The following is a 102,523-nucleotide window of genomic DNA, read 5'->3' as shown; positions in this document are numbered from 1 at the left end:
GGAGGCGGGCGAGATCCCGAAAACGTCGGGTCGAGCGAGATCCTAAAATTTCTATATTCCCAATAATTTTCGGAATTATTCCCGAACGTCTCTCGGCGTAACTGTTTGAGAATTGACGCGAACGAGGAACTCGGGGATCTCGCTCGCCTCCGCGATGGACTCGTCGACACACCGGGATAAAAACGTAGCGGTCCGAGTAATCCGTCCAAGTGTCTCGAGCGTTTCCGAGAGAGGCAGAACGAGCGTGCGCCGAGCGAGTGAGCGTTTTACGCTCGCGATCGCGCGGCGAGTTAATCCCGTGGAGAGTGCGAGGGCGAGATCCGTCCCCCTTTGATCTCGCACAAAAGCCGCCACACGGCATTGACCGTGGTTTATATACGCTCATGTATGGGCCACTGTCTTTGCTAGCTCGCTCATTCATTAAATTCGTTGTATAATTAGGCTCGGCAGAAAGGACGGCGCTGTCAACCAGCGGGATCCGTGCGCAGCCCTCCGACACTCGCCCTTGGATTTATGCTCCCAACGCGGTTCTTGTTGCGCTATTTCTCCGGTGTGCACCAACTTTCCTTCTCCTCCTCCTTCAACTTGCCTTCTTTCACCCGCGCGATGTCGTCGAACGAGCGAAATCGTGCACCGAGACTGTCGAAGCTAATTATAAAGCGGCCGGGAACGAGGATCCTACGCGTCACGGTCACTGGAGACACACGGTCCTTTGGTTTTCCGATTCCTTCACGCCCCCGACTTTGATAGCGCAATCTAATCGCGCTCGCTGTTTGCTAGGATCAAATATAATCGCTGCGAGGAGCCGCTCGCGACGAGGACTATCTCAATTAATAGATTCCCGGGGTTGGGGAGGATCCCACGCGATTGCTGGAACTCGCAGACTCTGCGAAATGCAATAGAATTGCAGGATCAAAATTGTCTGGATCGATTGCAAGGAACGGGAGCCGAATAAAAATGTTTTCCTCTTCTTAAAAATAGTCAACAGATTCCTCGGACTGAATGCTGCGTCTACGTAACAAGTAAAACGCCTTTTAAACGGGATGCTAGTTGTTAGAACAGCTAGAACATGTCGGACCGGTCAGAACTTAATTTAGAAGTCGTTGAACGTCGCAGGATCACGAGGCAAGGATGCGAGGAGCCGCTCTGGTTGAGGACTATCTCAATTAATAAATTCCCAGGGTGGGGGAGGATCCCACGCGATTGCTGGAACTCGCAGACTCTGCGAAATGCAATAGAATTGCAGGATAAAAATTGTCTGGATCGATTGCAAGGAACGGGAGCCGAATAAAAATGTTTTCCTCTTCTTAAAAATAGTCAACAGATTCCTCGGACTGAATGCTGCGTCTACGTAACAAGTAAAACGCCTTTTAAACGGGATGCTAGTTGTTAGAACAGCTAGAACATGTCGGACCGGTCAGAACTTAATTTAGAAGTCGTTGAACGTCGCAGTCGCCGGCGAGAACAGGAAGAACGAGTAGCAACGTCGCAGGATCACGAGGCAAGGATGCGCGAGGGAACGGTCGTCGTCCGAGTAGAAAAGGAAGAAGATCCTAGGTGACTCCCCACCCGGGACAGAGGTGGTCCACGGAACCGCCTCCGCGATCTGCCATCCAACGTTTCGAGCGTGTGCCAGACGTGTGCTCACCGTTTCTGCCGCTTTCGTGGACCAACCTGTGTGCTTGGTCCCCGAACGAACCTCCACAACGACACAACGGGATCCGCGTCCGTGTCTCTCTTCTCTAGTTAGTCAGTCAGTCAGTCAGCCATCGGAGTCTCCTTGATCCGCGCACGCCGCCGCGTCTTCTCTCCTCCGAACGGTGCCTCGGGGGATATCCTCTTTCTCTTTCTCTCGTCGAGCCTCGCATCGTAGATTTAATTGTTCGCCAGTCGTCGAATCGAAAGGTGCGCGCCAGTTACTCCGCCGTCATTCGGCAGCCGAGTTCTAAACGATCCGCCGAGTTACTACATCGAGATTCCACATCTCAAGCCTGGGACAGAAGATAGTCATCGATAGACATCGGATCTGAATAATAGATTTCCGTGTCCTTCGACAGTGTGCGAAATTCCAAGCGATCCAGCGAGTTGCTTCGTGGAGGTTTTCACGATCTATCTCGATCGGGGACTTTCAAACTTCCAAACGATCCAGTGAGTGACTCCGTTGAGATTCGAGGCGATTGCAAATCGGGATAGAAGCTAGTCATCGATAGGCGTGTCAGAGTCCTCGGATTCTCCTTCTGATTCCTCTCGTTGGCCTGCAAACGCATGGACTCCGCAGTCTTCAGAATCTACAGCTGAAAGGATCCACGGGGAGGGAAGTCTGATATTCCTTGGATCTTTCCAATGACATCTTTCCTATCGCCGTTTTGTCAACGCACGGAATCCTAGTCTTCAGGATCTACGGCTGAGATAAGAGGATTTGCGGTAGGAAGAGGATAGTGACGGAAGTCGATGCGACGCCGATATATCGGTTTCATTCCGAGACAGGACGAGGGTCGAGCCATCGATAAATTACGCGGCGAGATAACCCCCGGTACTAATTGTCGACCCCGTCCGTTCCGATACTTTACGATGCCCGGTTCAAGATCCACGTGAAGCAGAGTATCCGCGATAATAAGAACCCGGCCGATAAACTCGGACGCCGTTTCGCCGAAATTCGTGAGGATCGGGCCCCGGCTGTTTCGTTGCATCGTTTCGACGGATATCTCCGGGAGAGTTTGACAACGGGCGACTCGTTGTCCGCGTCGCGAATGCGGAGAACGATAGATAAGTGATTAACGAGAGAGGATTCGAAGAGATGGAGACGCACCACGATAACGTGTCGTCGTCGGCGACGGAGACCAAGGCAGGACCGTCGAGCGGAGAACCCTGCGGAAGCTCGTTGGACGACGTCGTTGGCAAGCTCCTGCAAGGTTTGCTATCAAACGATTCTTCAAGACCATTGTTTCGCTTCCTTCTTTTTTCTCGGATTGTATACTGCGAGGCTTTTCTACAATTTCATTGCGAAATTATCGCCACAGCTAGAGTTGCCAGAAATGTTTTATTCAAATATAGAAGAAGTAGTGAAAACTGCAATTATGTATATACGAGGTAGGCTCAAAATATAGGAGTTCAAGTAAAAGAGGTACACAGCACATTTAAAATTTTTTTACTCAAACAATGATTTCTGAAAATTCCTACAGGTACGTAAAGATCAAGTTCAAATATAGAAGACTCATATCAAATGTAGAAGATCTGGCAACCCTAGGTACAGCTCACAGGCGAGAAAGTATAATATTTTCGCGTGTTTTAACCCTTGCGCCAATAACCAAAATTTTTGTACAATATTCAGCGGTGTACTTTGCAATTATTTGTATACCTCAAATTACACTGTGATCATCCAAGAACAGAAATATCTACAATTTTGCTACTTGTTCACGAAAATGTTGAAATAATGGAAACCGGGCAAAGACTTTGAGGCCAAGTGACATACGTCAGGTTGCTTTAATTAAATCGCACTTGGATACGTAAAAACTATGCAGCATATCTTTGGGTATAAATTATTCAAAAAATGGCTAAAAATTAGAATAGATATACAGGGTGGTCCATTTATCTTGAGACGGTCAATTATTACGGAAACCAGCAGGAATATGAAAGAATGTTTTATAGAAAATATTCCTCATATGAAGGGGCATATTTAATGGCGCTATGCACATTTTTCCATAATGGCCCTTTAAGGATCAGATGAGAATATTTTTTATTTTATTATATTCTTAAAACATTTTTTTCCTGAACTTACCATTTTTAACGATACCATGATAAATGTTGCAAAGCTTGCATAATGGCATACAACATGTAATTGTGAATAGGCGTAATAAGGAGTACGTACTTTATCAGTTAATTTATTAATCGTAACAAAAAACACGGAAATTGTGAGCAATTAATGTAACAAATGTTCAAAATGATGTCCTTCCATATCAACACATTTTTCAATCCTTCTTTAAAAGGAGTCGTGCGGGCTCTTTCACATTCCTGCCGGTTTCCGTAATAATTGACCGTCTCAAGATAAATGGACCACCCTGTATATTCTTGTTATGTCCATGAATTAACGTGTAAAGCAGTCAGTTTCAGCGGTGCGTAAGTATCAAAGTCCGTAGGCAGGTTCTGAGAGGAATTCGCGGTACGTCGGGATATTTCAAGCTTATGGGGATCGATCGAGCGAAACGTGGATCGCGGTGCACGGCTCATGAGCATCGGGGGCCGTATTTTTCGGCTGTCGTGGTCTCGTTGGTCGCGGGGCTGCATGGCGGGTGTGTCTTCATCGGGTCGTTTAGAGGGAACACTTTAATTGGCGCTGAAAGCCGGCTTCGGTGGGCTGCGCGTTCTCAGATTTATCCTCGCGATACCGAGGGGCACGGATGGAAGGAAACGCGGCATAGAATGATGGAGGAGGACATCGCGGGGAAAGAGAGAAGACGCGGAGACCGCGGAAAGACGATTCCGAGGAAGATTCGAGTGAGCGGCAGGTGCTGCGAGCAGAGCGAGACCGCTGAACGTTTGCCACCGACGCTAATTATGCTAGTACGAATTTAAATCCGAGACATCGGCTCGGGAGGGCACCTAGCGAAACATGGTAGAAGGTGGAGCCAAGAGGGCAACGGGATCTGGGCGTTATTTAAGATGACGCGGACGAAGATACGATCCGAGATAGAGATCCACAGATCGCCGAGTATCACCGCTGTGTTTTCGTTCGCGAGGAATTCGCGCGGGGATCGTCGATCGATCGATAGGAAGATGGAGATAGGAGGCGATACAGATCGATGTGGGCACGTGGCGAAAGCCGCTGATCGACCGCGAAAGGTGTCGATGCGTTGAACGGGTGCCCCCTCGTTAACGAGACGGACGGGCCCGTGGCAACGGACGGTTTTGTAAAGGAGTTAATGTAGCAAGAGTCGACGACAGGTCGGCATTGACGAGCGGGATGCCGAGACACACCGGTTCATTCAACGGGCCACAACCCCTTATTGTGTGCCGCGGTCCCGATCTTCCCTGAGCGGCTGTTCACGCACGGGAAAAGTATCCAAGTCCACTCGATCCCATCTCGCTAGATTAATCAATTCGTCGTTAGCACGCGCCCGTCCATCGTTGGCTCAAATCGAGCGAATTCGCGGCCAATTTCCACCTCGGCTGCTCTCCGATGGACCACCGAAACAGCACCAGACTAATTTCGCTCGAATTAATACGTCACCGTCGTCTCTGATACGCATTTTACAAGACTGATGTTACTCGCGTGTTCTTAGAAGCATTCTTAAAAGGTTTGTGGACAGACTGGATGCTTGGAGGGCGAAGGATTGAAATCAGTCTCGCCGAGACAACCGAGAAGGGAGGAATCGACACCAGGTTTCGCAGGACGTTTTTGCGCGTTCCGTTTCGGGTTGTACCGCGAATCACGCCACGGTTCGGCTACTTTTCGCGCGAAACTTTTTCTATTCCCGTCGCTTTTTAGGGTGCGAGCCCTTCCGCGTTTCCACGGAAAATATTCTGGTCGGTTGTATCGGCGAGGACCTCCAGCGGACGTGAAACGAGCCGACAGAGGGACCGCGTCGTTGAACCGTGTCCCTGTGGTAATTAGCTACTACCGAAATCCACCGGGTCCTCGTTCGGAGTACGAGAGGAGCTCCTTGGTGACATTTCGACCCACGTGCACCCGGGTCCTTCCCTCTTTCTTAACGATCACCGATGCGACAATTGGAAGCAGAAGACCTACGCACACTTCGGTACGATCTACGGTCTCTTCCTCGATTTTTTGTACCGATCCTCGGAATAACCGACGACTTCACCGAGGGACGCACATAAAATAGATTTATATGCTGGATTCGTTTTAAGGAGCAGCAAGTTTATTACTCGGCGTCACCGCGAACTCGTTTCCCACGACGAAACACATCGTTTCTGGGCCAGTTTTTACTTCCAAGCACGCGAAATATTCGAGAGAACGAAGCTGCGAGGTGCGACTCCGAAAGCCCGTGCGATCGCTGATCGTTTCGAACAGTTTGTTCGAGAATATGCTTCTACTCTTCTGAATTGTGAAGTGTTATGTTCACCTCGTCGTTCAGTGGGCTGGATCGAGAAATTTAGTGACATTTTGTTATAACTAGATTGCGGATCTTTATGCAAAATAAAAAATGTTTGCATTGATTCCAGGACACAGGAGCAAAATAAAAAATATCTGCATTGATTCCAGGACACAGGAGCCAAATGAAAAATGTTTGCATTGATTCCAGGACACAGGAGCCAAATAAAAATTGTATTCTTCTTTTAAATATCCTATCAAACTGAAACTAATGCATTGATGCCCTTAAATATTTTTAACACGTCCACTGTTTTAAATTGTACATACTCATTTTTGTCATAAATGCATAAAATCCGCAGTCTAGTTATAACTCTTAAACCATAAGAGATATCGGGATGAAATTTCCACTAAGAAAATAATGAATGTAGAGGAAGGTCTAATGAAAATGATCTAATTTGTCCGAAGAGGTCCAATTAAGTCGATTAAAAGATATACCTTGCAAATGCTAGGAAAGTATATAGATTTTATTCATTTCATTAATTATTAATTTTTAATACATTGCGAGCAGACATCCTCAACTAACACCGTTAATTGTTACCCCAAAGAACTGTTTATCATTTACACAAATGAGGCAGAAGAAATATTAAATAGGGTAATCAGGACACCCCTCGATGAAAAGAAGCAATTTTTCGCAGGAAAACACTGCATCCCGAATGTCTATCTTTGTGAATTTAAATTAACTATAGTTTTTGTGGACAAACATTAATTTTTTCAGCTTCGACGTTGATGGAGATTTAGGAAGCAATACAAATTTATTAGAAATCGATATGAGAATGTCGACTTTTTCGTGAAATGTCACTAAATTTCTCGATCCTTCTCACTGTGCGTCGCTATCCTCGATTTGCTTATATTCGATTCGGGATCGAAGCTGCTCTTCGAACAGCGTCAGATCGATGAACGGAGACGAGACTTTCTCGAATAGAAAACTTTCGCGACCCGAATAATCTCTCTCGAAGCGGAGGTCTGTTTAGTGGGACGGAGAGGAAGTCGGCAATAATAATTAGTCTCTCGATGCTCGTCTAAGATCCGTCGATAAAGACCACCGTGCTCGAGGAACTCCGCTCGCGACTCGTAGATCGCGAAGAAGACGACAAAGAAGTTAGATAAACGCGTCCTGCTCGCGGCGTTATCCTTCTCAAACGGTCACCGAAGGATACAGGTGTCGTTTTATCTGCCATTCCTTTACAGTTCCGCGGGAAGATAAGTCGACCGACTTCCGGTAAACGTAGCCCAGGTTTCCGAGTTTCTTTTCGTACCCTAGTCAACGTGGAATCGATGCACGCAGCCTGGGATCAGGTTCTAAAACAATCTTCTTAACGATTTGTTTCACAGGCTACGACTGGACGTTGCTTCCGGTGACGTCTCGGGCAGGGGGTCGAAGGAGCGCTCACGTGAAGCGTCCCATGAACGCGTTTATGGTGTGGGCACAAGCAGCTAGACGCAGGCTGGCGGACCAGCACCCGCAATTGCACAACGCGGAGTTGTCGAAGAGCCTCGGCAAACTCTGGAGGTAGTGTTTTATCGTCATAGTTGATAGTACAGATTCGATTACGGATTACGGGAGTATTGACAACGTGTGGTCCGGCAGAATTCTAAGCGACGGGGAGAAGCAGCCGTTCGTGGAGGAGGCTGAGAGGCTGAGGAACGCGCACAAGAAACAGCACCCGCATTACAAGGTAATTATACGCGATTGTGCGTCTTTTAATTAATAAAAAAGAACTCCACTCCAATCATATCCTTCAACATGGACATTTGTCCGGGGCGCCATTTTGGCTGTGAGTATGAGAAAAATATTGATGTGTGAAAAGTTAAACATTCAACTTTTACTATTTTTTCAACAATTCCGATCAATTGCAATTTTTAAAAAAATTTCTTTTCACATCCTTTAGTAAACTAATTGCTCTAGCTTCCCAAAAAAGTTCAAATCGTGTAGTACAATATTAAAAAAGTTATCGTCTTCTTTAGAGCGATCTTAAACTTTTGTCCGCTACTGTATGTTTCTTTCTAAATATATGCTTTCATTAAAATTTAAATAGAATGATTTGATTTTTATTGGAAATAAAAAAGATATATATATATTCTCAAGGGTCTGCAATTTGTCTTTTTGTCCGGGGCGATGTAACCGCTAGAGCGGGCGGTGATAGGAGAAAAATTAAGATGATCGAAGAACAAAGATTTCTTTATTCTCAATATTAAACGTGTATCTGGTTTCCATCTGCGATGCAGAACATTTTTATTTTGAGATCAGCGTACTATTCGCGATATTCCGCTTGGTCTGCTTTGTAGTCAAGATTGTTGTTGACGATTGCAGTACCAGCCGCGTCGGAGGAAACCGAAGCCGGAGGAGCAGATGGGGATCGTGATGCACCATCGAGGTCCGTTGTCTTCTCCAGGCACTTCGATAGACTCCACCAGCTCGTCCGACTGCACGTATCCACGCCTGTACCCAGACACCGGCTTGAAGACGTACGACAGACCGACCTACCACGAGACCAAGGCCACTTACGACCTGTCCAGGTCATCCTGGCCCGGCGATCCGAATAAATACACCGTCGACCACGAGAGCAAACCGTACGAGCCGAACACGAAGTGCTACGAGGCAGTCAAGTACCACGAGGTGGCCACCGCGAAGTACCACGAGCCGGTGCCCAAGTACTCCGAGCTGCAGCCGAAACCCTACGATCTACCCAAGTACCCCGACACGCTCAAGTACCCCGCAGACGTCACTAACCCCAGCAAATCGTACGCGTGCGTGCACAGTCAGTATTACTCCGCTCCCGAGGGGTACGCGATGCACGAGGAAAACGACTACCAAACCCAGCCCGTCTCCAGCCACTCCTTTTACCCATACATCTCTGCGTCCATGACCCAGCCACCCTATTACATGGGCCCCCGGTAGATCCTCGAACATCCTCCGAGGTCACGGGTTTGTTGAAATAACGCGTATCCGATCGAAACGCGTGTCAGGCTCGTTTCTGGTGAGCTGTTACCAGTGGACTGCGGATTTGATGCGTTTCTGACAAAAATTAGTATACTTGGCTCCAAATATCGAAGGTACTTGTTCTGCGCATGTCGTTGTGTGTCAGCCTTGTTGTAAAGTTTTTTATTTACTTTACAATTTAAAACGTTTGTAGCTCATTGCAATGTTGACCGATTTCGATGAAATTTTCAGTATGCATATAAGTTACCGAAATCTATAAAACGCATTTTTTAAATTATCGTTACAGGCCCAGATAAAAAAGTTGACGAAACATCATTTTTTAAAATTTTGTATAATTCCTACCAATTGCAATCGTAATAAATTTTTGTTTCCTCATTCTCTAGCGAACTAGCCGGTCTAACATCTTAAAAAAATTCAAGTCCGTTGGACCAATTTCTAAAAAGTTATGCGATTTTTAAGGATGTCCACTTATTATTGCCGATGACTGTAGGTGTAATTTAACACTAAACCTGCCGACCGCTAAAAGCGAAATATTTTAGCTTACAAAAATCACAATGCTCCATTTATTCAGATTTTGTGCAATTTTTATTACAATGTGTGCTTGGATAAAGAATTCCCGTGCAAGCGATTTCATAATTTCAATGATTGTAAGACGAAAAATATATAACCGGTAATTTGACCGGTTGTGCTAGGTTTAGTGTTAAAATATATGTAACTCTAGTTTGTTGCAATTCAGGTAAGAAATATTTATTAGGCTTGAGAATTTCTTGCGGGAATGTAACGAAGGAAATCAGAAATTTATTTACAGATCTTTGTTATACAAACTTCGAAGGATCAACGAAAATTTCAGTAAAATTCTATCTCCTCTACAATAGAAGAACGCGCGTGGAAGTAACTTTCCTCGCATTAGTAGTCATAGAACGGAGTTACGAAAATAGGAATTTGCACACAACATGCTTTTATTTCTCCTTTCGGCACAAGATTTTTGGATTACTTCAGAAAACTGTATACAGTGCTAGGAATCAACGCAGCTAGAACAAAGTACTGCTCGCTTGAAGAGTAACCGCGTCGCTCGGAACGTTTTGTTTAAACAATAACCTGTTGAAGTACCAAGAATGTCGAGATGATCGAGGAAAAAGTGTGGGGTCTCGGATAGATTCGTTAGATCGCTTCATGTTTCTTTCTGTTCTTTGCTATTTATTATCTGACGTGACACTTTGCAAATAAATAAAGAAATAAATATTTAAATATACTCGCTTCATTCCATCTGACCACGAGGAATTTCTACACGGTGTATAGTACATTCTATCGCGCGCGCGTGCGTCGGTCATCTTCCTCCGAACTGTGCTCGTGATCGTTGAGTACGCGCCGCAGAAGAGGATAGAAAAGAAAAAAGGGAAAAATTCAACTAAAAAGAATTATGCGCAATCACGGAGCTAAATGATCGGACTTGACAGCGACGCGTCTACACGCAAACAAACGATTAATGATCTATATTGAGGCACGGGCAGAATTGGACGCGGGGCAATCGTATCTAAGGCGTGCAACATCGATCTAACGCAGAGGTCGGCCAAGAAGTATTCGTTTCGACCGATGTTCTCGTGACGGTCCTAGTTCTCGAGCCACCTCGGGCCTTCAGCCTTTCGTTCGCCATTTAGAATTTACCAAGCACGTCTAAACTACGCGAAAATGAAGTTAATTACTATTCTACAAATTTATCTTCAGAAATTATCATGCGACATAGTCGAAGAGGCTTACAACGGTTACCATTGACAAAAGAAAAAGCGCATTGACAATAGTTCCTCATCGGTAATGTGGAAAGCTATTTATACGGGCCTGAGGTGGCCCGAGAAAAAGGAAACGGACCTCTTCCTGCTTCCTGCCGACCTCTGATCTAACGGAAACGGACGAATTGTGCCGCGTCCCTGATTCTATCGATTAACAGTCACGGTTTATCACAACGGCAAGCTCCTTGATTTGATCCCTATTCGCGTGCATGGATGCTTTCGCGATCCAGATCATATCGGCCAGGACCTCGTCGCTCTTCTCATCCATGGCGATGTCCTGCGAGAGCTGCGGGTTGAATCTATAATACGGTACTCCGATCATGGAGCACCAGTTCCTGGCCCGATCGACGACCCTGCCGTCGCTGGCCGTAGCCTGGTCTACCAGCAGCTCGGCAAGAGTTGAGATTCCCATGGCGAATTTCGCCGTGCCCCATAGGGATTCCGGTCGAAAAACGTCGATTCCATGCAGCGGGCTAGTAGGGATTAGTCCTGTTCCAAGTGACACGACCAACGACAGAGGAATATCTTGCCGTCCCATCGCTCTCAGAGCAAGATTGTACTCGTTGATCTCGGTCATCGCGTCCAAGGTCGGATTATTCGCGATCAAACCACCGTCGAGGAATTTGCAGAACTCCCGGAAGTAAGATGGCGCGGCGCCGGTGGCTCTAGCCGCGTGCCATATCAGCTGCTCGTTCGGCGGCTTCGCCGTAATAGCCGTGGAACTTCCCTGAACGTTCAGAAGCGCGCTCGGCGAGTCGTAATTCCGGAACAGATGAAGTTCGACGGGTCTCTTCTCGGCTACAACTCCGGTGATCATCACTTTGGGACCTTTGATGTCTGCCATGACCGTATGCTCACCCAGACAATCTTTCAACACCTTCTCCAGGGCCTCGCTGTTGTAAGGCCGACTACCGACGAATGCTTCCTCCTTGATCCGGAAGTACAGAGCCTGACACTCGCGCAAGGACTTCCCGATAGCTAAGCCTAGAGCTAAAATACCACCCGTCGAGGTGCCAGCGAGCCAGTCGAAGCACTTCACGATGGGTTTCTGAAGGATCGACTCGATCTCCAGAAGGGCTTGAACGAGAATCAGTCCGCGGATTCCACCGCCGTCTAGGCAGAGCAATCGACCGCCTTCGATACGAGGGTTGTCCTTCGAGGACATCTTGTCCATACCGTTGATGTGCAGCATCTGATCCAGAACCGTTCTCGGGATCGCCGTGGGAGGCTGTGCCGGCGCCAGGCCGTTGAAGTTTTCGTTGTACTTGCAGCCCAGGCTGCAGTTGATCATTTCCGGCACGCAGCGCGCGGCTCCAACCGCGTCCAGGAGATACAGAATCCTCTGACCCTCGTTGCTCTCCACGTTGACACGGTGTCTCGGCGTTTCCGACTTCCAGTTTCTAGCGTTGATGTCCGCTCCAAACCCAATCAGCATCTGGACGATCGCCTGCGTGCCTTCGCAGACCGCAAGGTGCAACGGCGTGTTGCCATCCTTGTCGACGATGTTCACGGACGCCATGTGGCTCAGCAGAGCCACCACGCAGGACAGTCGTTTCCTCATCGCCATTATGTGCAGCGCGGTCCTACCGTCGAAATTCAGAGCGTCGATGTCGCAGTGCGTTTCGATCAGGGCGTTGATCACCTCTCTGCTTTGGGACCAGTGCAGCGGCGTACCACCGAACTTCATATCCTCGGCGTGGAGAACGTTAGGCTTGCTGTGCAGCAGGTCGCCCACGTATCCTGGACTGGAAGGTTGCCCGTCGGACGCCGGAATGTTCACGTCCGCGCCGATCAACAGCAAAGCTTTCACGCATTCCGGTTTGTTGTTCAAACAGGCGACGTGCATCGGCGTGTGACCGTTGCTGTTACGAGCGTTCAGGCTGGAAGGAAGATGTCCACCGAGGGCTAAAATTATTTCTTTGGTAGAGGTAGCTGCAAAGTGGTACACGGTATTGGCATTGTGGTCTAGGTGCTCTAAAGAACTCTTCGCTTCTATCAGCATCTGAACCGTACGCAGATTGTTCGTCTTCACTGCTACCTGCAACGGAGACTCTCCGGATTCTATGTCTCCGCTGTTTAATTCGCTGTTCACCACTGCATGAGAAAACGCGTTGTACAGAGCAAAGTGGGCTGCTAGATGCGCCAAGGTCCAGGTTGGGTGTTCTGACACTGTGTCGCATAGTTTTTGAATCTTGCTCACGGTGCATAGCTGAAGAGGAAACAGTAATAATTAGTGGTAAGTATTTTTATAGGAAAATCACTCTTGCGTAAGGAGTTAGTTACCTCTCTGCAAATCTGAGCTAGCACTGGAACCTTGTCTTTGTATATAATGAACTGCTGCTCTGCTTCTTCTCTGTTCTCCGACCGGTAAAGACTGAAAGGTTACATCGATTGGATGTAAAGCTATGCGCGCTTGTTGGGTAAATCAGGGAGTTCCAACTTGTAGCTTGCGATCACCTTTCCAGCCCTACAGCTGTACATAATGGTGGCAAGAGGATCGAGTAATGGTGCGAACCTTGCGCTTCTCGGAGAAGAACAAATTAGAACTCGCTGGGATAAATCAGGGAGCTCCAACTTGTATCCTGCAAGCTACACGCGACTCTTTCTCCGCTCATGTTCTTCCTCCACTCTTAGACTTCATCATTGCCATAGAACTTCGTCCCTGTTCCCTTGACACTGTGCGTCCACTAACTCTATGGCTAGACGTAATACCTTACAGATTTCGGAGGGGAACAAGTTGGAACTCCCTGAGATAAATGATGAGAGAATAGCGTAAATACCTGTACGCTTGGTGCAACGTTTCCGTGCAAGGTCTGTGAAGCACGATATCATATTTTTCATTTTTGCCTGACACACCGTAAAGCATGATGGCATCTTCACGACAGAGAATATGTCGATTGCTGTATTGTTCTGATTTGACTTCTTGGACTAGATTCGGCTGTACATCCGGATTCATAATGTTCCAGAACACATTGCTAGCGATGTTTCCTAGCCAAGCCATGGCTGCCGCTAGGTTTTAGGTTATCCGTTAAGCAACGACAGCAACGGATTTCGCTGGACTCTATCGTATCACTATCTTATGTAAAGCTTGATGAACCATTTCCCGGAAGAAGTTGCTCGGATGTGTTGTATTTGACGCGGAAAGTGGATTAAAAAGCGGGTTCGTTACAACAGCCTCGGATACAGGTCGACGAAGCAGTGTCACAGTCATAATAAACAAACACCCGAAGACAGCAGTGACAACGGACTTTTCGAGCGTTATGCGTCTTATTATAAGAACAATTAGTCGATGATCTCATGCTTGAGATCATCCATTCGGAGTGTGTTAATGATTACAGATGCAAGCAACAATTTTATATGTTCATAATGACCAATGACGTGCAAGTGATGCATGCGCAGATAATGTTTGCCGTTCTGGTCGTCAGAACGCATGAGAATTGCGGCAAGAATTAATTGTGCATTGACGCTTATTCATTTCGGAGGTGGCGCCATCCGTGGTAAAACGCTGAAACTGGTAGACAAATCATATTGGGGCGATAGTGCTGCCATGCGGGCGGCGGAATTGCGAACTAATTTTCCCTATCTTCCCCATGTGTAAGACAAGGACAGAAGAGGTCGCTCGTGCCACCTCCTTGTTTGCGACGCTTCGAATCTCCTGGTAAGATTCGAACTCCTGGTAAGTACTAGGCGCACATGCTAAGCAAGGAGGTATCCGAGTTCCCGACAAGGACAGACTTATATAAATGACGGAGAGCGAGAAGGACAGATATAGACTGCTCTCATTTCTCTATCAAATCAATCTATGATTAATTAATTACTCGTTTCACAGCAACAATTTATAAACTTTAGCTATTGGAGAATACGAGGTGGAACCTCCTGCTACTTTCCTATACAGTTTTTGATTAGATTTTGTTAGTTGTTAAATAGTTATTTACAATTTTCCGGACCTCTGCCCAGAAGTGGCTTGAAAATATTGACACCATCTTAATAATAAATTATTTTCTCACTCTCTAGACATAATTTGTGTAGATTTATGGTCGAAGAAGCTGGAATCGACCTCTAGCAACAATCCAGTAGCAATTTTGTATAGATCGGGCTCGTATGTAATTAGTTATTAACAATTTTTACAAAGGGTAATTGTTTCTTCTATGCCCGTAATGATATTTTATGGATAGGGGCCGTCAAAAGTTAGTTTAATTAGTTAATACTTTTATCTTGTTGCTACCTCTACTTTAATCATTGTAGTCAATGCTGTCGAGCATTGCAAGTAGTATGTATTAAGAATGAGAACAATTTTCACATTACATCGTATAAGGTATATTATTTATTATATCTTATTTACATTCAACATCGTCTTGACAACACCATAGGAAAAATGTTTTTAGACACATTCCAAAATTTGTCGACATTAACTCTCTTATTGCATCTGTTGCGCTTTGTCGCATTGTCTTTTTCATTTTATTTATTTTTTTTCGTTTTCGCACATACTTTTCTTACAATGAATCGAGGACACACGGTGGCGATTTCGCTGAACCAATCTGCTTGTGAAAACTCAGTTCGACGAGTATACATAAATTATGATGCGTGTACGTGTGATAGTTATGAATGCGAGCTATTTATAATATATACGGGACGGTACCTGTGTGCTTTGTCTTCTCGCGAATTTCTCGATATTATAACAGTTCTCGTTTACTTTTACATTTTTCACGTTTCTCTTTGTCGTGTTTTTTTTTCGTTACTATTTTTTTCGATAAAACTTCTTTCTCTCGTATGCTTTTTTTCGTTCGTTTTCGAAGCAGGTACATTGATAAAGTTCGCTGTAAAAAGACCGGTGTGGTTTGGCAATAGAAAAACGGAATACGAAAAGAAAAATATAATCGGAGGGAGAATGAAACACGAGACGCGCCACGTAGGTCGCTCGTCGAGAAGAAAAAGAAACAAATGAAAATCGCTTAACTAATCGATAAAGAACGTTTAGCTGCTCGGAGACTCGACGAATCGTATTTCTATGATGCCGTGTGTGTTAGCTGCTCATCGGTTTTCTTTTTCCAAGGTTTTCACGACTTTTTCTTTTCTGTTTTTTACAATCGGGACCGAGCTTCTCGAAAAAACCTCCGCGGTAAGGAAATAACTGCGTGTTCTCTCTCTCTCTCTCTCTCTCTCTCTCTCTCTCTCTTTACTTTCTTTTCTCTCGATTTCTCTTTCCTTCTCTTTCTTTCTTTCCTTCTCTCGTCCCCTTTCGCACGATTCTGGCAAAGGTAAATAGATAAACCTACGACAATTCGAACACGTTCGCTTTAATTTAGTCAGATCTCTAAAAAATAAATAAGGCTTTCTTTGCTTTTAATAAATAGTAGTACAGAAACAAGTGTTAACCGAGTAAAAAGGTATTAAGTAAAAACAAAAAAAGAGAGGGGTAAAGGGGGTGAGGCTGAGGGTGGTCGGCGTTGGTTTCTCAGGTTTCGTTTTGGGCAAAATAGCTGCCGATTGTTAGACACGAGAAATGCTGCAACTAACAGTAACGATAATAATGAAACAAAACAAACAAGAAAATAGTGGAGGTTGGTTAGACAAGCGAACCAATGGGACACAGAGGCAACGATGGCGGAGGGCCGACGTTGACAAGGAAGCAAACGCTGAGAAGCTCGTTCTCGCGCAACGACCGAGAAGAATTTTGATTTACGTTACTGGATACATCTCTATTTTTCTATCGCTCTTCCTTCTCGAAATCTCGCGGATCCCCGTCTCTGGGAAAATCAAAAGGGCTCTCCTCGCGTGTCTCGTCGTCGGACAGGGAGAAGGAGAGGGAGAGGAAGAGAGAAAGAGACAACGTAAATACACCGACACGAAGTACGATCAAAAGCTTTGAAAGTGTAGGGCGGCCGGCAGTAGAACAAGTGGAGGGACGAATAACAAGAAGAAGTAGTACGTAGTAGAAGAAGAAGAAGGAGATGATGTGGGAAATTAGAGTGGCGATTAGTATAGATAGGGACGGGAGAAGAAGAATGGCGGGGGTGGGTTTCTCGGCCCGTGTTCCTCGGGCCGATTCGAGACTCGAAAGACTTAAAAAGTGAAAAATCGAAAAGGTCTCTCACTAATAAGATATCCTTTACGCTCTAACTAATTATCATCTGCTCGTTTTCGTGCCTACGATCGTGTGTAATATCGATAGAGATCTATGAAATCTAAATATTAAATCCGCTGAAACTATCGACATTCTCAAAACTTCAGGTCGCACTCGCAGGTTTCGTCGCTAGACACAAATAGTTACAGCTTTGAAAGAGTTTCTTGAAAACCTTTTCCGTTGGTTTTTTTGGCGGGCGTTTGCTGGCGGCCGTTTTCCCCCCCGGCCGAGCAAAACGAAAGCTACACGCGCGCCTCCCCCTCTTTTTTTCTCTCGCTTTTATCGTTTTCGTTTGATTCGGCCGTCGACGGGTTCGCTTCGCTTTCGGACGCGGTTCTACTCGTTCGGGGGCTGGGAATATGTGCCATACACGTCGTAGCGTCGCGTATCGCGTTGCTCGCGGCATCCACCCTCTCTCGCACGCTGTACACCTCACCCTCTCGTGAACGTTTTTCCCACTTTTCATTTTAATACGAACATTTAGGAAGATAGCGCTATCGATAATTAATATCTTTCTGAAATTTGTTAACATTCTCTATATAAAAATCTGCATTTGCGTGTATTCGCTTATTGCTTCTTAAATCGTCGCCGTCTTTTCTCTTTCCTTTCTCTCTCTCTCTCTCGCTCTCTCGCTTTCGTTTACTGATCCGGCAGCTTCTCCGGGTTCCTCCTCGTTCCTCCTATTCAACACGGAGTGCCCGTGGTCGCCGCGTGGCCTTTGTCGCATCCGTTTTTTCCGCACGGCCGCGCGACCATCTCGAGCCTCCAGGACCGTTCATCGAATTATCCGAACGCGAACGGAACGACTTCGAGTACGAATCTTCTAATCGAGGGGCCTCGACGCCGATCGATCGATATTTAAATGGAACACCATAGTCTCGATTGATTTCCACTTTCGGTTTCCGTTTAGCCGTTTGCGCGCTTTGTAGGCCGAAAATGTCGGGTTCCATCTGGGGATCGATCGGAGTCTCGGAACCCCGCCAACTATATTTCTATATCGTAATTCGTTAAATTAAGAATAAAAATTGCCCGTGGCCCGGCGGACTCGCTCGGAAGGCTCTTCGATCGCTCTGCCGCTCGAGCTCCGGACGAAGCGTCGCTCGTCCTTCGACACGGGTGTCTCCGGAGGCCTAATTGGGACCAGGGAGCGCAGTCTTTAAAATCAGCGAACGCGGCTCCTCCAACGAGCCTACAGACCATCCGTCGCAGAGCCTCGAAACGATTCGTCGCCGCGATCGTCCGGAAGGAGATATCTATCAATCGCCGGAACAGATCTCGTCCCTCGGCTCCTCGTTGTCCGAGCATTCGATTCTCTCTTTCTCTCTCTCGCTGGCTTTTCTCCATACGCCTTGATATGTTCACGTTGCCGAGGAACGCGCTCGACGATTTTCCTACGCACATTTTTCTCCCCCTTCGATCCCGATAAAATCGCGCGTACACGCAAAAGACACTCTCACGAATTCGCTCTCTGTCTCTTTCCTCACCACGCGACTCGAGGCTTGATTCATTGGCACATGTGTTTCGTTTCTCTCGCTCACTCGTTCGCTCGCTCGCTCGCTCGCTCTCCTCGGGCAGGTACACGCGCGCGGCTCGCGTACAATAAACTTTTAACCACGGTAAAACGCAAAACGTATTAGGCTCTCTGTTTCTTATTCGTCGTTTTCGCGCACCGATTCGCCGCTGTATAAAGGATCAAAGATTCGTTGCACGGGACGCAAAACGCTGCGTTAGGCTCTCGGTCATGCTCTCCAATTCTCTGACTTATCTAAGGGGGGACCAGTTTCTCGCGAGCAAGCTGCGGCAAACTTCGAGGCTCTCGTTTAAACATCGATCTCTCTACTCGCTCTCTTCGTAAATTGTCGTATGAATAAATAGTACGATTCGCAGCGACGCGCAGTCGCCGACAATTGCAAAGCGTTCACCGTTCGTTATTTATTACCGAATAATCTCAAGAAGCTGCACATTCGTGGAAGCTGCGATAAACGAGCGAAACGTTTCGTGATGAGAGTATTTACTTTCCATTATGTTATCGTCGATGTTCATTGATTCGTAATCTTATCGGCGGTGTGTACAAAGAAATGAGACGACCTGCTTCACTATAAACACAATAAAGAAAGATAGCTTCTATCGCAGCTCCATCGTTAACCTAATATTAGCTCCGGTGAACAGATTGCGTTGTTTGACAAGCAAACTCTTTAAGAAAATTATACACAAATTAACGTTTCCACCCTTTCGCGGTTACCAGCGAGAAATAATCTCGTCCGTAGCAGCGAAGGGATTAATTAAAAACTAGAGCTCGAAATCGGAAGAGAATCCCACGGTCGCTCGAGGGATCGTCAATCAACTGTTCCCACTTGTTCCGCCAGTTTGCCGCAACGTTTCGCAGGATTTCGCGAATCGGAGATTGAAAGGGCGCGGCGCGTGGACAGAATATTAGGCCGTCGGTTCGCCGGATGGTCTGCGTTGGATTGTTGGATCGCCGATTCGTGGCTCGATCGCCGTCCGACGCGAGCGAGAACACCGCGTGGAACGTGGATCGGTTTGCGTATCACGGGATTGAGTAAAGAACATATAAAACAGAAAGGAAGTTCGTCCGCGAGAGCTAACGCTTCACGGACCGGACGTGAAATCTTTCCGCAAGCGTTCGAGAAATACAAGACTTCCCATGTGGATTTGTTTCGGCTGAGAATCGCCGGTCGGTGAAGCGTTAGCTCGCCGCGCTAGTCTCGGCTGCGTCGGTGCGTGAGCAAAGATTCAGTGCGTCGGCCTCGACGGTGAGCGGTCGGCAGTATTTCCTCGATCGATCTCGCGCGATCCTCTGGCTGTTTCCGGTCGCGTCGAGCGGAGTGTCGCGAGTGCGTGTAAACGGTATTTTTACGGCAGTGATTAGACGGCGGCAGTGATTAGACGGGCAGCGGTTCCGGTGTCCTGTCTCGCCGAGGAGGATTATTCGATCAGTTCTCCGGGACACCGTAGCTAGGAAGAGGAGGGAGAAAGTAGCCGCGGCCGACTCGGATTCGTTAGGCCGTCGCGCTCTGCGTACATACATATACATTATCTACGGATTGATCCCGTCACGGGGTAGCGTCGCGATTGCCGATCGAGATCGGCGGGGTTCAACGGGAGTCAGAGACGGTGATCTGCTGGCTCTCCGTTCGCTGACGAGTTCTTTTACGGGGGGAACTGACGGGACACACCGCGAACGGCGTGCCCTTTCATTTTTCTGTCTTTCTTTTTTCACGGGGCTCTATCTCTGACCGGCCGGTGGAATGTGTTCGTTCAAAGCAGGTTCCTCGCGGTACTCGCCGGCGCTGCTCTCCTCGAGAAACGCCTGTCGTCCTGACTAGGATGATGATGTCGCCGCACGGACCGTCGTCCCACGATGGAACCCCTCGAGGAGAGGCGATCGTCGACGACGCCCGGCTTCGTCGATCCTCGAGAACCGACGCGACGTTTGCGGGTCGTTTTGCGGATCGTTTTGCGAGGCAGCCACGCGGTTTACACGAGGAAACCTTGCGAGGTGGCGGACATCTGCGCCCGCAACGCGGTCACGCTGTTCATGATCTTCTTCTGGTGGCCCACCAACGTCACGCCCAACGCCGTCAGCTCTTGCACGGTGACGCGGGCAGCCGCCTCCAGCGTCGTCACGCCGGACCTCTCGAAACTGTCCGCGTACCGGGACATCTTGATCGAGGCCAGCCACTCGCTGACCGAGGTCAGCTGCGTCAAGTCCACCGCGTCCGGCGCCAGTGGATTGGTGCTCCTGTCGAGAATACAGCGTTAGATTTCTTCAACGGATTCGTCAGGGGGATTAGAGATTCTTCGGGGTGGGTGGTTGGAGGGCACTGTGGAGGGACGCTACGCGAATCAAAAAACCTGGAAACTCGTACCGGGGGTCTACAATCCGTTGGTCTGGGTTGCTAAGGACAGGTGGCGAAAGAACGCAGGCTATTACGTTCGTCGCTGATCTTACAAGATTATCGAAAGAGATGTAGGGTAACTCTGCACCAGTAAATGAACGCTTTTGTATATTTCAACAAATTTTAAGCCGCACGGCATACTAGCGATAATGGCTCTTGGGCCAATGGAATATATGACTCTTTTTCGTAGCTGTATTCCTATTGGTTTATATTGGTCAATTGACCATTAGTTTCTAAGATGGCCTATTTTCACCAAGTGCGTTGAGTGTGTGCAACACAGCTAAAACTAGTAAGGTATGTATACTATGATTAAAGTAATTTTGTTCATTCATTGGACCATCATTGTTCAATTACTAGAATGTAGCGTTCATTGACTGGTATTTTTTATATTTTTTATTTAACGTTTAATAAAGAAAAATAATGATAATTTCATTTTATTTGTGTTCATTTGTTTTTGACAAATGAAGTACAGGGAGCCATTTGGCATATATGAGATTCCTTTAATTCACATATTTTTTTAAAAAATAAAATATCTTCCTGAACAATTTCTTAAATGTTCATTCACTGGTGCAGTTACCCTAGAATCATTGAATTCTGTGCTTGGACAGTTCGCCTTCGTTCTTTCGCGCTTCATCACCCAAGTAAAGTAGACAAGTTGGTTCTTGGAGGACGTATCACCCGAACATTCTGTCCTGGATCGGTACCACCTGGATACCGAGATAGTATTACAGTATATATGTACAAAGGGCGCCCATTAGAACACACAACAGTGTCGATCGCTCTGCTCGCGGGAAGGCCGACGATCGTCTTAAGAAACATCGTGGATCGGCGACGCGTAGCCTCACCGCCAGCAGAAATCGAGTTCTGGATAAACTAGGTTACTGGTTAGGGGATCGAAGAAGCGTGAGTCGAGTTTCGAGAGTCTGCTACTGACTTCTAGAAGTTTTTACTCGGTACTGGTGTGTCGTTCACTCGATTGACTTTTACGGGTACACTGTATAAAATGGATCTCAAAAGGGAACAGACCGAACCTAGCCGCGACGATTCCGAGGAAATTTATGCGAGAGCGATGGGTCTTCTGAAAATATTCGACCCGTATCTTTCTTAGGATGCTCGTAGGACGGTCCTTGAAATTCGGGACGAAAAGCACATTTGCGCGAACGTCTCGAGAAATAAATAGCACAGAAGAGAAAACTATTATTGCGTGGCTTTAGGTCGCAAATCCAAGGGAGGAATTTCCAAAGAATTATCTACACGGAAGATACGTTTCAATTGCGACCCGAAACCTTTAAAAATAAATTCTCTTCTGCACCGTTCAGTTCCCGAGATACTCTAGAAAACGTACTCTTCGCCGTTCTCACCCTCTCGGTACGAATGACCGTTGATTGAAGCATATGGGCGCAACATTCTGCGACACAAATTTCATCGAAATCACGATTGCAGGGTGCGGCGTGTTCCCCAGTTTATCTAAGAGAGGGTTGGGGGTCGGGGTTCGGGGTTGCTCGTTAAAGTATCTTTATGTACACTTGGATATCGTGACTCGGCAAGTTTCCGCGACCGCGCCCGGGTCCTTGGTTCCGATCCCCGTTTCTGAACACTATGGAAAAGGTGGATGAACGTCGGCCGATCGGTGCCAAGAAGGCCGCGGGCTAGGTCGCGGAAGAAGCTCGAGCCCCAAACTCCGTGGATCGTTGCACACGGCGATGCTGCTGGCACACGAGAGATCGATGGTGATGAGAGTGTGAGACTCGCTGATGGCGGCAACGAGAGCACTAAAGAATGACGGTGTGTGATCACGTTTCACGGTTATACACAGAAAGTACTCGGATATAGTATATTACTTATTAGCTGGACGTACGATAGTAAACGTAGAGATACGTGATAATATGGATAATGGTGCGTACGAAGCAAGCAGTGCGATACGAACTAAGAGGGTACAAGCAGAGCAAATGCTGTCTACGTGGCAGCAATACTCGTGGGTGAATCCAACGCGGCACGGAGACCGACGAGCCAGTAGACGGGTGAACGATTTACAGAAGTCCACGATAGAGCGAAAAGGGCCGGCTTCGAGATCTTCAAACAATCGACTATATCAACAAAGATTGAATTTAGCGAAGAGTCGACAAAGATTTCGAACGGATTTTTCACTCTACCGTGTTGTATCACATTCGAGGCGGAGTTAGATTGGAACAACGTTAATTCCACCCATCCGAGCTAGAAGGAATGGCTGGTCGGTCCTCGTCACGCGCATCGTTGTTTACTTGTTTGGTCGACTGAAAGCTGTTCTTGATTTTTTACCTTTTCCTCAAATGCACGTTGGAGGATGTCGACGAGGCGGGTGGGGGTGGGGGTGGAGCACCCCTTTCCCTGATTCTGACAATTGTTAGCATTTGTTAGTGCGATGGAGGTCACACACTGAGGTGTGTGTGCTTGCGTGTGTTTCTGTGTTTGTGTCGTGTGTTACCGCGAGCGCGTCTCAGTGTATGAATTCCGTGTTTTCCGGGCAGTGTGTGTGTCTGCATGTGTGTGTGTAACGTGTCCTTTGGCTGGCGTTTCGCAGTTTTCCTTCCGCGAAGCTCCTATTCGTCGCGATTGTCCACGTGTATCATTATCTGAGGTAATTAGCGCGCGTCTAAAACGTCGATTCACGTCGATTCGATTCGATTCCCGCGACCGAACGCGCTTCTAAGCTGATTGTCCGTCTCTCGCTCTCGGTCGCTCTGTCTCCCGGGTTAATTATCCCTGTCTTTTTCCCTATTCGGTTCACCCGAATGTCGCCGGATCGATCGGAACAGAAAAATCGTCGGAGAACCGTCGCCTTCTCGAATGAGCGCCGCGCGAAACTAGGCAGCCTCTCTTCCTCTCTCTCTCTCTCTCTTTCCCCCCGTGCGAACCTCTTCGATCGATCATTTTTCCTGCAATGGTGTTGCGCAACGTATAATACACGTGTACCACTACTGTTTACGATCGACTTTCCGAAGTTCTCTTTTTCCTAAAAGGTAAGTGTACGCGACGCGCGCTTGCTAGCCGCGTCGCGCGATTGTGTATCATCGATTAGCTAGCTCGGCGTGGAAACACGGCCTGGGCTTGTCTCTCTGCGTTCAACGGCGTGTGTGTGTGTGTCTCTCTCCGGCGCGATTTTCACCGACGTTTCTTCCGCTTGGTTCAAGTAAAAAAATACTATTCTAATCTAGTCTCGAACGGTCGCTCGCACGATTAAATGCTAATAAGTCTTTGCAGTTTTGTTTGTTCGTTTGTTTTGTTTGCTTTATTCCTCTTTCTTTTTGCCGTAAAGTCGATGACGTCAATAAATACTATATATTTATATATATGTGTGTGTGTGTACATACATATAGCCTTTCTTCTCTCTGTTTTGTTCTTCATTTATATATATATATAGATTCATGTATTTACGTATACGCGTGCGAGATGTATACTTAGATTTATATATATATATATTACGTATATTATCAAGAATTAGAAAAACATCTGAAAGACTATGACTGCATTCTCGCGTACAACACGTTCCGCGGATAAAATCCTCTCTCTCTCTCTTTACTCGCTTCTAAAGCTCCGAGCTTACGTATCCTCTCTCCTCCGGCCACCTATATTGCTATTCGTTGGTTCGATTCGTCCTCTATAAATTCTCGTTAACGCTACGAAAAAACTGGAGGGTACATATACATATATACGCGTGATGTATTTATATATATACTCTCTTAAAATTTTCCATATAAATCCCTCTAACTAGAACCATAAATACTCTCTACACGACGTCCACACGTGCCAGCTAGAAACCGATCAAATCTACGTCCGAACATCGCGATAAAAAACACTTTGGCGAAGTTTCCGATTACGTCCGTGCTCAGAATTGGACGAAATTTTGGGAATGGCGTCTTTTCTGACTAAAATGATGATTGTCAGATGGATTTTTGGCGACAAAACATTTTTTACGATTTTAATGTCATTCCCTACCTTACCGACACTACTCTGTATTTTCTACCGCCACCCCCTACAACCTAATCCTAACTAATTCTGATCGCATAATCTTCCCATTGTAGATATTTAATTAATTGGTTGAACAATTGGAATTTTAAAAACATTTTATATTGATTTCCAGAATGTACATATTTAATATCTTTAATTAATTGCAAAAACGGATCATCACCAGGTTTGTTGACCTCTTAGCGCCATAAAAATTCACACGTGTGATCTATAATTGAATGCCACCTCTACTTAGACTATAGAGTGACATTAAGGATGTTCTCTGGAGGTATGTAAAAACGCAACAAGATTTTGGAAAATTTGACAAGATACAATTCTTAGTGGGTTCGATTCACTGTACTGTGCTTAAGAATTACAGCAACTTAAAAGTTTGTACATTTTAACACGTCTTCTTATGAAGAATTCATAAAATTCCACTTCAAACCCTATTTAAACCTTGAAACAACGCAACTAGAAACTCCAGTTTTTTTTATATATAGTAAAAATTATAAACTGTTACAAAACGTCAAATTTATCGTGTTGTCATCTCACTAGCATGGAAACGCGACAACAGTGTAGACAAAAGTGTACAAAAGTATGCAAAATATACTCGTGAATGGCTTTCATTGCCAATATATTGGTGGATTTCGAATTTTTTATACTTTTGTCTCCCATTGTACCTCCAGAACATCCTTAAAATAGTAAAAAAATTTTGTCGGTAAGGTAGGGACTGATATTGAAATAATAAAAATTTGCTTTTTGAGTCGCCAAAAATCCTTCTGATCATCATCTTTTTAGACAAAAACGAACCTATTTTCCCAAAATTTCATGCAACTCTGAGCGCGGACGTAAACGGAAACACAGCCAACACTTTTCGTCGCCGATCCGACGAGCGAATCTAATATTAGAATCGTGTAATCGTAATACATAGGCTCCGTGTCTCGTTCGCGGATCTAATTTAATTCGAATCGATCTATATAATATAACCGGTTGAAAAATCGAGAACAAACATTTTATTCGTCTACAGACGGCTAATCCGCTCTCTTTCTAACATCTCCTAAACGTTCTAAATACGTGAAAACGGAGTGATTCGAGCGCGTCCTAAACACTTTTATCCCTAATACGCGCGAAATCGCTAATAATCGCTCGCGAAAAAACGTTCTACGTGTTATTCCCGTGACTTCCCGGTGTTTGCCCGGAACGCTACCAGCTCGCGAACAATCCTTTCTCGTCGCGGCTCGTTCCGGGGATGGACGAAAGCCGCGCGACAGCGGTGAACAAAAAAAAACAGATTCGAACCTGTTGATCCAAACCCGGAGCGCGCGGAAAGAAGAAGAAGTTCGATCCCCCTCGGCTCGTGGGAAACTGACAGTTCCCTCAAGGTCCTCGTTACCGTGTTTTTTCTAGAAAAGAGAACGTCCCCGAGACTCTAGCCGGTCGAAAATCGTCGCGCGGCTTTGATCCTGGAATAAGATCTCGCGCGAGAGGAAAGTCGAGCGACGAAGACACTTTGTACTCCTGGTTGCTAGCTCAAGGGGCTCCTTCGGTTCTTTCCCAACCGAGTCGCGTTTTCACTTCGACGCTGCTACTTTTGCATTCGAGAACAGTCGGGACCGTTTCTCTCTTTTCCGAAGAGCTCCAAGACGGTCGATGCTCTTTGCCCGATCGCCGATAAAGCGATCAGAATATCGTTCTTCTTATCGCTTTCGTTTCGTCTGCGGTTATTCTTGATCCTCCTTGGATCTGTCCTCGTCATTTCTATCGCATACCTTTGTTTCTGAGTATTATAAGGAAGTGTGAGTCGTGTGTGAACAGCTACGCAAATGATCGTGTTTATAATAGCTACGTAAAATGGACGCGATGAAATCGAATCGAGCTGGATTCGAAATCTGCATCTGGTGCGTCAATGAAACTGGCAGTCTTCGTGGATGCAACGGTTTGTTAAATGAAATGTACAAAGTGTACAAAGTTGAAAAGAAGACGGCAGTCTTTAATCTCCGAACACACAGACCCGTCATTTTACGCGCCTGGTGTTAAACGACAGTGCTTGCAGGCTGATGACTAGACAGCGGATCTTTACGCAAGATAGAAATTGTATCGTATTCATTGCAACAAACAGTGAACGCATAAAATCCGCAGTCTACGGATAACCAAGCCCAGAGCAGGACCGCGAACCGATGGAAGCATAGAGACGAATTGGTAGTAGCAGCGTCGAGTTAGAGTATAATATTTGGCAAAACCGTTGTCGAGATTGAACACGACGAGTGTTAGAGGGCCGCTTGGTCGTTCGACTGTTCCAGACGCGGATGGTTGTGAGTAGACGGGCCTTGCCGGGCCTAACCGAAATGCGTGAACGGGACCCAATTAGGGTAGGTAAGCGGTGGCTGCTGTGGCAGTGCGTGTGTCGTTGCGTGTGTGTGATAGTGTAAGCTACGGCCGGCTCCTGGTGGCATTACTGGAACGGCAATCGTCGACTGGGCTTGATGGGCCTGATGGCCGACTACGTCTACGAACTGGCCGGTGGCCGCGGCTGGCATCACAGCGGCCGCTGCCGCGACCTGTGCGGCAGCCGCGTGGCTTGTGACATAGTATGGATTGTGTGCAGGTGGCCTCACGCTGTTGTTGTTGTAGTAGGTTGTTGTCGGAGAGTTGTAGATTGGTGGTAGATGGTAGTTGTCGCAGTTGCGTTCGGTTGCAGTTCGTAGTCGGGTACCAAAGACACCACAAAACCAAAACCACAAAGAATTAGCCCAGAAAAAAAGGGACGTCGTCGGTGGGAGAAACTGAAATATCGTTTTTTTTTGTTCTATCGGGAAGAAAGGGAGGAGGAGGAAGTGTCCGAGGAGAGAGGGAGAGAGAGAGAGAAAGAGAACAGAGGCTGTTGATTTCGATCAACTCGAAAGTCGAACGATTTCAGAGCAAAGAGCCGTGGAATCGATCTTGAAGAACCGGATGGAGAGAAGGAACGCGAGAACGTGGCCCGTTCCGTTCGACCGAAAACGCTTTCACTCGACGGTTCGGCGAAGAGACGGTCCACAGGGCTGCGTGTGAAATCCAACGATAATCGATTGGTCCCAAGCCGAAACGGTCCCGTTGCGAGATCGTTTTTCTCGGGGTTCGAGAGAAAATGTCCTGTCCCGCGTGTCTCTGGTTCTCTTTGTTTCGGTTCGAGTGGCCCCTCTTCGTCTCCCGCGGTCCTCTCAGCAACGGGAACCGAGATCAGGCAACCGGCGCGACACAGACGTCTCTCTCTCGTATTCCTTATTAACGATCGGTCGACGATAAAGCGGAGCAAGACGTCGCGTCCGACTCTCTCTCTTTCTCTCTCTCTCTCTCTCTCTCTGTCGAGTATCGTTTGATCTCGCCTTTGTTCGCTCTTTTTTTCGCGGTGGTTCCGCGGTGGAAATAAGTGGCGGTGCGGATGGGCCGAGTTCGGGGGGAGGGACCACCGAGGGATGGAGAAGGACGGGACGTGACGCGACGGAGGGCGTCGGAGGAGGGTAAAGGGGATCGAGGATTACAGAAACGATAAGCGCTAAAGCGATAAAAGCTCTCTGAAAGCCACCGCAGTGCGATGCGCACTTTTGTTTTCGTCGTTCTCTTGAAACGCGAACGGCAAAAATTATCCCGCGCGAGAATGATTCGCGCCAAAGACTTTCGTCCATAAATTAATTTTTCCTCCCAGCTAAAGTAGCACGGACAACAGCGACGGAATAGTTGCGGTTTTTAGTTTTTCGACACCAGCTGATCGTCGCGTTTACTCTTCTCGTTTTTTCCAGCACGCGCGCGCGCGTTCCGAAGAAAGTTATCAGGTTGTTGCATGTGAAATGTCCGATCTTGAACAGTGACGTTTAACAAGCACAGCTGTTTTCCGTTTGACACCCAGATGATCTACTCTTTTCTTTTCTTTTTTTCTTTCGTTCTCGTTCGTTTTTCTGTACGCGCGCGTTTCAAAGGAAGTTAGAGAAGCAGTTCCGGAAAAAGCGCAGAGTCGTGCGCGCACGCAAAAGCCACTTGTTGTCAGCGTCGCGGAACTTTCTCGCGGCCGAGCAGTATTTCCGCGATTCAACGTGATCGCGGGCGCGTCCGCCGTGAGAGAGATTCGCCGTGCTAAACGTGTGCTGCAAACAAGAATAATCCAACAGAAACGTGTTCCAGCTGCTCGGACACGCGGAAAAAGCGAATTCGTCCCCGGTATCGGATAGAATTTCGATGCGAAGAGAACGGGAAGCGAGGAAGCGGAGGCGCTTTGCCGAAAAATCAATTTTGACGACTTTTCGTGCTACGGGAAACCGTGCGAAAAAAACTGGAGAAAGAACTGAAGTCGAGAAAGAGCAAGCGGAAGATGAGAATTCACAAGAACGGAAAAAGAGATATATAAAAAAAAATACAAGTAGCGTTTAAACGAAGAAAACCAATATATCGGAAGTAACGAGTAAAACAGCTTGCTTACGTAAATGAACAAAAAAAAAAGAGAAAAAAAAATCGACATATGATCGTTGTGAGAAAGGTGCGAACGAACAGAATCACAGTCCAGTAGATTTCGATTCACAGATTATAATATGCCCGGGTTCCAGTAATGCCAATCAGGTCGAGGTGCGTTACACGACGCCTCGAGCGCGTCGCGTGCAGACGAAAAAATCTGTCTCTGTCGGTATATATAGGTTGGTCAGAGGCGCGCGCACACACACAGGTCTAAATTCATCAAATGAGACATTATATATCCTGGACGATTATTTCAACAGGCGTACATGTATACACGTCGCTTCGATGGCGTGACAATCCTATTATACGAATGAGCAACAACATATCGCAAAAGCCCAGATCTAAAAAGAAAAAAAAAACCAGCGTATACGTGGAGAGCGCAGAGCGGTGTTTCGCAAGTATTCAGCGTAGAGAAAAACGGAAAAAACCTTTGGCTGTCGAGAGAAATTAATTTATGGACACGAAGTGTGAATACGCGTGGCATGCGGCATGATATCGTGTTAAGAGAGAGATGATGGACGAACGATTCGATGGTTGGGGTATAGCAGTAGTGTACGTACAGGCGCGGGTGGCTCGCGTTCGAGGATGTACTCCGCCGATGTTCGAGCCGGCGATAATTTCGTTGCTCGCCCCGGTAGCGGAGGAGAGGAAAACGCGAGAGCAAAACAACTCGGAGATATCGATCCGCGTTGCTCGCGGCGCGGCCATCGAATCGTTCGCGCGATGAACAGGCAAAACGAACTTGTTGTTCACGGTCGCGTTAGTAGACGACGGAGAGTGGTCGCGCGACCTAGAAAAGCGAGAAACTTCGCGAGTTAGTACAAAATAAGATCGCAGAGAAGACAAACGACGACGACAACTCGCAGATCGTCAGCGGCGCGCGAGAAGAAGACTGGAGACTCGGTCGCGCGTGCTCGCGATTGTCAAACAGTTCGCCAACAGAGCGGCCCGAAAAGGACAGGAGAACGTTTACCTGTTCTGGGCGATTTTCCTGAGCGTCTCCGGGCTCCGGATTAGCTTGTCCAAGGTCTGGGTCAGGTTGGCGAAGGTCGGGCGATGGGTTCGTTCCTTCTGCCAGCAGTCGAGCATCAGCTGGTAGATCGCCTCCGGACAGTCCATCGGCGCTGGAAGCCTGTAGCCTTTCTCGATCGACTTGATCACGTCCTGATTCGACCAGTTCCAGTACGGCCTCTCCCCGTACGACATCACCTCCCAACACACGATGCCCATGCTCCACACGTCCGACGCGCTTGTGAACTTCCGGAACGCTATCGCCTCGGGAGCTGTCCATCGCACCGGAATCTTTCCACCCTTTTGCGGCAAACACACACACGAGCTTTCGTGATCATTCAATTTCACGGTGAGGTTCAAATACGAATTAGAGTTATCAAGGGGCAAAATGCCTTCGTTCCTCTCCGGGGGCCACCCGAGCCTAAGGGCGGCCCTGCACCCTCTAAAATGCTATGGACCACACTCTCTACACTGGACAGGCTCTGTATTCGCTAATAATCTAGTTCCGAGTTCTGAATTTCAATAAGGGTGACCATTAACAAACCTACAAATACTCTTTTCTCTTTGTCCAGCGTTTGCTACCGAAGATGCCATTCTCTAAGAGACAGAAGAGACTCCTCAAGAGAGTCGTACACGGATGTACAAGGACGTTTAGCTCACCCTGGTCGTGTAGGCTCCCTCCGTAGCGCTCTCGATCTCCCTGCTCAGTCCAAAGTCCGCGATCTTGCACACGAGTGCGGCGTTCACGAGGACGTTCCTCGCAGCGAGATCCCGATGCACGTAGTTCATCTCCGCGAGGTATTGCATGCCGCTGGCGATGCCGCGCAGCATGCCGACCAGCTGCAGCACCTGGAACTTGCCGTCGTTCGCACGCAGGAAGGTGTCCAAGCTGCCGTTCTCCATGAACTCGGTGATGATCATCACCGGGTTGCTCTTGGTCACGACACCTTGGAGGAATATCACGTTCGGATGCTCGAACTGGCCCATGATCGAGGCCTCGGTGAGGAAGTCGTTCCTAGCCTTGTCCGCGGAACCTGGCTTCAGGGTCTTGATGGCGACGTCGATCTCCGTTCGACCATCCGGCGGCAGTTTCAGCTTTCCTCGACACACGTCGCCGAATTCACCGCCACCTGTTATCGCACAGAACGGTAGCGCGCGGATCAGTGAGCGTGAATCGTGGGGAGGATGACGATTGGTTGTGGTGCTCGGTTAAATTTACATCAGTCCAGGAGCGAAGCTTTCTCTTTACATTTTGTATTCATTCTCTGTTCTTCCTCATCGAGGTAGCTTCGCCGAAGCCAGTCGGATCATCAGTTTTCTCCCGGTTTACTTTACACGACTCGTTTAAATTTAACCGAGCACTGCTGTAGAGGGTAGAAAGGACTCCAGTACCTATGATGGCTTCTATCGTGATGTATCCCGCGTCGATCTCGCGAGCGAACTCTCTGACAGCCTGGTTCGGGTCCTCGTAGGTGTGAGGATCGACGTAACTCCTCGCGCTCGCACCACCGGCGCCTCCAGCACCTGCGGCAGCGACCCCCACTGCAGGTGTGAACAGCGGCGTGGTCACTGCAACGTCACCAAAACAGAGTTCATTATATTAACACGAGGGCCGGTGTGTTAAATTTTGACGGAATCTCGGAGCGTTACAGGGCAACACTCGCTCCGTGCCTGACACAAAGAACCGTATCATCCCGTGAAAACACTCACACACCCTTCCTCTTAAAAAACAAAAACAATACAGTATCGTGAAAGAACAGAACGAGACTCGTTACGCTCCAGAATCAATGTGAATCAAACTGTTACAGATCAATCGCAATGTAAATGGTGCGAACACGCTGAGCAAGCAGCCTGTGATATTTTGTGCGGACACGTTGCTTGTTACGTCACGTGAAATCATGTGTTATCAGTAGACTGCGGATTTGACGCGTTTATAAGCACAATTTAAAGCAGTGGACATATTAAAAAGATTTGAAGACATCGGCGTATTGCTTTCAGCATAATCGGGTAATTAAAAGGAGAAAGATACTTTTATCTCACTCCAGTGTCTTGCGATCGATGCAAACGTTTTTTATTTTGCCTAAAGATCCGCAGACTAGTTATCACGTTGCAGACAGAGGAGATAATAATGCATTTGGAAATCTATTGGCTCGCGTCGCGTGAAAACAAGTCATTTCACGTGACGTTCTTAATGCGTAGAATGTCACGAGCTACTTCCTAGCGTATAAGCACCTCAAGAAAAGAGCGCAAGTCGGAGATGTATCCATCTAGAGCCGTCTAAGTCTCGTCGTTGACACGTAACTTCAGTTTTACTATGTAAACCGCGTCGACGGGCACCATCGATCGTGTTTCTCCGTCGCCGGAACGAACAAACGCAAACATAACAGAGAACGCAACAACGAAAAAAGTTCGACAACAGGGCCGAGTTACGTTCTATAGGCTGCTGCCGCTATATACGGTCGCAAAACAAACTGCGAAACAAGAAACTAAAAAAAAAAAAAAATTGGAAAAAAGAGGTCTCGCGCGCATAACCAATTCTCATGCCAGAGCAGAAATTCTCGCATGCCTAATACGCCAAACGATCTCAATCAACGATGCATCGGATTGAATGACGTTAGTCGCGGCGCACCGAGTGCAGAGGATGCTCCGGTTCGAATCGAATTACTCGGTCGGTCCGCCGTTAATTCACGTGTCCGCGGCATGGATCTGCGACCCAGCTGAACGCTCGCGTTACGCTCTCTCCGCGGGAGACCGATTAATTCGAGTTCCACCGGAACATCCAGCATTTCCCGCGTGTCAACGCTCGGAACGTTTCACGGAACGTCGATCGTCCGGTCCGAAAGATCGGTTTCCGGTTGGGAAAAAGAGTAGTGGAGAGAGGGCGGGAATACGAGATAGGGTGGAAATACGAAATACCAAGATTCTGTATACACGGTATCGATGAAAAGCGCGTGTTCTGTAGAAAATTCCTTAAATTTCGATTTTTCCACTTGTATCTGCTCCGAGAATTTCTGGATTAAGAAATAAAACGGGTATCTCATATTCCTACCCTCTCCTCTAGACGAGTGAGAGGAAGATAGAAAAATATAGAGAGAAAGAAGACACACGATGCAGAACGACGAACAGAGAACGAGAGAGAAGGAATCGAGCATGCTACCGTGCTTCTGTGTCGATTACGGTGTAACGTCTAGAGACGATCGTTTAGTTAAGAGAGAGAGAGAATAGAAAAGAGTGAGATGGCTTACAGAAAAGTGATAGAGACAGAGTGTATAAGCGGAGGACGTATTTTTGTCGGGCGACAAACTATAGTGTACGTGTGTCGCGGGTAAGAGTCTACGGTTCGCGGATTCCTCCGTCGGTTTCGTGTGTTTTAGCTGTGGGACTGAGAGTGTGAGGACTTACGCGAGGACTTGCTCTTGTTGTTGGTGTGGGTTGTCACAATCGGTGAACTGTCCATTTTGCAGTGCACTGTGAACAACACAACAACCAACACACTAATTGACAAAACAGCAAACAAAAAGAAGCGATGGATGTTTTTTTCTTTTTAATCGAGATTGATGATGTGATTCGAGAATGAGTCGCGAAGCTGAACAACACAGATGCAGAACGAACGCAAAGCGTGGAGACGAAACGGAAAAGATGTGCGCGATCGGTGTGAACGTAGCGAAACGCGAGCTAGTCTTCTCCGCGGCTCGATGGAACTGCCGGAGAGAATTCGATCTCGTTTGCTCGAAATGTTCGCGCACGCTTTTCCGTCCCCGTCTGCCGCGATGATCGTTCGCCGCGCGCGCTATACGCGTGTGTAGGATATGAAATAAAAAAAAACAACAGACAACAAAAGAACAAAGAACGATAGAACAACACACTTGAAGTGAAACGAGTGCAATGGCAAGTGACAACACGCTAAGAACAGTAGGCATGCAGAACGGTAAAGACACAGAGTATACGCGTCGCAACGTAGGCAAGCACGCGAAACGCGAGCACGCACGGCTCTCTCTCTCTCTCTCCCTCTCTCTCTCTCCCTCTCTTTCTCCTCTTTATCTCTCCCTCTAGCAGTCTCTGTCGCTATCTCTCCCACTCCTTCTCTTTCTCTCTGCTCGCCTGTGTGTTCCCGAGGCGGGGTTGCATTCTGCATTCGCGAGACCAAAGGAAAACGCGCATTCCGTTCGACGATGGACGGGGTACATAGAAGCGAGAGAGCAGGAAGCGAAAAAGAGTGCTGTGCGTGCCCGTGCTTTCAGAATCCGGAACGCGCGAGCTGACAAAGATGCATGTACAAAGGGGGTGCAAGAAGTAACTACGTAAAACCGAGTTCCTAGAAAATAAAAACTTGAGGTGTTGGAGAAGACTTACTGTAGGTCACAACTAGTCCTGTAGTAGCAGGCGATTGTGTACATTGTTTCATTGGGTTTTTTCATGGATTTGTTCATGGAGGCAGGTTCGATAGATTAGGGGAATCGCACATGAAAAGAAAGAATCGAAAGAATTCGGTTAGAATAATGACAGTACGGCCGCAGACCGGAATCGGTGGAGTGAATTTTCCTGACAATAAAAAGCACGTTTCTCATTGCTTTCTGCTTTTTTTTCAGTTTACTTTTTTACGTTTCTCGCGTAGAGATATAACCACGCGAGTGTTTCTGTGTGTCGTGTATATATATATTACTCGGTACTTCGACAACTTTCTTTTCGCATATTTCTTTTTTTCTTCTTCTTCGAACGAACAAAATAAGGCGAACCACATTTCAGCAATCTTTCTTTCATTTTTTTTTCCAAAGAGAGAAAATAATTCTCTAACTAGCAGTGGGTGTTCGGCGACAAGACATTTACCGGTTTACTGGGGTTACTGTATACACATGAGTCGGTGAGAGGGGTTTTGCGGGGGCGGGGGGCTAGGGTTCGATACTTGCTTGGGTCTAACGGGGTTCTGGTGGTTCCAACAATATTAGTCACAAGACACGAGGGCGCAGTGAAACAACTATGAAAGTGACAGGGGGGTAGTAGCGATAATAAATTTATGAAGGAAAAGAGAGTGTTTGTCCGGCCTGTTGGCGTCGGACGAACGTACCTTCGCCGTTCCTGTACTCCAGGGTGTCGCAGTCGCTCGGCTGTTTCTTGTTGCACTCGTCCGAGGCCCTGCTGCAGCGAAATCATTACATCGCATCAATTCTATCGAAACAAACCCGGTGGGACATACGAATTTTATACTCGCCGGTCGTACCTTCTCAGTATCAGAACTGTCATGATGATGATGATCACCAGCAGAACCACCACGGCTACGATCGCGCCCGCTATGATCCTCACCTGCATGTTGTCATCCTCTCCAACGTAATCTATAACAAGGAAACACACACACATTCGTGATTGATTCCTCTTGGACTCGCATTGGCGTATAAAAAACCGGGTAATAATTACCTAGGCCCATGGCATGCGGCGTTTTCTTGTACACCACAGGCGTGTACTCGCCCCATCCGCGGGTCGTTTTCGCTCGCACCTGGATCGCGTACTCCGTGGATGGTTTCAGGCCCTTGAACGTCGCGGACAGGTCCGATGTTTGGACGACGGTGGCGTTGGTAGCGTCGTCGTGGCGTGAATAGCACCTCACTGAACAAAAACGGACACGAATCAGTCAGACTACCAATCGGACTCGTTTAGCCTTCCGTCGGGCGTAATATCTGGACCGCCGAGTTCGGGCGCAATGTGCTTGACGCGCTCACATTCAAAAAACATGGTAAACACCTAATTAAGTTCATTTATACAACCGCTGTTAGGGAAATAGTGCACTTGGTGAGGTGTATACTTGTAGGGCCGCCCTTTTGGGCCCTCCCCAAGGGTGGGGGTGACTGTTTTCGAGGTACGCCCGACGGAAGGTTAACCCTCATCCGTCCATCGTTTTACAAACTGAATCTGTCACTCAGTGTCAAATTAACAGTGGTAAAAAGGTTCGCATTAAACAATTAAAACTCGCGAAGCTTCGGGTAAATTTACCGAGAAATAACAGAACGGTATAACTTATTTCGAGAAAACTGGGACGGACGAGTGTTAGCAAGGATCGATCGACGACAATCACCTTCGTATCGCTCGACCAGGTCGCTGTCCGCGCCTATCTCGGTGATGGGAGCGTCCCAGCTGATGCTCAGTTCGGAGCTCTTGACGCTGGTGATGCGGACGTTGCTCACCAAGCTGGGAACGCTAGCCTCGGTGGTCACGGTGATGTCCACGTACTCGGATTTACCGGCTAGCGCCGACACGCCGTTCTCGGCGAACACTTGGAACCGATATGTGGTCACCGCGTTCAGCCCCGTGATCGTGATCTTCGTGTCGTCGAAAACCTCCTGCTTAAGAGAGAAAAATCGTTCAATCGTCTAGCAGCGGTTCCCCAGAAATAAAACTATTTCTCGAAGGTGGTACAGTTTGCGGTCCTCGGTTCGAAACGTTAACTTACGGTGCTGGGAATGTACTTGACGCCCATGCTGCAGGCGTCGCAGACCACCCTGTAGGTGGTGTCGGTTCTGCCGCCCAGGACATGCGGCGCGTTCCAGGAGAGGATGACGGTGGATTGGTCGACGAAGTTCACCGTCAGGTTCTGCGGCGCGGAGGGTGGTTCTGTGAAGAAGATCGATTAGAATCGTTCAAGGACGAGGCGGTGGAGTTTCGAGGAAGATACTCACGCGTGCACGGCATGTTCTTGGGGTCCTTCTCCGCTCTGAAGTATCCGGCGTTGCACCGGCACTCGGTGAACCCGGAGTCGGAGGATTTGCTGTGCGCCGGGCATACCTCGCAGCTGTGGGATCCCGCCTCGAACTTGAATTTCCCGGCGGGACACTTGGTGCACTCCTGTTTCACGACGTCGGCGTGGTAGCCTGGCTTGCAGTGGCATCCTCCGCTGGGCAGGTACCATTTTCCATCGCCCTTGCACAGGAAGGTAGGCTGCTCGATCACCACAGCGTTGTCCACGCAGGTGCCGTTCGTCTGCTCGATCAGCGCGACCTCGCGACCAGTAGGCGTCGCTGGGAAACGCGCGAAGTTCACCGAGACCTCCGGGCAGCTGATATAGTAGACCTTGATCGCCAAGATCGAGATGCAAGCGCCCTGGTCCCGGAACGCGAAGTACACGCCCTTCTTCGTCACCGGGATCGACTTCACCTCCGTGTTGATCACCACCTCGGTGTTCGTGTTGAACCTGCCCTCGCCGGCGGCGATGCGTCCTGCGAACCGAACAGTCACAGCGTGTTGTCTTCTCGTCTTTCGCAGAGATTATCGTCGTCTTATTCTACTCGCGCGCGTCTTTTGTCGTACGTCGCGTCGCGTCGCGTCGTTCAGCACGGATTCAACGGAGGTTGTAAATCTCTGATACGAGTTAACGTCCGCGCGCGCTTCTTAACTACGGTTTACGGTGGACGGGTGATTAAAGCGCGAAGCTGCACCGTGGCAACTGGTATATAGCAGCCGAGTGTAACAACTTCAGCGTAGATTGTTTCCGAATGATGATATCGACGGGGTATAAATGAACTCGACAGTCGCGAATGGGCGAGTGATAGTCTACGTTAGTGCAGTTGCTGGATCCTGTTTACGGTGCCGTAGCTAGGGGTTTGAAGGAAGGGAGGACAACGATGGTGTCTTACCGATCAACTTGTAGCTCTCGGGCTCCCAGGGCGGCGGCTCTTTGGTGGCTGCGTCGAACTCGTAGTAGAGCAGGCTGAATGTTTCCTTGCAGCTGCGCGCGGTTCCGGGGAACAGCGAACAGTCACGGATCGTGAATTTGACTTCTACGTACATGCGGTTCGCCGGGCCCCTCTCGATGAACGGCGTCCACAGCCAATTGTTCACGCTGTTGTACGCCACGTCGCAGACAACGTAGCTCCGCCAATTGATGCCCTTCTCGAAGTTCGTGAACGACTCTTCCACCCACTGCAATCAAGCCGGAACACACGGGACGATCTTAATTTTGTACGATAGCCAGTCGTTAAATCGGGGCCACGGGCCCTCGAACCTACGCGCGAGCGCGCGCGCGCGCCTGCTTCTCTGACTCCGAATCAGTCGCGATAAGATAAACGGAGTTTAAATAACGCGGCCCGGGGGCCAAGGGCTCGTGCTCCGGTCGGGGGGGATCCCTTTTCCGCGACCCTAGAGCACCGACGTTCTCCGACGCTGTTTGCGTTCGGATTACGCGGGATTCCATCGCGTCAGCATCTACGAAATCAGCTTTTCTCGAACCCCTCGTGAGTCGCGAGTTTCCCTCCCACGTCTCAACCACCTTCTACGTTCTCCGAGTAGTTCTTCCGCTCCACGCTTCAAGGTCTTCCTATTGATTTCAGATACCCCCGACTTTCCTATCCGCCGATGATATTTACAGAAACAACGAAGACGGATTAAACCGTACCCGGATTTCGAACTTCCAAGGAACGACTGGTCGAAGAGTCGACCGGAGAGTGGACTCGGTAATTATTTACGAACCGGTACCCTCCATCCAATTCGATTGGCTAGATTAGCTGATGTTCTCGAAATTCTCGGATTGTTCAGAACGGTGACCTTGACAGGAAGCTTCAAGGTCATTGAGATTGATTGGGACTAGCTCTTCGTAAATAATTAGGCCTGATAGAGACAACGATTTTCGATCTCTATCGTGTCGATCGTTAGGGGGATCGTGAGCATGGAGGGACAGGGAGAGGGAGAGAGAGAAACGGGGGGACCGTGGTCCGTGTCCGATCCGAGGAACCACTTGTACGTCGACGTCGGACGCGGTATCCTCCCTCGGCAAATGACGAGGCGGTGAGGCCAGGTCGTCGACTTGCGACAAACAGACCGCAAGGAATTACCGGCGCGCGTTACCATTAGTTTTATTGCCCCCCTCGGCTCGAGCTCTGGCTCAGGCTCGAGCTCTCGGGCTCGGGCTCGTCCCGAGAGAGACCGCAAAAAGTTCCGACCGTGCAAGAAGGACCCGTCGTCGTCGTCTTCGTCGTCGTCGTCGTCGTCATCGTCGTCGTCGCCGAGGTCCTTGTGGGTCGTCGACAGCCTTCTCCCGCGGTCCTCGTCCTCTATTCTCTTTCTCTCTTTCGGGGCCTGCGTAGGTAAGAACGCGCAAAAACCGGGTAGATCGGAGAAGAGCAGGCTTCTTTGCCCAGAGGATTTTCTTGCGAACGTGTTTCCGGCAGGGAGGCCGCAATAAATTCAACCGTACGGTTACTCGGTAGCACAAAGAGATTATTACGGGAAGAGATGACGAGGCGACCGGGGGTAGAAAAACAACCAGCTTGTCTTGGTACGCGGAGAAAAAGCGAGAGGGAGAGAGAGAGAGAGGAGAGCAAGCTCGTCAACGCGGACTGAGAAAAATCGAGGCAAATAAAGAGGGACGTTAATTACCGTGGTTGGGCGCGAGTCGATCGCGATTATCAACGAATCGATGCAGACTTTAGGGGTCTCTCCGCCGCGCCGCGGAGACGGAAGGCGCGCGGTAATATTGCACCCCGTGCAGAGACTATTAGAGGAACGAAGAAAAGTCCTGGAGATGTTATTTCGACGCCTCTGCCGGAGCTTTATCGCCTGGGAAATTGCGTTAGGACGGTAAATTCCACCCCCGTCCATTTCTCTTTCCCTCGGTGTGTCTCCACAACTCCCTCTCGCTTTCTATCCACCTCTTTTCCTCTCTGTTTCTCTCTCTCTCTCTCTCTCTCTCCTTTTCTCCCTTTCCATCTCCTGTCGCCTCCTCGCCGCGCTTTTACGTCATTCTTTCACGAGAGCCTCCGGAGCTGCCGCGAAGCGAAAAAAGACAGAGTACGCGCGTCGTTAACGCCGCGGAATTTAATTGGATCCCGCCGAGACGTCCTCTTTTAACGTGCCGCGTCAATTTTTCGGCGAGCCGGATTTCCCAGCGGCGCGACCCTCCCGTGAAATTACTTATTAGTGGCGGAAAATAAAGAAAAAGAGGGTAGGAGACGGAAGGGAGAGACAGACGGATCCTGGAACACGGCCACCGGGAATCGATCCATGGGAGCAGCGGCGAGTTCGTTAGCGATGCTCCGCGGTATTCCTCGTAATTCCACTCGAAAGTGCGATTTCCTATACGCGATCTGCTACGCGTTCAGTAAGCCAAGATATTTCCACCTCAACCTTTTCATTCGATTAACACATCTTCCTAACGTCGCAAATGGTGGGAACCATGATTGCATACTTGCCCGAAGAAAATTAGACATAGAGTCGCCACTCGAATACCAATGGACTCAATTAATTATACACCTGTTGTTATATGAGCATCCAAATCAAATCACGCCGCACAGTAGGACAAACCGATGAATTCTGTGTCAAAATCAAAGAACTTTCGATAGAAATGAGATAGAGCGATGAAATTTTTTTAAGATTAAAGCTGATACTTTGCAGAATACGGGAAACATAGAGAGATTATGCTATGAACGTTTTTTAACCTTGAAGAAAATCGTTAAACTTGCACAATTTCAAGAAAATTGTGGTTTATCCAATATCGCGCGCGGAAAAAATGTTTTTTTCACATGCTATACATCATTTCCAGTTGATTTTTTCACGCTGATTTCAAATCTGGTCTCAAAATTTGTCTACGAAATCAGGATTTTGAAAAATCGATTAGAAAACTAATGTAATCATTTCTTTGGTGAAATGTGTGACTGTAATAATAATTTAAGGTAAGGTAAGTATTTCATCATTTTAACTTACTTCTCATTAACGAATTTTTTAACTACCGGTGATAAAAATATAAGGTATCAGCAGTAGTAAAAAGTTCGTTGATGAGAAGTAAGTTAAAATGGTGAAATGCTCACCTTACTTCCTAAAGTAACTGTAAATGAAAATATAATTAATGAAAAATAGATATCTAATTTAAATAACACTACAGTCACACATATAGCCTACAAGGAGTGCCAGCGACAATCGCAGCGGATACGTCAGGTGATCGTTCGTCAGGTAAAAAACAATTTCATCGCTCTATCTCATTCATTGATTTTGATGCGTGCGCCGTTCAGAAGTGTACAACTTTTTTGCGACAATATATGTACATCTCTTCGCGTTATATTAGCGGACACGTTAAGAGAAAGTTGTAAAGGTAAAGACTGTTATTGAGACGAGCCCAGCTCGCGAGCTCGTTAATTAAACTATTATCGGCGCACGCATACACGTCGCTCGTACGCATGCGATTTGCAACAGGAAGCCGCGTGTATAATAAATCCCGCCTCCTATAAAATCGTCGTCCATATTCTGACGCGTGTTTCTGTTTCTTTTGTAGCGCGGTCGGAAGCCGTATCGAACGGTCGAGTTTCTCTTGCTCTTTCCGTATCCGCTGGAGATTTGAAATGAAATTAATTACACCGGTTAACGTGTTTCGCGCCTCGGGTTCGTTAGCGTGCTGCATGCGAGATTAGCGGGAGAGAGAGAGAGCGCGGGCGGGCGCGCGAGGCAATTTCGCTTTTTATCGCGTGAAACAGCAAATTCGCCGGACTTCGGGGGCGCGATGTTTCCCAATTAGCCCGACGATCGATAGGATCGACGCGACCCGACGCTGGAATGGGACCGAACGGGTGAACGTGGCCTGATGAAACGCGAATCCGCGGCCGGGAAGCCCGCGAATCCATTAGCGGACCAGTCGATTCGAGGGATCGAGGAATTTCCCGCATTCGAAATCGGCCGAGAGATAATAGAACGCGCGGCGGCGGCTAACGTTGTGCCCGGGGAATGATCGCGATGGAAGTAAATCGAGAGGCAAAAGCGCGTCGCGAATTCGGCCGGAACACCCGGGGAAAAAATATTTCCGCTCGGCGTCGCGTTTAATTGCTTCGCGTGTAATGGCCGCGCGATATCCGCACCCCCTTGTCGTCCCCCACGCGAAACCAGCAACGGCAGAGCCAGACCCTCGACCCCCGTCGTCCTCGACAAAACTGCCGGGAAAAATATCGTTCTTCCGCGTCGATCGTCGATTATTAATTCGCTCGGAAATTATGTCGAGCACGAACGCGCTCGCCCCCTCTCTACGGTCTTCACGGGTTTTTTCAATCGGCTCGGCGAATTGACTCCTCGCCGACCGCCGACACGAGAATATATCCGCTCTGGAAAATCCGCGATCTCGCCGTCGTCGCAGCCGCGCGCGTTTCAACCTCGCGGCACCATTCCGCGAACAGAATATGCGAGGAAAAAATTTTTTAAAAAAAGGAGGAGAGAGAGACAGAGAGGTAGATCGGAAGAGAGAATGCCCGGAGGAACGTTGACCCGGACAAAAGAATCCTCGACGTATAGAAAAAGCAACGTTCCGCGCGGTTATCCGGCATCCGCCGATGCATTCCGCGGTTTTGTTCCCCGGGAAACGATGAAATTCAGTCCGCGGCAATAAAGTGTAACGCGTTACACGAACCAGGCATTAAGCTATCGATTTGTCGGGAACATGAGCATCCCCGCAGCCGCAGCCCCGCTAGACGAGTCACGCCGAGGCCCGGCGTGCGGATAGCCGTTTTCTGTTTCCTAGCGGATCAACTGCGCCAGTAAATAGATATGAACCGCCGCGTCGGGCCGGTTTCGAAATAAAGCCAATAAGCTTCGCGGCGGCGGCGGCGGCGGCTGTGAACGATCCATCCACTCCTCTCGCGAGTCGATGAACGAGGACGTCCGAAAGAAACACGCCAAGGAGCAGAACCTCTCGCGTCTCTCTCTCTCGCATCCTTCGGTTATGGCTGTACATACGACCCGCGATGATGCAACCGGAAAGCGATCTTGTTGCCGGAAAAATAAGTCGAAAGACCGGGATCTAAATTATACAGAGTTTCTTCCAAGTCTCTTTAGCATAAATATTATAAGAACTGTTAAGCAATGTTATATGATTCTATTAAAAGCAAGAGCAACGAAACCACGCCCATTCGGATAGACCACGCCCAGGATACAGGAAAGCAAAGGGAACAAAGTATTCATGAAGTTTCTTCCAAGTCTGTCTATGACATTTCCATCGTTTTGCTCTGAGGAGCACTGCTCTGGCTCCGTTGAAAGTAGGAGCGAAGACACCACGCCCACTCAGAGTAAGCCCCGCCTACTCTATAGAGAAAGAGCAAAGTAGATAGGCTTCTATCGCTGTTGCTGTCAAAGTGGCATGGTTTAGGGCCACCCCGTGGCTGTCGAGAGCCGGTTAGAGAACTCAGAAAGCAAAGAGCGCTGTAACTTGACTAAACTTTTCTCGGGGATTATTTTTTCACGGGGCCACCCAGTACAGTCTGGTAGAGGAAATGGTCTGTCTTTCTTCCTCGCTCCGTAGCGGTAATATTGCCACCATAATCGCAATTCCGATGGTGTAGCCTCGGTCTATGAGGGTGGAGGAGCGTTCGTGGGAAGACTTAGGGGGTTGCGCGGGGTAGACGAACTTTCAGTCTAGCGGAGGGTTCGCGGATCTTAATATATATTGAGCTCTCGTGCCCGACCACCCCTCGGCCTTGGGGTTAGCTGCAACTCAGGGGGATAGAGAGAAAGAGAGGAGGAAGAGGAGAGAGAGAGAGAGTGAGCCGCGTACACCACTACCTTGTTCCTGGAGGTACGCGCATCACGTTCCGCCGTCCGTTTCACGGCAGCCACCTCGGGCAACTAGCTCGCGAGGGTACGCGATTGGCGGAATCGCGAAAGTTAAATTAACTCCGGGGGGCAAGTTGCGCGACCGTGGCGAAGAGCAGAGGCTCCGGGAGAGGATTCGATCGAGCGGGGTTCGACTCGGCGAAATGCTTTTTTTGCGGCCACCTTTCCGAGACGCGCTACGGACCCCGAGAGAGAGAGAGAAAGAGAGAGAGAGCACAGCCACTTTGCAGTCGATATTACTCTACGGGCGCGATCATCGTTATACGGGGCCGCTCCGGTGTTTACCCGGGACGATCGTTGAATCGCGTAATTCAGCTTTTCTTATCTGCGCATCCGGTGCCCGTGACCCCGGCTCGCCTCATCGGAGGATCGTTAATCGGTAATCGTAACGAGCGATATTCCTTCCGAGCCACCGGGAGAACACGTTTCAACGAGCGCGACGTCTCACTCGACGATCGAGGGGAGAGAGAGCACCGCGTACTCCTCCTCGTATTCCACGAACACATCGACTTTGATCTTCTTCGTAATCTGCGAGTCGATATATATCTGCGCTCCAGACGTTATCCTCCGGTAGCTAACGGATCGGTACATTCGCTCTTTCCTGTCGGAGCACACGCCGTACAATTAAATCTAATTTTCAGAAATTGAGCGTCTACGGCCAAATGAGGAACGAAAGACTTCGCAACGGTTCGTAGACCGTTCGGACGCGACAGGGTCGATAAAGTTCCGTGAAGCAGCCGGTGTATCCGGCGGATTAACTCCGAAATATTAGATGGCGAAAGAAACAGTGAGGGACGGGACGATTCGTTTCGTTTGTAAAGGAAAGCCGTAGAGGTTCGTCCCGCGCGAACGAAGGCAGCAGGGAGAGCGAACCGAAGGGCAGGGAGAACAAGTGCACATATGTGTGTCCGCGCACGAGACCCGTCACCCTTCGGACAATATGAGGGTGGTTACGGAGGGCGCCGATCGCGCAAACTTGATGTAGCCGGTTTATTTGGCACCCCCGAGCCGATACAGCGACGCCCCCGATGGGGAGAAGTCTCTGGAAGTACCATTTAAGGAGCATTTCCACGGGTCTCGGGCGTTAACCGAGATTTTTCTTCTGAGCCGCCGTTACGGGAGGGGGAGAGAAACGCCGAATGGGAGGAAATGCCGTGGCGAAGGGAGAAGAAGAAAAAGCTCGCGCCAGATCGTCACAGAATTTATTTCGGGATTATTCGCCGAGGGAACGCGCCTCGCAGATAGGACAAATCGTTCTTCTTCCCCGGATCGAAGCGCCGCGAGAGAAGCAATTCCCGAACCAGTCAGATTTATGATCGGGAGATCGACTCCCGACGGCAGTCGTCTACCCGAAGATTCGATTACCTTCGATCCCCTCTGTATCGATACTGCGCGCTAAGAAAATTCACAGGTAATCGCTGCGCTAGTGGAAACCTATCGGATGCCTATTGTCACACAATTTCCGAACCTAATCGACCTATCCGACTCGATGTTATCGTGCAAGGGGTTAATATCCATCGTAATTTCCACGCATGACAGCTTAGTTATTTAGGGTTAATCTACCGTTCCCTGCCGTTCAATCGGCAATTTAATCATTCCCACTGATCAGTGCGTGTGATTCTCGTATTAAATGGTTCGTTGGAACGGCTTGTTTCAGGAGACAGCGCGCAGACTTGGCTTGGATCGTCTCCAGTCTGTGGGACGTCGGGCTCATCGATAGCCAGCCAGGCGTAACGAGCCTAAGCGTCGTAATATTTCGAGTTAGGTGGACGCGACGCGTCGACAGTGTCGCGTGTCTGAAGGGCTGAACGCGCCAATGACCGTCGCCCCTGACGAGACGGCACGTCACACGGCGTAACGAGGAGGGCTGCACCGGCGAGCCAGCCACGTGGGGCTGAAAACTCGACCATACCAGACCGTGGCCACTGTGTCTATCTTGCCTACGTTCCGACGAACCCTTAAGCTACGTCCAGACGTACGTCATACACTGAAAGACATAATAGACCGGCCTACAATCGCTAGAAATTATTGAACCGATTGTGCGAGCACCGAAACCATCAGATCCTACGGCAGCCACTGCTCTATGAAACTAAGAGAAAAAATGAATTCTGTACATATAAATCGCAGTGCAAGGGATAAAGTGGTGGTCGCAGTACACGTGACCAGCCTGGGAGCACCGTCTAGCCGCAACCGGAAGTCTGAAACGGTACCGGGGGTCTGCGCTCACGTGCTCACTGCTTGGAATCCTCGAATTCTTAGCTGGTCCGTGTCTCCGGGCTGACTCGGGCTTTCGCTGGCCCGTCGATTCTCGAAAACCCACGGACCCTGGTTCGGGAACGCAATTTACTCCGACGTCGGGAAACAGGGAGGCAAGACAGTCAGACAGACGGACAGACAGGTCGAGCCAATAAAACGAGGCGTTCGCGGCGCGAGCAAGAAGAAGAAGAGGAGCGCAGAGACTCGCGAAGAAGATCCAGCGGTGCAGGGAGTTGCGTTGAGTTCGGGAGTGTGAATGGAGTCTGGTCCAAAGATACACCGAGCGATATCCCGGTGCTATTTCGAGTCGGGCAGGCGAGTGTCGGCGCGTAAGGGGCGTAGCCGGGCAATGATCGTCGGGCAGACGGGCCGGCACGTCGGTTATGGGCTCCGCTCGTTGCAACGAGGAGAAACGATCGACTCTCGTGGGGTGGAATTGCGAGTCGCGAGGCCATCGTGGTGATCGTCCTGCATACTCGATGTAATTTTTCTCTTCCTGCTCGGTGCACCCTCGCCCGATGCCAATTGGGGGGTGCCCGGCCACCGGAACCGATCTTATGCTAATTCCAAAGGGAGAAAATCCTCTCTCTCTCTCCCTCTTCTACTCTTTGTTCGTTTATCCTTTTCACTCGTCTCTTTCGGACGCGTGGAAAACGCGGGCTTTATAAAATCGTCGGGAATTAGCCGGGCCAAGGGGGGTTGACTTTAATATCGAAGGACTTGCTCGGCCCGGGACCCTCCACGCACGCCCCTGGACCTGTCAGCTTGACGTATCGCAGTCGCAGGAATCCATTATATAGTCAATTACTCGTCGTGACAGGGAACGTGCTCGCGGACGAGGCATCTGACGGCCTCCGATGCACTCGCTCGCGGTGTGCATCGATATCCGGCCAGCGAACCTCGCGTTCTGTGAAATTTCGAGAACGAACTTAGACTCCGTTCACTTTTTGCTGTCTTTGACCTCGTACTCTCTCTCTCTCTGTATTTAGCTAACTCGTTGATTTATTAAACGGCCCCTAAGCTGCTCAATTTACACACCATGTTCGCTTCAAAGGATATGGGTTTCCCATGAACCGCCCCAAAATGTCCCCCTTCAGTTTTCAACGAGCTACCGAGGGGGAAGTCAATTTTCCTCAAGTTCGGAGATTCATTCGGTCGGAAGTCACGCGAACTCATTCGTCAACGGCCAATGGAGACTTTCGAGGTCAGCTCGACCCTATGTTTTAATTAAACGTCGCACGGTGACTAATTCCTTATCAGACCCCTTTGAACCCTTTGAAAATCAAGACATTTCTTGTAACATTTTCATGATTTCGTCGAAACATTTCGGACTAACGAGAGACGACGATTAACAAAAGCCACACGCAGAAGTTTCGATAAATATATCGCCCGGGGGAATTGGATTTCGCCGTGGATGTCGAGAACCGATTGGAACGGGGTCCGTAGAGTGCAGTATTCGAACTGCAGCGAAAAGTGCATCGGCGACGAAGGTTCTGGGTTTCCCGCGGGACTCGGCCGCGCGCCGGGTCCAGGCATTTCGGCGATTCGCTAAAGTTAGACGCTCCGGGAGGAGAGCGGACGCTGTTCTCGTCAGAGCGTTCGAATCTTTGGGAAGGTTCGAGGAATTTCGATAGGCGGTCGGGAGAGGCGAGGCTAGACTGCCGAGATTGCCGGAGCGGAGGCAAAGGGCAACGAGTCCGGCTGCGTTAATTAAAATTCGCGAGTCGGTCCCGTGGCTCCCCAATAAACCGGCGAAAATATTGCACGAGAGGAGACAGAAAGAGAGAGAGAGAGAGAGGGAGGGAGTCGGCGGAACGGCGGTTGGACGAGCACGAGAGAAGCCGAGTGGAGAGAGTTGCAGTTTCTGCGACGTGGTTGGCTTTGGTTGCACGGCAGGTTGCACGCAGCGAGCCGGAACCCTCGATCGAACCTCGTTAACTATTTGAACTGGTTAACGTCGTCTCCTGCACACGCGGTCGCCCTGCTAGACGCGATATTTGGATAATAATCGAGTCCTCGGCGGCGGTACACGAGCCGTATAATGGCCGTCCAGATGGTACGCGGCGAAACGATCTTCACCTGCCGGCAAACGGCTTTCCTACGACCATTGTTCGAGAGAGCTGGTTGTGCTCCCTCTCCTCGTTCTCTCGCTCGCCGACGCGACCTTTGACGCCCCGAGTTATTTCACCGGGATTGCCTTTCGATTCGGCGAAATATCAGTCGAGCGCCGCGCTCTCGCTTTCCAGAGAGACAACGCCGTTTCCTTTAGCCAGACTGGGCCGAGCACGTATCCGCGGAGGATCGAGGTGTGTGCGAGAACCCGAAAATTGTCGGGATCGAGACGGGTTCTCGAATACATATATGTATTACAGCGAATATCAGGAAATCCGAATATCAGAACCCGACCATCGGGTACTCGACATTTACGGGTGCTCGTACATCTCCGGCGACGGATCACGGATGATTACGGCGGATCGGTATCGTCTATCCAGGAGCAGCCGCGCGGCTGTGCTCGGCTCTCGGGATTATTAAATTAAAAATACAATTTCCCGGGCAGCCGAGCCAGGCCCCTTCCAATATTTTTCCAAGGGCTTAGCCTCGACGAACAATGCCGTCTCGACTCGGAAAGATATCGCGTCGGCTAGATATAACCTGCGAGAGAAAGAAAAGAGAGAAGAAAAAAAGAACGTTACCAGAGACCGTCCAGAGAGAAGGGGAAGGGTACAGGCGGAGGAAAGAAAAGCCGAGGAAGTTGCGAAAAGGTCGAGTTCGAGCGGAGACGAGTCCTGGCGAGGTGGGAGAGAGCGAGAGAGAGAGAGAGAGAGAGGACCATCCCTTTTCCTGGTCCCGGAGAAATTGAGTTTCCGAGTTCGCTTTTCCCCGGGGGTGGTGGTCCGTGGCTCGTTCGACTCGACTCAACTCGACTTTCCTCGACTCGACTCGGCTCGACGCGACGCGACGCTGCCACCTTTATCGTTGTAATGAAACTGTGTTTATGATAATCCAACAATGGAACAATGTGGGTAACGACCGAGGGGTACGCTCGCCAGGCCACAATGGCCCGCGGTTATGCGCTCTCTCACCTAGGAAGAAAGCCGAACCGAGAGGCGATGAGAGAAGGCTGGACGAGCCGCTGCCAGAAGAGGGTCTTGTCTCTCCTTCTCTCTCTCTCTCTCTCTCTCTCTCTCTCTCTCTCTCTCTCTCTCTCTCTCTCTTTCTATCTGCTGCTTGCTACGGGTTTCGGCTCCCGAATCTTAATTAGGAATTTCACAAGGGCTCGGGGAACAGCTACCCCGCACGCCACGGTCCACGCTCCCGAGGAAACGGAAGAGGGCACCGTCCAGAAAAAACGAGGAAAAAATATAATGTCGTCTCGGCACCCCTGTCCGATCGTTGCGTAGATAAGCTCTTTGGAGATAGCGCGATCACGGCGGGGAAACGAGAAAGGGGTTCCTCGTGCCGCTCCTTTTTCTCTCCTCTCGCTCCCTGCGACGTTCTCTACTGTGCTCAAGGAACAGAAGGGGACTTGTTCCCCGGCTCTATAAAAGAGTCGAGAAAGATTGCTCCGGGTACGTTGTAAAATTAAATACTTTTCGTCAAGATAAAGCCGGAATGGCCTCCGCGCGCTCGGGTCACCGGAACTCGGCGCATCGATGACGCTCTCTCTCTCTGCGTTTGTTTTTGTACCAAACCTCTTTTTAACTCCTCGTGTGCTCGACATCTTCGTCGTTGTCTCGGTAAGGGGCTGAATAATTTCCATGATACAGGAACTCGATGCATCGATAATGAGAATCTTTCGACAGGAAGTTCGACGGGTATCGAGGAAATTTCGAAGCAGCCCGATAATTCGTTGCGGGCCAAAGATCCGGGAGGATCTTAATTGAGCAGGCTACTCTGCGAATTAGAGGAAGCCACTGTTCCTACCCGGTGGCTTCCGGCCGCTACTTTATGTTATGGAATCCTCGGCCACCGTTATACTCCCGCAGCAGTTTCCCCGAGGAGCCGCAATTTCCGTCGTTTCGCGCGGACGCGAAAGTTCCCTCCCGGCAACTTTTCGAGCAGATTAATTCGGGAATTTATCATCTTCGGGATGGCAGAGAGAGAGAGAGAGAGAGAACCCGGCGGTGGGCCCGGTGGCCGCTGACCGTAGCCGAAACCGTTCGTCCCGAAAGAAATAAAAGTTTCGCGAAACAAAAGGCTCGAACTTTTTTCGAGTTCGCCGCGGGAATAGCCGGCAACCACCGTTCCCGATCTCCCCTTCTTTCCTTTCTCGCTCTGGTCCAGTGTTTTTCTTTCCGGTCGCATAGTGGCCCTGTTTATGGCCCCTTGACCACCAAATATCCCGACGAGTCTCTCGAGGGTGAAAACCAACGACTTCTCGGCCGCGCGAGAAAGTTTGCGCGAGGATCTCGACGAAAATCCCGATCCTCTCACGAGGGATCTATCTCTCCGCAGCGGGCAATCCCTCTTGTCACCTCTTTCCGCCTCTCTGTCCCCCGGTTGCTCCGAAATATCCAGCACCGAGGCTTGGATATGTGACGGAGAACTTATTTTAACCGAAAGCTTCGGTTTATCCGAAAATTGAGGTCCCGTTCCATTCGAGATGGAAAAACCAGAAACTGAGTATAAATAGGAAATCAACGCGAAATGTTTTAATACGTCGCTTTCGAAAACGGCGAAGAAGCGGAATTAGCATCGCGAACAGCAAACCGACGCATTCCTGACACCCTCTATCTGTCTGTTACAGATTGCCCGACCGAAACCGCAGCATTTCGAAAATCCTGTCGGCGCGACACGCCCGTGGCAGAGATTTCAGCGCCGGGGACGGGTCGCACGCGCGAGAGAAGGAGGAGGAAACGCGAGGATCCCGGCACTCGACGACTCGTGTCAATAAACAGAGTCTGTTCTAACGACGCGGTCGGGATGACAGATATATATGTATATACGTGGATCCGGAGGTGAGCGTGAAAGAGAAGGAGAAGTCGTCCGCGAGAAGGTGGGACAAAGAGGACGAACGACGAAGAAAAAGACGAGAGGGTGGAGAGAGAAGAAGAGCGAGGAAGAAAAGGAGGAAAGAATGGGACGAGGAGGGCCGAGAAAGAGAGAGAGAGTGGATAGAGAAGAAAGAAGAGGCGAGGAAGAGAAAGAAAGAGAGAGAACGGAGACGCAGGCAACGGCCTGCAGAAGCCCCGAAGGCCGTTCACATGAATACCAGTCTTTCCATTAGTACTCGAATGGAGGAGCCCTGGCCGATGCATGATCGATACTCGTAGATCCAATCTCGCTCGGGCCTCGTCCAATCGCGATCGAGGACCACCGCGAGATACAATGTAAGCGAACCTACGCGCTCAGCCCGCTGCCGTTTCTTTCGCGCGCGCGCGTGTCTTGCGAGCGGGCCGATATCGTCGCGAACACCGATCCTCTGGGAGCTTTTAAAGGTCGCCCTTTTCACGACACGACCCGAAGCAAATCCTCCCAGCCGGCTCTCTTCGACGGCATCGCGAATTTGGAGCGTTGGGGATTTCTAACCACCGGGAAAATTCGACCGAAAGATGTGTCTTTTCGTTAATTGCCTGTGTGTTCAGACTCCACCCCCCAAAACTCGATCTCCGAGAGACCGAGTAAAGTTTCCCGCGACAAAGATCATCTATCTTGCGTTCTATGTACAAAGTAGGCGTGGCGCGTTCAAGGTGGGCGTGGTTTATTTGCTCCCGAGTTGTCCGGAGCAGCGAGCAGCGGTACGATAAAAACGATAGAATTCCAACGATGATTGTCACCGAGCGAGATGAGACACGAAAGAGAGCATAGGTGAGGAGGAGTGGGCAATTACGGAACGGCGAAAGCAGGCCACCGTTTCCTCGAAATACCAAGTGGACAGTAGTTTCTACTCTAGCCGGGCGGATTCTCTCTCGTTGCCGGTTCCGCTCTACCCACTTTCCATCCACCACCGCCTCCTCCTCCGGGAGGCACGGAATATTAATGTCCCTCATATTTTATAGAACCACTCGGAGGGCAACGGTGCCTCCCTCTCTATCCGCCTGTTCCTCCCTCTCTCGCTCTATCTCGGTGTGCGTGCCGTCCTACTCCTCCTCCTCGTCCTCCTCCTCCTCCTCCTCCCCCGCTTATAAAGGACTAAAAATATATGTACGTAGGGTGTGCGCGAGCACGGTAGATCCTTATCCGCGGGGACAATGACAAAACGAGCAAAGGTCGAAATACCTAGAGAAGTTAATTCGGTTGTCGGTTCGCGGCACCTCTCTTCCTTCTCTTCCTCTCGCTTTCTCGCTCCCTCGGTCTCCTCTTCCTTCCGTCCCATTTCTCTGGGATCCCTCTCTTTCCCTTTCTTTCTCTGTCTCCCGCTGCCACGTTCACAAGCGCTCGTCGTAGTCGTCGTCGGTTCCAACCCCGGCCTTATCAACCTCGACTTTTTATTTTTCACCCGATTTCTCTAACCCGGACTGGGTCTCTTCTCTCGCCCCGGCGCGCCGTATCCCGTAGATAATTTTAACGAGCACCACATTTTTCTCTGGGAAATGACCCCTTCGCGGATTAGAAGGAGCTGCTCTTCAGAAGAAGAGAGCGCGGGAGACACGACGATCGTTTGCGGAGGGTACTTTCGAGCTCTTTTAGCGACCACCGACTTCCCCCGGCTCCTCTCCCCGACGTGGTCCGTCCGTCCTCGTCCTATTCTTCTTCCTACTACTTCTCTCGCTCGGACTCGAAACAACGCGTTTGTCTCCCGGCCGAACCTACGGGAATACTCTCCCGAACGCGCACATAAATCACTCTCTCTTTCTCTCGGGAGAGAGAGAAAGCAATTTATTACCGGACCGATACGCGGACGCTCTACTCCGAATTCATTTCTTTCCGCTTCGATGCCGGATCTATTAATACCTTGGAAAAGTCTGGAGCAGGCCATGTGTGTCTTGGCTATCCTTCCCTTACAGGAAAACCGGGGCACATTTAGGGCTGCGATAAACAGAGAAAGTGGACAGGCGAAAAGACGTTGGGACCGGATGTTGCCTCAGCAGACCGCGTCGTATTGTCCAGCAATAAAGCTCGGAATTGTAGCAACTAATCTAACTGTCCAAAAGAACCCCGGTCGTTCGGCACAACGTGAAAAAAGTGTTTTCCGTCACTTTTCGTTATTTCGTTCTCTTAAAAACAGGCGAGTGCGCGTGTCTCCGCAGTGAGCCCAATTTTTTATTCGTCTCCGCGCGATTCCATCGGCGCGCGATAATGTTTCCGATGAAATTTTCCGGCGGTGCACTTTAACGGGCTGCTGCACGCTTCGTGTCTATCGCGTCGACACCGTCTGCTCGTTCCGAGCGCAATAAAATCGCGAGATATTATACGCGACCACGCGGACCAGCGATAACGAACGGGGCGCCCCTTCTGGTCGGTAGCATCGAATTACGACACGAACAGGCCCTTTTATCACGGACATCTAGACGCCTGGCTTCGAGCTCCGATCGCTCGTAAAGATCGCCGGCGATCGAACCGGGAAACCCAGCCGAATTCTTCCTCGATCATTCGATCGAATCTGTTTCTTGCTCGGTACGCATTGTTCGGTCTCAGCTCCAGTTCCCGCGATCCTGATAACCACCCTTGTACACTCTCCTGGAAATTGGGACATCCCTATGTGGGGCGTTCAATGCAAAAGTGGAGTTAATAAGGGTCGACAGCGAGCATGCTGAAATATTAATAAAGCGAACTATCGTAGCGAATAGCGATTGCTCGATTCCACTGTTTCACCCCCGGATAACAGTGGACGGAGCTCATGGGAGTTTCGATGATCCCCGTGAAAGGTTGCGTGGAATACCGATGATGGAGGCAACGTGACATCCCCGTAGAACAAGGGGGACGTTCGTTCTTTTCCGTGAACGTGGCGATTCCGCGTGAGGCGTTGATTGCGTTCCCGATGCCTTTTCGGACACGCACCCTCGTTTAGTTGTCGTCGGGGCAGGAACACGCTGAGGTTTCCCAAATTGACTTTCGCCCCTGCTGTCAGCCGTAGAAGGAAGCGTTCCAGGAACTTTGGTATGCGCGAGCCGATCCGAGGGAAAACTCTCCGGGACGAGCGTTCCTTATTCCGGGGCAACAATAGCTGCGAGATGAATCATCGATCCTCGTGGAACCGGCGGTACGTGCGGTGCGAGTCGAGTTTAAGGTGTGTTTGTGCAACGACAGCGATAGTTCGGGGGCAGGGTTCTTTCTCGTGGTGGCGCGAGAGGTCCTTTGAGGGGGTTGAGCCGTACCGCGGGTGCCAATCGAACCCACGAACCCAGCCATCCAGCCCAGCCAGTAGGTTCGTTCGACCCTTCGACAAATTGGCAATCCTCCCTCTCTCTTTCTCCTTTTCTGTGACGGGAAACGACGCCGCCTCGAGTGTCCTCGATCGTCCTGCCGGCGCGAGGATCGTTTCTTTTGTGCTCGCTGCGTGCCGCTTCGAAATTTCCCAAGACCGGTTTATCGATCATCGACGGGGCGCGCTCGAGAGATTGGCGGCGAGACGCGGTGAAACTCGACGGTGCGGCGGCCGAGGCTGCGGAGGGAGAGCACCAGCCACAGCCGCAGCCGAAGCCGCACGCGCGCGGCGGCCGCGATATTCACAGGCCGACGTGTTCTCGAGGGCTGCGCGTTTTCCCGTCCGACGAAAATTTGATTATCCCTAGCGTAGCTGGCGGGCGAGAGCAAGCCGGCCCCCGAATTCAATTCCGACCTCTCGGAGTCGCTAGTTTTTCTCGTCGCGCCCGAACGTCGGAACTTTTTCGGAGGGTCCGCCGCTGCTGTTGCTGCTTCCGTGCTCTCCCACGTGACCTCACGGTTGATTTAACCGTTCTCTTCTCTACCGCCGGTGTATCCATTTATCCCTTGCCACCCTTGCTTCCCTTTTTCTTCGTCGAATCGAGAAAATCATGGCGAGCCGGCGGAAAGAGAGAGAGAGAGAGAACGAGAGAATCGTGCGTCGGTATTGCATTCGTGACGCGCCGCTCCTCTCCGTCTCTTCTTCGTTCGATCCCCTTGTCTACGTTCATCTTTCTTTCGCTCGTCTTCCCCATGGGCAACGTGGTCACGTCCCAGTCGCTATGGAAACCCGGCCGAATCGAGATGGAAACTCACCCTCTCCTCGCGCTATCCCTCTCTCTCTCTCTCTTGCTCCCTCTACATTTTACCCCGTCACGTATTCGGCTCTCTCTCTCTCCCCCCTTCTCTCTATCTCCACTACTCCGGGACTCCGTCTTTCTTTAATCCACGCCGCGCAGCCTGGCTCCGTCTTCCACCGGCTGCTGTCCTTCCCTTCTGGTTCTGATCTCTTCTCACCCTCTCCCTTCCAGTCGCCTGGTCTCGTTAGTTTAACCCACGCGCACCGAATCGTAATGGGAAACGTACAGATGCATTAGGAGAGGCTTTGCCATCCTAGATACCCCCGATGCCAGCCCGGCTGCTACCTTCAAAGCTATTGCCGCTCGCTCTGTTCGCTCTGCTCGCTCGCTCGATCCCACCCCCCGTTCTTCCAATTCCCGGCACCCTATCCCACCCCCTTGGCCGCTCACCTACCCCTACCGTCGCCTTTGTCGTCCCGTACACCTTGCCGAACAATGCGTGCCTCGACAACGCTTCCGTTCCGACTCGTTTCGACGAGCTTCCTGCGAAATTCGCCGCCGCCGGTTGTCGCGCCGTTACCAAACGCGATTTTTCCCCACGACCAATTTCACGAGTCCCATATGTGGGTCACTGTTCGAAAACGGTGAACTAGACGGATCGTTTTGTGATTTCAGTTCATTCGTTCAGCTATAGATCTTGCGGGAATAAAGCTCTGTTCTAATTAACGACGAGTTGAAGCAACCTTTTCGGGTTCCACGAAGAACCTGAAAAAGCCTGTTTGTTATTGCGCTCGAGAAGCCATTATCCGTCTTTACGGAGGTTAGATGTCCAGGATGGGACGCGTTAAAGCGTCTCCCGTGCCAGGAATATCGGAGAGCCAGGTGAAGCTACATCGAGCGACTATCTCTCTCGGCTGCTCTCGAAATTAAATCTCGATCCCATCTATTCCGTGATGCACATAAAATTCGTGGTTCCAGAGACATCAGACGGGCCGCGTAGTGACCGCTTGTTTAACTTTCCATACGCATTCGACCTATCCCGCCCGGCGAGAGGACCCAGCAATTTAATGCAGCCTCGAGTATCGTTCCGCTCGAGGAATACAAAACGCGAGGGAAGATGCGGACTCTTGAAGAGCACGGCGGAATCAGCGTGTTCTCCGAATAGTTGGACGACTAGCAGTTTACCCGTGAGCTGTTTTCCTTTGACATTGATCCCCCCCCCCCCTCTTTCTCTCTGTCTCGTTCTTTTCATCCCAGACTCCGAAATGGTAGCTTATCGTTCCAACCATCGAATCACAAGCACGGATTCCTGCATCGTGAAACACACCGGGATGTGACCGGAGTGTGCGAACAGCGTTCAGCGAATGAACTTGTTTAATTATCATTCAACGAGGCTTCTAGCTCCGGCCGGATGTATAAAGTTTTTCAGCTGATCGACCGTTTCACGATCCAATGCGGGCTATAAGGAAATCGGTAGCCTTCTCGAGACCTGTAATAATTGCCACCGGAAACTGCGATGAGTAATACCGATCGTTAAACAAAACTCTAAGAAAAGTAGCAGGGGCGTGTGGAGATATCGGTCGAACGAGCGTTAGGGTGGCAAACGATCGCGGCGCGTGCGGCGTTTACGATAAAGGAATTAGGAGGACCTCGCCAACAGCTTGGCGAGCGGTCGCAGGACTGACAACGAGATGGGATTCGTTTTTCCCGTGGCGTCGTTCCGCCGAGTGGTCCGCGAAACGATAATCGTTCCCGTATCTTTCGCAGTCCTGACGCCTTGCCCGCATCTCTGCCAGGCTAAGCCGTTGAAGGGTTAATCTGCGAAGCGCGAGCTCGAATCTGATCAAAGTCGTCGGTCGGACTCGTTACGGCCGCGATCCTATTAATTCGCTGTGAACCCGCGAGAATCCGAGCAGAGTGAAGAAGAGGGACAAACACGGTGAGAAAAAGAGAGAAAGAGAGACTCTCACCGAGCCTGGCGGAAAGGAAAACGGAGGAACGAGAAAGTTCAGAAGGTTGAATTTATGCTGGCGGTGGCGGCTCGAGGTGGACCCATCCCGGGCGTTTGTATGCTTTGTACTCGTCGGGATGTCCTCTTTTTCTTTGTCCCCTGGTCGCGGGGGCGGCATAGTGGGATGGAAGACGGAGGATTTTTAGTATTCGCGGTGGTTGTCGTTTTTATGATTTTAATTCCTGGAAATTACTCTCGGGCTCGGTCTGGCGAAAGGGTTCGCCCCAGTCTCTCCGCCCTCCGCTCCTCTCCTCCTCCTTCTCCTTCTCTCTCTCTCTCTTTTCTTCCCGCGAGAGAGCAGCAGTTTGATATTCCGCCGCCGAAGGGAACTTTGTAACGAAAGCGGAGAAACGTCGACGGTAAATGCACCGGGCTTGCTTTCTGGATATGTCGTGTATCGAATACGCGACGCGACGGACGGATGAATTTCAAAGGGACCCGGTTGCCGCGGCGTGTGTACCCATTGCGCTTGAAAACGGGAGCGAGAGGCGCGCTTGTGTCCGCCGCTCGCACCGCGATTCGGCGGAGAAACATTTATTTGGAAGATCGTGGGCGTGGGAGAACAGAGGTGGATACCACGGGATGTGCCCCCCGGAGAACACGGCGGATCGGTGTTTGCGCAAACACGCCGAGGCCCGCAGCGCGGAAGCCTCAAGAGTTTGACGCAGGCTTTGATTAATCCTCGCGAAAGGGGCAACGCTCGTCGCCCTGAGATTGACACGCGCCTCCGACAAGCTTTGCTGCACGCGCGTCCCTTCCAACGACCTCCCACGGAACCGTTTTGTTGCTCGCTCAGCTGACGTGTTGCACGCGTGGACACGGATTTCCCGGCAGCGCACTCTGGACCTTTGGCAGGAGCAGCGAGGCCACGCCTACCGAGTACTATCTACAATGGTATTCTCTATTGTTTTTCTGATTTGCTATTTGGTGGCACCGAAGCTTTCACGAGCAACAAAAACAGGCCACGCCCAGTCTGTGAAGGAAAAGACGAAGACGAATCGTCTGGTATTTTTGTTTCTGATTTGTCCAGAGCCATTCGCACCGAGGAAACGATGGATTACGGTAGAGAGACGTTCGTTTCGCGATGGCGGCGTTGCCTCGGCAGGCCAATGGATTTATTCTCGATCCGGCGACACGCGGAAGAAGATGGGAGCCGATGATACAGAACGGGGAAACACTGATTTTGAATAGGCAGCGGTGCGAGCGGGCTGGCGTTAGAACGCGAGGGAACGACGATCTATTATGCTCCGGCCGACAATTACTCGCGAGATCGGGGCTGTAACGGTACCTGTGAAATTCCGCGAAAGAAAGGTTCGCGCGAAGAATCGTCATCGACGCGTTAAATCGGCAGCAGACTTTTGCCAGTCGCGTTTGCCGGCTCGGCGTGCGCATGCATGAGAGAAAGATCACGCGCGTACGTCAATGTGTATGTGTATAGGTACCGTGGATAGAAGCGGCGAATAAAAGACGACTGGGAAAATCGACGACGAGCTCGTGGCTCGTTGGTCGCATTCGGCCGAGAGACCGAGCCCGATCTCTTCTCGGTGCTCGAAGACGCGAGAGACCGGGCACGGTGTGTGCGCGCGCGGATCGTAATCCCTTGCCTCGTTGTATACGATGTACGTCTCGCAGTATATTTCACTGAATCCTCCCGGTGGAAGGTCTTTTAGAGACCCTTTTGCGCTTTCATTGCCAACCTCGGCCCGCGAGACGATTGATGCAGAAAACTGCATCAACCGCCAACGAACCGTGGCCTTTTTCTCTCTCTCTTAATTAACGCATCCGCGACGCGCGCACACTTTACACCGATCCCGAATCCGGACGAAAAACGAAACGTTGTTATTTTAATAACGACCGCACAGGCGCACAACAGCCGCGACCGACCCCACCGGCGGCGTCGCGCCAACTTTCGGCTAATTAGACGCGCCGCTAATAACGCCGGCGTTATCCGCCGTAAATACGTCGAAACGGTTGCCGATAAACGCCACACAAATTTTTCGCTCCGCACACCGGCCCTCCCACTAGTTTCTAATTGTCGGCCGACGACGTGCGTACTCTAAATCATCGCTCAAATAAACTCCCTCTAGTCGCTAGATCCTGTCAGAACGATGGGTCAGCTATTTTGACTTGTTTTTTTCTGTGAAATGGGCGTGGCCTGACCCGAGGAGGCGTGGCACAGGTGCTCCCAAGTAGAAAGGAGCTATCTTTCCTTGAATAATTGAATGTTTCTTTCAAACGTCAACTCCTATCGTTGGACCCACTAAAAGCAGACGTAGGAGATGATTAGTAAGCCTCTATCGAGTTCTAGCTGCGAGAGATTCGTCGCGCATCGGCCGGATTAATTTCACTGTCGGCGGAGCTTCGTCACGATCGCACGACACTTAAAACTGTGTCAAAGATGTTCGCCGCGGTCGGGCCGGGGTCGACGACTCGCGCGAGCCCCCGCCTCTCAATAATCATCGTCGACAGTGTATCGGGGGACGATCGCCGAACGATCGAGCTCCATCCATCACGAAATCCTTTAGGCCCCCATCGTCAAAGGGAAAGCGACGCTCGCGGTGCACACGTGACGCGCGGAACTCGACGAACCGTGGAAAGAAGAATAGCGAAGCGAAGAGAGAGAAGGGAGAGAAGCGAGAGGAGCACGTGTCGCGATGTAAATTCGTTGCGGCGAGTGGTCGTGATTTAAAAATTAAATCTTAATCGAGTGGAATTCGGCCCACACGCTCCGCAAAGAGGATGATCTTGGAGCGAGCGAGCAGAACGCACACTGTCCAACGGAGTAATAAACGGACGCGCGCGTGGATTAGTCTGGATAGGCCGTACATCGTGGCGGTTCGTTCTCTTTCTTCTTCTTCTTCTCCTCCTCCTTCGTTTTCTTCTTCTTCTTCTTCTTGTACCTCCTACCATCACTGCGCCCCCCTTCTACGTCTTCCTGACTCTCGACCGGCTGAAATATCTCAGCCAGTTAAAACGCTATCAGTTCTAATAAACGATCATTCGTCTGTTTCGTCCTCTCCCTGGTGTATCGTTAAATCCCGAACAACAGGCTCGAGGTGAGGACACGGGGGAACTGGCAGCCAACAGCGGGGAAACCGAGAGGGACAGACCGAGAGGGAGCGAACGGAAAGCCGAAGGGGAAACGATGATGCGAGACACGAGGAACCCTGACATCGTCTTCTTTTTTAACCTGCACCGTCACGCGGTACACGAAAGGGATCGACACCACTGATCCAGATGTCGAGATCGACCGAGATACGCTAGGGGCCGCGATGACGATGCCCCGATTCGATGTCACTTTCAATAAAAGATAACGCGACGGGTGCAAGCCGCCGCGCGAGTAACGAGCCTCGAATCCCTCCGCTCCAAATTTCTTCCGACGAACGTCCCCGCGAACAGAACCGACGTCGGCCTGCACTTTGCGCCTCTCCCAGAACCATCGTCCTCCTCCGACGCAGCCAAACTGCCTCTCTCTCTTCAACGTACACACCGTGGAAAATAGCCTCGAGTATTTCTGCTCAGTTACTTTCGTCTAGTAATTAGCGATGATCTATGTTTGACTATCCTCCCATGTAACGGATGATTTCGTCTTTTTTATATATATTTTCGCGCCCGTCCCCAATTTCAGTTGGCAAGCTATACTAGCCCCGAGTGTATCATTCTCAATAATCATACCTCGCGCAATAAAGAAGCTAGAATCGGCACGACCCGCAGACGTCGTTCTTGAGGGGTTAAAATTAATTTTCTAAAGCCTATGCAAATTTTCTATAGAACCGATAGATGACCCCGTACCGCCCCTGCACATTGAGATGCATCGAGGGTGCATATTGAGATCAACGGAGCGCGCGTTGCAGTCACGGGCGCCTTTCCGGTGGGTCCTCCAGAGGGGGGCTAAGGCTCGGGGGAGGATTCAAAAAATTAACGACACCGGGAGAAGTCGTAAAGTTCCGAAAATCCTCCGATGGAAAAAAAGAAGAGTCATGGGACAGAGAGAGAGCAAGAGAGAGGAGGCTGGAGGAGAGACGAGGCGCGGGTGCAAGAGAGGCGTACACAGCGTGATTAATCCCGTGGAAACGGGCCGACGCTCGTGTGACCGATGGCGTGTCCCGGAGTAATCCACCTCTATTCTCTCATTCGGCTCCGGGGATTAATTCCCGGGGATTAGCATTAATTTCGTTCCATCCGAGGTCAGTCGGGTGTCTCCAGCCGGGAACGCGCGTTTCCTGGGGGTGCTCGACGAAAGCGAAAACGGAATTCTGAGGACGGTTTCCTGGCGGTCGCGAGAAATTTGACCTCCGATTGCGCGTTCAAGTGCCGGATAATGACTCCACATATGTACCGCGTGGCCTGTTTGATGATTTCAACTCGAAGAGACCGGTAAAAATCATTTTTGGCAATTTTTTGGAAACTGGCACGACGAAATTAACCTCCGTTGGCAGAAGTACGAGCATCTCCCGAGCAGATCTCGATTCGATACGGACAATATATTCTTCTCAACGTCGGCCCGAGGAGGAAGTGGTTGGTCAAATCCCCTTTCGCCGGACACGCGGGTACAAACACATCTGCGGGATCGTTAATGAGCCGGAGTTTCATCTTGGAACTTGTGGATTATGTTCTTGGCGCTGATTTGTCCAATAAGAGGGGGAAAAATCGATTTTGTCGAGACCCGTTGGTTGAGCGATCGAGCGTGTCGTTGAACCTTTATTCTTCGCCGCGAACTAATTACCGCCCGGGAGTTTTCACGGCTCGGGGCTTATTCGGAAAGAGGGGCGGGGGCAGGAAATTTACGGCCCGCTGCAAATTCCACGAATTTACGATGCTCCGAGCGCGAAACGATGAGACGAAGGAGGATGGACGCCGGCCAGCGATTAAACGGGGAAAGTTAACGAGCGGAACGCGCTCTCTCGCTGCCGGGAGAGCCCTTCTTCCCCGTTGACGGACAGTCGACGAAGCCCTTTTCGAGGGAAAAGCCGGCGAATTATATCGGCGGTGGTCGACGCGACACTAGAGAGAGAGAACCCGACTCTCTCTCTTCGAAGAGAGGAAGAGGCGCGCGAGAGACGGCGAGTGAGGCCCCCGTGTTTCTTCTCTTTCTTAGGCCGTGCGACGAGAGACCCGGTACACGCTCGGCTAGTCACGAGGGACAGGATGAAATAAAGGACCGACGATGCAGATCACGCGACAACGATCCAATCCTGGCCGAAGACGATCGAACGATCGTACATCTATCGAGTGTCTCGATAAAACGTCTCGGCTCATCGGCTCCGAGGAAGCTGGCGAGACCTGCGGGAACGACGAGGACGGAACAGACAGGATCCTCGTCCTTGCCTGTCCGCCGAGGAATCTTCGCGTTCGACGCTTTCGTGTCCATTAACCCTCCTCGTGGTACTCTACGGCGCGATGGTCGCTCGAAAATTATTGGAACCCGGCTAGAACTTGCATCGCTGTTTCCTTGAAATCTTCCACGATCATAGAATAGTCCCGACACTCGGAAATGTCGCAGTCAGGCGCGACACGCGGAAGCTCCATAATGCATATGTGTTACCTCTTCTTCCTCCATTTTAGCTCACTGTGTCCCAGCTTTATTCTGTGTTTAGAACCCCTAGACCCTTTAGTACGTTGGAATCATCTATACTTGACGGGAAAGGACGACGACTGTTGCACGAGGAGAGGATCCTGCAGAAGGTGCGCGCGGTGTCGGTTCGCGAAAGCCTGGAGAAAGAAGAGAAAGACGAGCGCCGCGGAGGAGGAGGTAGAGCGAGCAGAGAGAGAGAGAGAGAAAGAGGGAGCTAGTCGCCTGTACCTGCCGCCGCGGAAGGCCTTAACGACGCAATCACCGGATAGCTTCGCCGTGATAAAAATCCCTGGGCGAAACGACGCCGGGCCACAAATCAGCAAACAGATGCGTAAGCGCGACTCCTGGGTCAGGCCTGGTTACGAGCATCGATCCAGCTCCGGTAACGACCGCGCTCGTCGACGATTTGGGACGAGCTTCGCGTCCCAGGACACACTCGTAATTGCGTATAACCCATCCACGACGCAACACTTCCAAGAGAAAACGGCAGACGAAACAGGATAGACAGAGAGAGAGAGAGAGAGAGAGAGAGAGAGAACCTCTTTCCTCCGCTCCCTCCCCGCCGTCCGCCAGCTTTCTTCCACGATTCGCCTTCTTTTCCTTTTAATCGTGTTACTTGGTAGTTTTGCTGTCGCATAATCGTATTTGTACGAAGCCCCGAGCGCTGAGCCAGCCTTTAATCACCCCGGCGTTTGCATTAAAAGCAGGGAAACACGATGTTTACCCACGTCTCTAATTATCTCGCGTCTTTCCAGGAATCGTGTTCTATTCGCCGCGCGAAACAGCCTCGTCCGGCCTCGTTCTTTCTTTTCTTTTTTCTTCTTGGTTCTCCTCTTTTTCTCTCTTACACGTTCTCAGGCCCGCGAGACGCGGATCACGAACGCTCCCCCCGGTCTATCTCTCTCTCTCTCTCTCATTCTCTTGCTCCGTGTACGATCATTTCGCGGACCGACGCGATAACGTAGACGCGTGCCAGTTTCGCGCTCGCGAATCGCTTGCGAAACTTCCTCTCTCGAGCCTCGATCCCGCGATTCCGTTCGCTCCGAGCTCTCCGCGTCCCGAGTTTCCTGACCCCTTTCGAGAGATCGTACGCGCGAAACGCCTTTTAACGATTTTTATCGCGCGAACGCTTCGCCCCGGAATCGTTCCCAAGCAGCACGGTTTGGTGAAATCTCGCCGGCAGGAATTCATTTAAATTTTCTACTTCATATTCAGGGATCGGTCGCGAAGACACGCGCGCGAGCATGAGCCCCGTAATTCGAAGAGGTCACGAGGGAATGCGGATCGACGAAGAGCGAGGTGGAAGAGGGGCCAGAGGCGAGCCTTATCGATCGGAGGCCGTGATTTCTTTCCGTTCCGCGAGGCCCCGATGAGAAATCTGTAATCGATACTTTCGGTTCGACGTTCGCCTCGCGCTGGTTCGCGACGTGCCTCGCGTATATGGGAAGCGTGGCGCGTTCGGCTTTTGCGCAGGGTGGTCCGGCGCCGCGAGGGGCCCCGTCGACATTTTACGAGCCGAAAACACATGTACGTTCCGCAATTCGAGAACTCGGCGGGCCGCGAGGCCCCGAGTTTTACCGTTTCCTGGACACAGAGAGGCTCGGGCTCTCGATTAATTCCGTCGAGCGCCGATAACTCGCTCGCTTAATTTCACCCGGGATTCCGAGGCGTTCCGTTTTTTCTCGACGAGAGGAAAGAGAAAGAGAGAGAGAGAGAGAGAGAGAGAGAGAGAGAGAGAAGGCCCTCCGCAGCGCGGCGGTGGCGTACGATTACCCAGGATTTTGCATAATGCGTCCGTACCGCACGATAAAGAAAACGGAGGACAGCCGGATCGCTGAGAGAGAGTCCGAGAAGCGGAGGAGAGGAGGGCACAGAGAGGAACGGGCTGACTCACGCGTACCTGGAAGAAACGGAAACTCGATTACGGTACCGAGAACCCGATCGGTCGCTATTGGCGAATGGCGCGCGTGGTTTATCCTCCCTCGACCGATAAAGCCAGTCTCGATAAAGGGGGCCAAACGAGACGGGACGAGCAACGAGACGTCGCGGAGACAAGTGCTTCTCGAATTTCTGTCTCGGGGAACGCCGATAAATCGACGTCCGCCGGATGGAAAAAAAATCCCTCGAACATGTACGCTCGCGTTCTGATAATCGTCGCGAGCCAAGATAATTTTCGTGGTCCCGCGGATCTCGTTGTCTCGTTCTCGATAACGAGAGCTACATACAACTAAAACGATCGATCGCTCGTCTGCGAACCACCAATCAGCTAGTTTCTTCCCTCGGAGAATCCTCGAGAGGGGTAAGATGTTTTACGTAAGCAAACGGAGAAAATAAATCATCCACTTATCGGCCTAATAAATATTTAGCTAATAGCCAGCTAGTTATTCTAGACACACCCCCCTTCAAGAAGGTAACCCGATATTTATTATTCCCGCCTGGCGCCCCGAAATGTTCACAGCTGTACGATTATCGTGGCTCCACCCGGTACAAGTCCCCGGCAGAAAGACACACGCGCGCGTCTCCACCCTCCTACTTGTGTAGTCTTTTTATGAGCCGAGGGTAATTACTTAGGCGGGCCGGGTTATCTCCATAAAAATCGACCTACGACCGATATCAATTTTCCACTGTGGCGATACGCGATAGAAAGAACGAACATAGGACTTCGTTCTCTACCCTATACGGTTCTAGGCCGTTCCCTTCCTAGCGTGGAAAAGTCTACGATCTCTTCGTTGGCGGCTCGTCACGCCGCCGGGTAATTAATCCGGCACGACATCGCCCTATCGATCCCGCCCGTGAAAGACACTGCCCTTCGAGCGACCGTTTCCATGCGGGAGGTGTTGAAAAATCTGACGATGGGAACGAGCCGCGCTTTCCGAGGCGACCAGTCCGACGCCAATAAAACTCCCCTCGTAAATCGGAATCTTTTGCTTGGAAAAGAATCCCGGCACCAGCCGTTACGAACGCCTAACGAGCCTTTTATTTATGTATTTTCTGGCTACGATCCTATTCCTCAAAGTTTAGAGCCCGGGTCGCAGGAAACCGTGAGAAGACTCCAAAAAACGCAAATCTTAATTACCTCGAGGCATTCGTATCGAATAGTCTGTATAAATATGTAGGAACAGAGAGTGTCGGATGCAAGAAAAAATTGTATTGACGGCACAAACAGACATATATTTGTTCGCTGTCGCTTAAATTCGCTATCACTCCAAAAAGGACGCTCTCGCATTGTTCTCGCTCGTTATGTACGTTTGCTTACATTCGCCATCTCGCTCTTTCTCTCTCGTTATCCCGTTCTCTCACGCACTCTTTGTCTCACGCGTCCCTCGCTCGCATTCGCACCGTTAGTCCAGTCGACGAAAAGGTTGTAGAGGGAAATGGATTTGTTGCTCTCGTCTTTTCGATCTAGACCATATGATCGATCTACTCCGCGGTCATTGCTCCCTACAAATAATTCAGTCTCCCATTTCTGGGGCAATCAAAGTGTTGGTGCTTGTACCAGAAACTTTCGTACCAGAAGAACGTAATCTCGTTTCAACTAAAAAGCAAAGAGTACCATTCATGCTCAGCAGAGATTTCGTTCAGGATTCTCGTCACGAGTTTGCCCCGGTACTGTTCAGCAAGAGGTTGAGCGTCCAAGTAGTCGAAGGTTTTGGTAGGCGGCCGAGGCCGCGGGTCAAACATGACCCAGAGTAGACGAGACTGGGGGCTGACTCACAGGTTCGAAAATTCGCGAGAGAGGTTGGCGAACGAGCTACCGGTATGCAAAGCGTGAGCGAGCGAGCAAAGTGTTCGGAAGAGTGAGCGAGGAAGAGGCTTGTCGTCGGGGCAAAGTGTTTTCTCGCGGTCTCGTCGCATCGGTTCGCATTCCGGGAAGACGATCCTTGACGAGCAAGAGCCCCCGAAGACGCGGTTACCCGAGTCACATATCACCACGTGACGTCCTCAGAATTTCGCATCCGAGGAGCGCATTTAGATGCAGATACGCCCGCGGACGCGGACGCAGACGCGGTTAAAAAGACCAGAGCCTCGGAGAGTTGCGACGGGCGACGGGCGACGAAGACGAAGACGATGGGTACGGGGACGAGGACGAGGACGAGCCTCTGTGAAGAGGGTGGCGAGGGCGAAAGGGAAAAAGAGAAAACGAGTCGACGAGTCGTCTCGGCCGCGCGGTGCGAGAGCAACGAGAGGTTGTGGAGGACGAGGAGGATGAAGATGAAGGAAACGCGAGATGAAACGGTCAGATAGTAGGCTCGAGTGCCACGTGCGAGAACGGAGCAGACCTTTTCGCTGGAGCTGCGGACACGATCGCTGCCGTTTCATCGGCTCCGAGATGAACTTCTCCGAGGCCGACACCACCGGTGGACACGGTGGATCGGCCAGTGATACAGAGGATCCTCTTTCGGAAGCCAAATTTCTGTCGGACTTTTCTCTTTTTCACACTCGGCCGGCTCGAGAGCTTGGTTATCGCTCGAGTACCGTTACCCTCGTAGCTAGTTCTCGTTTTCTGTGGACGCTCCTCTTCCTCTCTCTCTCTCTCTTCTTCCACGCTCGAGCAAAGTCGAACCAAATATGCCTTTGCAGACAACACTCTCGTGTCCGGAACACGTGGACACGGCTCTGTCCGATGGCAATCGACGACTCTTTGTGTTACACTCGTTCCAGGGATCGGATCCTCGAGTACACGAGGCCGAAACTAGGACGAAATGCTTGTAGCCGGGCCAGTCGATGCATACGAATGTCCTGCTCGTTCCCGAGACGGGAAATGATTTAAATATCCCGTCGGACGGGTCAATCTCAGGCCGACCCGTTCCATCGAGCACCGGGTCCGTCGAGATAAATCGCTTCGCGTACCCGTTTCTGACTATTACCGTCACGTTTCCTCTCGGTGTTCGACGCGGTGGATCGGGTGTCCTCGGGTGTCCTCTTCTCTGGTCGTCTATACGGTTAAGAGCGTATCGAGCCGGACCGACGGCGGGGCGCATATACCGTCGATAATTTACGCTTAACGAGGCATCGAGCATAAAGTACACGGCGAACGGTACGACGACCGGTGTTTCCCAAAATTGTCCCGTCATTGTTTATTGGACTTTCTAAACGTTCGTCGGCCCTCACCTACGCGCGACGGTTACACGACACCGGGAAACGAGCCTTGCCGGGAGAGCCAACGATAAATTTATTCCACGGGGAAGAGATCGGGAGAGATCTCGCATCGGGGATCGACGGTTCCCCGGGTTCGATCTCTTCTGAATGAAATTCCAGAAAATTACCGTTCCACCCGGCCCGGTTGGGAAATGTCTCTCTCTCTCTCTCTCTCTCTCTCTCTCTCTCTCTTCCTCTCTCTTCGCGCGCATCCACTCGAAGCGCCGTATAACATCGAGTGGAGGAAACCTACGCGGGACGAGCCTGCTAATAACCGAGGCAGGGAGCAAGAGGTTCCCTTGGTCGTCGAAGATGGAAATGAGGCGAACGTGGAGGACCGGGAAGGACGCGACGGGGTACGTCCGTCTCTCGATCGAGTGACTCGGAAACTCGAGCATTCTCAATTAATTCAAGCGCGACTCTCCCTCCATTCTTCCGGCATTCTTTTTGCTGTTTCTTCCTGCTGTTTTGCTTCAAGTCCTCGCGACCCCTGTCCCGGTGTCCCGGTCCTGGTTTCTGGACCAAGGACCACTGCGAACGAGATTAGTGGCACAGAGCGAGTCGAACTTCGAGATCCCTTTATACGCGAGTTTCGAGGACCAACAGGAATCCGTCTATCCAAGATTTAATCATGATAAATGTTCAAAATTTAAGGGAAAATATTTTATCAATTTCCGCCAGGATTTCGAAACTTGACATCAAAGGGCGCGTCTCGCTTCGCCACGCACGCGGCCAAAACCTTTTCCCCCATCGAGTTGTTCAAATACACCGAGCTAATTGTGTTTGGGCTGTTTGTTCTGACGCTGTTCGCCCTACGGTTCTGTATATTAATAACCCCCACGCCGAGCCAGCACTCGTTCCGCGGGAACTTTGGCCCACGATCGGGGAACCAAAGTGATTAGAACTGCCTAAGAATACCGGCAAACACTATGCGAACCCTTCTCAACCCTACTGCCCTTCACGCCGATTTGATTAACCCTCCGAAGGTGCCGGGTTCTTGGGACTGTAAAGTCAATGGGTCGATCTTTCGCGAGTCGAGTCTCCACATCGATTTCATTCGAGCTCGACACAGACAACTGTCAGCGCAGCTGTGCCTCGTGGCGATTTATCTACTTATCTCGCTGTCGTATTGATTTTTTTGCAACTGGGTCAATGTAGTTCGAAGACCGGGACGATCAAAACCGTGTAACCTCAGTCCTATTTTACAAACCGTATAAATAAAATTTTCAGATGATTCACCTGACGTGTTGAGAGGCGAAAAAACTTCTCGGAGACTTCCAATTTTCTCCGATTGCAATTCCATAGGAGACGATTGACTATCCAGCCGTCCGTCCCATCGATCACAATTTTTCTCCAATCTCCGAGACTCTGTCCAATTTCCCAGAAGATCGCGTCACCCGAAAGAAAGTGCACCGAAACGTCGGCGCTAAAAGGACAGGTGGCTGTGTCCGGTGAAAAAATTTGTCGGTGGAGCGGAGGGATGTGGACTAATCTCGCGAACGGGGAGACACGGTCGATCGGCTGCGGGAGAGATACGCAGGAGCGTCGTTAATCCCCGTCCGAGAAAACTGATTAGGCCGTCTTAAGGGCCTCTTTCCCGAAAGGCTCTCTCTTTCTCCCCGCCGATCTATCTCGCATTCCGTTCGCGCGCGACTCCCCTCGGAAAAACCATCGTTGGAAGCGGATCAAGGAGCTGCTGGCCGACTTTAAGAGGATTCCCGTCCTTCGCGGGATTTTTCCTCGACCCGAGAAAACCGAGAGGAGACGTCTCAAGGCGACGGATTCCTGCGGAAGATGGAACGCGGGTGCGGAGGTTAATTCCACACTTGCTGGGAGAACTCTCTCGTCCTGCAGACGATCCCGTCGCAGGATCCTCTCGAATCGATACAGAGGATCTCCAAATCCACTTGTACGTATCACTTTACTAGAACATTTCAGGCGAACTATTAGAAAACGTCTGAAGCGTTCGACTACGAAGAATGTTGCTGCTATTCAGACCGGAAAGTAGTATTTATACTATTGAGTATATACCGGAGGAGTTCCATCGAAGAGTTTTATTGACCAAGGTTTATGAAACATCTTCCAGCGGATGCAAGCCGCAGATGATCCGCTTTACAAGTATCCGCTCGGAGAGCGTTTAACATTCAGAGTGAATTATACTATTAAAATAATCTAAGCCATTCGAAAATGTAACGCGGAACATAGTGGATCGATGGAATCCGAGGGGAGATAGCAGAATCGCCGTCTGTTCTCTCGGTTAAATCACGGACACAAGAAAGCGGAGGATAATCGTGAATAATAATACGTTCGGCGATTAAGCTCGCTTGTAGACCACCTCGTAAATAATAAAAGGAGTCGGTCACGGGAAATCGTTCGAGAGAATGGCCGTTAATTATTTACGGAGTCCGCTCGCGCAAGTTCAAGCTTCCAATCGCGATGACGTTCGGCCCGAGTCATCCGGCTCGAGCGCGATGAGCTAAGACCTCGAGGAATTCGAGGGGTAGCCTGTCTTTATCGCCGACACCGGCCGGATCGATTACTTTCTGTTTCCGAACGATGATCAACGGACACCGATTCATCGAATCGATGCTGGCCTCGTTATCGCCGAGTTCTAACAAAGATAGTCACATGTCCCTGATTGCCTGTTCAAGCAAGTCATCCCTTCGCTTTATTTGCCACTTGAGATCTTTATGGAAAATACAAATTGTCTGCATCAATTGTCCTTCTCTGGTAACTTTAATGACTTGTAAATCACACATCGTTACTGGAAAATTAAGGTGGCTTCCGTATGGAATTCTGTATTGATTAGATATAAACATGGTTAACCCTTATACGATCCTCAGGGTAAAAATTCACCTATTTACTATTTTCACATACTGTAAAATCATTGATCCCTTTATGTCTACGTTGTGAGATGTATTTCTTTAACCCTTCACTGCATGATTCTTTTAATTGGAATGAAAAAATTGAAAGAAGTTCTTGTGTTTTATTTAAGGGAAAAATATTCAAAAAAATTAAAACAACATTTTATTATGTATCATATTCTTAGTTCACTATATACCAGATTTGTTAACTGTATAAGATATGATACATTACGCAGCGAAAGGTTAAAATGTGACGTTACAAATGGAACATAATTCGTTGATTTCACGTGTAGAGCTTCATGGGCGAATTATTATCCTAGTCTCTTTTATGCAACTATTCTTGAGGATGAGGGTTAATAATGTAACCGATATTTTGAGTAATGGTACAGCAATTTTTAATGGCGACTCTGAGTCAGCACTCGAGTGCTCATGGTTAAGAATCTTCATTTTAACGGTAATCCCGAGAGAATGAAGGAAGGGAACGATCGGACCACATTCCTGAGGGTGAATTGGTCGACGACCAAAATCGCCACCGCCGTTGAATAATTTCGTAAGAAAAAATCCTCAGCGGTGAATCAGAAAGTTTCTATTAATTATCCGCCGGTGAGTAATGCGTTAATATATGGGCCAAATCACAGCCTGTGCCATCGGCGACGGTTTCTAGCGGTAGGTGTCCGTCGGAAGAACCGAAGACCGGGTCCGGGGTGATGCAGGGGCCTAAAAGTTCTCGGGTCAACTCCGTTCGGGAGCCGCAAACTGTGCAGAGGTCCTTGAGACAACACGCGCCCGAGCGAAACCACGAGCACATATTTGGACGTTCCACTTCCGCTTCTCGTGCGGAGCGCGCGAGCAGATATAGACAGAGGAGGTGCGAAGTGAACTCGAGTACTCGAGGACGAGAGCGGAGACCGGAGGCCCCCCGGTTCTCCTCGCCTCGTTTCGTTTCACGGGAAAAAATCAGGCTCCCGTGCACCGCCGGGTACACCGGCAGTGTAACACACACCGGCCCCCTTTTCCATCGAAGGGAAACGCAGGACATTTAGCAGCTAGAAAAATCAACAGCAGCCTCAAAGAACCTTTTCAAACGGAGCGTTACGCTGTCCGATTAGCGGCACCGCACTAACGATCCGAAAGCCAACCGGGTGGGGAAAGAGAGGAGGCCGATATCCTTTCGGTCGATCGTCCAATTTCGCTCTTTCTTTTTTTCTTCGAATCGAAGCAACGAGGTCGATCGACCGGCCGTAGGCACCTATGTGAACCAGGTGAACCCGCTCGATTCTTCATTCTACTTGCATTAATTAAAGGGAAGTGAATTGGAACTTTTCGATGGGAGCGTTGCACGATGTTTTATCGGTGGTTTCTAAGCGCAGCGGTTTAGATTCCGGTTGGAATCGCGCGACAGCGCCAGAACTCTGGTCTCCGTCATCGATTATCGACGGTCGCCGAGCGCGATCGTAAAATCTCTAACGCGTTTCATGCAGGTAAGTGGACGAGTCACGAGTATCGGTCGGGAAGGTGGCCGGTGGTGAAGGTTCGAGGCTCCTCGAACGGTCCCAGTCGACGCGTAAAGCGGTTCAGACAGTTTATCAGCGTGCATCGTGTGCCGAAGCCGGGAGATATCCGAGGTTCGACACCCACGTAGGGTCGCAGGAGGAGTCGTCGGGTTGGGAGTGAAATTTTCAGCGGCGCTGGTACACACGCTCCCTCTCTCTCTTTCTCTCTCACACGCACCCACACACGGATGAACGAGGCCCGTATTATACATGCGCGCAGGAAACTATACGTCCTACGACGTTTAAATAAACGCATCCTCTCTCTCGCTCTGTTCGCTCCTCTCCTCCCTATCCGGCGGCCGTCTCTCTAATTTGTCCGTTCAAACAAAAAGCAATTTGTTACCCAGCGGACTGACTCTTGGTCCGGCGGTGCGCGAGACGAGAGACCAGAGAGCGATCGAGAGAGACAGAGGGAAAGAGGAGTCGAGTAGCGAGAGGAAGATGGAGCGAGCGAAAGAGCAGGAACGCGCGCGCATTCGAGAGAGAGAGAGAGAGCGAGAGAAACGAGACGAAGAGGGAGCGAGAGGTGGTGGCCGGTCGGTGGTGAAGGAGGTGGTGGTGGCAGTGGAGGAGGAGGAGGTAGTGGCTGATTTAAACCTGTCTGGCGGCCCGCTGCGCGCTTAACAACTGAAAAACAAACATGGCGCCGAGAGAGCGCACCGGCCAGCGGGAGCCCACGTATGCCGCGCGCACCGAGACCATAAAGTGCTTCTGGTACCCCCGGAACCCGCTGTTCTCGCTCTACCGGGTCCATTTTGTCCCCTTCGGACACCACTCGGGCCCCCAGACAACGAGATTTTTCCCACCACCCGAAAAGGTGTCGGCGACTCTTGCCATTTCGCTTTTTTTTATTCTCTCTCTCTCTCTCTCTCTCTCACACTCTTCTCTTTACCGAGAGGTAAATAGAGAGAGAGAGAGATAACTTTCTCACCCGAGACCGACACATACATACACGCCCGTGGCTCTCTCAGAGCTCTTTGCGCTCGGACCGCTCTGAGACCACCTTGAATTCCCCGCACGAGCGCGCACAAGGCTACTTCCGACGCGATCGGTGAATCTCGCGCAATCCTCTTTACCGGGATCCCCAGACGATATCGGGCGCAGAGTTGTAGGTTATAACGCAGCATCGGAGTCGATTGCGATACTTACCCCTGGGGTGCTCGCATCCGTCCCGTACGGATACCTCGTCCACTCGAGCTTCTCCTCCTGTGTCGTGTCCAACAGAACAACTGCAACAAAAGACAAAGCGAAGTTAGATGGGAACCGTTTCTCGCGAGATAGAAACGTTTTACTCGCGTACAGCTCGACCGAGGGTCGCTTGACCTGCCTGCAAGGCCGCTATTGACCCATATCGAACTTCTTGCTGCATCGGATGAACCATCCGATGCAATCGCGTCAAATTAATAATAGGCGATCTAGATGTGGAAACTGGGTAAATCCACTTTTTAGCAAAACCGTAGTCGTTGAAGATTTGGAGATTTCTGTGATAAAAAGAGGGAAACGGATTGATTGCATCCCTTCGTGGGGCGGGTCGCGAGTGACCCGGAGCTGGTCGTGGTGCATCCGACCGGAAAGGACAGTAGTGTAAAAAGTCGTATAGGTAGGACGAATGCGGAGGCATGCAGGCAATCGTCGGTCAAGGTGATCTTCCGGTGCGCGGAAATCCTCTTCTCGACGGTGTATGTATCGTGACGACCGCGGCCGGTGCGGCGTTGGAGCGCCGGCAAAGATTTTACCGTAAAAAGTCAACGTTCCGTTCCGGGGGATGAGGGAAACGACTCCCTCTCAAAATGGCGGATCCTCGAGACCGTGCTAAAACACCTTGCTTCTCGGCGGCTCTCGTTCTCGTCCTATACGAGAAGGGTGAGAAAGCCCCCGGCGGCAGAGGGGCGCACGGGAACGGACGAAGGAGGGAGCGAGAGAAAGAGGGCGGAGGGGAAACCGGGGCGAAAGAGGGAAAGAGGGAGAAGAAGGGTCGGTCGCGCGTATCGTTGCACACGCAGCACAGCCGGCAGGTTGTGCGTCGTGTCCTGCGACACGTTTGTAGTGGTGGTCGTATCGACCGGCTCTCGGCTGCTGCTGCTACAACCCACCCTCTTTCCCTCTGGCTCTCTCTCATCTCTCTCTCTCTCTCTCTCTCTCCGATCCACAGCTTTCACCCCGTTTCGGAATAGCTGGCCCTCTCAGTCCTTCCCACCCGCTATCTATCTTCTCCTCTCGTTCCCTCCAACTCGGCCGCTCAGACCTGGTTCCTCGTCCCTCTTTATCGTCCCTCCTTGTTCCACGGTGTTCACCACCGCCGTACCGCGCTATCGGTCCAACCCTCTTCAGATTCTCTCTCCCTCTGACTTGTGGCCTTCTCTCTGTTACTCTCCCGCGACTTCAATGACCTCTCTGCTTTTCTACGCATCGGTCTTCCTTCGTTTCGCGCGACGGCCTCCCTCTTCTCCCTCTCTCATTCTGTTCGTTCCTCTGCCCCGCTCTCCCTCGGGCTCTTTTCATCCCTTTCTGTTTTTCTCGATTACACCGGCGCTGCATCCTCGTCGCACGGTGTTCAGCAGTGCCACGCAGCTATCAGCCGCGCCGCCCCCAACTGGCACGAGCTTCGTCGTCGTCGTCACCGTCGTCGTCGTCGTCGTCGTCGTCGTCGCCGCCGATCCCTCCCCAGACTCCGGGTCCTTGAATTCCTAGACCAAAGTACCACCCCTGCCGCCGCGCCGGATGGAATCTCAAAGGTGAAAACTGCGCGCTGCAAAATCCATCCGACCCCCGTCGCCGTTCGCCACCAACACCACCCCCGCACACGCTCGCTCTGCCAGCAGCCCCTCGATCCTCCCTACCCCACCCCGCGTGTCGACTCTTTGCCATCGTCACTACCCCTATCTACTACCACCGACTGCTTCGACGAGCCACGCAGAATCCCAGGGGCTCTCACGCGTACTGCGATTATCCGACCTCATCGAGACACCGTCGAAACACGGGGGGTGCCGGCGAAAATAATTGTCCCGCCGCCGCCACCTGCCTACGCTCCACGTTTCTCTCTCTCCCTCTCGTTCTCTCTGTTGGACCCCTTCGAATTTTCGACGCGAATCCGCCCGCGGAAAAATTATTTCCGATCGCTTTTACCCTTCCTCCGCCACCAGGATTATTTCCCGTGATGATGCTCTTCTAATCCGTGGCTCAGCGTGGTCAGGTTCTATCTCTATCCTCTTGCATTGTGTCGATTGTTCGCCGGATGATAAGATCGGCTAATTCCGAGGCTAAGCTGTTCGCGACCGCGAGAAGCGGCGAAAAGAATGTTGCGGCTTCGGCTGTTTCGTAATTGACATATAGGTATCCGTAGATTCTCGCGAATGTACCCTCGACCCCGCTCCACTCGAGCCGGTCCTACTCTAAGTCGTCGCATTGTGTATAATGGGCTTTGCAGCCCGCCGGCCTAATTCGAGCACCCTCGAGAAGCACTCCTCGGGATATATCCAAGAACGCCGCGCCGCGCCGCCGAATTCGCCAAGTAAGATCCAAGTTTCTCTCGCCACCTCGGCTTCGATAAACTTCCGGAATGGTAAAGCTCCCAGATTGACCCGCTATCCCGGACCGTCGAAGAGGATTTCCGCGAGGGAATCCTTCCGCTTTGCTGGGAAGGAAACAATCGGATATTCAGGCTACCTCTCTCTCTCTGTCCGCGATGGAACGCTGTCGATAATTAGCCAGAGGTATCGGTGAAATCGAGTCTCGGGAAGCTGTTCGAATGGAAAATCGAGCCGACGGAGAATTGGTCGCGAGAACGCGTCTCCGCGTTCCAAAGAAAAGAGAAAGTGCAGAGAGGGACTAGCTAGACGTGCGCGCTCGGTGATGCATCGAGGCGCATCGTGCGTGCGTCACGTATGTGTGTTATGGCATCGTGGCCCGACACGTGTCACGAAAGTTACCCGTGTACTGTGACAAGAATAATACCCGTCGCTTTATTATCTTTTTTTCCTACGCGACGAAGGAACACGGAGGTCCGACCAACCCTGATCGCGCGATCAACGACGACAGGCCCGACATAGTCATACATATGTTAATCTATCGATGCTACGCGCTTCCTAGATGCAAATACTGCGAGTCAGCCGGTAAACACGGAGGAAGTATCGCTGGGCGTTGACGCGGCCTCTGATTAGGCCCAAATTAACGTTCATCCTCTGCATTCCCAAGTTTTCGCAATTCAACGAAATCAGAATTGAGCAAAAATTTAATCGAACATTGACGAATGAATTTCTACTTCAATCGTTAATCGCAATTAACCATTAATCTCCTAGTTTAGTCGTTAATTGCGATTAACGATTACATTCCTTTCAATTGTAATCGTCAATCGGATAATTGATTAATGATTAACTGCTGAAATTTCGGAATGAAACACGGAATCAAAACTATATATCAATACTGACAAAAATGTAAACTGAGTTTAGGTGTATCGTCATTTGGTCTATGCATAATACAAACTCTGTTAACGTGCTTATATGTTTTTTTTCGATAATTTCTTTGTCTAATCAACGATTGACGATTAACTTCAGCAATCGTCGATTTTTCAATGATTACTACCTTTTTTTCGTACACATTAATCAATCAATCTCGATTAAAACTTTAATCGATTAATGCCCAACTCTGGACGAAATGAATGAGCTGTTGTATTGGGAATAATACAATAAATAATTAAGGCTACAAGATCAATCAAATAGTCATTGACCCAGAGGTTAAGCAAAATGCGATTTCATTCAAAAGTTTTGACGTGACCTTGGCAGGACTGGACAAGGTCATAGCGAAGTCAAACAATTATGAGCACGACGCGACGGTTCGATACAGGTTCCGAGACGCTTCTTTGCATTTGGAATGCTAGGGGGAATGATCGCGTGTGTACGTTTAAATCGGATAGCCTGTGTACGGCATCGGAGAGCGAAGTTGGTCGACGACGACGAGCCGGGACGAGAAGAGAAGAGCTAGACACCGGAAACCGAAAGGAAAGTCAATCGGTGTCTCGGGGACAAATTGATATCGTGAGACGGCTTGCGACTTCCGGGACGTAGCGGCGAGGAGAAGCGAGGAGCAGCATTTTTCCGAGCGGTTGTATAGGTGCGGGTGGATCGACGAGGCGTGTCGAGCGACGTGCTGTTCGCGCGGTTCATTGGCTGACACATTGGCCCGAGGAACGGCGAAGAGATTGCCGGTATCGGCGAGCAAAAGGGACGAGTTCTGGGGTCAGCGTCGAATTACTATTCCCAAAGGGCGTTCACGGGGAAGCGGAAACGAGGGAACCGGCTCTCGTTCATGAAACAGCGGGATGGTCGTGAAAATGACGATACGTCTCTCCGACACCCGATGTTTCTTCTTCCTCGATGCTTTCGCTGCTCCTTGGGCCGCGCTATCCTGTTCCGATATCCCTCTCGTCACGGTTCCACGGTGTTCCATGGTGTTCCACGCACTCTCGCGGCTACGTAGGTGCGCGCACGTGTGAGTAACCGGTGTACGACGCGGTCCCGTGAGACGTACCAAATTTAAATTTCAAATTTGGAGCGTGTCGCTGGGTGTGACGGTATGCATAGCGTTGCCTGCCGGCTCTAACTCACTCCACCGATCCTCCGTGTCTTTCTTCTCTCTCTCTCCCTCATTCTCTCATTCCTCTCTCCAGAGCTCTATGCTGCCTCTCCGTTTCCTCCGCCCGCGTTCCACTCCCCAGCTCTCTCGCTCTCCTATCCTCTCTCGCTCGTCATATATCCGTCCATCTCCCAACCTCTCCCCCTACTCCATTTATCTGTCTACCTATCTTCCTTCCTGGCTCTTCCTCACCGGGATCGGAAGGAAGGACCGCGAGCTAGAGAGGGATCCTCGATTTTTCATATTATTCAAATGTGGAGGAGCGGTGTAACCCGGCGTCGATACGCGACGAGGAAAAAATCGGGAAAGTCTACAGGATCTACGATCGAGTCCGTAGAAAATCATCGGCTGGAGTAACGTGCCCGGAACCGTCGCCTCGAGGAGCCCCCGATACCACGATGTAGAGAATGTCATCAGACTGCGTACGAGGCATCGGCCGCAGATTGTCTCCTCTGTCTCTGACAACGTTTGCCCTCGGGAGCGGTGGATCTCGGAGGGCAGAGTTCGAGTGGTTTAACCCGTTCCTCGCGCGCTCGTGGTTCCTCTCAACAATTTGGAAAATCTGTGAATTCTGTTTACAGAAAATCGGTTGATCGCGCCGGGGCAATTCAAAGCGGTCCCAGGGGATGATCGTTCGCCGGCGCGGCTTCTCGGAGGGGGGCTTATCGGTGAAGAAGTCCGAGCCGATTTCCAATTATTCTTGCGCAAGAAAGGCCCGGTGCTTTCTCCTGGATGCAGTAGTCGGTCGCGTCGTCTCGTCTCTCGATCCCGGGCCTGAGCAAGCACAATGGTTTTCTCCTCTAATCGGAGACGATCGCGGCACGCACACGCGGTACCACCGACGCGACAGCCCGAAAGAAACGAGAATGCCCGGTTCGACGATAAATCAATAGCCGAGGTCGCCGAAGGAGATGGATGAGTGACGTAACGAGCTTGTTCTTACTGTACGCTTGTAGGAGAGAGGTCGGCTCTCTCGCGCGCGCGTACGTATCCCGAGCGACACGATTGAATCGCGCGAGCAGGCGAGGCGAGCTCGAGCGAGCTCTGGCGAGGCGAGCAGAGGCGCGCAGACCAGCCGGGGGAACCTGTTGCCCGATCCGAGAGACGAGCGGCTACTCGAAGAGGCGATTAAGATTACGATTTCGCCTCCTGCGCGGCGAGCGCACACGCACACCTGCACGCCGCTCGCCTCCGAGGATCGAGAGACGATCGTTGTTGGGCCGGACTCGATCTTTCTCGATCTATAATATGTACCCCGTCTCCGTACTCCTCGGCGACCGGCTGCCATTCACCGGGAACGATCGCGCCGGCCGACGAGATTTTTAAATATCACGATTTACGACGTTTCGTAACCACGGGATGGGAACCGAAACATTGGAACGATCCGGCCAAATTCCGAACGGAACGGGCCAACAATCTTCAACCGGGGGATTTCGAGGAGGAAGAGAATCCGCTCGACAAGGGGGAGAGGACGCTTCGATTGGGCTCGCCGGAAATAGGTTATTGCCGATCTTATCTCGCGACGAAATTTACGTCGAGCATATAAGTCGAGCAAACCCGGCTCGTCCCCGATTCAGGTCTTATCTCTCTCTCTCTCCCTCTCGGTTCCTTCGTAACGACAAACTCGTCGAAATACTCGCGTTGCGTGCTTCCTCGTCGTTCGAACTATCGGGCTCTGCCTGTCCGACTCTGTCTCTCCTCGATCGCACTCCCTGTAAATCGTGGACGATTCAATCTCTTAAGGCTGTAATGCGCTTTCGAGGAAAGATCGTCGAACGTGAGACGGAAAGGAATGGAGGGACGAAGAGGTGAGGTACGAACGAAAACAGTGGTGGCTCCGCGATTGGATCGATCATTCGCGGATCGATCAGGGAGGAGGAAGAAGGGTCAAACGGACGAATCGCGGCGGCTCCTTATATCATTCGAGGTAGAGAGGCGCGCGTGTTCGATCATCGACGCTCGTCTCGCTGCCGGCGTGTCGGGATCCGCGGAGTTTTCGATGGAGGGACGAAAACGAGAAGAGAGACGGAGAAAGGAGGAGAGAGAGAAGAAGGGGTGGTCGGCCAGAGAGACCACCTACGATCGTGGAGTGCGCGGCCAGCGAATATCCGACGGTGTACGTTTCTCGACTTTATTTCGGCTCTAAAAATGCCGAGTCGAGGATCGTCCTGACACGAGTGTCGCACGGCTCGTCTTTTTCCCGACTCAACTCTCGAGCCCTCCACGCGAAACGTCGAACCTCTTTTCCCTTTGCAGCGAGCGCGAGCGCGCGCGACGCCTCCGTGCCTTTGGCTTAACGGCCTTCCAATTTGTCAGGATCCCTCTTCCCGCTTTTGCCTTTCTTTCTCTCACTCTCCTCCGGTTTTGCCTCTGCTGCCTCTCTTTCTTCGCTCTTTCTCTCGCGATCTTTCTCTCACTCTCTTTCTCCGCGCCTTTTCTTCCTTTGCCACCCTTTCGTTCCTTTCTTTCCCTCTCCCCACCCCTGTGCCCGTCGACCTCCGCGGAGGAGAGAGCTCTGTTCTCCTCTTTCCGCTTCTCCTCTTCGTTCTGGTCGAGAGGGCTCTCCTCTTGCTCGCTCTCCTCCGGATCGGACATATCCTATCGCACCTCGAACCGTTCGCCAGGGTGTCGTTGACCTATCGGGCGCGCTTCGACCGCCGCCAAGGCCCGATCCTCTCTCGGTCCCACACCGTCGAAAATTCGTGCATCGACGAATCCTCGGACGTCAAAGATCACGACGACAAAGAGAGACCTGCCAGGAGGCTGGCTCTCTTAATTGTCGGCGCTCGTCTAGGAGAGCGAGAGTGTGTGTCAGGGGGATGGGAGAAAGAGAAGGGAGGGATGGTGGCACGCGGCCCTCTCGACTCTCCTCGCTCCTCTAATGACGGCTCTCGAGATCTTTTTAATTATGCTCCCGATCAAAGATCTGCCCCTGGTATCGGTCGCATCTCGAGCGAAATCATCATCCCTCTTCTCGTCTCTCGCCTCGTCCTCACGGGCTATCGATCCCAGATAAATCAGCCAGGAACGTCTTGATCGCGAACGTTCGGGCCGGAGAGAGGATCGCCGAGGAGCATCTTTCGGGGGACAGGGGGCACCGTGGGAGGAATCGACCGAATCACCCCGAGGTCCCATCTCGAAAGCGGAGAAAACGCGCGAACGAGGGGTCCAGGGGGAACGCGACGGCGGCGGCCGCGAGAGGGCACGAGGGGAGGGACGAGAGGAAAAAATATGAGGTGCTCGGAAACTTAACCCCAGTCCCCGTTCGCTGCGGGATCCCGTGGGCACCACCGTGGCCACGATCTTTGGGTCCAACTGGGCGGCACGGGGAGCCTAAGGGAACAGCCGGAACAGAGTCGAACAGAGTGGAACAGAGTGAAACAGAGAGAAACAGCGCGAGAGAGGAGGGAAGAGGGTGGACGAAGTTTCTGAACGCGGCTCTCGGCCCACGCCGCACGATGGGCCAGCACGCAGCCATCGCTGGAATTACCATTTACATAGCGTTATTATGTTTGTGCATAATGTATGTACACATGTTAAATCAATTATTTAAACAATATGAGGGTCCCGATGGTAGGGGGTGGAAGGCGCGGGCGAGTCCAAGAGAGATACAAACGAGAGAGAGGCAGAGAGGGGGGAAAAAGGAGTCTGGATACTGCGTGTCCACGAGATGTTAGATTACCTGGTTTGCCTGATTCTTTCTTTCTACCTCCGCATGCTCTCTCTCTCGGCCGCTCGCTCCCACCATGGGCGCGCGCGCCCGCCTAGCTTCTCTCTCTCTCTCCCTCTCTCTCCTCTCTCTACATCTCTCACCGGTTCTCGCGAGGCTCTTTGCATATGGATCTTGAATTTCAATTGTGCTTTTCAAGTGCAGCTCCCTGCCCCCTCTCCCTTTTGTTTCCCCCGTGCGTCTCGGTCGAACTGCCTTCACCCTCACCTTTATTCCCACCACCATCGCCGCGCGCCCTGCCCTCGCCTCGTCTCTCGCCCCGCCACGCTTCACCTCGCCTTCTTTCCCTTTCAATCCGGCTTTCCTCCTCGCGACAGAGACGCACGAGCGACAGACAACGCGATGAGCAGTACGAAACGCGAGTACGAAAGCACCCGGCACCCAGGAATAAAGAGCACCTAACGCGGAAGGGAGAGACGGTGCCGCGGCGATGGAGGCAGGGGTGTCCGGTTTCAGCCCAACTATGTTACCGTATCCTACTTGAATAGCGTTTAGTCAGCGACCATGAAATAGACTGCTGCTCGCGTAACCCTTCCTGCTTGCCGGCTTGCTCGCGATCGCGCCGCATTCGAACCCCAAGTAACCCGGTGAGATTCTGTGGGACAGGTAGGGGCAGGAATCAGGAGCAGGCCATAACGCTGGGAAAGAGCATGGCGGACTCCTGTTCGCAGGATGAAGGGTCTCTGGTTTAACACGTTCAATTTCGCTCCTGTTTCGCACAAGTTTTCTATCGCCTACTCGGCAGTTTCGTAACTTTGTATGAACGAACGCAACAGCAGTCCGGTGCGCAATTGAAACAATTGTGTGAATAATTGCGCACACAATTGCGCGCGGCCTATCGAGGTGACCCGGTGATCTTGGTCTCGAGTGGGCACGTATGTATCGAGCGTGATTTGGCCCGCGGGGCAATTTGGAGCGGCCGAAGAGCGGCCTCGTTACGAGACTCCGGTAGAAGGTGAAACTCACGGCGACGCGACATCGATCATTCGCTGGACCGGAGCCAAATCATCCGAATACTTATTTGTTCCCGTGCACAGGGGCCGTGATGTACGTTCCGCCGGTCGGATAAATAAAACTGTTTCGTGACGCGCTCGTGTGAGAAAGAGCGAGGGAGACCGAGAGAGAGAGAGAGAGAGAGAGAGAGAGAGAGAGAGAGAGAGAGAGAGAGAGAGAGAGAAAGAGATCGTGGCTCTCCGAGCCTCAGCTCGTAAATTCGCTGGGCGGCGTTTAGCGCGACTATCCGGCGACGATGCTCTCGGCTGACTTTTAATTTATCCCACGCCACCATCCGGCCTCTGGAAACGTCCTCGTCGTCCTCATCGTCGTCGTCGTCGTCTTTTCTGGGCGTTCGCGCGAGCCGCGCGTCACCATTGGCCGCATTAGCATCTAAATCACCCGGCGCGAGAGACGTTTCGTGAAAGAATCGGTCGCGACGAAACAACAGCAATCAAATTCATTAGCTTAAAGAGGCCGTTTAGAGGGACAGACCCCGGGACAGAGGGGGAACCAATGGGATTCTCGCGGGTCGACCCAAAACCCGACTCCACCGGTTCGCGAAACGAGCTAGCTTTCGATCCTCATCCCCGAGCGGCAATTTGCGACGTCTACCTGGACCGACGAGACGCGACGTCGCGTCTCGATCCCAAAATATCCGAGAACGTTCTTCCTTTTGTCTCTCATCATCTCATCATCGCGGCATTAGCATAGAAATTAGCGTGTTCGGGCCGCAATAATCAAATTAATCGGCCGGGAACAATCCGACGGTCGTTATCAACTCGAGACAAAAGTGCTCGGGCGTCTATCCTCTCGCTTAATTCGTTCTCCACTATATAACATGTAATGTATCGTGGTAAATAAATCATTTAGCATTTTTAAAGAATTGCTCCTCCTTGAACGTCTCCCTAGGCATATTCGCGAGGAACGAGATTGAACGGCATTCGCATAATTGTAATCGCGGACGAGCGTAGCACCGATATCCGTTAACGGAACCCGCTACCCGGATACGCCCCTGTATATCTATATTTTTTTCATTCGATCGGTGTCTTCCCGGCTCGTCAACCGGCTATAAATTCCTCGTTACACCCTCGACGGTGTTTCAACGGGTTTTTTTTCTCCCCGAGTCGGTGTACATGGATTCGTCGAAGCGATCGCGATGGAAATCGCTGGAAAATTGATAGACCGGCGTCGCTCCGCTCGCGGAAACCTTTATTGGAAATTTATGCGGACCAGTAATTCTACTATCGTCGATACTGTTAGGTATTCGAGGATCGTTGCGCCGCCGCTCGGAAGCACCGAGTCCGATATCGTTCCGCGGATTATACGGGACACGGCCGTGCGCGCGCGAGTTAATTAATAAAATGAAAGAGGGACGCGCCGCAGAAAAAACTATTCCATGTCGCGGTGGCCGGTGCTGCCGGCAGAGCCAGGAGAACGAGAGAGAGAGAGAGGGAGAGAGGCCAAAGCCTGTTGTCGTTGTCGGTTCCCGGCAATCTGTGCTCGGCCATCGATGTGCGAGCAAGCGTGTGCCCGTTTTCTCGAGTCCATTTGTCGGCCACCTGTCCGATCGGCAATTTATGCCGCACGGTAATTTCACATACCGAGAATATTAGACATCGACACGTTCCTCGCTACCATGCGCGACCGAGGCTGGCGACTCGCGATCGCACACGCCGTTGCAACGTGCTCGATCTTGCGCTCCGTACGCTGCCTGCGTGCAACTCTCTCGGAAACGAAGAGAGACGATATATACATGGGGAGAGAGAACGATAGGAAGAGAGAGAGAGAGAGGAGAACCTATACCGTCTTACGCGCGGCGGCGAGGACACACACAGAAATCCGTGTATCCCGTAGCGGCTGTACACTCATGTTCGTCGCACACCAACCTCTCTTCTCCCTCTCTCTCTCTTTCGTTCGTTCTCTCCGTGTTCGGTGTGTATACACGCCATACACCCTGCGCGACCGCGATTTATCTCGACCGGTTAATGCGTTCCGAGAATCTATTACTGGCCTCCCAATATTATAATTATTTTATTAGCGGGTCGCTCATTATTCTCGTTTTTACGACCGCCCGGAGTGATTACGATTATTTTTCCTCCCCTGCTACTATCTTCCACTCCATTTTTTCCCCCGTTCTCCGTGCGATGAATCAAAAGTGTCCTTTCTACCATCGGCGTCATCGCCGCGCGAGGAATTTCTCTGTAATCGAACTCGGGACAGCGGGCGTTTTGATCGCGCCCGCACCGCGGCAGACAGCTCATCGAGCCTTTATCGTTTCGATATTAACCGTAATGGTTCCGGCGAACCTTCTGACTCACTGGCTCGCTGCCTCGCGTTCGAGGGATAACGGGCCGGAGGACAAATCGTTTCTGGAAATGCTCGCGGAAGCGCGATCGAGTTGCCGAAATTCCGGCGCGGACCCGACGACTGTGCTCGAGAGGATCGATCCGTGAGGTTGGAGGCTTCTCGATTCCTTCGAGGAGTCGTTAATCATCGCGACGAGGGCGACGAACGACGGCCTCCGAGAGTTCATTAGCAAAGACTTCGTAGGAAATATTTGCGGGTTCGCCCGCTCTCCTTCCTCCCCTTTTCTCTTTTTCTCACTGCACCTCTCTCCCTCGCCCTTGGTCCCTTCCAGCTGGCAGGAATCTTTTAATTCCGTGCGACGGGAGGAGTCGCGGACAGGGTATATTCCCGCGTGTGTTGTTAAGCCGGAGATTTTACGACACGATCCGAAATAACGAGAAACCCGAGTCATCCGCGCGAGCATAACTTATCTCGTCTCGTTTCACGTTCGAGTTTACCATTCAGGGCTCCATTTGCGTGACCCGAGCGGACCGCGCGCGGCTCTTCTCAGAGAAAAAAGTCACGATTGTAATCCCGCGGAGGGAGCGTCGCGCGCCCTAGATATTCCCGTCCATATCGCGGCGCCTTAATTCAATTGCCTTTCCTCCCGGGCCGGAGAGTTCTCGTTTTCTTTTTTTTCCCTCCCCGCGGCCTAGGCGGTCGAATTGAAAATAATTACCGCGGATAGAAACGGCCGGAACAAGATGAATCGAGCTGTACCGCCGTGCCGCGTCGCACAGGCACCAGACCGCTGTCACGATCTCACGAGGATTACGAACATTTGCAATTTGCTATTCGCGAATCACGGCGCGGGGGACCCGCCGGCCTGCGGAAGGTGGAGCCAAGCGCGAGGAGCAAGAGGTGGAGCGGAGATCGCTCGTTGGCCCTGTTCGCTCGGGTATTATCATAATTGAAAAGTATAATCCTCGCGATGCTATCGTTCGCCGCGGTATGTATGCGTGAATCCTCGCTCCTATTACTCCGACGCTCCCCGAATCACCCTTTTTTCCAATCAAACGAGCGAGAGGTCTTACGAACACGCTACCAACTTCACACGATTACATCGTTTGCTGGAACAATCGCCCCGTGGGCCACTGCTACGGGCTCCGTTCAAGCCTGGAGCTACGAAACCACGCCTACTTTTCATCGAGGAACTAAGGAGCACTCCTTCATCATTGTAGAGCTTCGAGGGTCGAAGGAAAAAATGATTGTAGTCCTAGATTTTTAAGGATATCGACTCTAGGAAGAGCAAGATTAAGATCCGCAGTCAATCATCGCGGAGAAGTAGAGTGAAAAAATGATCGTGCTGTTCGCAGCTAGATTTTTTAAAGATATAAGCTCTAGGAAGAGCAAGATGGCCAGTCTTCTATCGCAAGAGCCAAGCCACCCCACTCTGCTCTGACGCTATTTGCCCCAAGGGTAATCTAAACCGCCCCTAAGGCAAAGAGCATACTATGGGGCAAAGAGCATATCATTTATCCCTTTCCACTCGAAGCTTCTTTATCGCCGCAAAATTTCGACCATGAAACAATAATTTCTGCTGCTTACGATATTCTTATTTCACCACGCTTATACATATTAACTTGCCGTGTTGTTGTTGTATGCGTCAAATCTTGTAATCGAATTTTAAACCTCTTCTCATAGTCCAATCTTGCTGAGATTTTGTATACACACTTGCTTCCAATCACAACAACAGTAGAGAAAATAAAATATATAAGAAAAACTTTTTAATTACCACGCCTATGTTAAAATGCACTAAAAAGGAGAAAATAATGTTTTTCCTGGTTCTCCATAAAATACCAAATCCAGTTGAATAATTAATAATATTTTTTCTGGCTCTCCATAAAATATAAAATCCAGTTAAATGATTGACTGAAGAGATTTTGAACTAATTGCTTAAAATTTTGGGGAAAAATATTATTAATCAGTTAACTGGCATTTTATGGATTTTTTTAGGGATTTTATGGACTATGATATTTCGGTATTTTATGCAGAACCAACAAAAGAATTATTTTCTCCTTTCTAGCGCATTTTAATATGAGCGAGGTTTTTAAAAAGTTTTCTTTTTACATGTAACAAGTTGCCACCTCAGTGCAAAGACTAACATTTCTACGAATTCCGTAATTCCCAGTGGAACACCGAATCAGCTGATCCTTTTCCCCAACGTAAGGAATTTTTAAGAGGTAACAAGGGATCGTCGGAAACGCAAGCAAAGCGGAGCAGGTGAGAGAAGGTTCCACGAAGGTGCAGACTCAGCGATCGCCGTGGAAATTCGCTGCGGAATAAGGCGAGTATCGAGCGTCGTCGCCGTCGTCGTCGCCGGCTACCTAAACGCGGGTCCATTATGCTACCTTGGAAACACATGGACGCGCACCTGCGCTCGACGTCGCGCAGCCACGGTATCAAACTCGTTCCGAAGCGTTCGCGAGGCCTTCGCCAAGCCAGATCTGGGCATTCCATTTGTTCCCGAACCTTGTACAAGCTTATTACGTTCGTGCGCTATCTCTAATGTCTGATTTCCTGGGAAACTCGCTAATTTTCCCTCGGCAAGGCGGCGCGACGCGACAACACTCTCTTCACAACGGCGCTCACGGTTTCTTTGTTCTTTCCGCACGGAGCATTGTCAGCGTACGCTCCCGGGGAATCATTAGATCTCCGAGAGAACGGTTACCGCAATCGAGGGGTGATATGCATATACCGTGTCTGTGAAATCGAAATGAGTGAAGGATTATCCTAGAATGATTTGCGCACCTATTTTCGAGGAGCGTACGAGGATTAAATAGGCATTACAAATGTTGTGACACTTGTAGATACGATAATGTTTAAGCTGAAAATAAGAATCTTATCAAATACATTATTGCAAACGCTCTCAAGGTCGAGAGAATGATTACCTTCGGTTAACAGCAGATCTTTGTCATAAAGACGACAAAAGCGTTGAATTTTTGTGACGAAAATGGGCGTCGCGGCGCGCACAGTGCGCCAGGAGGCACGGCGGGCAGCGGCGCGCGAATACGAGCTTGAACGCGAACGAAAAGCGAAACTAACGGTAGTTGGCTGGTCGTAAAAGCCACCAGCAGGGCTAATAGACCTATCCTGGCCAGGTTACGGGACGAGAGGAAGAAAGAGGCTGAGGAAGAGCGCGAACGATGGACGAGGACCAGGGCATAGGTGGCAAGAAGCGAAAGAAAGGAACGCTTTATCTCGGAAAAGGGAAAATTTAGGGATCCCTTTTACCACTTTTCTCTCTCTCTCTCTCTCTCTCTCTCCCTTTTTCTCTCTCCACCGCAAACGCCGCCTATATTCCTCTCGACGGCAGTCTGCCATATTATCACCGGCCTCGAACTACCTGTATTATTAATGGTCGCCTCCGGGTACAATGGGACGAAAAACAGCCTTGGGTTATCTCGCCTCGTAAAATTCTATTGGTTGTGACGTATACCGGGAAACACACTGTGCCGTGGCTGCTGCTCTCCTCTCGTTTCTTCCACTATTTTCTTATCTGGCCCGTTCCTACCTTTTCTTCGACGGTGTTTCTCTTCGCGGCGAACGTCGCCAGTCGCCAACGAAAAGTCTTTCCGCGGCTCTTTAAACCACGTTTCCGCGTAGCGGCCCGACAGCGAAAGTGGCAGCGGGGACATTCTCGTTATCCAAGGCCGCGAGAGAACGTCGCGGAACCAACGGGAGACGTCCGGAGACCGATAACGCGGCCCCGAAATGACGCGATACGTCCTCGGAGGAGCCTTATCCGCGCGGACATCGCGAAACGATAAACGATGATTCCCCGGATTCGGGGAACGGTGAATCGACACAGGAAAAGGGGCGATGCTCGATCGTTCGATGAGATAACCGCAGCTATCGATGCAGCGGGATCGGAGAACGGAAAACCGAGCACGGTGGAACAGAGCGAGAGATAGAGAGAGAGCGAGAACCGGAGAAGATAGCGGGGACTCCATAAACTCGCATGAGCGATCCGATCAGAAATCGTATATGATCGAGCAATAAAATCGTTGGTCATAGGAAGAAACTTCCCAGATTTCGCAGTTGGGTTCGAAATTTTTCGTCGGTGAGTCAGACAATTATAACTTACCGCGGTAAGTTTCGGACGGGTTGAAGAATATTTGGGAATGCGTAAAGAAGCAGACGAGACGGGTCTCTTCATTTATCGCGGGCGAGAGAGTCGCGGCAGAGGCAGAGAGGCCGATAGAGAGAAGCCAGCAGAGAGGCAGGTAGAGAAAGAAATCCCTTCTTCTCGTGGATGTCGCGCTCTCGCGGATGCGGCTGCCGGATGACGGAGGGAAGTCACAAATTTTTTCATTAATATGCAGCGAGACACCCTCCTAACTCCCTTGCTCGGGAAAGGTAATGTAGTAGTAGCAGCAGGGGTAAAAAGGGAGAAAATGCAGTCTGGTGGCGCGCTGGTTCTCTCTCCCTCTCTCTCTCTCACTCGTTCCCTCTCTGGTGTCTGCGCGCGGTCCTTCCCTCCGCGTGTGTTCTCTCGCGTCCGTGAGCCGCCAGGGCACCGCGTGGGTGTAAGAGAGAAATAATGGTCTGCTAGGAAATGTAACCAGCCGACGCTCACGCCCTCGTCGCGACGCCTCGAGAGACTTTACGGGCGGCGGCAGCGGAGGGATCGAAGAAAAGCGGGCGAGAGACAAAACTGGATAAAAGGGGTCCGGGGGGTTGGACGAAGGGACGGGAAAACGGGGGTGCGAACCGGCAAAGAATACCTAACGCGAAACGTTGTACCGATATCTGCTCGGATAGACGGCGCACCGCGCTGCACCGCTTCGCGTTCAGGGAACGTTTCTCCTCGCCGCGTCCCCGTTATTTCCCTGCGAATCGGAGGTGTCCGTCCGGTGAAATATTCCCTGCACCTTGGGTTTCCGTGGAAATTAAATTCCGCGGGAATTCGACTACCTGAGGAATACGGTAAACGATATTAAAAACTCCGCCCGTGCCGCGCACCGCTCCGCTCCGTACTGGCGCTGAGCTCTCTCTCTCTCTCTCCCTCTCTCTCTCTCGGAGCTGTTTCGCCGGGCGCGAGCAGAAACCGAGGAGAGCAGACATCGATCTCCCCCGGCGGGAAAATCGACGGTGATCCTCTATCCCGACGTCTCAGACCGTCTCGGGACCAGAGCCAAGGAAAGTTCTTCTCGCGGAGCAAGGATCGCGCGAATTCTGGCGGTCGTAGCGGAGAAGAGAAGAGAAGAGCGGAGGAGCGGAGGAGCGGAGAGCTCGAGAAAGCGAGAAACACGTAATACGGGCTCTCCTCTTTCGATGCTCGTCGCTGGCTCTCGTACTTGGAGCCCCGCTATTCGAGAGGCGTTTTACTCGTCGGCATACCTAACCTCTCTATATATCTCTATACCCGTCTCCTCCTTTCCTTATCCAGCCCGGCCGGCCGGCACCGCTCTCTCCGTTCCTCCTGCTCGAGATTTTTCTCGGCGATTAAAATTTATGCTCACTCGTGTTCCCGGTGCGTGCATATCGCGTTTCGTCTCGCGCGATGCTCGTTTTGCGCCGGGTTACGCACACGCCCAGCATCGCGCGGCTCTTTTTCTCCGCGTTACATGCCCGAGCCTAACAGAGTGCCTGACTACTCTCTACCCGCCTGCCAGCCAACGAGAACCGCGCCGCAGAGAGAAAGAGAGAGAGAGAGGTGTACCTGAAATCACGGCGATATCCCGCGAATAGATCTTCCCTGACCTCCGACGTCCAACAGGAAACGGAATCACTCGGTGCTCCCACGGAGACGTCGCCGATGTCCGCGATCCCGTGACCGATTTTTCCGAGAGAGAAGCTCTCGGGCTTAGCGTAAGGAGCTTGCGTTATCGACGCTCGGGAAACCACAGAAGCTAAGCTACGACCCCGAAAATCGCAGCGAGCTTCTTACGGGCTCCAGAAATTGCCATACTTTGTTACAGAAGATCTCAGAAATAGCTTCAACCCTGGTTCGGGGAACTTGCGCATTTAGATCTTGATACGTACAAAATCTTTCGCAGTAATTTTGAATAAAATTTAAATCGATGTATCACTGCAGAGAGATATGCTCTCTACCGTTGCGAATATTCGTCTATGGAAGTTCGTCGAGACGATACCCAATTGTTTCGACGTCGGTTCACCGAAAAAGCGACCATCTAGGGTGGGCTGCGTCTGGGGCGAGTGGTTTCTGCCCAACCGGTCCAGCAATAAAGGGTAAACCGTAGAGAGCAATAGCTGCGGAGAATACCAGGGATTTCCCGGGATCGGATCGGACGATCTGACACACGCCGATCTTTTTTTTTTTTATTTCGACGTTCCCGGAACCCAAAGGATCCCATTTGTCGACCGCGGATCGAGTCGCCCGCAGGACGGTCTGTCTCTCGGGGCAAAGGGACCGCCGATGACGACTCCCTTTTGTCGATTGCACGGATTGCGGCGGGAGCTGATGGCTATTGCCCCGAAACCAAATAAGATTGGCATTAAAAAGCGAAGGACGCGGTTATGTCGGATCCGGCCGGGTCGCTTCCGCCCGGCGGAAATATTGATTTTTAATCGGGCCAGTTATACCGCACCTTTGTGACCCGGTGGCGAGAGGCGAGAAACGAATATTGCACCACGGGGCGACGGCCGAGGCATATCGAAAAAATTTAAATCCTGCCGAACCGTGCGAATATCGGAAAGGACGCGGGAGAACTCGTACGAGTTCGAAACTGCGAAACGCGTCAGAAAAAGGCCTCGGAACGAACAGAGAGACACATAGAGGAGCCGCGAATGAAATACAATCGGTCCCCTCTGGGATTAAGGTAACTGTACCTCGGTACCGGCGCGGTACCGCTTCGAAAATTCCTGCCGGCTGAGAGTCGACTCGACTCGGCTCGGTTCTCGGCTGCCGGAGTCGATCGAGAGGATCACGGGGCTGTGAAGAGGATAAACGAACGAACAGTCGGCGGTTTCCTCGCGGAGAATAGTCTCGATCGGAAGGCGGGCGGCGGGATCGGTCGGAATTCTCTTCTCGTCCCGTTCTCTCTGGCGCGAGGCGGCGAGTGTCTCCGTCTCGTTCGCTCGCACGGCAAGAGCCATACTTCTCTCGGGCTCGGTCAATGAGAGAGTAGCCTACATTCGTTCGTGTGATCTTTTGCTCGCGCGAACGCAGGCTCGCACGCACTCACAGCCAACCAACCAACCAGCCAGCCAGCTAGCCAGCCAGCCAGGTAAGCAAGCAGGGAAGCGAGCAGACAAGAGAGGCACGCACACACCTGGCCGTTTGAGGAACCGAGCGGTGTTGGTCGACCGTCGGTGGTGCACGCTCGGTCCGCGAGCATGGACGCGGGATCGCGCACCCGTAGGCGCGTACAAAAGGACACGAACTCACGAACGGGCACACGTACGGCGTTCTCTGCCGTGAGAAGAGACAGCGGAGCGCACGCAAACACGTCGCGGCGAGCGAGCCGCGCGCGGCAGCACGCACCAGAGGGCCCGTGTGCTTGCTCCGTCTTGCTTTCTCTTTCCGGCGTTCCTACTGCCTGGCTGGCTGGTTGCTTGGCTGGCTGGTCGACCGGCCGGCTAGGTCTTCGTCGCTCAACCGGCAGGGGGCAAGTTTCAGTCCGTCCTTGTCAGCTCGATAGGATGCTGCCAGGCTTCGTACGACCGAGGCCTGGACCTGGAGTAGTAGGCTGTACAGGTATGCACGCGGTGGGCTGGCCGGGCATTCCTGCGGCGTTGCCGCGTCTCTTACTCACCGCGGCCCCGTGGACTAAGAATAAGAGAGAGAAACGAGGAGATATAGCCAGCAGGGACGAAGCGAGAGAACCACCGACACCCGGGGCCGAGGGGAATGCCAGAGAAAGAGGGAACCCGACGGGAGGAACGAGTGTGGAACCGAGCAGCCGAGAGGCTCGAACCCACCGCAGCCTCCGAACGAGTCTTTCTGCCTTTTCGTGGAGGCAATCGAGTTTGCTCGGGAGAGGAAAGCCTGCCTGCCTCCCTGGCATCGCTCTCTCGACCTGCTCCCGAGACTTCTCCCGTGCTGCTTCTCTCTGCTCCTGCTACGGCTCCCGCTCTTACCGGATCGTTTCTCTCTCCCTCTCTCTCTCTCTCTCTCTCTCTCTGTCTCTCATTCTACACAGACCCCTGACCGCGACGCGTTTCCTTCGATTTCCTCTTCTCTCTCGTCCTCGCCCGGATCTCCCCTCCTTCCGATCGCCTTTGGGAAACGTCTCCTCTCGCTGATATACGAGGAATTGCCGGGTTGGTTCCGCGATCGCGAGAAATTGACGGGCGCAAACGTGATTCGCTGGACTTCTGTTCCCATCTCGGTGTATACACAGGCGGAGCACTTGGTCGCGCGGAATCGCATTAGACGATCCGCCAGTTTCGCCGGGGGTTTCGTTACGGTCCACGGTTAAAGGGAATTCGTGGAAAGGATGGATTCGAGAGGGTGGAGGCGGCGCAGGGTAATCGAGCCCTAAGCGAGTCCACGTACCGAACGAACCGTAGCGGTTCGAATAGTAGCCTGCTCGCCGCTCCAGAAAGTAATCGAGTTTCGAGCGGCGTGTTATTGCGTTCGAACCCTCGGAAGAGAGGAGAGGAGAGAGAGAGATCCTGTTCGATGTGAAGGAGCCAAAGACACATATCCAGCAGAGGCGCGGCTCGGCTCGGACCGCGTCCTCCTGTCCGCTGGTAGAAATTGATTTTGCGCATCGAACCGATTCCGGGGTCCAAAGGGAACTCTCTCTTTCCTATCCCCCCCTGCCCTCTCCTCCTCGTTCCCGTTGGTCGGCTTTAAATTTTCAAACGTCCGAGTCGGAAGCGAGGATCGGGGTCCGGGTTAGAAAACTGTTGGCTCGACAAATTCGCCTCGGCCCCGCGGAGAGTTTATCGTCGAGGAGGATCGGTGTTTACGAGTCCACCGGCAGATACGGTAATACGAGTCGTCTCTCTCTCCCTCGCTGGTCGGGATCCGGTCGAAGAATGAAATTCAGAGATATAACGGGAGAAGTCGAGGAGAGCGAGGCATGAGCCGAGATATCCAATAGGCGAGGGTAACGAGGAGCTCGGGTTTCGTGCAGGTCGAAGGAAACCGAGTTAGCCGTCTCTATTGCGCAGACACGGTCCACCGGGAACGCGTATCCTTGGGAAGTTCCATTAAACGCGTTACGTACAGAGGAAACTCCCGGGGGTGTGCATCGTGCAGGAACTTGCCGGCAGATTATTCACCAGCCGAGCAGTCTGAGAGGGGATAGAGACTGAGATATAGCACGAGGGAGAGACGACTATAATCCGTCGTCGAAAAAAAAAATCGTAAAACTATCTTGAGATAAGTGCGAAGCCGTTTTGGAGCGGGGGCGGCTTCCGTGCGAGTTGGATTGCCGTTAAAATTTGATGAAATCGTTCCTCTCGGTTTTTCGAAATGGTAACGGTGTCCGTGATGAGAATCTACGGGCAGAACGCGAGCGCGCCCTCGCTTCGGCTGCCGGTCTATATCGCGTCGCGCAACCACCAGAAGGAACACCACCGTTCATCCAGAAATCGACTCACGTAGAGTAAACAGGCCCTGCTGAGTTTGCCGGTCAATTTCGGGGAGGCGTCTTTCTCCCTCTATCTCGCTCCCGGTACCCCCACCTAACAGCGCCGACCCTAGCCTCCTTCCTTTCTTTTCCGTCCGGAGAACGCGCGTCGAAATGATCCCCTTTTAATGCCGCGGCACTAACTACCGGCACACCTCGAACGATCCCGCAATTCGGAAGATTGGCCCACATTACGAAATTATCGTTATTCCACCGGCCCGGAGAGGGATGAAGGGGTTGGCGGAGACGGACGGACCCCTCTATCCCGGACCCCGGGGCGCCAGGGATCTTCTTTTCGGCATAAATATGGAAAACGTTCCGGGTAGCTCGTCCGAGAAGACGATCACCGTAGGAACTCGGGGTTTAAAGCCAACCACGAGAGAGAGAGAAAGAAGAGAGAGAGAGATAGAGACAGCCCCATTCTTCCCGTCGCTCGAATAAATCTCCGGCTCTCCTCTTGCGGTTATAGACCATGACACATCCGTCGTCCACGCGGTCCGATCGTTAAAAAGCGATCACGGAGACAACCTGTCCCGTGGAAGGAGCCCCGGCTGCTGAATCGACGATGCTAAAAAATCCGTGTACCGCCGTAAGTACGAACCCTTTGGTCCCCTATCGGCGCCCGTTCGCGAGCCGAACGATATCTCTGTATGTATTCTTTCTTCGTCTGTCTCTCGTTCACCGTGAAACGATCGTAGAAGAGCGAGAGAGAGAGAGACTTCGGAGTCAGCTCCGTCGGAGCCAGCCGCCGCCAAGAGAAATTCTCTCCAGGCGAGTTTTCTCGGGACGAGTAAATATTCGACAGAGTACAGATCGAGTTCTCGGCAAATATCGCCGCACTAGGCTACGAGAATACCGATTAAGTCGCGTACGTTCGAGGGTTCTATATAGTCTTGGCTAACATCGACCGAGTTTCCCTCGGCGGAGCTTGATTCCCTGCATCTTCGATGGAGCAGGGAGCACGCCGAGCCTGCATATCGATGCATATCGATTCCTCCGCGCGAGCGAGCGCGCGCGAGTCCGCAAACACACGGAAACCCCGGGCTAATCTCAACGATACACAGCAATATCTCGGGATCATTGCGTTAGCAGCCGGAGGATAATCGCGTTTCTAAAACGCGCACCGATTCGGTGCACGAGGCCGAGGCCAATTCCGGCCAAACAAGCAACAACAGTCCCCGAGAGCAATATTTAACGATCGTCGCGCGGTGCTAACTTCGAGATTCGAGCCGCCGAACCCTCGGCACGCCGCGCCGCGCCGTTTCCATAAAATAGCCGTGTCGTGAAACAAGTTGAAATTAGGTCTGCTCGTGCGCCCCTGCTCGATTGAGATACGCTGCGCCGGGCACGATAACGTTGTATCTGATCGCATCTGTTAAATAAACAGCGCACAGCCGACACTCTCTCGGAAGAACGTATCAAACTACAACAAACTACGAGAAACATTAAATGAATTTAGTGTTTCTCATTATAGAAATTACAGAATCGAGTTCTGCAACCTCCAAGACCATCCAAGCGTGCGATTGACAATGTATAATTAACTATGAATTCTGCCCAGCCTTTTACGACTCTGGCCCACTGCGTGCGGAACGGTAAACCCGTTCGCACAACGCTAATTAAGTTATTTACGGCGGATCCAGCGGTATCGAGTAAATCTATCGGGGCTCGTCTCGGATCGGCTGGAAAAAATAGGGAACGTATCTCGGAAGCGTAGGAACTAGTTCTCCCGGCGAGGCTAGCAATTACGTCGCCCGCGGAACAACTGGAAACGCTGCCGCGCACAGAGAGCCCCGTCTATCCTGAGAGACTTTCCAAGCGGAATAGTCCCGGGGTACGTCTGGTTGCGCGCGTACGACTTAATCGATGCATCTGGCTAAGTATACAGAAGGAAGTTGCAATCGCATCGGTGTATCGTGTCCCGAGGTGTCGTCCGGGACTATCATCTCGGTTGATGATCCCTGGATAGAGAGCATGGCGCAACCTGTACAGCTCGATCCAACGCGAGCACCGTCGGCTATCCTCCCGATCTACCGGAAGTGTCTCGCCAACGTCTATAATTGGCGCGGCGAGAGCACAGCGGTCTTGCTGGGACCGCGTCGAACCTGGCCCTCTTTGATTTCAACGAAATATGTCCGGATGATAGATCCGTATCTACAATAATTACAGACGCGGACTCGTCGAGCTAAATTTTATTAAAATCAGCGGAGACGTGTCCGGGCCTTGATAACTTCGAAAGAAAACACGAGATTGCTATTCTGGCTCCGTGGAAGCGTCGAGGGCAACTAAGCCACGCCCACCGAAGACAGGCCACACCCACTCTCCGCAGGAAGAATAAAGTAGACACGCTTTCGCTAATGCGATGGGACTAAGCGCGCGTTTACGACGGAGTTCTAGAATAAGACAACCAGCGACCCAAGTTTCGGCGGCCCGATTTTGAATGAAGCTGTAGGGTGAAAGAAGATGATGGAGGGGTTACCTTGTTCGGCGTGGGTCCCTCGCGGGCAGATCAGCAACAGCAACAACGGCAGAAGGTGGGCAGCGGAAGCAGCAGCCGCGGCGCAGGTGGCTAGAAGGCCTGCTACGCCCGCCATATTGAAGGGGGCCATTCTTATCGCAGCCCCACCGTGGGGCCGCCGGTCCTCTCACGATCTGTGCGAGGCTGCAGCACCGGCAGCGTCGTCACTCTCTCCTCCTCATGCCTCCTCCACGGTTCGTCTGCTCTTTCCGCACGTCACGCGACGACGACGACGCGCAACCACCCTCGTCGCTTCCCGACTCCTCCAGCTTCAACGCTACCACCGCCTCCTCCTCCTCCTGCCACGTCCTCTTCCTCCTGCTCCTGCTCCAGGTCGCGAGACCCTTCCGGAAGCGCCGGAGACCCAACGGCGCTTTTCTTGCCTCCTAGAATAGTTGCCTGGCTCTCTTTGTTTTCCTCTCACTCTTCTTCTCTCCTCGACAGCAAATCTGACCAACCCTCTCTCTCTCTTGCTTGTCGTTCCACGAGTCCTCTGGTCTAGGCAGGGTGGAGGAGACGGATCGCTGAGGACGGAGAACACACTCTGTTTTTATCCTCCGGTCGTAGAAAACGATCTCGTTTACCGGTCGACCTTATGCCATTTAACATCGATTAGGCCGGCGTTAAGCCCACGGGAAAAAAAGAAGAGGTTCGTTGTCTGTCAAGGACGAGTGATTAGGCTCCGGTTCTCTTCGTTTTGCATCGACTCTCGGGGGAGGGAGGCCGACGCGTCGCTGTAACCGGAAACAGTCGGGCGACGACGATGCACATACACACACAAGCCTGTCGGAAACAAGTTCGATTTTTCCCCCGACGTTTCACCTACAAAGGGTTGCTGCTTCTCCCTTAATGACGAGCCGAGATTCGTCGCATTTCCTCCCTCTCTCACTCACTCTCTCTCTTTTCACTCTTTCAACAGGGGGTGCTGCTGCCACTGCCGTTGCCTCCCGCGCCTCCGTCGAAGCCTGAATTTCTCGCAGACGCGCGACTCCGCCGGCTGCCTCGTCTGAAAGAAACAAAGATGAACCGCATTAATTAAAATCCGCGAAATATCCTTCTCCCCATTCGATGGTTCCCGTCGCACCGTTTCACCACCCCACCCAGCGCAGCCCGCGCACGGGTTGCCAGCCGAATAGACCGGCGACTCGCTATTTCCATCCCCTTTCGCGCGCGCGGATTACCGACGACCCGCCTCTAATGACATCCCTAAATGGAAACAACGGCGAGGTCGTTTTTTGGCTCGTTTTTCGCGACTCGATCGGCAGACACGCTCGAACCAACCGAAAACCAGCAGTGGTTTCGTGTATTTCCGTGTATACGTGTGTTCACCAATCCAAACCCCTTGCGCGAGAACCAGCCCGCGTACACGCGACCCTTTGTCTTGAACTTTGGACGCATTAAATGGTCCGAGCGTGCGCGGACTCTCTCTCTCTCTCTCTCTCTCTCTCTCTATCGCGGTTCGCCGAAACTTCCGGGATTTATGAAGCGTGCCCGGCGAACGGCCACCGCGATTCCCCACTTTTTTCCGGACACAATACGAGTCGGGAAACGGGGGGAGAAAAGTTGCGAGCGGGCAAGAACGTTACCGTGGAGAACCTACTTCGAGCGGCTATTTATTTATATTCGCGGGAAAGGAGTTTGCTCTTCGCTCACCCCGTTCTTCACCGGGGTTGGTCTCTCTCTCCCCCGGGCGAATTTCTGTACGCGGAAGATAAGGGCGCGCAGCTGTTTACGAACGAAAGCCGGCAAATATAAATATAACCGTCGGCGAACAAGGTTTCATAATTCCAGGGCTCTGAATGCCGCGCGGGATCCATCGTCGAGGAACTTTCGCTCGCGAAGGTTAAGAAGGACACGGGCTGCTCTCGCGGCCAGCAGCGGTTCCGATCAAGTTAAACCGGCGGCCGAACGGGAAACTTTGAAGACGCCTTTGCGCGGCTTTTGCCGAGTGGTTTACTTTCATCGGACCGCTACCAACCAAGTCTCTCCTCCTCTCTCTCTTTCTTTCCCCACGCCACCCTCGCCTCGGTCCGCGGCGAATAAACTCGAATAAACTCGTGCCCCTCGTGCCGGGACCTCGTACACCGAGATTCATCGAGTGGAAACGAGCTTCTTTTGTGACGAGAACGCGAACGATCGTTCTCGTCCACCCTACCTCCTCCCCGTAACGGCCCACACCACAATCGAACGTTTCCGTCGTGCCGAACCGAGCCGAGCCGAGCCGCGCGCGGTTCATGAAAATCAACCGGCGAATATTGGCTCGGATCTCGGTCGACTGGCTGCTGCCCGGACGTTAACCACTGCCGCGATCCACGACCGTTTGGCACCTGTACTGTTAAACCCGATGACTCGGCAGGCATCATTGTTTCTCCGGATATTCCTCGGAGCGTGCCAAATGACGCGCTGCGAGGCAGATGGACGGGGCCCGACCCTCTCCGCTCCGCACTCTGCGTGCTCGCCGATCATAAACGGACCAGAGAGCCTCTCCGCGTCTTCGCTCCACCGGTTCTCTCGGTCTTTCAACGCTGCCGATCGCTTCCGCGCGTCACTCGATGCGTATCGATCATTCCGGCAGCTCGCCCTTTCACGATCCTCGCCGATAGTTAACCCTCGCCCACAGCACCGGGTCCGGCGTGACCCTAAACGAAACGGTTGCGCGTGTTCTCTGGCCCTCGTTAACGCTCGAGGTATATTTGTGTATTGTACTTGTATATGTAGTTTTAAGGAAAACCATCAGAAGTTTCTGCGATTGTTTGACCTACTAATTTCTGTGATAAGTGCATAAAATCCGCAGTCAAATAATCAATGAGGGTCGATTTAATGTCGTAATTAGAATCAACAGGATCAAAGCATGTTCCTAAAAGTACCAGTAATGAAACGTTTCCAACGCACGCGGTTAATAATCCCACCGGCGGAAAGTTTAATAAACTGCACGAGCCGCACGAGAACGGTACAATGGCTTCCGCGGGGTCGACAGGATTACGTCGTTCGCCTTTCTCACGGTCCGACGTCGATTATTTCGGTGTAAGGCAGAAATCGAGAGTGTAGTAGGAAAATTTTCGCGCAGGTGTAGGGGGAGGAGCGCAGGAAAGAGTGCGCGGAAACAAAAGAGCGGCGCGGATACGTGGCCGAGACTAATTCCAAGTTCAAGGTCGACTCGTATCACACACGAGGCATGCATCTAAGCTCGCCGAGATAGTCGCTCGACCAGTCATCTAGCCCCGAGTCTAAAAGGGGGAAATGCCGAAAGCGAGAAGAAAGGGAGGAGGAAGAGAGAGAAAGAGCGAGAGCGAGAGACCGAACGCAACTTTGGGGATCGTTGGCGCGGTGGAAGGGATGCTAGGTGGTGGGATGGGATGAGGAGCAAGGGGTTTTAGGATCAATACCATGCGTTTATCCGTCTCTCTTCCTCTCTCTCGCTCTGTTCCCTCTCGGGCATACATAGAACCGCGAGACAGAGCGCGCGAGGAAGAGAGACCGGGAACATGGGACGAAGAGAGGGACGAGAAGTGAGAGAGAGAGAGAGGTAGAGAGCATCCATCGTCTTCTTTCGACCAAGCTTTTGGTCGATCTCTTTTGCTCCGGTAGGCCGCAGGGTCTGGCCGACGTCTCGCCATTCTTCGACGAAAAGAGACGAATAAGGGAGAAGAGAAGGGAAGACGAGGCGCAGAGAGAGGATGGGAATAGAAGAACAGATGGGTAGGGAAGGGAAGAGATAGAGGGCTTCGTGTACGAGAGGTGAAGGGTTCGAAGACGAGGAGGGGAGGGCTGGGCAGAGGGCTGAAGGAAGCACGAAATTCTAGAGTACCAAAATATAGTAGAGTGGAAAGGTGGATCGAGGGAGAAAGGGGTGGAAGGCGCGCTTTAGGAGTTCTTCTAAAGCGGGCAAAGACCTTCCTCTCCTTCCCTCGCGTTCTCCTGCTCTAGCCAGACCAGCCAAGATGCATCCGCGAAATTGCAGACTTCAGTGAAATGCTGCCGGTCGGCGTGCAGCGCCTCCTAGGTCTATGGTGCTTGCCTTCTTCCGTTGCCATTGCTCACGAGTGGTCTCGTAAAAAATTTAAGATGTCCTCCTCCCCCTCCACACCCGCCCACCCCTTCCGCCCGCCACCGAGCTTCTTCGTCTCCCTCCAGCCACCCCCGAAACCGTTCTCTCCAGTTCTCTTTCTCTCTCTCTCTCCCTAGTTCTTCGCCCTTCTCTTCTCGCTCTCGTCCTTCTCTCTCTTCTCCTCCGCTTTCTCATCCTCCAGTGACTCGACCGGTCTAGAAATCCGTAGTGCCTCTTTTCACCGGGCCTCTCTCTTTCAACTTTTTGACAAGACCCGGTAGCAATTGCCGAAAACAGCTTCGCGTCTCGAGAGAAGGAGAAAGAGAGCGGGAGAGAGAGAGAAAAAGACGAAGAGAAGAGAGCTCGAGGAGCCTGACAGGGGGTGGGACCCACCCCCTGGGTATCTAGCCTCCTTTGATAAGCCACGATTTCCCATTTTTTCCCTCATTTTTCACCGCCTCCCCCGTTTCGTCCGCCACCCGGTTACTTTTGCTTCCTTCGGAGCAGATGTAAACACGATGAGGATCGTCTGGAAGCGGGTCGCCCACTCAGAAGGTGGTTGGCCACCTTCTTCAGCGTGCAAAGGCCTCGTTCTTTTTCCATTCTCTTCCGGCGTAGACTTTCTTCTCCAAGTACCTGCTTACGATGGATCCCGCCAAATTGCAGATTTCGGCAACGGGTAGGAAGCGGGCCGAAGCGGCCGCGAGGGAGAGGACCGGCCTCGAGAGGCTCGTGAAAATTTTAAGCCGTCTCTAATAGTACTCGAACAGGTGCAACCGAGGCTACACAACGTTCGCCACCGCGGCTGCCTCTAACGAGCACTACTTCTTCTTCCCGTCCGCAGGGCGAGAGCATTATAAAACGTCCTTTGAACCTTGCCAGGCCCGAGCCGAGATATAACTCCGATATTTAAAATTTTAATACAACCCGAAAACCTCGTCGTTCGTTCCTCGTCTTCCGTGCCACGAGAACATTCCCGGCCGGCAACCGTTCGCTCCACGAGAGAGAGAGAGCGTCGTGCTACTACCATCGTGGCGCTCCGTCGTAAAATACAACGCGAATATTTTAACATTTCGATCCCGATCGTAAATCAGGCGGCGCGGGTTTGTGTTTTCGTTTTCCTCCGAGAAAATTAAATCCTCCCCACCACCGGCTCCCGGATTCTGCTCGTTTCTCACCATCCGCGACGATCCTCCTCGGCGAACGCCGACACGTGGAAAACTCACCCCTTTTCATCCCCCACCCTCTTTTTACCCTCGGTGTTCCGTCGCTGACGG

The 102,523-nt window shown here is 51.2% G+C and overlaps 3 protein-coding genes across 22 annotated transcripts; 1 reads left to right on the top strand and 2 right to left on the bottom strand.

Moving 5' to 3' along the window:
• Positions 1-371: 371 nt before the first annotated feature.
• On the top strand, positions 372-9,190 carry LOC143214937 (uncharacterized). Its single transcript, XM_076436532.1, has 4 exons — positions 372-2,912; positions 7,442-7,619; positions 7,698-7,785; positions 8,421-9,190. Exons 1-4 carry the CDS (start codon positions 2,798-2,800, stop codon positions 9,006-9,008), a joined length of 969 nt encoding a protein of 322 aa, XP_076292647.1. The 5' UTR covers positions 372-2,797; the 3' UTR covers positions 9,009-9,190.
• A 1,774-nt stretch (positions 9,191-10,964) lies between these two features.
• Positions 10,965-14,240, bottom strand: Ipla2-via (calcium-independent phospholipase A2 VIA). Its single transcript, XM_076436519.1, has 3 exons — positions 13,618-14,240; positions 13,121-13,211; positions 10,965-13,046 (listed from the first exon to the last, which is right to left on the bottom strand). The coding sequence occupies exons 1-3, from the start codon at positions 13,836-13,838 to the stop codon at positions 10,989-10,991; spliced, it is 2,370 nt and encodes a 789-aa protein (XP_076292634.1). The 5' UTR covers positions 13,839-14,240; the 3' UTR covers positions 10,965-10,988.
• A 6,080-nt stretch (positions 14,241-20,320) lies between these two features.
• On the bottom strand, positions 20,321-97,295 carry Eph (Eph receptor tyrosine kinase). Of its 20 annotated transcripts, none has more exons than XM_076436496.1 (16): positions 97,160-97,295; positions 73,582-73,661; positions 37,984-38,269; positions 37,030-37,566; positions 36,804-36,964; positions 36,429-36,696; positions 35,774-35,962; positions 35,580-35,691; positions 35,427-35,497; positions 34,715-34,732; positions 33,764-33,829; positions 31,754-31,930; positions 31,022-31,491; positions 30,324-30,661; positions 23,180-23,254; positions 20,321-20,724 (listed from the first exon to the last, which is right to left on the bottom strand). In XM_076436496.1, exons 1-16 carry the CDS (start codon positions 97,287-97,289, stop codon positions 20,460-20,462), a joined length of 3,243 nt encoding a protein of 1,080 aa, XP_076292611.1. In that variant the 5' UTR covers positions 97,290-97,295; the 3' UTR covers positions 20,321-20,459. The 20 variants fall into 20 exon arrangements, with proteins under 20 accessions (XP_076292611.1, XP_076292617.1, XP_076292613.1 ...); XM_076436502.1 differs by having other exon boundaries at positions 31,754-31,903; XM_076436498.1 differs by having other exon boundaries at positions 35,427-35,494.
• Between the last annotated feature and the right edge of the window lie 5,228 nt (positions 97,296-102,523).

The sequence above is a fragment of the Lasioglossum baleicum genome, chromosome 13, assembly GCF_051020765.1.
Source record: "Lasioglossum baleicum chromosome 13, iyLasBale1, whole genome shotgun sequence".
Classification (NCBI taxonomy): domain Eukaryota; kingdom Metazoa; phylum Arthropoda; class Insecta; order Hymenoptera; family Halictidae; genus Lasioglossum; species Lasioglossum baleicum.
The sequence above is the reverse complement of the archived record's forward strand: the minus strand, read 5'-3'. Positions and strand labels throughout refer to the sequence as shown.

What these genes read in the sequence shown, in the direction of transcription:
- LOC143214937 (XM_076436532.1), top strand. Translation starts at nt 2,798, where the DNA reads ATGGAGACGCACCACGATAACGTGTCGTCGTCGGCGACGGAGACCAAG. An exon ending in CGTTGGCAAGCTCCTGCAAG is followed by an intron (nt 2,913 to 7,441) that starts GTTTGCTATCAA and finishes TTTGTTTCACAG; the next exon opens with GCTACGACTGGACGTTGCTT. An exon ending in AGCCTCGGCAAACTCTGGAG is followed by an intron (nt 7,620 to 7,697) that starts GTAGTGTTTTAT and finishes GTGGTCCGGCAG; the next exon opens with AATTCTAAGCGACGGGGAGA.
- Ipla2-via (XM_076436519.1), bottom strand. Translation starts at nt 13,838, where the DNA reads ATGGCTTGGCTAGGAAACATCGCTAGCAATGTGTTCTGGAACATTATG. An exon ending in ACGTTGCACCAAGCGTACAG is followed by an intron (nt 13,212 to 13,617) that starts GTATTTACGCTA and finishes GTAACCTTTCAG; the next exon opens with TCTTTACCGGTCGGAGAACA. An exon ending in TAGCTCAGATTTGCAGAGAG is followed by an intron (nt 13,047 to 13,120) that starts GTAACTAACTCC and finishes TTTCCTCTTCAG; the next exon opens with CTATGCACCGTGAGCAAGAT.
- Eph (XM_076436496.1), bottom strand. Translation starts at nt 97,289, where the DNA reads ATGGCCCCCTTCAATATGGCGGGCGTAGCAGGCCTTCTAGCCACCTGC. An exon ending in CACGATAGAAGCCATCATAG is followed by an intron (nt 31,492 to 31,753) that starts GTACTGGAGTCC and finishes GTGCGATAACAG; the next exon opens with GTGGCGGTGAATTCGGCGAC. An exon ending in AGGAAAATCGCCCAGAACAG is followed by an intron (nt 23,255 to 30,323) that starts GTAAACGTTCTC and finishes AACAATTGTCAG; the next exon opens with AATCAGGGAAAGGGGTGCTC.